The 141,370-nt window shown below is 49.3% G+C and overlaps 8 protein-coding genes, 1 non-coding gene and 6 pseudogenes across 10 annotated transcripts; 7 read left to right on the forward strand and 8 right to left on the reverse strand.

Moving 5' to 3' along the window:
• The first annotated feature begins 12,005 nt into the window (after window positions 1–12,005).
• LOC123351950 lies at window positions 12,006–12,863 on the forward strand (annotated as a pseudogene).
• A 13,647-nt stretch (window positions 12,864–26,510) lies between these two features.
• On the forward strand, window positions 26,511–27,377 carry LOC123351951 (chemokine-like receptor 1). Its single transcript, XM_044991643.1, has one exon. The coding sequence runs from the start codon at window positions 26,511–26,513 to the stop codon at window positions 27,375–27,377; it is 867 nt and encodes a 288-aa protein (XP_044847578.1).
• A 9,978-nt stretch (window positions 27,378–37,355) lies between these two features.
• On the forward strand, window positions 37,356–38,216 carry LOC123351952 (chemokine-like receptor 1). The gene has a single exon (XM_044991645.1). The coding sequence runs from the start codon at window positions 37,356–37,358 to the stop codon at window positions 38,214–38,216; it is 861 nt and encodes a 286-aa protein (XP_044847580.1).
• Window positions 38,217–46,111: 7,895 nt separating this feature from the next.
• On the forward strand, window positions 46,112–53,517 carry LOC123351953 (chemokine-like receptor 1). The gene is made up of 4 exons (XM_044991646.1): window positions 46,112–46,965; window positions 49,563–49,599; window positions 50,723–50,774; window positions 53,435–53,517. Exons 1-4 carry the CDS (start codon window positions 46,112–46,114, stop codon window positions 53,515–53,517), a joined length of 1,026 nt encoding a protein of 341 aa, XP_044847581.1.
• Window positions 53,518–55,502: 1,985 nt separating this feature from the next.
• Window positions 55,503–56,471, reverse strand: LOC123351956 (chemokine-like receptor 1). The gene has a single exon (XM_044991650.1). The coding sequence runs from the start codon at window positions 56,469–56,471 to the stop codon at window positions 55,503–55,505; it is 969 nt and encodes a 322-aa protein (XP_044847585.1).
• A 2,898-nt stretch (window positions 56,472–59,369) lies between these two features.
• On the reverse strand, window positions 59,370–60,274 carry LOC123351957 (annotated as a pseudogene).
• A 6,911-nt stretch (window positions 60,275–67,185) lies between these two features.
• LOC123352256 lies at window positions 67,186–67,376 on the reverse strand. Its single transcript, XR_006574123.1, has one exon. It is a non-coding gene; the product is annotated as a U2 spliceosomal RNA (small nuclear RNA).
• Window positions 67,377–70,517: 3,141 nt separating this feature from the next.
• LOC123351958 (probable G-protein coupled receptor 33) lies at window positions 70,518–71,567 on the reverse strand. The gene has a single exon (XM_044991651.1). It carries the CDS (start codon window positions 71,565–71,567, stop codon window positions 70,518–70,520), a length of 1,050 nt encoding a protein of 349 aa, XP_044847586.1.
• Window positions 71,568–73,863: 2,296 nt separating this feature from the next.
• LOC123351959 lies at window positions 73,864–74,774 on the forward strand (annotated as a pseudogene).
• An 8,275-nt stretch (window positions 74,775–83,049) lies between these two features.
• On the reverse strand, window positions 83,050–93,971 carry LOC123352131 (probable G-protein coupled receptor 33). Of its 2 annotated transcripts, none has more exons than XR_006574108.1 (3): window positions 93,290–93,971; window positions 90,495–90,653; window positions 83,050–83,166 (listed from the first exon to the last, which is right to left on the reverse strand). XR_006574108.1 is itself a non-coding variant. In XM_044991887.1 (3 exons), exon 3 carries the CDS (start codon window positions 89,354–89,356, stop codon window positions 88,316–88,318), a length of 1,041 nt encoding a protein of 346 aa, XP_044847822.1. In that variant the 5' UTR covers window positions 89,357–89,362; window positions 90,495–90,653; window positions 93,290–93,971; the 3' UTR covers window positions 88,003–88,315. The 2 variants fall into 2 exon arrangements, 1 of the variants encoding a protein (XP_044847822.1); XM_044991887.1 differs by lacking the exon at window positions 83,050–83,166 and adding an exon at window positions 88,003–89,362.
• A 6,026-nt stretch (window positions 93,972–99,997) lies between these two features.
• On the reverse strand, window positions 99,998–104,192 carry LOC123352040 (probable G-protein coupled receptor 33). The gene is made up of 2 exons (XM_044991735.1): window positions 103,944–104,192; window positions 99,998–102,924 (listed from the first exon to the last, which is right to left on the reverse strand). The coding sequence occupies exon 2, from the start codon at window positions 102,916–102,918 to the stop codon at window positions 101,869–101,871; it is 1,050 nt and encodes a 349-aa protein (XP_044847670.1). The 5' UTR covers window positions 102,919–102,924; window positions 103,944–104,192; the 3' UTR covers window positions 99,998–101,868.
• Window positions 104,193–113,243: 9,051 nt separating this feature from the next.
• On the reverse strand, window positions 113,244–114,269 carry LOC123351960 (probable G-protein coupled receptor 33). The gene has a single exon (XM_044991652.1). It carries the CDS (start codon window positions 114,267–114,269, stop codon window positions 113,244–113,246), a length of 1,026 nt encoding a protein of 341 aa, XP_044847587.1.
• Window positions 114,270–115,719: 1,450 nt separating this feature from the next.
• LOC123351961 lies at window positions 115,720–119,489 on the forward strand (annotated as a pseudogene).
• A 12,577-nt stretch (window positions 119,490–132,066) lies between these two features.
• Window positions 132,067–133,729, reverse strand: LOC123351963 (annotated as a pseudogene).
• Window positions 133,730–139,876: 6,147 nt separating this feature from the next.
• Window positions 139,877–140,887, forward strand: LOC123351964 (annotated as a pseudogene).
• Window positions 140,888–141,370: the final 483 nt, after the last annotated feature.

Here is a 141,370-nt window from a genome sequence, read left to right on the forward strand (position 1 = left end):
TCCAAGTTCAGAAGTCCCAATCTTATTAATCTTTCCTCATATGCAATCTGGTCCACACCCCAAATCATTTTTCTAGCCCTTTTCTGTACCTTTTCCAATTCCAATATATCTTTTTTGAGATGGATTTATATAGAGACAATATGATATGTTCAGTCTTATTATCTATCCATTTCTTAATGATTCCCAACATACTGTTGATTTTTTCACTGCCCCTGCACATTGAATGGATGTTTTCAGAGAACAATCCACAGTGACTCCAAGATCTCTCTCTTGAGTGGTAACAGTTAATTTAGACCTCATCCTTTTCTATGTATAGTTGAGATTATGGTTTCCAATGTGCATTACTTTGCATTTTATAACACTGAATTTCATCTGCCATTTTGTTGTCCAGTCACCCAGTTTTGTGAGACCCCTTTGTAGCTCCTCGCAGTCTGCTTTGGACTTAACCATTTTAAGTAGTTTTGCATCATCTGAAAATTTTGTCACCGCTCTCTTAATCCCTTTTTCCAGATCGTTTATGAATATGTTGAACAGTACTGGTCCCAGTACAGTCTCCTATGTATCTGTCTCTTTTCTGAAAACTGACCATTTATTCCTACCCTTTCTTAGTTAGTAGTCCTGCAATTTCAAATTCGAGTTCCTTCAGAACACTTGGTTGAATGCCATCTGGTCCCGGTGACTTGTTACTGTTTAGTTTATCAATTTGTTCCAAAACCTCCTCTAATGACACCTCAATCTGGGACAGTTCCTCAGATCTGTCACCTAAAAAGAATGGCTCAGGTTTGGGAATCTAGCTCACATGCTCATCCATGAAGACCAATGAAAAGAATTCATTTTTTTCCTCTGCAAACCTTATAATCCTTCAGTGCTCCTTTAATATCTCGACCATGCAGTGGCCCCTCTAGTTGTTTAGCAGCTTCCTGCTTCTGATGTACCTAAAAATATTTTTGCTATTACTTTTGGAATCCTTGGCCTTCCTAATTACATTTTTACACTTCATTTGCCAGAGTTTATGCTCCTTTCTATTTTCCTCAATAGGATTTAACTTCCACTCTTTAAAGGATGCCTTTCTGCCTCTCAAAGCTTCTTTTCTTAGCTGTTTAGCCACGGTGGCACTTTTTTGGTTCTCTATTTGTTTTTTTAAATTTTGTGTATACATTTAAGTTGAGCCTCTATTATGGCGTCTTTAAAAAGTTTTCATGCACCTTGCAGGGATTTCACTTTTGGCGTGGTACCTTTTCATTTCTTTTTTACCAACTTCCTCATTTTTGTGTAGTTTCTTCTCTGAAATTAAATGTTACAGTTTTGGGCTGCTGTGCTGTTTCCCCCACCAGAGGGATGTTAAATTTAATTATATTATGGACACTATTACCAAGCGGTTCAGTTATATTCACCCCTTGGACCAGATACTGTGCTCTACTTAGGACTAAATTGAGAATTGCCTCTTCCCTTGTGGGTTCCAGGACTAGCTGCTCTAAGAAGCTATTGGAATATAGATATCTAGGCCTGCCTGTACAGGCCTATACGATAAGAACTTAGGTGTATTTTTATCACTTAGTAGTTACAGAGGTATAATACAAAGAATCAAAATCACAGTCTGCCTGTGTCTGGGCCTTCTCTCACTAGGATAGTCTGAGGCCTGGTTCTTAGGCTAAGCAGCAGGGGCAGCCATAAACTGGGAAGTGAACGGTCACATCCTCACATCCCAAACCAGCCACACTGAAATAAGGTGCTATTGGGCTGTTGCGAATACAATCCTGTCCTGATAGTGCCCATCGCAACCAGATAAAGACAGTTAAAGAAAGCTTACTTTGACAGCATCCGGTCTGGCAAGAAATCACGTAAAAATATTTGTGGTTGTGAAACCCTCATTTCTGGTTCGTTTTATCTTTATGGTCCCCCACTTCTCTATTCTTAATCTGTGTGGTTCTCTAATTGTTTCTGTCCTGCTGTATAATTAATTTTGCTGGGTGTAAGTTAATTAGGTTAGTGGGATATAATTGGTTAGAGAATTATGTTACAGTATGTTAGGATTGGTTAGTTAAACTTCAGTAAAATGATCGTTTAAGGTGTAGCTGAGAATATGACTCTATAAACTGGGGCCAAACAGGAAGTGGGGGGAAGGGAAATTGGAATCATGTTTGCTAAGGGGGGAAACGGGAATAGGGAATGGAGAACAGGGACACAGGCCAGGCTCTGCGGCGTCAGAGCTGGGAAGGAGTACACTGGGGAATAGACTCTAACAGTGTGTAGAGATAAGCCCGACTGGTGTGAAGGGCTTTGGAATATGCTTGCTTGGAAATTAACCCCAATAAACATCCCATTGTCTGCGCTTCGGACTTCTGGTCTTTTGCTGCTTGCTGTCTGCGTGCCAAGAACCGGGGGAGGGGGTGAAGAGAAAGCCTCTAATAGATACAGTCATTTAAATGTGTCAAGGAACTTTATTGTTGAATCCCGTCCTGAGGTAATATGTACCCAGTCAATATGGGGACCGTTGAAATCCCCCATTATTATTGAGTTTTTTCTTTTAACAGCCTCTCTAATCTCCCTGAGCATTTCACAGTCGCTATCACCATGCTGGTCAGGTGGTTGGTAATAGATCCCTACCGCTATAGTCTTATTATTCAGGCATGGAATCACTATCCATTGAGATTCTATGGGACAGTTTGGTTCATTTAAGATTTTTACTTCATTTGACTCTACACTTTCTTTCACATATAGCGCCACTCCCCGACAAGCACGACCTGCTCTGTGGTATATTTTGTAACCTGGTATTATTCTGTCCTGTTCATTCATAGAATATCAGGTTCAGAAGGGACCTCAGGAGGTATCTAGTCCAACCCCCTGCTCAAAGCAGGACCAATCAACCACTAAATCATCCCAGCCAGGGCTTTGTCATGCCTGACCTTAAAAACCTCTAAGGAAGGAGATTCCACCCCCTCCCTAGGGAACCCATTCCAGTGCTTCACCACCCTCCTAGTGAAAAGGTTTTTCCTAATATCCAGCCTAACCCTCCCCAACTGCAACTTGAGACCATTGCTCCTTGTTTTGTCATCTGGTACCACTGAGAACAGTCTAGATCCATCATCTTTGGAACTCCCCTTTCAGGTAGTTGAAAGCAGCTATCAAATCCCCCCTCGCTTTTCTCTTCTGCAGACTAAACAATCCCAGTTCCCTCAGCCTCTCCTCATAAGTCATGTGCTCCAGCCCCTTAATCTTTTTTGTTGCCTTGTGCTGGACTCTTTCCAATTTTTCCACATCCTTCTTGTAGTGTGGGGCCCAAAACTGGACACAATACTCCAGATCAGGCCTCCAGATCAGTGTGCCCTTGTTGCCAAGAAGGCTAATGTCATTTTGGGTTGTATAAGTAGGGGCATTTCCAGCAGATCGAGGGACGTGATCATTCCCCTCTATTCAGCACTGGTGAGGCCTCATTTGGAGTACTGTGTCCAGTTTTGAGCAGGGGGTTGGACTAGATGACCTCCTGTGGTCCCTTCCAACCCTGAGAGTCTATGATTCTCACCAATGCCGAATAGAGGGGAATGAGCACGTCCCTCGGTCTGCTGGCAAAATACAGCCCAAAATGCTGTTTTGTTTTATCCTTATGGCCCCCACTTTTCTATTGTTAATCCGTCTGATTCTTTAATTGTTTCTGTCGGCTGTATAATTAATTTTGCTAGGTGTCAGTTAATTAGGTTAGTGGGATATAATTGGTTAGAGAATTATGTTATAATATGTTAAGATTGGTTAAATCCTAAGTTAAATGCTGATTATCTTCATTCCACCAAGTTTCTGTGATACCTGTTATATCGATATCCCTATTTAATAGGAGGCTCTCAAGTTCACCCACCTTATTATTTAGACTTCTATATAAAAACTTAAATGTCACTTTTTAGCTGTCTGCTATTACTTGATGTAATTGAATTGACTTAGGCTTCTACTGGTGTGATTTTCAAAAGCACCTTTGTGAGTTAGGTGCTTAAATCATAACATCAATGGGAATTTGGCACCTAACTCCATTAGCGACTATTAAAAATCTAGTCCTGTGTCCTCTTTGCCAAAACCCAAGTCTTCAAAACTTGTGAGCCACCCCGTAAAACATCATGCGATTGCTTTGAAAAGAAAGACATTTGGGTTCCTCTTTTTTGCCTTATGCTTTTTTTGGGGGGGGGAGAGAGGGCACCATTTCAAGCTTTTCTCTGCAACAATGAAGGCTGGAAACTTACTGAAAGAAAGAAAGAAAGAAAGAAAGAAAGAAAGAAAGAAAGAAAGAAAGAAAGAAAGAAATATGAAATTCCCACCTAATCATCTGATTCTAGCATCTGTGGCTTGGAGGAAAAGGAGAAGCATGGCGAATGCCGCAACCAAATTGTAAGAGTCGGCGATACTACAAAACTCCACCGAAATATCCAGGTCTATTTTGGAAGCCGATGGAGTAAGGAGGTGATTAAAATATTGGGGACTTTAAATAAAATGTGTGGCTGTGGTACTCTGTACCTCAAAACAGCACCCTGGAACCCCCATATTCACCACTGTTATATAATTATGATATGTTCTGTACAAAGTCTGCTTGTGAGGTATTAGTTGAAAAGTTATTATCTGTTGATCATTAATATCTTATTGTACTTGCTGTCATTGTATGTGAGGTGGTGAAGTTTTGCTATGTGTGTGTTACTGAAATAAGTTGTGATGTTGGGAACACCCACAACCAGCCTTTCAGGTACGACAATGGAGGAGCCAGACAGCATTCAAGGCTCATCAGCACCCATCCAAGAACCACTATCTCAAGCACTGTACACAGTGGAGATTTCTCAGAGGGAGCATGTAGACAATGGAGATTGTTTGACTAACGTCATAGCAAACGGTCTTTACAGCAAGCTGGAAGAAACTATAAAAGAGGGGAAGTGATGTCACCGCTTGGCCTCACTCCCACCACAACTCAACACCTGGAAACATGTCGGGAGGACAAAAACGTTGACTTTGGGGAAGTTTGGTATCGGGCTGGAAGACAAGCCCAGCCTGTGTATTGAGGGACCATCACCTGCTTGTACCATCTACTAGGGTGAGCCATGGCTTGATTCAAATCCTGTCTATTTTATTTAACTGCGAATTTACTTTTATTTCTTGTGTAACCAGCTGTGATCTCTACGCTCGCTGCTTCTAATCACTTTAAAACTGCCTGTAGTTAATAAACCTGTTTTATATTCTACCTAGAACTGTGTGTTTTGATTGAAGTGCTGGGAAATCTCAGCTCAGTTTCCAAAGGCTGGTGTTTGTGCTCTCCGTGTCAGGGGAGGCACCGACTGGGTAATGAATTTACACTGGCCAGGCTTCTGACCAATGCAGGACGGTACATTTCTGGGCTGCCAGGCCAGGGAGCTGGGGGAATTGACTAGACCCTTCCTATTGATGGTTCATGAGTGCTGGGAGGTCATTCATGGAACTCAGCTGGGTGTGTTCCTGCCTGGGGATGGCTGTGGAAGTGCAGGGCCTTTCAGAGGTTTGTAGCTTGACACAGCATCACAGTGTGAGAGGGACACCCCAGGATGGTGGGTCAGAGGGCTCAGCGACCCCACAGCCCAGCCTGCACTCAAGGAACCCCAACACTGTGGCTTTTTAAACCAATGTCTTCTGATATTCCCAAACAAAATTCACGCAGCTTTCGCCCTTTGCTATGTTGCTGGCCATTCTCCAGCATAAACCAATCCACCAGTCAGTCGTGGAGCAGACACTATGTTGTGTGGGTCACAGCCAATGACGTGAGAGATCCACCCGCCACATGGCAAGGTCTCTCCAGGACTTTTGAGGGGTGACCGCGGGTGAAGGGTGTCTGGATCCACCCATGAATCACTCCCAACCCAGTGTTGTTTCAGGGGCTGAAGCTGGGTCTGGTGCATCTCCAGATGTGAACAGGCTGAATTTTTACAATGATGCAGCCGCAGATCAGCTCCTGCTCTTGGGCTGTGGCTGTCCCAGATGTAGGTGACTGTCTCTGCAGACGGGATCCCAGACCCTTCATCACGAGAGGCCCTAGAGCTGGCCGCCTCAGAGGCTTTTCAGACTCAGCTTTGTGAGCATCTCCCACCCCACTGAGCCACCCCCCCAAGACAGAGTCCATGGAGGGGTGGGGAACTGCAGGTGGTGTGTATGTGTTGAGGGAATCAATTCTGAGATGCCATGTCTGATTCGCCCAGATCATATGTAAGAAAGTGAGATTAAACATCCAACTTCAATGTTAGGGTGAAATCCACAATGCCCCTCGCTAGACCTCTCCCTGCCCCCTCTCCCATAGGTGCTGCAACTCCTGGATTGAAGTGGTTCCCATTATATACATGTAATTTGTTGCTACAAATTCTCTTAATCTGCAGTTCTCAGGGGAGGGAGGAAGGGGCCATGACCCCGGGCTTGCTTATGTGGCTGGGAAAGGAAGGGAGGGGGAGATACTTCTTTAGACCCCCACATTTCGTATGCAGCTGCAACACTTATCAATTCTTAATAAGGCGAAGGGAGGGAAAAGGGGTAACACTTTATCTATTAAGCGATGGAATAGTGAGTGTCCGCGCCTGCTCCCAGAGACCATACCAGCACACCTCGACTCAGATACTCCCCCAACCCCATGTGGCCCTGCACCCCTCCCCTCCATCCCCATGTGGCCCTGCACCCCCACTCAGACACCCACTCCCCCGCATCCCCATGCAGACCCTGGCTGACCCCTAGTCTCTCCCATTCAGTCAGGCCCATCTGCCCCCATTGCTATGTGTTCCTGCACCCCCATGTGTCCTTGCACCCCCTGTCCATATGTATCCCTCCACCCCCACTCAGACACCTACTCCCCCCATTCCCACGTGGCCCTTCAGCCCTCCCCCGTCTCCATCTGGCTCTATACCCCCTCCCCAGTCCCCGTGTGTCTCTGTGCCCCCACCCAGCAACTCTCTGTCCTTATGTAGCTCTGCACCCCCCCACCATATGGCCCTGCACCTCATTCCCCCGTGTGGCCCTGTACCTCCATTCCCATCAGCCCCTGCCCCCGTCTGTGCTCCCCCATTAGTCTTTATGAGCCCCTGCCTGATCCCCCAGCAGCCTCATGCTGTCTGACTCCCCATAGTCCCTGTCTCTTGAACCGGCCCACTCCGAGAAAGGCACAGCAGGCTCTTCCCTTGCTGGCTGGGAGCTGCTGCTGTGTTCTATCACCACAGCACCCTCTGCTGGGTAAAAGGCAGAACTGCAGCAACAGTTCTGCAGAAGCTTTTTTCGGAGCAAAACAATAAAAACTATGTCTGGCTCATTAATTACGCACACACACATTAGCACTGAATTCCCCCATGTGTGATTAAACAAGTCATTATCTGTATGAAATTTTAGTGTGCACTGACTTTGCTAGTGGCTTTTATGTAGCCTTGTACCGGGGTGGTTACCCCGCTCCTGCCCTGAAGGGCTTAAACCAGTCCTGGGAGAGGCCTTTGGCAGGGAAAGCAGCTACTAGGCTGATTGGAGAAGCAGCCGCAGCTGGGCCACACCCCAATCAGGCCTCAGCTGGCCCTATATAAGAGGCTGGGAGCCAGGAGCACAGCAGTCTCTCTTTGTGTTCAGGGAGAGAAGGGCCTGGCTGCAGGGAGGTTAGCCAGGTATCTGGAGTGGAGCAGTGCTGGAGAAAGGCCAAGGGGGAGCCGGGGAGCTCCGGCCTAGGAAAGCCCCAGGCTGCAGGCCTGGTGAGGCCTGTTAGGTACTGGGTTGCAGGGGGCAGCCCATGGGTAGCCAGAGGCAGCAGGTCTGCACCCCTTTGCCTGTGATGAGTGGCTGATACACTGCAGTCTGCCCCAGTGAATGGGGGCTAGATGGAGACTGGGCAGTAGCCAAGACTGAGGTGAAGTGGGGATAGAGGGTTGGGGGTTCCCCTGGGAGGGGAGACCCAGAGTGTGGGGGCACTGCCAGGGGGCAGCACCCAGTTAAAGGGGTACCGGGGTCCAGGGAGGGACACGGCGGCCCAGCGGGAGCGGATCACCGGCTGACAGAGGGCGCTCCAGAGGGCTGGTGAGCTAATTCCCATGGACAACCAGCAGGAGGCGCCGCAGGGGTGAGTCTGCACGCTCACAAGCTTGTTGTAAAGGTAGGCAAATATCTAGATGAGGTGATGAACCCTCTGGAAAATCTCTGGGTACCCCCAGGAGAACGTGTACCCCAGGTAGAGAACCACTGCTATAGACTTATCCAAAGGCTCAGGACTGACAATGGCAGTAAAACCTTCTGGCCAGTAGATGGCAGCACACATACAATTCAGGTGCTTGTCCTAAACTGGGAATCAAGACACTCCTTACACTTACCCTTCGCCTGTTATACGCTAGCAACTGATGTTGGTATAACTACGTCGCTGGGGGGTGTGGAACCCCCCCCCCCCCCGGGTGACGCTGTTATGCCAAACTAACACCCAGTGTGGACAATGCTTCTCCTGTCATATTGGAAAAAATAACCCCAACTATACATACAATATGATGGGGGCTAATTTAGCTACAACGAGTCAGGAAAAAGATCTTGGAGCCATCGTGGATAGTTCTCTGAAGATGTCCACGCAGTGTGCAGAGGCGGTCAAAAAAGCAAACAGGATGTTAGGAATCATTAAAAAGGGGATAGAGAACAAGACGGAGAATATAGTATTGCCCTTGTGTAAATCCATGGTACGCCCACATATAGAATACTGTGTACAGATGTGGTCTCCTCACCTCAAAAAAGATATTATAGTACTAGAAAAGGTTCAGAAAAGGGCAACTAAAATGATTAGGGGTTTGGAGAGGGTCCCATACAAGGAAAGATTAAAGAGGCTAGGACTCTTCAGCTTGGAAAAGAGGAGACTAAGGGGGGATATGATAGAGGTATATAAAATCATGAGTGATGTTGAGAAAGTGGATAAGGAGAAGTTATTTACTTATTCCCATAATACAAGAACTAGGGGTCACCAAATGAAATTAATAGGCAGCAGGTTTAAAACAAATAAAAGGAAGTTCTTCTTCACGCAGCACACAGTCAACTAGTGGAACTCCTTACCTGAGGAGGTTGTGAAGGCTAGGACTATAACAATGTTTAAAAGGGGACTGGATAAATTCATGGTGGCTAAGTCCATAAATGGCTATTAGCCAGGATGGGTAAGAATGGTGTCCCTAGCCTCTGTTCGTCAGAGGATGGAGATGGATGGCAGGAGGAAGATCACTTGATCATTGCCTGTTAGGTTCACTCCCTCTGGGGCACCTGGCATTGGTCACTGTCGGTAGACAGATACTGGGCTAGATGGACCTTTGGTCTGACCCGGTACGGCCGTTCTTATGTTCTTATGTTCTGTCAACAAAGCTCGTGGGGGGTAGATTAACTATGCCGATGGGAGAAGCTCTTGCGTTAGCATAGACAGCGTTTTCACTGAGCCGCTACAGCAACACAGCTGCATCGGTGCAGCCTTCCCGGTGTAGACGTGTCCTTTGATAAACTGAACTGACTCAGCTCCTGGAGTTGCTGTCCGCCAAGCCTGGGGTCCAGTCCATTAATCCTTCTTGTGGCTCTTCTCTGACCCCCTCTAGTTGCTCAACATCCTTCTTGAAGGGTGGGCGCCAGAACCAGACACAGGATCCCAGTTGTGGTCGCACCAGGGCCAGATCCAGAAGGAAAATCACCTTCTTGCTCCTAATTGAGACTCTCCTGTTGATGCAACCCAGGACGGCTGGAGCCCTGTTGGCCCTGGGAGCTCATGTTAAGCTGAAAAGCGTCCCCACACCTGAGGCTTCCAGGCAAAAGATGAGCGACGAAGGCAGGCTGCAGGCCGGGCTGTGGTCTGTGTGGTCTCTAGCACAGAGCGAGGGTTTCCTTAGCGTTGGTTGATCTGTAACATGGCCCGGGCTGAGAGTGGGTTCCCCGCGGCACAGGCAGGGCAAAGAATCTTATGCATCCCACTGCCAGTGGGTCTCTGTTCACTTTCCTGGGCTGGAGGGCAGTGTCCCAGCTGGCGTCTCTGCTCCTGGGACCTTGCTCGGGGGAGTCAGCTGGAAGTGGGTGTCTCAGCCCCTGCTTTCTGCTGGGGCCCCTCCACCTGCCCCAGGATGTGGACAGCCGAATGCAGACACCTGGCTAGGGCCCAGCAGGGGGGAGCTTGTGGTTCTCGTGACGTCTGCATGTAGCAGGGGGCGTCAGAGCCTTCCAGTCTTTACAGACGTGATTGGACCCCGCCATGGACTGTGAGCTCCTCCCATTGTTCCCTCCCCCATCAGATATACCCCCTCATGAACAGCTCCCTGCTCCGGGCTGAGCCAGTCGGGGTGAGCTGCAGGCGACGCGTCAGGACGGGGTTTGACTCTGAGACACTGCGTGCCCCCAAGACAAGGGTAAGGAAATGAGGGAAACTCTTCAGCTGCCCCCACTGGATCTCATTCTTCTCCCCACTCCAACATCTCCTGGAGCTCCCCTCTTCCTGCTGCCCCATCCCCTCCCCTCATCTGCTCCGCATAGAGCCAGTTGAAATTATTTGGGGGTCTTGTAGTCATAGGCCAGGGTCCCCAAGCATACTAGGTGCTGACCAGACCCCGACCAAGGTTGGGGGCTCCATCATTGCAGGCAGGGCACAGACTCTGACTGAGATGGGGGGTCCCATCATGCCAGGCACTGCACAGACCCTCACTGGGATCAGGGGCCCCATCGTGGCAGGTGTTGCACAGACCCAAAGGGTGAAACAGGCCTGGGCACAATGAACTCAGTCTCAACAGAGAAATGTTTGGAGGGGAAACTGAGTCACAGGGCCATGACATGACTTCTCCAACCTCCCCAAGCAGTTGAACGCCAGACTCTGGGATGGGACCCAGGCAGTGCCGGCTTTATGACCCGCAGGGCCTGACTGGAATACTCGGTGGCGGTCCGGGGCTTCAGCAGCACTTCGATGACTGAGGGTCCGCTCCTGGTTTTCCGTGGCACCGAAGGACCCCCCCGCCCCCGAAATGCCGCCGAAGACCCCCAGAGCGGGGCTCCCTTAGCTGTGCGCACAGGGCCCTCTTCGGCGCAGGGCCCGATTCCGGGGAATCAGGTGAATTGGCTTAAAGACGGCCCTGAACCCAGGCATCCTGACTCCCCATCTAACCACTAAAACAGACTCTTGCAATGTCCTTCCTTTTGGCTTGTTCCTGGTCTCTTCTGCCTCTTGTGTTTTGCAGGGTGTTTTTTTTTTTGTCGTTGTTGTTTCAATCTTTCTTTTCTCCTTCTTGGAAGCTGTTCTCATCACTTAAGGCTTTTACGGGGGGGGGGTCTTTAATTGGGGGTTTTGCCCACCCGGCCTCATTATCTCACCCTTCCAAAATGCCTGAAACCACACAGAACCTCCACTTCAAAATGAAGGGGACAGGGAGGAGGAGAATCACTTACAAAAATTCCATTATTTCAAAAGAAAGGGGGTAAACGATCATTCCTTAACTTTTTTTTAACCAAGAAGGGAATAACCAGCTCCTTTGGGCAACTAACAGCAAGAAGATTATTTGGGAATATTGGTGAGGATTCAGGGGGGGAGGGGTCTCTCCTTTCTCCGTCTCTGCATCCTGGACCACCCCCACCAATTGTCCACCGTCCCTTTCCGAGAAATCCAACTCTTCAGCAAGAAGCTGAATTATTTTTTTAAGTTTTATTTACTTGAAAAAATGATATTATGTTAAAACAAATACCTTCAGGCAGAGAATAGGCACAAGTCCTGCATCTTGGCACGGGGGTAGACTAGATGACCCTTGGGGTTCCCTTCCAGGCCCCTGGATCTATGCTTCTACGGTCTTTAAACCATTGATGCCATTGGCCTAAAAATATTTGATCCTATTTGAGTTCAGCTCAGGATCGAGGGAGTTTATAAACTCTGCGGGTGTCTCGCTCTGTCCTTGACCTCACCTGGAGCCCGTTTCATTGCTCTTCCTTCCTTTGCTCAGTACAACATCTGCGCTGCCCCCGCCGAGCCCTGAGGAGAAGGCGGGGATATTGTGACTTCAGCTCCTCTGAAAATGGTGTTCCCAATCCTCTCTCTGGTGCTGAGTGGCCTGGCTTTGCTCGCCGGGCTGCCATTGAATGGGTACGTCGTCTTCGTCACCAGCTGCCGTATGGGGAGGACGGCCAGCGCCGTGTGGTTCCTGAACCGGGCTGTGGCCGATTTCCTCTTTGTCGTTTTCCTGCCCTTCAGATTCATCTTCATTCTGAACTTAGACCGGGCCAAGATACTGAACAACACCGTTACCTCCCTCCACATGTTCTCCAGCGCCTTCCTCCTCAGCGCCCTCAGTGTCGATCGCTGCATCCTCGTGGCGCGCCCTGAGTGGGCCCGGAACCACCGCACGCCCTGCCTGGCTTTCATGATTGTTTTGGTCATATAGGCCCCGTCTGTTGGGTTCAGCTTGCGGTATGGTGATCTCTGGGAATCCCTCCTCTCACCTGCCAGCACCAGCATAAATGTCCCACTGCATGAAGGGAAGGTGAAGGGCGCCGTTGTGATCCAGTTCCTGGTCGGGTTTCTGATCCCATTAGCCTTGATCTTGATCCCAACTGTCTACACCATTCTAGCTGCCAAGGTGAGGAGGAACAGGCTGATCCAGTCCACCAAGCCACTCAAGATCCTTCTTGGCTTGATCCCGACCTTTTTCCTCTGCTGGCTGCCGTATCACGTCTTCTCCTTCCTGCTGATCTCACCTAAGTACCCCACTTCTTTTCTTGTCACAGAAAGCAATTTTGCTTGTGTCCTGTCATATATCAATAGCTGCCTCAACCCCATCTTCTACCTGACCATGGAGGAACAGTTTCTGAGGTACTGGCAACGTGTACGCAACCCCCAAACCACCGACAACTTGGAGCTGGAGACAGTTGAATAGAGGAACGGATGGAATTGTTGATATTTGTTTGCTGGGACATGTAACTTCCTCTTGCCCCCAAAACTGTCTTTTTAGCAAGTGAATTTTTTGGCCTTATTCATAGAAGAGCCACAGGAATGATTACTGGATTAGAAAACTGCCTTACAGTGAGAGAATCATGGAGCTCCGTCTATTTAGCTTGATCATAGTCTGTAAGTACCTATGTGGGGAACAAATATTTAATAACTGGCTCTTCAGTCTAGCATAGGAAGGTCTAACACGATCCAGCGAACAGAAGTTGAACCTAGACAAATTCAGTCTGGAAATGAGGTGTACATTTTTAATGGTCAGAATAACTGACCATTGGAGCAATTTCCCAAGGGTCATGGTGAATCCTCCATCACCAGCAATTTTAAATTAATTGGTTTTTTTTTTCTAAAATCTCTGCTCTAGGAATTGTTTTGGGCAGTTCTCTGGCCCATGTGATCAGGAAGGTGAGATTAGATCAGGGGTCAGCAACCTTTCAGATGTGGTGTGCTGAATCTTCATTTATTCACTCTAATTTAAGGTTTCGCATGCCAGTAATAGATTTTAACGTTTTTACAAGATCTCTTTCTATAAGTCTATAATATATAACTAAACAATTGTATGTAAAGTAAATAAGGTTTTTAAAATGTTTAAGAAACTTCATTTATAATTAAATTAAAACGCAGAGCCCTCCTGACCGGTGGCCAGGACCTGGTCAGTCTGAGTGCTACTGAAAATCAGCTCGCATGCCGCCTTCGGCATGCATACCATAGGTTGCCTACCCCTGGATTAGATGATCACAATGGTCCCTTCCAGCCCTGGAATCTATGAATCTGTCATTTTAATGAAATATATTAGAGCTTTGCGTTCTTTAATTTTTAGAGCATTTTAGGCCATCTGGTTTTTTATGGTCTGATCTTTCCTATGTCTTCGTGTCCTTATTCTTCTAATCATTTCATCTTTGCTCACACTGGGGCTCCAGCTCTTCTTCTTCCCTGTGTTTATTGAAGATCAAGGGGTCTATGAAAGGGTAACATTTTCAAAAGGGTCTAAGTACTATTTTTAAAAGTGTTTAGGCCCGTAGGAACCTTGCTGAAAGTGAATGAGCCATAACATAAGAATGGCCATACTGAGTCAGAACAAAGGTCCGTCTAGCCCAGTACCCTGTCTTCCGACAGTGGCCAGTGCCAGGTGCCCCATAGGGAATAAACAGAACAGGGAATCACCAAGTGATCCATCCCCTGTCACCCATTTTCCCAGCCTCTGGCAAAGAGAGGTTATGGACACCATCCCTGCCCATCTTGACTAATATCCACTGATGGACCCATCCTCCATGAAATGATTTTGTTCTCTTTTTAACCCTGTTATAGTCTTGGCCTTCGCAACATCCTCTGGGGAAAAGTTCCACAGGTTGACTGTGCGTTGTGTGAAGAAATACTTCCTCTTGTTTGTTTTAAACTTGGTGACTATTAATTTGATTTGGTGACCGCTAGTTCTTGTGTTTTTGGAAGGAGTAAATAACACTTTCTTATTTACTTTCTCCACACCAGTCAAGATTTTATAGAGCTCTATCATATCCCCCCTTAGTCATATCCTTTCCAATTTAAAAAGTCCCAATTTTACTAATCTTTCATATGGAATCTCTTCCACACCCCTAATTTTTGTTGCCCTTTTCTTTATATATAAAATAAATAATCTTTAGATGGATTTATATAGAGGCAATATGATATTTTCATTCTTCTTCTCTATCCCTTTAATGATTCCCAACATTCTGTTTGCTTTTTTGACGGCCGCTGCACATTGAGTGGATGTTTATAGAGAACTATCCACAATTACACCTAGATCTCTCTCTTTTTTTTTTTTGAGTGGTAACAGCTAATTTAGACCCCCATCATTTTCTATGTATATTTGGAATATGCTTTCCAATGTGCATTACTTTGCATTTATTAACATTGAATTTCGTCTGCCATTTTGTTGCCCAGTCACCCAGTTTTGTGAGGTCCCTTTGTAACTCTTCGCAGTCAGCTTTGGACTTAACTATCTTGAGTAGTTTTGTATCATCTGAAAATTTTGCCCCTACCCACTGTTTACCCCTTTTTCCAGATTGTTTATGAACATGTTGATCAGCACTGGTCCAAGTACAGACCCCTGGGAGACACCACTATTTACCTGTCTACATTCTGTAAACTGACCGTTTATTCCTACCCTTTGTTTCCTACCTTTTAACCAATTTCTGATCCATGGGAGGACCTTCCCGCTTATCTCGGGACAGTTTGCTTTGCTTAAGAGCCTTTGGTGAGGGACCTTGTCAAAGAGTTGCTGAAAATCTAAGTACAGTGTATCCTCTAGATCACCCTTCTTCATGTGCTTGTTGACCCCCTCAAAGAATTCTAGTAGCTTAGTGAGGCATGATTTCCCTCTACAAAAAACATGTTGACTCTTCCCAAACCAATGACGTTCGTCTATGAGTCTGACAATTTTGTTCTTTACTATAGTTTCAACCAGTTTGCTTGGTACTGAAGTCAGGCTTACCACCCTGTAACTTCCAGGACCACCAGTGGATCCTTTTTTAAAAATGGGTGTCACATTAGCTATCCTCCAGTCATTTGGTACAGAAGCTTGTTGAAATGATAGGTTATATACGACAGTTAGTAGTTCTACAATTTCACATTTGAGTTACTTCAGAACTCTTGGGTGAATCCCATCTGGTCCTGCTCACTTATTACTGCTGAGTTTATTAATTTGTCCAAAACCTCCTCTAATGACACCCCCATCTGGGACAGTTCCTCGGACAGTTCCTTTCACCTAAAAAGATTGGCTCAGCTCTGGGAATCTCCCTCAGATGCTGAGCCATGAAGACTGATGCAAAAATTCTTTTGGTTTCTCCGCAATGGCCTTATAGTTCTTGAGTAATCCTTGAACATTTCGAATGTCCAGTGGCCCCTCTGGTTTTTTAGCAGGCTTCCTGCTTCTGATGTACTTAATTTTTTGCTATTCCTTTTTCAGTCTTTGGTAGCTGTTCTTCAAATTCTTTTTTAGCCTTCCTAATTATATTTTAACTTACCAGAGTTTATGCTCCTTTCTATCTTCCTCAATAATATTTAACTTCCAGGTTTTAAAAGATGCCTTTTTGCCTCTCAAAGCTACTTTTACTTTGTTTAGCCATGGTGGCACTTGTTTGGTTTTCTTATTGTGTTTTTTGAATTTGGGGGTATACATTTGACCTTCTATTATGGTATCCTTAAAAAGTTTCAGTGCAGCTTGCAGGGAATTCACATATGGCACCTTAGCTTTTAACTTTCTGAAATTAAATGCTACCGTGGTGGGCTGCTGAGGTGTTTTCCCTGCCAGAGAGATGTTAAATTTAATTATATTATGGTCACTATTACCAAGCGGTTCAGTTATGTTCACCTCCTGAACCAGATCCTGTGCTCTACTTAGCACCAACTCAGGAATTGCCTCTCCTCGTGTCAGTTCCAGGGCTGTCTCCTCCAGGAAGCTTTCGTTTCAGGTGTCAAACTTTATCTCTGCATCCTGTCCTGAAGTGACATATACCCAGTCAATATGGGGATAGTTGAAATCCCCCACTATTATTGAGTTTTTTTATTTTTAGGTGCTTAACTCCTATTGACTTTCAATAGGAATTTGGCATCTTAGCCAAATTTAAAAACCAAAACCTAGTCCTGTATATTTATTGCCAAATCCATGCCTTCATACCTCATGAGCCGCCCCTTAAAACATCATGAGATTATTCTGAACAGAAAGACATTTGGGTTCATCTGTTTTGCCTCCTGATTTTTTTTTTGGGGGCAATTTCAAGCTTTTCTATGCAACAATGGAGGCCAAAAACCTGCTTAAAAATATAAAATAAAACAGAAAGAAAAGCTGAAATTCCCACCTAATCATATGAGTACAGGGTCTGGGACTTGGAGGAAAATGAGAAGCATAGCAAATGCCGCAACCAAATTGAAAGGGTTGGTGACAGTACAAAACTTTGCCGAAAGTTTCAGAAAACCAGAACTATCCAGCTCTGTTTGAGTGAGGAGCTGTTTAAAATATTGGGGACTTTAAAATAAAGTGTGTGTCTCTGTCCCTGTGTACCTCAAAACAGCACCCTGGAACCACCATATTCATGACTGATATAAATATGAACAAAATCTGCCTTGTGAGGTATCATTAAAAAAATCTTGATCTGTTGATTATTAATATCCTATTGAATTGTATGTGCTGTCATTGTATGGGGAGTTAGGAAGTTTTGCTATGTGTGTGTTACTGAAATAAGTTGTGATGTTGAGAACACCCACAACCAGCCTTTCAGGTACAATAATGGAGGAGCCAGACAGTGTTAATGGCTCATCAGCAACTATCCACTCAGGCACTGTATAAAATGGAGACTGTTTGACCCACGTCATTACAAAATATATTCCCAGGAAGTTGGAAGAAACTACAAAAGAGAGGAAGTGACATCACCATTTGGCCTCTCCCCACCCCAACTCAACACCTAGAAACATGTCTGGAGGACAAAGATTTTGAACTGTGGAAGTTTGGTACCTGGCTGGAAGACAAGTCCAGCCTGTGTATTGAGGATCTGTCACCTGCTTGTACCATCTGCCAGGGTGAGACCCAGCTTGATTCAAATCCTATCTAGTTTATAGAACTCAGACTGTGAATATACTTTTATTCTTAGGTAACCAAGTTTGATCTCTGTGCTCACTGCTTATAATCACTTAAAATCCATCTATCTGTAGTTAATAAACCTGTTTTTATATTCTACGGAAAACTGTGTTTGGTTGAAGTGCTTGGGACATCTCCACTCAGTTTACATAAGCTGGAGCATGTCCTCTCCACATTGAGGGAGGGGTGGACTGGGTAACGAACTTACAATGGCCAGGCTTCTGACCAATGCAGGAATGTACATTTCTGGGCTGCCAGGCCAGGGAGCTGATAGTTCATGAGTGGCTGGGAGAAGCATTCATGGAACTCAGCTGGGTGTGTCCCTGCCTGGGGATGGCTGTGTAAGTGCAGGACCTGCCAAAAGTCTGTAGCTTGACACAGCATCACAGTGTGAGAGGAGCATCCCAGGTTGGTGGGACAGAGGGCTCAGTGGTTCCACAGCCCGGGTTGCATTCCGGGAATCCCGTCACAGTGGCTTTTTAAAACCAATGTCTCAATGAATCCTGATATTCCCTGCCAGAATTCACTCAACTTTCGCCCTTCACTACATCGCTAGCCGTTCTCCAGCGTCCAACCAATCCACCAGCCAGTCGTGGAGCAGACACTGTCGTGTGGCTTACAGCCAAGGAAGTGAGAGATTCATGATCCACTTGACACCTGGCAATGTCTCTCCAGGACTTTTGAGGGTTGACCAGGGGTAAAGGGTGGCAGGACCTACCCACTAATCACTCCGACCCAGCATCACTTCAGGGGCCCAAGCTTGGTCTGGTGGTTCTCCAGATGTAAATGGGCTGAATTTTTGCAATGATGCAGCTGCCGCTCAGCTCCTGCTCTCGGGCTGTGGCTGCCCCGGATGTGGGCGACCGTCTCTGCAGATGGGATCTCAGAATCTTCATCACAATTGGCCCCAGAGCGGATCCGAGTTGTTTGAGGCTTGCGCGGAGCTGGCTGCCTTGGAGGCTTTGCAGACTCAGCTTTGTGAGCATCTCCCAACCCAACTGAGCCGTCCACCACCCGTGGTCCCCTCCCCCACCCCCGAGAAGAGAGCTTCCTGCCCTCAGACAGTCTATGCGGGTGTGGGGTGGGAGCTGTGAGTATTGCAGGAATCAATTCTGAGACGCCATGTGCGATTCCCTCAGGACATAGGTAACAAAGTGAATGCTAGGGTGAAATCCACAATGCCCCCCTGCAGAGCAGTCTCTGCCCCCCCATCCCCTGCCCCAGTTTCCTCCCTACCCCCCCACAGCAGCCCCCCAGATCCCATCCCACTTCCCATAGCAGACTCCCCACATCTCTCCCTTCCCCTCCGCACCATCTTGCTTAAAGTTGTTACCATCATATGCAGGGTTTACAGTTTGATTCAGTAGCTCTCAGCACCCCCACTATACAAATTGTGACCCCACCCCACTCCCCACAGCAGCCCCCCTAAATTCCTCCATCACTTGGATAAGCAGCCCCCATGTCCCACCCCAGTGGTGGCCACATCTCAGTGGGAAAAGACTCTGTAGACCAGTGGCTTTCAATCTTTCCAGATGACTGTACCCCTTTCAGGAGTCTCATTTGTCTTGTGTACCCCCAAGTTTCTCCTCACTTAAAAACTTCTTCTGTACAAAATCAGACACAAATATACCAGCGTCACAGCACACTAGTACTGAAGGATCGTTTACTTTCTCATTTTATCATATAATTATAAAATAAATCAACTGGGATAAAAATATCGTACTTACATATATAGAGCAGTAGAAAGAAGTCATTGCTTTTTAAGTACCCTGTTGTAAAACTAGGCAAATATTTAGATGAGCTGATGATGTACCCCTTGGAAGATCTCTGCGTACCCTCGGTGGTACATGTACCCCTAGTTGAGAACCACTGCTATAGACTGTTATCCAAAGGCTTAGGGATGACTATGGAAGTGAAACCACCTGGCCAGTAGATGGCAGCACACACTGGACATTAGGACACAGCCACACACACACACCCCCACACACACTCCTATCTGTCTCTGACTATACGTGCAAATCAGTTGCTTGTCAGAAACTGGCAATCAAGTCACCCCGTCACCTTCCCTTTCACTAGCAACTGATGATGTTATAACTACATCGCTCGGTGATGTGGAAAATCCACCGCCCTGGGTGACGCTGTTATACTGACATAACGCCTGCTGTACACATTGCTTCTCCGGTCAACAACACAGCTACCGCCTCTCAGGGGAGGTGAGGGGTGGATTAACTACGCCAATGGGAGAAGCTCTCGCTTCAGCCTAGACAGCGTCTTCACTGAGCCACTACAGCGACACAGCTGCTCCTGTGCACCCTTCCCGGTGTAGACGTGTCCTTTGATAAACTCAACTGATTGAGCTCCTGGAGTCTCTCTCTGCCAAGCCTGGGGTCCAGTCCGTTAATCCTTCCCGTGGCTCGACTCTGATCCCTCTCCAGCTTCTCAACATCCTTCTGGAAGGGTGGGCGCTAGAACCGGACACAGGATCCCAACTGTGGTCGCACCAGGGCCAGATCCATAGGGAAAATTACCTCCCTGCTCATAATCGAGATTCCCTGTTGATGCATCCCAGGACGGCCGGTGCCCTGTTGGCTCTGGGAGCTCATGTTGAGCTGAAAAATGCCCCCACGCCTGAGGCCTCCAGGCAAATGACAAGAGACAAAGGCAGGTTGCAGGCAGGGCTGTGGTTTGTGTGGTCTCCAGCACAGAGCGAGAGTTTCCTTAGCATTGCCTGGCCTGTAACGTGACTGGGCTGAGGGGTGAGTTCTCTGCAGCAAAGGCAGTGCTGAGAATCTCATGCATCCATCTCTCAGCGGGACTCTGTTTGCTTTCCATAGCCAGAAGGGGCTGGAGGGGAAAGTCTCAGCCGGTGTCTCAGATCCTGGGACCTCACCCGGTGGAGTCAGCTTGATGTGCCTGTCTCAGCCCCTGCTCTCCACTGGGGGCCCTGCCCACCTGCCGCTGGATGTGGACAGCCAAATGCAGACACCTTGCTAGGGCCCAGCGAGATGGGGGGAGCTTGTGGTTTGTGTGATGTCTGCATATAGCTGTGGTTGACAAAGACCTTGGAGGCTTTGCAGAAATGATCGGACCCAGCTGCGTCCTGTGATCTCCCCACATTGTCGTCCTCCCCCCGCCAGATATACCCCGACATGAACGGCTTCCTGCTCTGGACTGAGCCACTCTGGGCGAGCTGCAGGCATCGCACTGCGGAACCTGGGATGGTGGTCGACTCTGAAACGGTGCATTCCCCCAAGACACAGGTAAGGAAATGAGGTAAACCCTCCAGCTGCCCCACTGAATCTGATTCTCCTCCCCCACTCACTGCCCCCTGGATCTCCTCCCTTCCAGCTGCCCCCATCCCCTCCCCTCATCCACTCCAGATAGAGCTGGTTGAATTTTTTTGTGGGTCCTCTTGTCAGAGGTCAGGTGTCCCCATCACGCTGGGTGTTGCACAGACTGTGACCGAGCTCGAGGGCCCCATCGTGCCAGGAGCTGCACAGACCCATGGGGAGAAACAGGCCTGGCCACAGCGAACTCACATTTAAACAGAGAACCATTTGGAGTGGAAACTGAGTCATGGGGCGATGACATGAGTTATCCAATCTCCCCATATAATTCAGTGGCAGAGTCTGGGATGCAGCCCAGGAGTCCTGACTCCATGTCTGTCCACTAAAATAGACTCTTGCAATATCCTCCCTTAAAAAAAAAAGATCTTTTGGCTTGTTACTGATCTCTTCTTCCTCTGGTGTTTTGTTGGCTTTTTTGTTGTCGTCGTCATTTCAGTCTTACTTTTCTCCTCCTGGGGAGTTGCTTTCCATTACCAGACGTTTCCATAGGATGGAATCTTTGGGTGGGGATTTTGCCTACTCCACTAACTCTCCTCCCAAAATGGCCCAAACCAAACAAAAACTCCACTTCAAAATGAAGGCCGGTGGGAGAAGAATCACTTTCAAAATTTCCATTATTTTAAAAATGTGTGTGTGTGGGGGGGGGGGCACGGGGCGACAAGCGTTCATTGTTTCAAAAGAAAGGGGGTAAACGATCATTCCTTCACTTTTTTTTTTAAACAAAGATGGGAATAACCAGCTCCTTTTGGGAAACTAAAAGCAAGAAGATTATTTGGGAACTTTAGTTAGATTACGGGGTGTCTCCCTCTCTGTGTCTGCATCCAGGACACCCCACTATCCACTGTCCACTTCCCCTTGCCTAGAAATCTAACCTTTCAGCAAGAAGCAAATGTGGGTTTTTTAAATATTTGATTTAGTAAAAACAACTGATATTATGTAAAAACAAAAAAAAATGTTTGGGCAGAGAATAGACACAACAAATCCTGTATCTTGAACATCAGAACGGCCATACTGGGTCAGACCAAAGGTCCATCCAGACCAGTCTTCTGTCTGCCAACAGTGGCCAATGCCAGGTGCCCTAGAGGGAATGAACCTAACAGGCAATGATCAAGTGATCTCTCTCCTGCCATCCATCGCCACCCTCTGACAAACAGAGGCTAGGGACACTATTCCTTACCCAGCCTGGCTAATAACCATTAATGGACTTAACCTCCATGAATTTATCCAGTTCTCTTTTAAACCCTGTTATAGTCCTAGCCTTCACAACCTCCTCAGGCAAGGAGTTCCACAGGTTGACTGTGCGCTGCATGAAAAAGAACTTCCTTTTATTCGTTTTAAACCTGCTGCCCATTAATTTCATTTGGTGGCCCCTAGTTCTTCTATTATGGTAACAAGTAAATAACTTTTCCTTATTCACTTTCTCCACACCAATCATGATTTTATACACCTCTATCATATCCCCCCTTAGGGCAGGTCTACACTAAGGGCGGGGGTCGAACTAGGGTACGCAAGTTCAGCTACGTGAATAGCGTAGCTGAACTCTAAGTACCCTAGTTCGAACTACTTACCCGTCCAGACGCCGCGGGATCGAAGTCCGCGGCTCCAAGGTCGACTCCGCCACCGCCTTTTGCAGTGGTGGAGTACCGGAGTCGACCGGAGCGCGCGGGGAGTTCGAACTATCGAATCTAGATTAGACGCGATAGTTCGAACTCCGAAAAGTCGAACTCACTGCGTCGACCCGGCAGGTAAGTGTAGACTAGCCCTTAGTCTCCTCTTTTCCAAGCTGAAGAGTCCTAGCCTCTTTAATCTCTCCTCATATGTGACCCAGTCCAAACCCCTAATTATTTTAGTTGCCCTTTTCTGAACCTTTTCTAATGCCAGTATATCTTTTTTGAGATGAGGAGACCACAGCTGTATGCAGTATTTGAGATGTGGGCGCACCATGGATTTATATAAGGGCAATAAGATATTCTCCATCTTATTCTCTATCCCTTTATTAATGATTCCTAATATCCTCTTTGCTTTTTTGACTGCTGCTGCGCACTGCGTGGACGTCTTCAGAGAACTATCCACGATGACTCCAAGATCTTTTTCCTGACTCGTTGTAGCTAAATTAGCCCCCACCATATTGTTTGTATAGTTGGGGTTATTTTTTCCAATGTGCATTACTTTACATTTATCTACATTAAATTTCATTTGCCATTTTGTTGCCCAATCACTTAGTTTTGTGAGATCTTTTTGAAGTTTGTCACAGTCTGCTTTGGTCTTAACTATCTTGAGCAGTTTACTATCATCGGCAAACTTTGCCACCTCACTTTTTACTCCTTTCTCCAGATCATTTATGAACAAGTTGAATAGGTTGGTCCGAGGACTGACCCTTGGGAAACAACACTAGTTACCCCTCTCCATTCTGAGAATTTATTCTTTATTCCTACCCTTTGTTCCCTGTCTTTTAACCATTTCTCAATCCATGAAAGGACCTTCCCTCTTATCCCATGACAACTTAATTTATGTAAGAGCCTTTGGTGAGGGACCTTGTCAAAGGCTTTCTGGAAATCTAAGTACACTATGTCCACTGGATCCCCCTTGTCCACATGTTTGTTGACCCCTTCAAAGAACTTTAATAGATTAGTAAGACACTATTTCCCTTTACAGAAACGATGTTGACTTTTGCCCAACAATTTATGTTCTTCTATGTGTCTGGCAATTTTATTCTTTACTATTGTTTCAACTAATTTGCCCAGTACTGACATTAGACTTACCGGTCTGTAATTGCCGGGATCACCTCTAGAGCGCTTTTTAAATATCGGTGTTACATTAGCTATCTTCCAGTCATTGGGTACCGAAGCCGATTTAAAGGACAGTTTACAAACCATAGTTAATAGTTCTGCAACTTCACATTTGAGTTCTTTCAGATCTCTTGGGTGAATGCCATCCTGTCCCGATGACTTGTTAATGTGAAGTTTATCAATTAATTCCAAAACCTTCTAAGTGACACTTCAGTCTGTGACAGTTCCTTAGATTTGTCACCTACAAAGGACGACAGGTTTGGGAATCTCCCTCACATCCTCAGCCATGAAGACTGAAGCAAAGAATCCATTTAGTTTCTCCACGAAGACTTTATCATCTTTAAATGCTCCTTTTGTATTTCGATCGTCAAGGGGCCCCACTGGTTGTTTAGCAGGCTTCCTGCTTCTGATGTACTTAAAAAACATTTTGTTATTACCTTTGGAGTTTTTGGCTAGCCGTTCTTCAAACTCCTCTTTGACTTTTCTTATTACACTCTTGGACTTCATTTGGCAGTGTTTATGCTCCTTTCTATTTACCTCACTAGGATTTGACTTCCACTTTTTAAAGGAAGTCTTTTTATCTCTCACTGCTTCTTTTACATGGTTGTTAAGCCACAGCGGCTCTTTTTTAGTCCTTTTACTGTGTTTTTTAATTTGAGGTATACATTTAAATTGGGCGTCTCTTATGATGTCTTTGAAAAGTGTCCGTGCAGCTTGCGGAGATTTCACTCTAGTCACTGTATCTTTTAATTTCTGTTTAACTAACCTCTTCATTTTTGCTTAGTTCCCCTTTCTGAAATTAAATGCCACAGTGTTGGGCTGTTAAAGAGTTCTTCCCACCACAGGAATGTTAAATGTTATTATATTATGGTCACTATTTCCAAGCGGTCCTGTTATAGTTACCTCTTGGACCAGCTCCTGCGCTCCACTTAGGACTAAATCAAGAATTGCCTCTCCCCTTGTGGGTTCCCGTACCAGCTGCTCCATGAAGCAGTCATTTAAAGTATTGAGAAATTTTGTCTATGCATTTTGTCCTGAGGTGATATGTTCCCAGTCAATATCGGATAATTGAAATCCCCCAGCTCATTATTTTGATAGCCTTTCTAATCTCCCTTAGCATTTCATCGTCACTATCACTGTCCTGGTTAGGTGGTCGATAATAGATCCCTACTGTTATATTCTTCTTAGACTATGGAATTACTATACATAGAGATTCTATGGAACGTGGATTTATTTAAGATTTTTACTTCATTTGATTTTACATTTTCTTTCACATATAGTACCACTCCCCTCTCCCCCTGCATCACCTGTTCTATCCCATCGATATATTTTGTACCATTGATTGTGTCCCATTGATTGTCCTCACTCCACCAGGTTTTTGTGATGCCTATAAGGTGGGTGCATAACTGGCTGGATAACCGTACTCAGAGAGTAGTTGTTAATGGTTCCCAATCCTGCTGGAAAGGTGTAACAAGTGGGGTTCTGCAGGGGTCTGTTCTGGGGCCAGCTCTGTTCAATATCTTCATCAACGACTTAGACGTTGGCATAGAAAGTACGCTTATTAAGTTTGCAGATGATACCAAACTGGGAGGGATTGCAACTGCTTTGGAGGACAGGGTCATAATTCAAAATGATCTGGACAAATTGGAGAAATGGTCTGAGGTAAACAGGATGAAGTTTAACAAAGACAAATGCAAAGTGCTCCACTTAGGAAGGAACAATCAGTTTCACACATACAGAATGGGAAAAGACTGTCTAGGAAGAAGTGCGGCAGAAAGGGATCTAGGGGTTATAGTGGACCACAAGCTAAATATGAGTCAACAGTGTGATGCTGTTGCAAAAAAAGCAAACGTGATTCTGGGCTGCATTAACAGGTGTGTTGTGAGCAAGACACGAGAAGTTATTCTTCCGTTCTACTCTGCACTGGTTAGGCCTCAACTGGAGTATTGTGTCCAGTTCTGGGCACCGCATTTCAAGAAAGATGTGGAGAAATTGGAGATGGTCCAGAGAAGAGCAACAAGAATGATTAAAGGTCTTGAGAACATGACCTACGAAGGAAGGCTAAAAGAACTGGGTTTGTTTAGTTTAGAAAAGAGAAGACTGAGAGGGGACACGATAGCAGTTTTCAGGTATCTAAAAGGGTGTCATCAGGAGGAGGGAGAAAACTTGTTCACCTTAGCCTCTAAGGATAGAACAAGAAGCAATGGGCTTAAACTGCAACAAGAGAAATTTAGGTTGGACATTAGGAAAAAGTTCCTAACTGTCAGGGTGGTTAAACACTGGAATAAATTGCCTAGGGAGGTTGTGGAATCTCCATCTCTGGAGATATTTAAGAGCAGGTTAGATAAATGTCTATCCGGGATGGTCTAGACAGTATTTGGTCCTGCCATGAAGGCAGGGGACTGGACTCGATGATCTCTCGAGGTCCCTTCCAGTCCTAGAGTCTATGAATGTATTAAATCAATATCCTCCTTTAACATGAAGGACTCTAGTTCACCCATCTTATTATTTAGACTTCTAGCATTTGGCAGGGGGTTAGATGAGATGACCCTTGTGCCCCCACCTAACTCTCTGGTTCTCTGCTTCTAAGGTCTTTGAACCATTGTGCCAAGGGCCTACAAGGATTTGATCCTGTTTGAAATCAGCTTAGGATCTGGGGAGTTTGTAAACTCTGAGGAAATTACAAACTTTGTGGCTGTCTCACTCTGTCCATGTCCCCTCCTGGAGCCCTTTTCATTGCTCTTCCTTATTTTGCTCAGCACAACGTCTGCGCTGCCCCAGCCGAGACCTGAGGAGGAGGAGGGGATATTGTGACTGCACCTCTTCCAAGAATGGAGTTCCTCCCAGTTCTCTTCCTGGTGCTGTGTGCCATGGTTTTCCTCGCCGGGGTGCCGTTGAATGGCTACGTCGTCTTCGTTGCTGGCTGCCGTTTGGAGAGAACAGTCAGTGCCGTGTGGTTCTGGAGCCGGGCCGTGACCGATTTCATCTTCATCGTCTTCCTGCCAATCAGAATCATTTCCATCTTCGTCTTCAAAATTTATAGCATCTGGAGGCTTAGCAGCACCGTCATCTCCTTCCACATGTTCTCCAGCACCTTTCTCCTCACAGTCCTCAGTATCGATCGCTGCATCCTTGTGGCGCGCCCTGAGTGGGCCCGGAACCATCGCACGCCCTGCCTGGCTTTCATGATTGCTTTGGTCATATTGGCCCTGTCAGTTGGGTTCAGCCTGAGGTACGGTGATCTCTCAGACTACCTGCTCTCACCTCCCAGCATCAGCATGAATTTCCATCCAGATGCAGGGAGGATGAGTGCTGCAGCTGTGATCCAGATCCTGGTCGGGTTTCTGATCCCATTAGCCTTGATCTTAATCCCAATCTTGTACATCGTTCTCGCTGCCAAGCTGAGAAGGAACAGTCTGATCCAGTCCACCAACCCACTCAAGATCCTTCTTGGTTTGATCCCAACCTTTTTCCTCTGCTGGCTGCCGTATCACATCTTCGCCTTCCTGCAGATCTCAGATATGTACCGTATGCCTCTTCTGTACATAGGAAGCGCTGTTGGTTGTGTCCTGACATATTTCAGCAGCTGCCTCAACCCCATCTTCTACCTCACCATGGAGGAAGAGTTTCTGAAGTACCAGCAACGTACACGCAACCCCGAAACCACCAACAAATTGGGGCCAGAGCTGGATGAATAGGGGAACAGATGGAATTGTCGATATTTGCATGGAGAAGGAATTCTGTTCACTGGATCTGTAACTTCCCCCTAATCTCAAAATTGTCTTTTTTAGGGAGCCATGAGAATGATTAAAAGTTAAAAAACCTGCTTTGGAGTGAGAGACACAAGGATCACAATCTATTTAGCTTATCAAAGAGAAGGTGAAGAGGTGACTTGATTACAGTCTGTAAGTACCTACGTGGGGAACATATATTTAATAACGGGCTCTTCAGTCTAGCAGAGGAAGGTCTAACATGATCCAGTGAACACTAGTTGAATCTAGTTCAGACTGGAAATGAGGTGTAGATTTTCAACGGTCAGAGTAACTGACTATTGGAGCAATTTCCCAAGGGTCATGGTGGATCCTCCATCAGTGGCAATTTTAAATCAAGCTGGGATGTTTGTCTAAAAGCTCTGCTCTATGAACTGTTTTGGGGGTAGTTCTCTGGCCCGTGTGATCCGGGAGGTCAGAGTAGATGATCACACTGGTCCCTTCCAGCCCTGAAATCTATGAATCTGTCATTATAAAGAAATATATGGATTCATTTTTAGATTATTTTGGGGCGTTTCGTGCTTTATGGTCTGTCCTTTTCTGTGTCTTCATGTCATTGTTTTTGTCATCATGTCTACCTTACATCTGGTGGAGCTCCAGCACTTCTTCTGTCCGGTGGTTCCTGAAAATCAACGGGTCTATGAAACATAGGGTAACATTTTCAAAAGTGTCTAAGTCATGTTTTTAAAAGTGTTTTGGCCGGTAGGAACCTTGCTGAGAGTCAATGGGAACATAACACAAGAACGGCCAGACTGAGTCAGAGCAAAGGTCAGTCTAGCCCAGTATCTTGTCTTCTGACAGTGGCCAGTGCCAGGTGCCTCAGAGGGAATGAACAGAACAGGGAACCATCAAGTGACCCATCCACTGTTGCCCATTCCCAGCTTCTGGCAAACAGAGTCTACGGACACCATTCCTGTGTAATACCCATTGATGGACTTATCCTCCATGAATTTGTTTAGTTCTTTTTTAAACCATTATAGTCTTGCCCTTCACAACATCCTCTGGTTCACTGTGGGTTGCGTGAAGCAATACTTCCTTTTGTTTCTTTTAATCCAGCTCTCTATTAATTTCATTGGGTGACTCCTAGTTCTTGTGTTATGAGAAGGAATAAATAACACTTCCCTATTTACTTGTTCCACACCAGTCAGGATTTTATAGACTTCTATGATATCCCCCCTTAGTCATCTCGTTTCCAAGCTGAAAAGTCCCAGTTTTATTAATCTCTTCTCATATGGAAGCTGTTCCATACCCCTAATAATTGTCATAGCCCTTTTCTGTACCTTTTCCAATTCCAATACAGTTGAACCCTGTTATCTCGACGGCCTAGGGGTTTGCCAAAAGCCGTCGAGATAACCAATGATCGAGATAAACCCCTATCTACCCCCCCACCCCCTCCCTGCCCCCTTACCGCGCTGCCTGCACGTGGCTGGATCCGGCAAAGCGGAGCCGGGCGGACGGGCGGCGGCGAAGCGGAGCCGGCGGGCGGGTACGCGGGGAACCGCGGCGCTGGGGAGCGGGCGGCTGGGGACACGGTGGGTCGGAGACGCGGGGAGCCGGGCGGCTGGGGACGCGGGAAGCGGGCGGCTGGGGAACCGCGCCGCTGGAGAGCCGGGGAGCAGGCGGCTGGGGACACGGTGGGTCGGGGACGGGCTCGAGATATTAGGGTTCGGCGAATCGACATAACGGATGAGAAACCCATAAGACAAAGAGGGAGTTTGGCAGTTCCACTTGTAAACCGTCGACTTAATAGGATTGGCAAGTTAACCGAGGTCGACATAAATGGGTTCGACTGTATATCTTTTTTGAGATAGGGCAACCACATCTGCATGCAATATTCAATATGTGGGTGTACCATGGATTTATACAGAGAAAATATGATATTTTCAGTCTTATTATCTGTCCCTTTCTTAAAGATTCCCAACATTCTGTTTGCTTTTTTGACGGCCGCTGAACATTGAGTGGATGTTTTCCACAATGACTCCAAGATCTCTTTCTTGAGTGGTAACAGCTAATTTAGACTCCACCATTTTTTATGTCTAGTTGGGATTATGGTTTCCAATGTGCATTACTTTGCATTTATCAACATTGAATTTCATCTGCCATTTTGTTGCCCAGTCACCCAGTTTTGTGAGATCCCTTTGTAGCTCTTCGCAGTCAGCTTTGAACTTAACTATCTTGACTAGTTTTGTATCATCTGCAAATTTTGCCACCTCCGTTTACCCCTTTTTCCAGATCATTTATGAATATGTTGACCAGCTCTCGTCCCAGTACAGACACCTGGTGGACATCGCTATTTACCTGTATCCATTCTGAAAACTGAGCATTTATTCCTACCCTTTCTTTCCTATCTTTTAACCAGTTACTGATCCATGTGAGGACCTTCCCTCTTATCTCACGACAGTTTACTTTGCCTTTGGTGAGGATTTCTGAAATATCAAAGGGTTTCTGAAATGTCAAGTACACTATATCCACTGGATCACCCTTGTCCATATCCTTTTTGACCCCCACAAAGAATTCTAGTAGATTGTGGAGGCATCATTTCTCTTTACAAAAACCATGAGGACTTTCCCAAACAAATTATGTGTGTGATAATTCTGTTCTTCGCTATAGTTTCAATCAGTTTTCTGATTACTGGGGTCAGATTTACTGACCTGTAATTGCCGGGATCACCTCTGGAGCCTTTTTTAAAAATTGGTGTCACATTATCTATCCTCCAGTCATTTGGTACAGAAGCTAATTTAAATGATAGGTTGCATACCACAGCTAGTAGTTCTGCAATTTCACATTTGAGTTCCTTAAGAACTCTTAGCTGAATACCATCTGGTCCTGGTGACTTGTTACTGTTTATTTTATCAACTTGTTCTAAAACCTCCTCTATTGACACCTCAATCTGGGACAGTTCCTCAGATTTGTCACCTAAAAAGAACGGTTCAGGTTTGGGAATCTCCCTCACATGCTCAGCCATGAAGATCGATGCAAAGAATTCATTTTGTTTCTCCGCAATGGCCTTATCAGCACTGAGTGCTCCTTTATCATCTCGATCATCCAGTGGCCCCTCTCGTTGCAGGCTTCCTACTACTTTTTCACTCTTTGGCTACCTGTTCTTCAAATTCTCTTTTGGCCGTCTAATGATATGTTCACTTGCCAGAGTTTATGCTCCTTTCTATTTTCCTCAATAGGATTTAACTTCGACTTTTTAAAGGATGCCTTTTTGCTTCTCAGAGTCTCTTTGACTTTGTTGTTTAGCCAGGTTTTCTTACTATATATTTTTTTAAAATTGGGATCTATATTTGACCCTCTATTATAATGTCTTTAAAAAGTTTCCATGCAGCTTTCAGGGATATCATATTTGGCGTTGTGCCCTTTAATATCTGTTTAACTAACTTCCTTATTTTTGTGTTGTTCCCCTTTCCGAAAATAAATGCTACCATGGTGGGCTGCTGTAGTGTTTTCCCCGACACAGGGATGTTAAATTTATTTATATTATGGTCACTATTACCAAGCGGTTCCATTATATTCCCCTCTTAGACCAGATCCTGCGCGCCACTTAAGACTAAATCAAGAATTGCCTCTCCTCTTGTGGGTTCCAGGACTAGCTGCTCCAAGAAAGTCATTTATAGTGTCCAGAAACTTTATGTTTGTGTCCTGTCCTGACGTGACGTGTACCCAGTGAATTTGGGGACAGTTGAAGTCCCCCATAATTATTGAGTTTTTTACTTTTATTGCCTCTCTAATCTCCCTGAGCATTTCACAGTCGCTATTACCGTGCGGGTCAGGTGGTTGATAGTATATCCCTACTGCTATATTCTTATTGTTTGGGCATAGAATTACTATCCAGAAAGATTCTATGGTACAGTTTGGTTCATTTAAGATTTTTACTTCATTTGACTCTATGCTTTCTTTCACATATAGTGCCAAGCCCCCACCAGCAGGACCTGTTCTGTCCTACCGATATATTTGATATATTATGTAACCTGGTATTACTGTGTCCCATTGATTATCCTCATGCCACCAACTTTCTGTGATGTCTGTTGTATCAATATCTTCATTTAATACGAGGCACTCTAGTTCACCCATCTTATTATTTAGACTTCTAGCATTTGTATATAAGAACTTAAATGTTACTTTTTCGCTGTCTGCCATTACGTGATGTAATTGAATTGACTTAAACTTTTATGGGTGAGATTTTAAAAAGCACATATAAGAGTTAAGTGCTTAACTCATAATTTCAATGGCAATTTGGCACCTAACTCCCTTAGCCACTTTTAAAAATCTAGTCCTGTCTCTTCATTGCCAAGCCTGAACCTTCAAACCTCATGAGCCATCCCCTAAAACATCATGAGATTGGTTTGAAAAGAAAGACATTTGGGTTCTTGTTTTTTGCCTTATGATTTTTTTTTCCGGCCATTTCAAGCTTTTATCTGCAACAACAAAGGCTAGAAACTTACCTAAAAAAAAAAAGAAAAGAAAGCTAAATTTCCCAGCTAACAATATGATTCCAGGATCTGGGACTAGGAGGAAAACGACAAGCATGGTGAATGCTGCAACCAAATTGTAAGATTCGGCGATGCTACAAAACTCTGCCAAAAATTTCAGAAAACCAGAAATATCCAGCTCTGTTTTGGAAGCCAATGGAGTGAGAAGGTGTTTAAAATATTGGGGACTTAAAATAAAATGTGTGGCTGTGGCACTCTATACCTCAAAACAGCACCCTGGAACCCCCATATTCACCACTGTCATAATATTATGATATGTTCTATACAAAATCAGCCTTGTGAGGTGGGAGTCTTGATCTGTTGAACATTAATATCCCATTGGATTGTATGTGCTGTCGTTGTATGTGAGGTTGTGAAGTTTTGCTATATGTGTGTTACTGAAGTGTGTTACTGAGGATGTGTCACTTGCTTGTACCATCTATCAGGGTGAAACACGGCTTGATTCAAAGCCAGTTTAGTTTGTAGAACTCAGATTGGGAAATACATTTATTTCTTGGGTAACCAATTGTGATCTCTCTGCTCGATGCTTATAACCACTTTAAATCTCTCTGTCTGCAGTTAATAAACCTGTTTTATATTCTACCAAAAACTGTGTGTTTGGTTAAAGTCCTGGGAAATCTCAGCTCAGTTTACAAAGGCTGGTGCGTGTCCTCTCCACATCAGAGGAGGCACTGATTGGGTAAGGAACTTCAGGGTTGCCCAGAGGATTCAAGGGGCCTGGGGTTTTCCCACCGCCAAATTGCCGCCGAAGCCCCAGAGCGGAAGAAGCTCCGGGGGCCCGTGCCCCACGAGAGTTTTCCAGGCCCCCCCAGAGCGAGTGAAGGACCCCGCTCCAGGGGCCCTGAAAAAGTCTCGTGGGGGCCCCTATGGGACCTGGGGCCTGGGGCAAATTGCCCCACTTGCCCCCCCCTTGGCGGCCCTGAGGAACTAACACTGGCCGGGCTTCTGTCCAAGGCAGAACAGTACCTTTCTGGGCTGCAAAGCTAGGGAGCCGGGGGGAATGGACTGGAGCCTCCCTATTCATGGTTCGTGAGTGGCTGGAAGGTCATTCATGGAACTCAGCGGGGTGTGTCCCTGCCTGGGGATGGCTGTGTAAGTGCAGGGCCTGCCAGAGGTTTGCACCTTGACACAGCATCACAGTGTGAGGGATTTCCCAATCCCAGAGCGTTGGGACAGAGGGCTCAGCGGTCCCATAGTCCAGGTTGCAGGCCGGGAACCCCGTCACAGTGGCTTTTTAAACTAATGTCTGAATGAATCTTGATATTCCTGGCCCAAATTCACACAGCTTTACGTTGCTGGCAGTTCTCCAGCGTCCAACGAATCCACCAGCCAGTCGTGGAGCAGACAGAATGTCTTGTGGCTCACAGCCAACAAGGCGAGAGATTCACGATCCATTCGTCACCTAGCAAGGTCTCTCCATGATGTTCGAGGGGTGACTGGGGGTGAAGGGCGGCAGCGCTCACGCATGAATCACTCCCGAACCAGCAGCACTTCAAGGGCCCAAGCTGGATCTGGTGCATTTCCAGGTGTGAATGGGCTGAATTTTTGCAATGATGCGGCTGCAGCTCAGCTCCTGTTCTCGGATTGTGGCTGCCGCGGATGTGGGCGACCGTCTCTGCAGATGGGACCTCAGACCTCAGACCCTTCAACATGAGAGGCCCCAGAGGTGAGCTGAACTGTTTGAGGCTTGCACGGAGCTGGCCTCCTTGGAGGTTTTGCAGACTCAGCTTTGTGAGCATCTCCCAATTCGACTGAGCAAACCTCCCCCCTTGTGTGCCCCCCCAAGAGGACAGCTTCCTGATCCCAGACAGTGTCAGTGCGGGGGTGAGCGAGGAGCTGCAGGTGGGGTGTGTGTTTGGGGGGAATCAGTTCTAAGATGCCGTGTCTGAATCCTCCAGGACATAGGTCAGACAGTGAGATTAAATCTTCCAGCTTCAATGCTAGGGTGAAATCCACAATGTCCCCCCTTCAGATATGTCTCTGCCCCCTTGACCGCCTACCCCAGGTTCCTCCCTGCCCTCACCCCACCCCCCAAAGCAGCCTCCCACTTCCCTACCGGCTCCCCATAGCAGCCTCCCCAGATCCCTCTGCCCCCGACTCCATTCCCTAAAGCAGCTTCCCCAGATCTCTTCCTGCCTCACCCATTGGTGCGACACCCCCAGAATTGAAGAGGTTCCCATCATATACAGGGTTTAAAGTCTGATTCAGTGGCTCTGAGCACCCCCACTGTACAAATTATTCCAGGAATTCTGACTCCACCCCACTCCCCGCAGCAGACCCCCGACACACACATTCCTCTCTGTCTCTTGTATAAACAGCCCCCATCCCCTACCCCAGGGGTGGCCACATCTCAGTGGGAAAAGGCCCTATAAACCAGGGGCTCTCAAGCTTTCTAGACTTCTGTACCCCTTCTAGGATTCTCATTTGTCTTGTGTACCCCCAACTTTCACCTCACTTAAAACCGACTTGTTTACAATATCAGACATAAAAATAAAAATGTCACAGTGCACTAGTACTGATCAATAGTTTACTTTCTCATTTTAGCATATAATTATACAATAACTCAACTGGAATATAAATATTCTACTTACATTTCAGTGGGCAGTATATAGAGCAGTAGAAAGAAGTCATTGTATGAAATTATAGTTTGTACTGACTAGGCTCGTGCTTTTTATGTAGCCTGTTGTAAAATTAGACAAATATTTAGGTGAGCTGATGTACCCCCGGAAGATCTCTGCATACCCCCAGTGGTACACATTCCTCTGGTTGGAAACCACTGCTATAGACTGTTATGCAAAGGCTCAGGGCTGACGATGGCAGTAAAACCACCTGGCCAGTAGATGGCAGCACATGTGAAATTCAACTGTTTGTCAGAATCTGGCAATCAAGTCACGCCGTCACCTTCCCTTTCCCTTGGTCGACACTAGCAAGTGATGTTGGTAGAACTACGTCGCTCGTGGGTGTGGAAAACCCACCCCCCTGTGTGACGCTGTTATACCGACCTAAACGCCTGGTGTAGACAATGCTTCTCCCGTCAACAACACAGCTACCGCCTCTCGGGGGATGGGGGGGGTAGATTGACTACACCGATGGGAGAAGCTCTCACGTCAGCATAGACATCGTCTTCACTGAGACGCTACAGCGACACAACTGCATCAGTGAAGCCTTCCTAGTGTAGACGTGCCCTTTGATAAACTGAACTGACTGAGCTCCTGGAGTCTCTGTCTGCCAAGCCTGGGGTCCAGTCCATTAATCCTCCTCATGGCTCTTCTCTGACCCCCTCCAGTTCATAGAATCACAGAATATCAGGGTTGGAAGGGGCCTCAGGAGGTATCTAGTCCAACCCCCTGCTCAAAGCAAGACCAATCCCCAACTAAATCACCCCAGCCAGGGCTTTGTCAAGCCTGACCTTAAAAACCTCTAAAGAAGGAGATTCCACCATCTCCCTAGGGAACCCATTCCAGTGCTTCACCACCCTCCTAGTGAAATAGTGTTTCCTAATATCCAACCTAAACCTCCCCCACTGCAACTTGAGACCAATACCAGTTCCTCAACATCCTTCTTGAAGGGTGGACGCCAGAACTGGACACAGGATCCCAGCAGTGGTTGTACCAGGGCCGGATCCAAAGGGAAAATATCCTTCCTGCTCCTAATCGAGACTCCCCCATTTATGCACCCCAGGACGGCCTGAGCTCTGTTGGCCCCGGGAGCTCACGTTGAGCTCAAAAGTGTCCACACGCCTGAGGCCTCCAGGCAAATGACAAGAGACGAAGGCAGGTTGCAGGCCGGGCTGTGGTTTGTGTGGTCTCCAGCACAGAGCGAGGGTTTCCTTAACGTTGGTGGTCCTGTAACGTGCCCCAGGCCGATTGGTGGGTTCCCTGCAGCAAAGGCAGGGCTGAGAATCTAACGTGTCCAACTCCCAGTGGGGCTCTTTTTCCTTTCCCCAGCCAGGATGAGCTGGAGGGAAAAGTCCCAGCTGGCGTCTCTGCTTCTGGGACTTCGCCTGGTGGACATGGCTATTTCAGCCCCTCCTCTACGATGGGGGCCCCGCCGGCCTGCCCCAGGATGTAGGCAGCTGAATGCAGACACCTTGTTTGGGTCCAGCTGGGGGGGCGGGCAGGAGCTTGTGGTTCACGTGATGTCTGCATGTAGCAGTGGGTGCCGAAGACCTATCAGGCTTTGCAGACATGATTGGACCCAGCCACCTCTTGTGTCCTCCCTCCCCCCCGATATACCCCCACATCATCAGTTTCCTGCTCTGAGCTGAGCCAGTCTGGGCGAGCTGCAGGTGTTGCATTGGGGACCTGGGACAGGAGTCGACTCTGAGACGCTGCGTCCCCCCAAGACACGGGTAAGGAAATGAGGTAAATCCCCCAGCTGCCCCACTGGGATTCATTCTGCCACTCCCATCACTTCCCCCTGGATCTCCCCGCTTCCAGCTGTCCCCATCCCCTACCCTCATCCACTCCGGATTGAACTGGTTGAAATTATTTGTGGGTCCTGTTGTCAGAAGTCAGGGGGCCCCCGTCATGATGGGTGTTGCACAGACCCTGACCAAGCTCGGGGGCCCCGTCGTGTCAGGCGCTGCACAGACCCACAGAGAGAAACAGGCCTGGCTACAGGGAGCTCACATTTAAACAGAGAAATGTTTGTAGGGGAAACTGAGGCACGGGGCCATGACGTGACTTTTCCAGGCTACCCAAACATTTCAGTGACAGAGTCGGAGATGGAACCTAGGAGTCCAGACTCCCTGTCTACCCACTTGTTAGTGGCCTCTTCTTCCCCTGTTTTTTTTGCAGGGTGGCTTTTTTGTCATCGTCTTTTCAATTTTACTTTTCTCCTCTTGGGAAGTTGCACTCCGTTTCTGGCAGTTTACATGGTGGGGGGGTTTCAGTGGGGATTTTGCCCACCCGGCTCCACTAACTCCACTCCAGATAGGCCCCTCCACCCCAAATGGCCCAAACCGCACAAAAACTCATCTTCAAAATGAAGGAGGTGGGAGAAGAATCACTTAAAAAATTCCATTAATTAAAAAAAAAAAGGAGTGGGGGAATGATCATTCTTTTTTTTTTTTAATCAACATATGGGAATAACCAGCTCCTTTGGGAAACTAACAGCAAGACGATTATTTGGGAATTTTAGTGAGGGCAGGGCGTCTCTCATATCTCTGTCTCTGCATTCTGGAGACACCTATTGTCCACCTCCACTTCCCTAGAAATCCAACTGTTCAGCAAGAAGCAAAGGGGTGTGTTTTTTAAACATTTAGTTTAGTAGAAACCAAACTCTGTCCTGGTCCTGTCCTGGAGCATGTTTCATTACTCTTCCTTCCTTTGCTCAGCACAGAGTCTGCGCTGCCCCAGCCGAGGCCTGAGGTGAAGCAGGGGATATTGTGACTGCAACTCTTCCAAGAATGGTGTTCCTAATCCTCTTCCTGGTGCTGTGTGGCGTGGCCTTCCTTGCCGGGGTGCCGTTGAACTGCTACGTCCTCTTTGTTGCCAGCTGCCGTGTGGAGAGGACGGCCAGCGCCGTGTGGTTTTGGAGCCGGGCTGTGGCCGATTTCATCTTCATCGTCTTTCTGCCCCTCAGATTCACCTCAGTCTTCATCAAGGAATTAGACACGGCCAAGGTGCTGAGCAGCACCGTCACCTCCTTCCACATGTTCTTCAGCGCCTTCCTCTTCACGGTCCTCAGTGTCGATCGCTGCATCCTCGTGGCGCGCCCTGAGTGGGCCCGGAACCACCTCACGCCCCTTCTGGCTTTCAAGATTGTTATGGGCATGTGGGCCCTGTCTGTTGGTTTCAGCTTGCGGTACAGCGATCTCTGGGAATCCCTGCACTCACCTGCCAGCACCAGCATGAATGTCGGACTGGATGAAGGGAGGGTGAAGGCTGCTGTTTTGATTGAGTTCCTGGTCGGGTTTCTGATCCCATTAGCCTTGATCTTGATCCCAACCTCCTACATCGTTCTAGCTGCCAAGCTGAGAAGGAACAGGCTGATCCAGTCCACCAAGCCACTCAAGATCCTTCTTGGCTTGACCCCGTCCTTTTTCCTCTGCTGGCTGCCGTATCACGTCTTCTTCCTGCAGATCTCAGCTATGCACACTGGGTCTGTTTGGAACAGAGGAAGCACTTTTGCTTGTGTCCTGACATATTTCAGTAGCTGCCTCAACCCCATCTTCTACCTCACCATGGAGGAAGAGTTTCAGCGGTACCGGCAATGTGCACGCAACCCCCAAACCACCGACAACTTGGGGCCAGAGCCAGATGAATAGGGGAACAGATGGAATTGTCGATATTTGCATGGAGAAAGAATTATGTTTGCTGGACCCATAACTTCCTCTTGATTTCAAAATTGTCTTTTTTAGCAAGTGAATTTTTGTCCTTAATCAAAGAAGAAACACGAGAATGATTACAGGGTTAGAAAACCTGCCTGCCTTAGAGTGAGAGTCACAAGGAGCGCAATCTATTTAGCTTAACAAATGAAGGGGAAGACTTGCCTTGATCACAGTCTGTAAGTACCTGTGTGGGGATCAAATATTTAATAACGGGCTCTTCATTCTAGCAGAGGAAGGTCTAACACGATCCAGGGAACAGAAGTTGAACCTAGACAAATTCAGACGGGGAATGAGGTGTAAATTTTTAAGGGTCAGAGTAACTGACCATTGGAGCCATTTCCCAAGAGTTGTGGTGGATCCTCCATCAAAGGCAACTTTAAATCCAGGTGGGATGTTTTTCTGAAAGCTCTTCTCTAGCAATTATTTGGGGTCAGTTCTCTGGCCTGTGTGCTCTGGCAGGTGAGGTGAGATGATTACACCCGTCCCTTCCAGCCTTGGAATCTGTGCATCATTTTAATGAAATATATTAGAGTTTTGGTTTTGTTCATTTTTAGATCATTTTGGAGTGGTTGGTTCTTTATGGTCTGTCCTTTCCTTCATCTTCGTTTCATTATTCTTCTCATCATCCCAGCGGAGCTTTCTTTCCTGTGTTTGTTGAAGATCAACTAGTCTATGAAATAAGGGTAACATAAGTCCTATTTTAAAAAATGTTTATGCCCATAGGTGTGAAACCCTTTTGTAGCGCCTCACAGATAGTAGTTCTGCAATTTCACATTTGAGATCCTTCAGAACTCTTGAGTGAATCCCATCTGGTCCTGCTGACTTATTACTCTTTAGTTTATCAAAACTTCCTCTAATGACACCACGATCTGGGACAGTTCCTCAGATTTGTCACCTAAAAAGAATGGCTCGGGTTTGGGAATCTCCCTCACGTGCTCAGTTGTGAAGACCGATGCAAAGAATTCATTTTGTTTCTCCTCAATGGCCTTATCATCCTTGAGTGCTCCTTTAGCATCTCGATTGTCCAGTGGCCCCACTGGTTGTTTAGCAGGTTTCGTGCTTTTGATCTACTTAAATTTTTTTTTGCTATTACTTTTGGAGTCTTTGGCCAGCTGTTCTTTAAATTCTTTTTTGGTCTTTCTCATTATATTTTTTACACTTCATTTGCCAGAGTTTATTCTCCTTCCTATTTTCCTCACTAGGATTTAATTTTCACTTTTTAAAGGATGCCTTTTTGCCTCTCAAACCTTCTTTACTTAGTGGTTTACCCACGGTGGCACTTTTTTGGTTCTCTTACTATGTTTTTTAATTTGGGGTGTACATTTAAATTGAGCCTCTATTATGGTGTCTTTAAAACATTTCCAGGAATTTGCAGGGATTTCACTTTTGTCGCTGTACCTTTTAATTTCTGTTTAACTAACTCCCTAATTTTTGTGTTGTTCCCCTTTCTGAAATTAAATGCTACCGTGGTGGGCTGCTGTGGAGTTTTCCCTGTCACAGGGATGTTAAATTAATTATATTATGGCCACTATTACCAAGCAGTTCAGTTATATTCACCCCTTGGACCAGATCCTGTGCTGTACTTAGGACTAAATCAAGAATTGCCTCTTCTCTGGTGGGTTCCAGGAGTAGTTGTTCCAAGAGGCAGCTATTTAAGGTGTCAAGAAATTTTATCTCTGCATCTTGTCCTGAAGTGACATCTATCCAGTCAATATGGGGATAGTTGGTAATCCCACATCATTATAGAGTTGTTTTTAATATTAACAGCCTCTCTAATCTTCCAGAACATTTCACTGTCGCTATCACCATCCTGCTCAGGTGGTCAGTAATATATCCCTACTGCTATATTCTTATTATCAGAGCATAGAATTACTATCCATCGAGATTTTATGGTACAGTTTCATTCATTTTAGATTTTTACTTCATTTAACAGAATGCTTTCTTTCACATCTAGTGCCAATCCCCCACCAGCATGACCTGCTCTGTCTTTCCGATATATTACAGGTATTACCGTGTTTCATTGATTATCCTCATTCCACCAAGTTACCGTGATGCCTGTTAAATCAATATCCTCATTTAACATGATGCACTTTAGTTCACCCATCTTATTATTTAGATTTCTAGCATTTGTATATAAGAACTTTTGAGCTGTCTGCCATTACGTGATGTAATTGAATTGACTTAGGCTTCTACGGGTGAGATTTTCAAAAGCACCTATGTGAATTAGGTGCTTAATGGCTAACGTCAATGGGATTTTTTCACCTAAATCCCTCAGCCACTTTTATAAGTCTAGTCCTGTATCTTCAGTGCCAAGCCAAAGCCTTCAAACCCCATGAGCCACCCCCAAAACATCATGGATTGGTTTGAAAAGAAAGACATTTGGGTCCTTCTTTTTTGCCTTATGATTTTTTTTCCAGCCATTTCAAGCTTTTCTCTGTGACTTACCTAAAAAAAAAGAAAGGCAAGCTGAAATTCACACGTAAACATCTGATACCGGTATCTGGGGCTTGGAGGAAAACGAGAAGCATGGTGAATGCCGCAACGAAATTGTAAGAGTTTGTAACCCTAATTTTGTGACCAAACATTTGGAAAACCAGAAATATCCAGCTCTGTTTTGAAAGCCAATGGAGTTCAGGATGTGTTTAAAATATTGGAGACTTTAAATAAAATGTGGGTGGCTGTGGCACTTTGTACTTCAAAAAAGTACCATGGAACCCCCATATTCACCACTGTCGTATCAATATGCAAAAAGGCTTGATCTGTTGATTATTAATATCCTCTTGAATTGTATGTGCTGTCATTGTATGAGGAGTTAGGAAGTTTTGCTATGTGTGTGTTACTGCAATAAGTTGTGATGTTGGAAACACCCACAACCAGCCTTTCAGGTATGACAGTGGAGGAGCCAGACAGAATTCAAGGCTCATCAGCACCCATCCAAGTATCCACTATCTCAGGAACTGTATAAAATGGAGATTTCTCAGAGAAAACATGTAGACAATGGAGACTGTTTGACCCACATCATAGCAAAATATATTTCCATCAAGCTGGAAGAAACTACAAAAGAGGGGAAGTGACATCACCACTTGGCCTCACTCCCCCCACCACTCAACACCTGGAAAAACGTCTGGAGGACAAAGACTTTGACCTGGAGAAGTTTGGTATCAGGCTGGAAGACAAGCCCAGTCTGTGTATTGAGGAACTGTCACCTGCTTGTACCATCTGCCAAGGTGAGACCTGGCTTGATCCAAATTCTGTTTAGTTTGGAGAACTTACACTGCAAATTTACTTTTATTTCTGAGGTACCCAACTTTGATCTCTGTGCTCACTGCTTATAATCACTTAAAATCCAGCTGTCTGTAGTTAATAAACCTGGTTTATATTCTACCTGAAACAGTGTGTTTGGTTGAAGTACTTGGAAACTCTGAGCTCAGTTTACAAAAGCTGGTGCATGTCCTCTCCACATTGAGGGAGGCGTCAATAGGGTAATGAACTTACACTGGCCAGGCTTCTGACCAAGGCAGGACGGTACATTTCTGCAAGGCCAGGGAGCCGGGGGAAAGTGACAGGAGCCTCCCTATTCATGGTTCATGAATGGCTCAGACAAACATTCATGGAGCTCAGCTGGGTGTGTCGCTGCCTGGGGATGGCTGTGTAAGTGCAGGGCCTGCTAGAGATTTGCAGCTTGACACAGTATCACAGTGTGAGAGGGATACCTCAGGTTGGTAGGACAGAGGACTCAGCAGGTCCCACAGTCCGGGTTGCAGGCCGGGAACCCCATCACAGTGGCTTTTGAAACTAATGTCTCAATGGATCCTGATATTCTCAGCCAAAATTCATGCAGCTTTCACTACATCACTGGCTGTTCTCCAGCATTCAAGCAATCAACCAGCCAGTCATGGAGCAGACATAATGTTGTCTGGCTCACCGCCAACAAACCAAGTGATTCACAAACCACCCGCCACCTGGAAAGGTCTCTCCAGGATATTCGAGGAGTGACTGTGGGTGAAGGGCAGAAGGGCCCACCCAATCCAGCCCACCCGATCCAGCAGCATTTCAGGGGCCCAAGCTGGGTCTGGTGTTTCTTCAGATGTGAATGGGCTGAATTTTTGCAACGATGCGGCTACAGCTCAGCTCCTGCTCTCGGGCTGTGGCTGCCCCGGATGTGGGCGACCATCGCTGCAGACGGGATCTCAGAATCTTCGTCACGAGAGGCCCCAGAGCTGAGCTGAGCTGTTTGAGGCTTGCACGGAGTTGGCCAACTCAGAGGTTTTGCAGATTCAGCTTTGTGAAAATCTTCCACCCCCCCGCTGAGCCACCCCCTTTCTCCCACTCCCTGAGAGGACAGCTTCCTGCCCCCAGACGGAGTCCATGGGGGGGTGGGAGCTGCAGGTGGTGTGTGTGTGTTGGGGGAATCAGTTCTGAGATGCCGTGTCTGATTCCCCCAGGACATAGGTAAGAAATGCTAGGGTGAAATCCACAATCCCCCACCTCCCGCAGATCTGTCTCTAGCTCCCACCCCCACTACCCCAGGTTCCTCCCTGTCCCTATTCTCCCCCCACAGCAGCCCCCCATTTCCCTACCTGCTCTTGATAGCAGCCTCCACAGATCCCTCTGGCCCCCTGACCCCGATCCCCAAATCAGCCTCCCCAGATCTCTCCATCGGTTCCGCTCCCCCAGAAGTGAAGTGTTTCCCATCACCCAGAGTTTACATTTTGATTCAGTGACTCTCAACACCCCCCACCATACAAATTTTTCCTGACTCCACCCCACTCCCCGCAGCAGCCCCTGCCCAAATTCTTCCCTGTCACCTGTATAAACAGCCCCCATGCCCCACGCCAGAGGTGGCCACATCTCAGTGGGAAAAGATCCTTTAGACCAGTGGCTCTCAAGCTTTCCAGACTGCTGTACCCCTTCCAGGAGTCTCATTTGTCTTGGGTACCCCCGAGTTTCTCCTCACTTAAAAACTACAAGTGTCACAGCACACTAATACTGATAAATAGTTTACTTTCTCCTTTTACCATATAATTATACAATAAATCAATCAGAATATAAATATTCTACTTACATTTCAGTGGACAGTATATAAAGCAGTAGAAAGAAGTCATTGTATGAAATTGGAGTTTGTACTGACTAGGCTCATGCTTTTTATGTAGCCTGTTGTAAAATTAGGCAAATATCTAGGTGAGTTGATGTACCACCTGGAAGATCTCTGCGTACCCCCAGTGGTACACGTACCCCAGTTGGAAACCACTGCTATAGACTGTTATGCAAAGGTTCAGGGCTGACGATGGCAGTAAAACCACCTGGCCAGTAGATGGCAGCATAGGTGAAATTCAGTTTTTTGTCAGAAAGTTGCAACCAAATCATCCCGTCACCTTCCCTTTCGCTTGGTCGACACTAGCAACTAATGTTGGTATAACTATGTGACTCACGGGTGTGGACCCCCCCCTCCCGGGTGACACTGTTATACCGACCTAACACCCGGTGTAGACAATGCTTCTCCAGTCAGCACAGGTACCGCCTGTCAGGGGGGGGGGGTGGATTAACGTCATCGATGGGAGAAGCTCTACTGTCAGCATAGACCACGTCTTCACTGAGCCGCTTCAGCGGCGTGGCTGCACCCGTGCAGCCTTCCCGGTGTAGGTGTGTCCTGTCCGTTAATCCTTCTCAGACCTCTTCTCTGACCCCCTCCAGTTGCTCAACATCCTTCTTGAAGGGTGGGTGCCAGAATCAGAGACAGGATCCTGGACACAGGATCCCAGCTGTGGTCGCACCAAGGCCGGATCCAGAGGGAAAATCACCTCCCTGCTCCTAGTCGAGATTCCCCTGTTGATGCATCCCAGGACGGCCGGTGCCCTGTTGGACCTGGGAGCTCATGTTGAGCTGAAAAGTGCCTCCACGCCTGAGGCCTCCAGGCAAATGACAAGAGATAAGGCAGGTTGCAGGCCGGGCTGTGGTTTATGTGGTTTCCTGCACACAGCAAGGGTTTCCTTAGCGTTGGCAGGGTTGTAACATGCCCCGGACGAGAGTAGGTTCCCTGCAGCAAAGGCAGAGCTGAGAATCTCATGTGGCCGATTACCCACAGGGCTCTGTTCACTTTCCCCAGCCAGGAGGGGCTGGAGGGCAGAGTCCCAGCTGGAGTCTCTGGTCCAGGGATCTCACCCGGGGGAGTCAGCTGGAAGTGGCTGTCTCAGCCCCGGCTCCCCACTGAGGCCCCCGCCCACCTGCCCACGCATGTGGACAGACGAATGCAGATGCCTGACGAGGGCCCAGCGAGGGGGAGCTTGTGGTTCGCATAACGTCTGCATGTAGCTATGGGTGCTGGAGCCCTTCCTGACCTTGCAGACCTATTCGGACCCAGCCACATCCTGTGATCTCCACCCATTATTTCCCCCCCCTCCACCCCTCCCGCTCCCGATATACCACCACATGAACGGCTTCCTGCTCCGTGCTGAGCCAGTCTGGGCAAGCTGCAGACATCGTGTCGGAGTTCTGGGACGGGGGTCGACTTCTGCTGCATCCCCCCAAGTCACAGGTAAGGAAATGAGGTAAATCCTCCAGCTGCCTCCACTGGATCTCATTTTGTCCCGCTCCCCACACTGCTTCACTCTCTATCTTCCAGCTCCCACGTCCTCTCCCATCATCCACTCTGGTTAGAACCAGCTGAAATTATTTGTGTGTCCTCTTGTCGGTGGTCAGGGGCCCCCATCACGCTGGAGGCTGCAAAGGCTTTGACCAAGATCAGGGCCCACATCGTGCCAAGCGCTGCACAGACCCACAGGGAGAAACAGGCCTGGCCACAGCGAACTCACTCTCTGAACAGAGAAATGTTTGGAGGGGAAACTGAGGCATGGGGCCATGACGTGACTTGTCTAGGCTCGCCAAGCAGTTAATTGGCAGAGTCTGGGATGGAACCCAGGAGTCTGGACTCCCTTTCTATCCACTAAAATAGACTCTTGCAATATCTTTCCTTTAAAAAAAAAAGTTTTTTACCTTGTAACTGGTCTCTTCTTCCTCTGGTGTTTTGTCGGCTTTTTCATTGTCGTCGTTGTTTTAATCCTACTTTTCTCCTCCTGGGGAGTTGCTCTCCATCACCGGAGGTTTTCACAGGAGGGTTCTTTCGGTGGGGATTGTGCCTGCTTCACTAACTGACCCCCCTCTCCCCCAATTGGCGCAAACCACACAAAAACTCCACTTCTATATGAAGGGGGGTTGGAGAAGACTCGCTTTCAAAAATTCCATTATTTCAAAAAAAGCGGGGGGTGGGGGAAAACAATCATCCATCAACTTTTTTTTTTAACCAAGAGGGGAATAACCAGCTCCTTTGGGAAACTAAAAGCAAGAAAGTTATTTGGGAATTTTGGTGAGGCTGCCGAGGGAGGGCGAAGGTGTTTCTCCTATATTTGTCTCTGCATCTTGGGACCACCCTCCTCATTGCGAAACTTCCATTGTCTATAAATCCAACTGTTCAGTAATAAGTATATGTAGGGTTATTTTTAATATTTGATTTAGTAAAAAAAATGATATTATGTAAAAACAAAAAACTTTGGGCAGAGAATCAACATAGCACTCTGACATAGAATAGACAAAGCACTTTGAATCATTGGGGTATTGGCCTACAAGGATTTGATCCTATCTGAGTTCAGCCCAGAATCTGGGGAGTTTGTAAACTCTGAGGATATTATAAATTCAGCGGCTGTCTGTCTCTGTCTGTGTCCTCTCCTGGAGCCCTTTTCATTGCTCTTCCTTCCTTTGCTAGGTACAACGTCTGTGCTGCCTCCGCTGAGCCCTGAGGAGGAGGAGGGGATATTGTGACTGCAACTCCTCTGAGAATGGTGATCCTCCCAATTCTCTTCCCGGTGCTGTGTGGCATGGCCTTCCTTGCTGGGGTGCCATTGAACTGCTACGTCCTCTTCGTCGCCGGCTGCCATGTGGAGAGGACGGCCAGCGCCATGTGGTTCTGGAACCGGGCCATGGCCGATTTAATCTTTATCGTCGTCCTACCTCTCAGAATCACCTCCATATTCTTCCTGGACTTAGACTGGGCCAAGATGCTGAGCAGCACCGTCACCTCCCTATACATGTTCTCCAGCGCCTTCCTCCTCACGGCCCTCAGTGTCGATCGCTGCATCCTCGTGGCGCGCCCTGTGTGGGCCCAGAACCACTGCACGCCCCGCTTGGCTTTCATGATTGGTTTGGTCATATGGGCCCTGTCTGTTGGGTTCAGCTTGCGGTATAGTGATCTGTGGGAATCCCTCCTCTCACCTGTCAGCATGGGCGTGAATTTCACACTGGACGAAGGGAGGGTGAAGGCCGCCGTTGCGATCCAGTTCCTGGTCGGGTTTCTGATCCCATTAGCCTTGATCTTGATCCCAACCTTCTACATCATTCTAGCTGCCAAGCTGAGGAGGAACAGGCTGATCCAGTCCACCAAGCCACTCAAGATCCTTCTTGGCTTGATCCCGACCTTTTTCCTCTGCTGGCTGCCGTATCACGTCATCTTCTTCCTGCAGATCTCAGCTAAATACCCTCTGCCTTTCCTGGTCATAGAAAGCACTTTTGCTTGTGTCCTGGAGTATTTCAACAGCTGCCTTAACCCGATCTTCTACCTCACCATGGAGGAAGAGTTTCTGAGGTACCATCAACGTGCACGCAACTCCCAAACCACCGACAACTCAGGGCCGGAGCCGGCCTAATAGGGAAATGGATGGAATTGTTGATATGTGCATGAAGAAAGAATTCATTTTACTGGACCATAGGGTCCTCTTGACCCCAAAATTGTATTTTTTAGCAAGTGAATTATTTGACCTTTTTCAGAGAAGAGCCACAAGAATGATTACAGGATTCGAAAACCTGCCTTAGAGTGAGAGAATCATGAAGTCCCATCTATTTAGCTTAACAAAGAGAAGGTGAAGGGGTGACTTGATCACCGTCTGTAAGTACCTACGTGGGGAATAAATATTTAATAATGGGCTCTTCAGTCCAACGGAGGAAGGTCTAACATGATCCAGTAAACAGAAGTTGAACCTAGACAAATTCAGACTGGAAATGAGGTGTAAATTTGTAACAATCAGAGTAACTGACAATTGGAGTCAAGTAACAGAGGGGTAGCCGTGTTAGTCTGGTTCTGTAGAAGCAGCAAAGAATCCTGTGGCACCTTATAGACTAACAGACGTTTTGCAGCATGAGCTTTCGTGGGTGAATACCCACTTCTTCTTCTTCATTTGGAGCAATGTCCCAAGGGTCATGGTGGATCCTCCATCACTGGAATTTTAAGTCAAGCTGGGATGCATTTTTTTAAAAAAAAAAACCTTCTACTCTAGAAATGGTTTGGGGGCAGTTCTCTGGCTGGTGTGACCTGGGATGTCAGATGCGATGATCACACTGGTCCCTTCCAGCCTTGGAATGTATGAATCTGTCATTTTAACAAAATATATAGATTTTTGCTTTTGTTCATTTTTAGATTATTTGGGGGCATTTGTTCTTTATGGTCTGTACTTTTCTACGTCTTTGTTTCATTGTTTTTGTCATCCTGTCATCTTTGCACCCGGTGGAGCTCCAGCTCTTTTTCTGTCCGGTGGTTCCTAAGATCAATGGGTCTATGAAACAAAGGACGACATTTTCAAAAGGGTCTAAGTCTTATTTTTAAAAGTTTTTTGGCCAGTAGGATCCTTGCTGAGAATCAATGAGAACATAAGGTAAGAACATAAGAACATCCATACTGAGTCAGAGCAAAGGTCCATCTAGCCCAGTGTCCTGTCTTCCGACAGTGGCCAATGCCAGGTTCTCCAGAGGGAATTAACAGAACAGGGAATTATCACCCCCTGTCATCCATTCCCAGCTTTTGGCGAACAGAGGCTAGGGACACCATCCCTGCTCCTAGTTCTTATGTTATGAGAAGGAGTAAATAACACTTCCCTATTTACTTGCTCAACACCAGTCAGGATTTTATAGACTTCTATCATATCCCCCCTTAGTCATCTCTTTTCCAAGCTGAACCGTCCCAGTTCTCCTGATACGGAACCTGTCCCATACCCCTAATCATTTTTGTAGCCCTTTTCCAATTCCAATATATCTTTTTTGAGATAGGGTAACCACATCTGCACGCAGTATTCAAGGTGTGGGCGTACCATGGATTTATATAGAAGCAATATGATATTTTCAGTCTTAATATCTATCTCTTTCTTAAAGATTCCCAACATTCTGTTCGCTTTTTTTGACGGCCGCTGCACATTGAGTGGATGTTTTCAGAGAACTATCCACAGTGACTCCAAGATCTCTTTCTTGAGTGGAAACTGCTAATTTATATATGTGTAGTTGGGATTATGTTTTCCAATGTGCATTACTTTGCATTTAGTAACACTGAATTTCATCTGCCATTTTGTTGCCCAGTCACCCAGTTTTGTGAAATACCTTTATAACTCCTCACAATCTGCTTTGAACTTAACTATAGTGAGTAGTTTGGGATCATCTGAAATTTTTGCCACCTCACTGTTTATCCCTTTTTCCAGATGATTTATGAATATGTTAAACAGCACTGGTCCCATTACAGACCCCTGTGGGACACCTCTATGTACGTGTCTCCATTCTAAAAACTGAGCATTTAGTCCTACCCTTTGTTTCCTATCTTTTAACCAGTTACTGAAGCATGTGAGGACCTTCCCTCATCTCATGACAGCTTATTTTGCTTAAGAGTCTTTGGTGAGGGATCTTGCCACAGGCTTTCTGAAACTCCAAGTACACTATATCCACTGGGTCACCCTTGTCCATATACTTTTTGACCCCAAAAAATAATTCTATTAGATTGCTGAGGCATGATTTCCCTTTACAAGCATGTTGACTCTTCCCTAACAAATTATGTTCATATACCGGTATGTGTGTGATAATTCAATTCTTTACTATAGTTTCAACCAGGTTAGCCTCTTTGTTGCTTTTCCCAAAATTATTGCGTGTTTTATTTTTATAGCCTCTCTAATCTTCCAGAACATTTCACAGTCACTATCACCATCCTGGCCAGGTGGTTGGTAGTATATCCCTACTGCTGTATTCTTATTATTCAAGCATGGAATTACTATCCAGAGAGTTTCTATGGTACAGTTTGGTTCATTTAAGATTTTTACTTCATTTGATTCTATGCTTTCTTTCGCACATTGTGCCACTCCCTCACCAGCACGTCCTGTTCTGTCCTTCCGATATATTTTGTAACCGGGTATTACTGTGATTATCCTCATTCCATCAAGTTTCTGTGATGCCTGTTACATCAATATCCTCATTTCATACGAGGCACTCGAGTTCACCCATCTTATTATTTAGACTTCTAGTATTTGTGTATAAGAACTTAAATGCAACAAAGAATCCTGTGGCACCTTACAGACTAACAGACGTTTTGCAGCATGAGCTTTCGTGGGTGAATACCCACTTCTTCAGATGCAAGATGTCTTGCATCTGAAGAAGTGGGTATTCACCCACGAAAGCTCATGCTGCAAAACGTCTGTTAGTCTATAAGGTGCCACAGGATTCTTTGTTGCTTTTACAGATCCAGACTAACACGGCTACCCCTCTGATACTTAAGAACTTAAATGTCACTTTTTAGCTGTCTGCCATTACGTGATGTAATTGAATTGACTTAGGCTTCTACTGGTGAGATTTTTCAAAAGCACCTGTGTGAATTAGGTGTCTTGTGTACTCCCAAGTTTCTCCTCACTTAAAAATGACTTGTTTACAAAAGCAGACATAAAAAGACAAGTGTCACAGCACACTAGCACTGACAGACGGTTACTGCCTCATTTTGCCATGTAATTATAAAATAAATCGATTGGAATGTAAATGTTGTACTTTCATTTCAGTGTATAGGACATAGCAGTGCTTTTCAACCTTTTTTTCTGGGGACCTAATTGAAGAACATTGTTGATGCCTGCAACTCAATGGAGCTGGGAATGGGGGGGTTGGGGTGTGGGAGGGGCTCAGGGCTGGGGGAGAGGGTTGGGATGCAGGGGTGAGGGCTGCAGGGTGGGGCTGGGGGTTGGGGTGCGAGAGGGGGGGTCAGGGTTCTGCGCTGCGGTGCAGGTTCTGGGGTGGGCCCAGGGATGAGGGGTTTGGGGTGCAGGATGGTGCTCCGGGTTTGGGGGGGGCTTAGGGATGGAACAGGGAATTGGGGTGTGGGGTTGGGGGCGTGAGCTTCCCACGGGCAGCTCCCGGTCAGCAATGCAGCAGGGGTGCTAAGGCAGGCTTCCTGCCTCTCCTGGCACCGTGGACCACGCTGCACCCTGGAAGCAGCCAGAAGCAGGCCTGGCTCCTAGGCGGAGGTGTGCAAGTGGCTCTGCACGGCTCTTGCCTGCAAGCACCGCCCCACAGATCCCATTGGTCCTTTTCCAGCCAATGGGTGCGCGGAGCCGGTACTTGGGGCAAGGACAGAATGCAGAACCCATGGTTCCCTCGCCTAGAAGCCGGACCTGCTGGTGGCTGCTTCGGACGTGCGGCGCGGTGTCAGAACAGGTAGGGACCAGCCTGCCTTAGCCGGGCCTTTGAACAGCCTGGTCCGTGCTGCTGACCAGAGCCGCCACGACCCAGTCCCTTCCATTCCGCAACCCAGAAATGGGTCACAACCCACAGTTTGAAACCCACTGGCATATAGAGCAGATTAAACAAGTCACGGCCTGTCTGAAATTAGAGTTTCCACTGACTTTGCTCGTGCTTTTTATGTAGCCTGTTGTAAATCTAGGCAAATATCTAGATGGATTGAGGTACCCCCCGGAAGACCTCTGAGTACCCCCAGTGGTACACGGACCCCTGGTTGAGAACCACTGCTATAGACTGTTGTCCAAAGGCCCAGTGCTGACGATGGCAGTGAAACCATCTGGCCAGTAGATGGCAGCATCCATGCAATTCAGGTGCTTGTCCTACACCTGGTGTAACAGCTGGGCAGGCTGGTCCCAGACTGTACATCATTCCACTGACATTTACAGTGTAAGGGGCTATGGACGCAGGGCTGGGCTAGCAGGGGGCTGTGGGTCAGGAGTGAAAGGCACTGACAGAGCTGGGGGCTGGGGGGAGCCCAGGGCTGGATTAGCACCTGGAGGGTGGAAATCAGGTTGAACAAAGGGGGCAGCTGGAGGTCATGCGGCGAGGAAGTGTCTGGAGCATTTTCTGGTTGTGTGGCTTTAAAGCCAGCCACGGAGATGCTAAGACAACGACCTTTACCTGTTCAGCGCCTGTAACCCAACACCCGGCCGGCACCGACGGCGCTGAATGACTGAAACCCAGCTGGTCTCTGGCACCTGCAGATAGCAACAAACTGTTAATTTCTCACCGTCTGTCCTCAGTGCCCCAGGCTGGCTCAGGGGGGCAGGGAATGTGGCATGGGGCCTTTCCCATCTAGGGAGCATTAGCTCCCACCAGGCCCCAGGGTGGGGACTGGCTCGCTCGGGGGGGGGCAGGGAATGGGGCATGGGGCCGTTCCCCTCTAGGGAGCATTAGCTCTCATCCAGCCCCAGGGCGGGGACTGGCTGGCTTGGGGGGCGGACAGGGAATGGGGCATGGGGCTGTTCCCCTCTAGGGGGCGCTGGCTCCCACCAGGCTCCAGGCCAGGGGCTGGCTGGCTCACAATGGGAGTAATGGGACATGGGGTCTGTCCCCTCTAGCGGGCACTGGCTCTGATCCAGTCCCAAGGGTGGGGACTGGATGGCTCAAGGGGGTGGTGAATGGGGCACAGGGCCTTGCCCCTCTAGGGGGCACAAGCTCTGATCTAACCCCGGGGCAAGGGACTGGCTGATATCAACATTGGTCCATTAGACTTAATGGGACCAGATCCCCACCTGGGGTCAATCGGCTGTATCTCCATTGGTGTCAATGGGCCAGATTCAGGTCAATGGAACTGGCCTGATTTGGTCTACCTGGGTCACGTAGCTTTGCGTGCTCTGTGCCACCAGCCATAACCCCTTCAGATGTTTACCACCTGACCTTTAGCCCAACAAAACATTGGCAAAAAGTTGAGTCTGAGATTTCACTTGCAGACAAAACCACGTCTGTCACAAGTGGCTACTTATAATTCTTTACCTGAGAGACTGTGCAAACTCAGTGACTGTTAACTCTTTACAAGATCCAGCTACGTGAAGAAACCAGATCTCATATTTCATCTGAAATCCCCAGCTGCTGGAGGCATGTGACTGGGGAAAATCTCAGCCCTCACTACCACAAACAAACAGTTTCTAGCCCTCATAGTTTGAGGCGAGGAGCTGGAAAACGTGAATCCAAAAGAACCAGAAATTCAATAAAAGGAGCTCAAATTGATCATCATTATTCAAATCTCATGATTTTAAAGGCAATTTTGTGATTTTTCCAGGGGGGGCTGAGCTCATGATTTTTCATCCTTTTGGGTTGGCAACAGGAGCTGGTTGGAATTTGTGTCCCATGGGAAATTCTGATGTCCGAGACAAACGCAGGTTCGAGTAAATATTTAATTGAGAGAGGAAAATCAAAATGCGACATTGAAATTTCAAACCACGTGGCCGTTTATTAACAAGGGATAAGTTACAACTTGGGCTGGGGGGAGGTAATTTATCAACTAGAAATACTATCAAGATAAACCACACACAACTTGAAAACAGTCTATTTGCATCTAACAACAAGAACTAAATGACCTATGATTAACCGCTTACTAAAATCCAAAATAGACACGCAAACTGAGTAAACCGTGCACGCATTAACCGAATGTTGTGAAATACACCAACTAACACAACAGTAATCAGTACAACAATTTGATTTTCCTATACGGTATACACAACTTTGCACCAAATAAGGGAGAAAGAAGAGAAGAAAGAAAAAAAAAGGAAGAGGCTAAGCAAACAAAGTGTTTACAGAAATTAAAATGCACATACACACAGCTGACCAGCAGTATAGACACAGAGTGCATGACGAATTGAGGGGAAGTAATCCTAACACGACACGAGCAGCACCCCACGTAAAAGGGCACCGGGTCCAGGGAGGGACATGGGGGACAGAGGACAGGCGGATCACCGGCCTGGAGAGGGCGCTCCAGAGCTGAAATCGAGCTAATTCCCAGAAGTCACCAGCAGGAGGCGCTGCAGGGGTGAGTCTGCTTCTCTACAGTGCCCAAGAAACTCTGTCTCTCTGCTCCGTTTCTGGGTCTCACACAGATCTCCTGTTCCAGACTTCCTGCCTCCCATGCACATGGTCTGCAGCCACTCTCTTCACCACCATGTTCACAACCAGGGAATAACCCACACAGCCCAGCTCTGACCGGACACATGCCTTGGATGGTAGCTTCTGTTATTCCAATATAATAAAAACCAGCAGGATCGTATTAAGAGGGATAAGGCAAAGATGCCACATTTATTGTAAATACCATAATAAAACAAAAGATAACAGTAAACAACATTGTTTTACTATTTTTTCTATCACTACTTATTCCTTATACACACACCCATATATATATTTATTCATTCACACAATCATTCATTCAGGTTCTGTATAGATGTTATAGTTACCAGCCTAGATGTTGCTCATGCCAAGTTACTGGCCAGGTATCTTGGTCATGAGGATCGAGCCGAGTCTGTGTCAGATGCATCTGATGCTCCTGGAGGCTGGCAGCAGAACCATAGACTCAAAGTCCTCAGTCTTCAGAGTCCAGTTTTATAGGAATTTATTCCTATGTCAGTCCATGAGAGTTGCTTCATTCTGCTGTTGCTAAATCAATCAGCAGGTGACTGGCTCCATATTATCAGATGTTTGTTTTTTCTTCCTTTGAGGTGTGGTGGGGTGGTTTCCAGTTTGCCCTTCAGGGGGTCATCTGGTTGATCCCACTTGACACCTTCTTCAGCCACACTGAATTCTTCAGGCTGGTAACTCCCTAACCATTCATTTATTATTTAAACTAGGCACTCATTCACATACATTCTCTATCTTAATCACATCTGTTCCACTGTCTCTTTACCTTTCGGGGTGTTACCAATTTAGAGAACAGGCACTTAGAGTCAATTGATGTCAATTAACCAATTAACAGCTTACAGCTGCCGTTACAAAGTAAAGTAGTGACTACAAAGTTTCACTTAGAGAACAGGCACTTAAAGTCAATTGACTTTTAACAACTTTTATACAAGGTATCTCTTAGAGCAGGCTTCACACAGACACAACTGGTGGCTTGCAGGTTAGAGGCTAAATGTTGGGAATCACAAGTTTACTTCTAACATAAACCTTCAGTTATAAAGTATCAATTAACAATAAATCATTTCTAACAATAAATCATTTTTATATAAACCATGTTTAATATAAACTTTCTTTAATATCCCTACACTTCCGCTGCCTGTATCTCTCTCTACTCCATAAACTGTCTTCATTTCTCCTTCCACTGAGCCTGAAGTAGAGTGCTTAGGACACCCATTGGCTTTAATGCAACTTGTGACTGTCTCACACACAGTCCCAACTCCACAGTAAACCGTTCTGAAATAATCTGTAGATCTGAGCAGGTATTTCCTGGCCTGCAACATTTTTGGGGGAGATTTTGAAAAATTTGCCAGTGTGAAATGGGGAGGAAACATTAAAAAAAATCTCAAAAATTTTCACAAACATGAAAATCGTTGGGGGTGGGGGATTTCAATTTGGGTTGATGAAAATATTTTGGTTTGATCATTTCAATGTTTTATTTTAAATTGTGACCATCTGAAAACTTTTTAAAAACACAAGTGAGCCTAAATTTAAAAAGGGGGGGGGAAAAAGCATTTGGGGCCGGAAAAGTGGAATTTTCATTATGGACATTTCAAAACGTGAGCTGTTGACAGCTTTGAAAGTTTTCTTCCAAAACTTTTTTGAGTCAAGAAACTCCACAAAACTGAGCCATTCACACAAAGACCAACAGTTTTGATGAATCTGTCTCCTAATCCCTAACACAGACAAACCCCGAATGAGATCAAAGCCCTCCGTTGTGCACAGACCCACAGTGAGTGACTGTCCATACCCCACTGTGTTTACAGTCTAAATAGACAACAGAAGGATTACTACCCCTATTTTATAGGTGAAGAAATTGAAGCAGAAGGCGAGAGACAGATTCAGAGATTGGTTTTAGCTCACACACATAACGAAATAACGGGAGACCTGAAAAATAGAATCCAGGAGTCCTGACTCCTCGTTCACCCTGCCCTAACCCACTAGACTCTGTTCCCTTCCCAGAGCTGGGGATAGACCCCAGGAGTCCCAAGTCCTCCACTCTCAGCTAGTCCGTCTGGTGCTCTGTGACGTCTCCATCCCACCCGATCCCTCCTCTTCCTCAGCCAGGGCCCTGCGGAAGATGCCCAGGAAGGAGCCCCTCCGGCGCCCCTTGCTCCGGACGAACCCCACCAGCCCATACAGCACAGGGTTGAGACAGCTATGGAGGTAGGCCAAGGCGTTGGCCAGCTTGAGCGCCACACCCCAGATCTCTTTGTCCACCTGGTTCGTACTGAGCAGAACCAGGACGTGATGGGGCAACCAGCAAACAAAGAAGAGAGCCACCACGGCCAGCACCAAGGCGGAGGTCCGCTGGAAACCCGCCCAGCTTCTTCTCCTCAGCTTCCAGATCAAGACCACGTAGGACGTGGCGATGATGGCAAAAGGGACCAGAAACCCCCCCAGGAACCGGCTCAACCTCAGGGGCATCTCAACGAAATGCCGCAGGTCTGTCCGGTAGACGCAGAAGAACTCCCCCCGTTTGGTCTCCACATCCCTGACCACCAGATAGGGGATGCTGAAGCAGATGGCCAGGATCCAGGCCCCAGCGATCAGCCAATACCCAAGCCGGGGCCTGTGGTGGTTCCGGACCCAGACGGGCTGAGCCACCAGCAGGCAACGGTGGAGGCTGATGAGGGTGAGCACGAAGACGCCGGCGAAGACGACCAAGTAGCGAGCGAAGGAGTGAAGCTTGCAGAGGGCTCGGCCGAAGGGCCAGCGGGACCTCAAGGCCTCTTGGACGATGGCGGGGATGCGCCCTACGGAGAAGAGCAGGTCGGCCACAGCCAGATGGAGGTAGCAGGCTGAGGGGAAGGTGAGCGGCCCGGCCCGGCCGGCCGTGGTGATCCAGATCACCAGTCCATTGCCGACCAGGCCCAGGCCCAAAACCAGGGCATTGGTGCTGATGGCGATGAGCCGCATGGCGTCCTCCACAGCCCCCGTGGCGTTGTGGGGGGCCCGGGAGCCGTTCATGGCTAGGAGGTGAGAGAGGCTGCTGGGAGTGTGTGAAGGAGTCTCAATGAGACATTGGCCACAGGACCCACCTCGTTCCCTCAAACTGCCACCTCTCCTGTGGCCCTAGCCTCCTCACACCTCCACCCATCCCCCACCTCCCCCAAATCCCCCCTTTCCCTGGACTCCCAGTCCCTCCTCCCAACCCCCCCCCACTGCTCCATGCCCCCGACCCCTCATTCCCCAGCTCCCCAAACTCCTGGCCCCCTCATTGCCCCATCATGCTGCTCCTCCCCCGCAAACTCTATCCCCATCCCCCAGCCTCCCCATCCCGGAAAAAGTGTTGGGAAACCACACGGCTCTGTGATCTGAAAGTCACCACCACAACTTCCCTTCTTTTGGGCCTAGATTACCAGATTCCAACCCCAAGGGCACTGAGCCCACCCCTGCCCCCACCCCTCACAAGCAGGGGGAGGGACCACCACCCAGCTGTGCAAAGTGCACCAGCGCTCTTACGAAACCTGGGAACTGCCAGTTATGCAGGTGCTCTAACCACTAGGATGGCCTCCCTCCCCTTCCCTCCCAGAGCTTGGGAGAGAACCCAGGGGTCCTGGCTCCAGCCAGCCCCTGCTCTAACCATTAGATCCCATTCCCCTCCCAGAGCCAGGGATCGAACCCAGGCGTTCAGACTCCCAGCTGCCTCCCCATGCTCTAACCACTAGATACCACTTCCCTCCCTTCCCAGAGCCAGGGGTCCTGACTCGTAGCCCTCTTTGCTCAAAGGGAATCCAAGCTTACCTCGCTATGTATTGGGTGGGCGTCAGGGGAAAGGCGCGACCTTTTCCCCTACCACTGCCGGAGCAGTCGAGGGCCCGGGGCAGCTCAGCTCCCTCGTGGGGTTGGGTCCCACATCTGAAGGGTTCCTCTGAGCAACAGGCACTTCCCTTCCAGAGCTTGGCGGAAGGACCCAGGTCACATCTTGGTCCCACCACAGCAGTTTCCCAACCTGCGCTGCACAGGGCAGACGGCCTCTGCAGATCCCTGACCTGGCCTTGCCCTGCGCAGATCCCAGCTCCCCCGCGGCAGATCCCTCACCTAGTTTTGCCCTTCACAGCTCCCAGCTTGTCCCTGAGCTGGATCCCAGCTCCTCTTCCCCCCCGCCCCATGCAGATCCCAGCGCCCCACACCTCGGCAGACCCCAGTGGCTGATGTGGAACCAGCCCATTTCTGGAGCCCGGCGAGCAGGTGGCCAGCAGCTCCCCTTGCACATGGCTCTGCCTGCAGCGGGGAGGGGGTGGGGGAAAGTGTTCGGACACCTGCTTGCAAAAGAGACTTCCGGGCTCATCGCACCGCTGCAGGGTGTTGCACAAAGACAGTGTTACAGGGAAGGGGGGTGGGGGTGTTGTAGCAGAGGCTGGCCCTCAGTGTGTTGCTGGGAGCAATGAGCTGGAGAGGTCAAAGCATGGAATACATCACTCCCCTCTCAGAGCCAAGGATAGAACCCAGGAGTTCTGGCTCCCAGCCCCGCCCCTTGCTCTAACCACTAGACCCTACAACCCTGTCAAAGCTGGGCAGGAACCCAGGAGTCCTGGCTCCCAGCCCCCCCTGCTCTAACCCACTAGACCCTATGACCCTCTCAAAGCTGGGGATGAAACCCAGGAGTCCTGCACCCCATCTCTGCCCTCAACCACTAAACCCCTCTCCCCTCAAAGAGCTGGGAAAAGAATCCATGAGTTCTGAACTGAGGATAATTGAGCTATACTGATTTATATCAACACAGGATCTGAAGGAGTTGCATGTCAGGAACCTCCAGAATTTACGGGCAACCAAAATGATGGACCACTTTAGAAAGTGGAGGTCTGTAGCCCTTGGTGTTTTTGTAAGAATCTCCTGTAATGAAGCCACAGAACTTGGACTTCTGAAAATACACAGCTCTAGAAGGAGAGATCATTGGTCCATGCACTTTATCAGCAGAATGGAGAGTCTTCTCTATTTTAGATACAGCAGCAGGAAGGGTTTTCTTTTAATTAGATCACTGTTCTGGATATTTAAAACCATTGATAGACCTAGAACCATGAGGTTATACAACCAGACAGGAGCCTAGAACCCCACCATTACACCAGTTTTGCTATATTGACTGGCTTTAGAAATGATGACATTCTAGAACAAATGGTATCTGATCAGGTTTTAATATTTTGAGAGCACAGAAGTTTCTAGAAACAGACAGGATTCTGGAACCCACAAGACACCACGGAGTTTTAAATCATTCCAAAATCATGATTTTAGTACTAGTCAGAAACCTAGAGCCCACAGACCCTACATGGCTTTGGCATATTGAGAGATCTGGAACTCATGGGATATTATGCTGTGCAAAACTATTTGGACATATAAAAAACTACAAAGGTTGTAGCGCCATCCTGGACTCTAAAACCCATGGGAGCCTATCGAATTTTAAACCATTTGTAGACATGGCACCTCCTGGGTTCTAGAACCAAAGAGGGACCTGGAACCTTCTGGACCGTACTGGGTTTTTTAAACAAACACACATGATGATGAGGCTAGGTAGGAATCTAGAACCCAAGGGACTCTATTCAGTTTTAAAACATCGAGACACCTGGAACTCATGTCCAGAATATCCAAGTCTCTAGAACCCACAAAATTCCAAGTTTTTCTCCATTGCCATGGTGTCAGTTTCTAGCCCATATCTTCTACTATGAGGGATAGCTCAGTGGTTTGAGCATTGGCCTGCTAAACCCAGGGTTATGAGTTCAATCCTTGAGGAGGCCACTTAGGGATCTGGGGCAAAAATTGGTCCTGCTAGTGAAGGCAGGGGGTTGGACTAGATGACCTTTCAAGGTCCCTTCCAACCCTATGATTCTACTAGATTCTGGTCCAGACCCATCACTACTGAGATCCTCATCAAAAGGATGCTTTGACCAGAGCAAACAGAGACATCCTTGCTATCTGCTGGAACATCCCCCCTACAAAAAGTTAGAGGACTGGGGTGAAACACGTTGAAGCAGAACATGATGATGAAAATGACCTGTCACTGACTGCGGCACATTTCTGTAGAACATCAAGCCATAGTAGAGGTGGTAGGGCAGCCAGCAGAGGAAGAAGGACACCCCCGCAGTCACCATCACTTTGAAGGGCTTCCCACTCTGAGCCAGGCCCTTCACCTTCATCTCCAGCCCCACGCAGACGTAGCAGCCCACGATGGTGCAGGAAGCCCAGCAGGAACCGGACTGTGAAGACTGCCAGGTGGACCCATCTGCCCAGGTCCTGCGTTTTGGCTCCATTCCAGTCTCTGGAGACCGTGTAATTACTGATGCAGGTGATCCTGCCCACATCCACATGGGTGTCCCGGAAAGCCAGGTAGGGAGTGCTGAGAGCAAAGGAGGCCAGCCACACACCTGTGGCTAGTTTCCGTGCCTGGGCCAGAATGTGGTGATGCCGAGACCAGATGGGGTGGCAGATGAGCAATCCAGACTGATGAGTGTGAGAAGGAAGACAGAGGAGAACATGTCCAGAGAGATGCAGGGATTCCGGAGCTTGCACACGGCCATGCCGAAGACCCAGTGGAAACCCAGGAAGAGGTAGATGGCGAAGAAGGGGATCAGCAAGGTGAAGAGAAGGTAGCAGGAAACCAGGTGGAGGAAGAAGAGGATGGTCACCGTCCTCCTCATCTTCAGCCTGAGCACCCACAGGTACAGCCCGTTCCCCACCATACCCACTGGCAAAGTGGTGAAGAGCAGCATGGCCGCAGGGGTCTGTCTGGAATTTGCCCCAGTGGTTGGTTGGAGAGTCGTGTTGCCCTGGTCCATGGTGCCCTGGGGAGAGACAGACGAGGGGCTGGAAGGGATGGCAGAGGAGGGGGGAAGGGGAAGGGGGAGGGGAGGAGGAGGAAGGGAGAAATAAGAGGAGGTTAGGAAGGCACCATTGGAGTGGGCCTCTCTGGGTACCCTCTGGTCCTCCAGAATATCCAGACTCGGTAATCTCAGCAACTGGGCCATGGCCGGTGGAACTCACTGCTACAAGACAGAGCTATGGGAGGTGGCTGGGGGAACAGAGTGATAGTGAAAATGGGAGGAGAGGAAGGAGTGGGGGAAGGGAAATAGTCTATGGGCTGAAACCCACAGCTACACAGAGAATGCTTCGTGTCTTTGATCTGGGGGGACTGGCTGGCTCAGGAGCATGGGGCACTTGTTCTCACTTACCATGTAGTCCGGAGGTTGTTTTCCCCAGAAAGTTGGGTTCCTCTCAGGGGGTTCGGGGTTCCAGGGCTGAGTAATGAAACTCTGAGGAGGGCTGAGCATTGCACCTAGAACAGGAAGTGGAAGCATTTCACCTAGGGATGCACCCACAACCTGTTGATAACACACAGGCGCCCTCAATTCTCTTTTCCTGGCTCCCAGCCCCCCACTGCTCTCATCCTGTAGACCCCACTTCCCTCACAGAGCTAGGAGTCCTGGCTCCCAGCCTCCCCCCCACTCCGCTCTAACCACTAGACCCCACTCCCCTCCTTGGGCAGGAGTTTTGTCCTGGTGATTCAGCCTTTGGTGAGAGTTTCTCTCAGTGCTCTTCTGTTCCCTTGGGAAAGGATTTTCTGGAATCATGGGCCCTTTCTCTTCATACAGGCATGTCTCAGAAGATGAGCTCCTGGCCAAGAATCTAGTGGTTAGAGCAGAGAAGGCTGGGAGGCAGGACTCCTGGGTTCTATCCTCAGCTCTGGGAAGGCATTGGGAGTTAGTGGTTAAAGCAGGAGAGGCCGGGGGTCTGGAATCCTGGATTCTATTCCCAGCTGCGCAATCTCCCTCATAGTCCCTGTGGCACTCTCCCATCATCCAAGAGGTTGCCAGCCTCCATGTGGTTTTTGGAGCAGTCAGAAAAAATTCAGAGAAGCAAATGGTCCCAGATGGTCCTAGTGCACTGTCCCCCCAGTGCCGATGAGGCAATGCACGTTTCAAGACAATCCGACTGCACCCGTGGATTCGCGAGCCCTTTGAAACATCAGATCTTCGAGCAACCCTTTGTCCTTAGGGGGGAGGAGTTTGCAGAGCAAAACCTGCCCAGGGCAGGACTCAAAAAACTCACAGGTCTGGGGCATTTCCGGGGTTTGAGGATGGTCGCAATTGCTCAGGGGATACAGCTGGGGCCCTGCATAATTATGCACTCCTCCCCTCCAGTTCAAAGACCCAGGCTCTGCTAAGCTGCAACCTCAGCCTGGTTTTTAAGCAGCTAAACTTTCTGCTGTGGGTTTTGCTGCTAAGACAGAGTCAGAGCTGTGGCTTCCATTTGTGGTTGGCGTTGTCCGGATCCAATATAGCAACTGGGGGCAGGTGTGTGTGTGTGTGTGCAAACAAGATCCAACCATAACAAAGTGTGTCCTGACCACACAGATGTGGGCTGGAGGGGACCACGGCTTTTCTTATAATAGCTGGTTGGCAGCAGTTGTTGCTGTGGTGGCAGAACGAAACGAAAAGTAAGAAAAGAGGAGAAAAAACAAGAACCGGCCAATGAACGTCTCCTGCAATGTCAGCGTTCGAAAAAACAGTGTTACTGACTCTAATGGGTCTGGCGTGGGTCACATGATCCGTATTGTTTTCCTTAAAGCCCCAGCTCCTGGCATCAATGGATCTGTGACGATTTCAGCCTTCCCTCTTTAAAAAAAAAAAAAAAGGAAGTTTCTAACCCTCATGGCGGTGGAGAAAGCTTCCAAATGTGCCCCCAGTGCCCCCTAAAGGCTAAAAAAGCAGAAGACAAATAAGTAAACCCCCAATCAAGTATGGTTACGTGATCTCGTGATTTTGGGAGCGCCTGACTCAGGATTTGTGGACATTTGGGGATGGCACTACGGAGAGAACCGGAGAAAGTGGAAGCCGTGATCTGAGCGGGGCAGTGTGCAGGCAGAGATGAATGGCTGCAAACAGCTTGGTTTCCCCAGGTGGGAGGCGGGAAAGGAAATTGAACAGGTTTCAATTTGATAATGCAACAGAGAAAAATATACAAGGAATGAGTGGAGGCGCTGTGCAGGGGGGAGAAGCGTTCCCGGCCAAAAGGCAGGAATTTTGCCCTAGAAGCCAGCCAGGCAGGGAAAGTATTAATCAGTCCGACATCTGTCTACAACTGGTAGCGTGATCTTGTGACTGTGGAGACATGTGGGACTCCCGCATTAAGAACCGGGTGTGGCGTGGTGTGAGACTCGGCGTGAGCTAGGGCGGTGACAGAGACTAACTGAACCCCTTGAACGTGCCGGGGGCTGCTGAAACCACGGCAAGGCACTCGAAAAGGCCCAGTGAGCCAGAAAACCACATGCGTAGGTTGCAATGTAAATCTGCCTTCCGTAAGCACCCACTCCTGCGGTCACAGGCTGGAGGGTGTCCTGATGCTCATAAAAGCCTGCCATCAAGAGCCATGAAAACAAGAGAAGCCAGAGGCAAGGAAGGGTTGTTATAGATGCCGTCGAAGCCAAATGGAACCATCCTGCGTGTGGGCATGAAAGCCCAGGGTGTGGCAAACACAATCATTTTGCCAGTGTGCAACTCCAGAAAGGAAAAGTCCCAGGGCAAATAGATGTTTTTCTTCATGAAAGCAGATGCCCAATCACAAAATCTGTTCCTCAGTGTGGCTAACCCACAGGATCCCCCCGCCACTGGACACGATCAGGGTTAACCCACGGGACCCCCCACCACTGGACACAAGTGGCATTAACCCACGGGATCCCCCTGCCACTGGACACGATCAGGGTTAACCCACGGGACCCCCCACCACTGGACACCAGTGGCATTTACCTGTGGGTCTCTGGTGCCTGCTACACGAGTGCCCCCTTGTGGCCAGAGGTCACTCTGCAGCACCCTGCCTCACTGCTGGAACTCACTGCTACAAGACGGGAAGGCAGGTGGAGAGGGGAAAGGAGGACAGTGTGAGTGAGAGGAGCGGAGAAGGGGGAAATACTCTACAGGGTCAAACAGAGACCCAAGCAGAGAACACGACGTGGCTCTGATCTGGCTGCTTGGCTGACTCATGGAGGTGGGGAAAGGGACATGGGGTCTTTCCCCTCTAGGGGGTGCTGGATCCAGCGGAACCGCAGCAAACACCGATATACAATAGGAGGAGAACAGGGAGCTGAGAACCAGGTAGAGGAACCACTGGCTGGTCACTGCTCCTCATCTTCAGCCCCAGCACCTGCAGGTCCAGCCCCCGCATGGCAGGATGATGGCAAAGAAGAAAACTCGCAGCTGTGAACTGATTTCCCCTCCCACTCACATGGGGGTGGCCAGAGATGGCTCCTGCACTGGCGTGAGGGTCGATAGCAGCGTCAGGGCAGGGGAGATCCTTGGCATAGGAGGGAGGGACCGAAAGAGGTTGGAGAAAGGGGGGGCAGACAGCGATACAGGGACTCTCGTGCCACAGCAGTGCAAGAACTGTATCTCCTTCACCACCCAGCCAAAGACAGTCCATCTTATCAACAGAATAGAACCCAGGAGATTGGGCTACCGGCCCCTCCCCCATATTCTAACCACTAGACCCCATTCCTCTCCCAGAGCCAGGGAAAAACTGGGAGTCCTGCCCCCCGAACCCTCTGCTAGGATCTAGACCATGAGACCTGCTAGACCCCTGCTAGCATCCTGTGTCCCGTTCTGGTACCCACAGACCCAGGGGGATGGTGACCAATCAGGGAGGGGTCAGAGAAGAGCCAAGAGAAGGAAAACCTTGGAAAACCTCCCTGACACACTTACAGGAGCACCTAGAGAGCGGACAGAAGAGGGGTTGGAGGGACAACGGAGGTGGGGAAGAGGGAGACTGGAAGAGGAGGAAGGGCAAATTAACAGAGGGGGTTAGGAAGGCACTATGGGATCGGACCTCTCTGGGCACCCTCTGGTCTTCCACAATGTCCAGGCCGGGTATTCTCAGCAATGGGCCATGGCCAGAGGAACTCACTGCTACAGGACAGAGCTATGGGCAGCAGGGCAGGGAAAGCGGGATAGCAGATGTGCGGCAAGTGGGGAAGAGGACAGGAGGGATGTTTGGCTCAATGGGGCAGGGAATGTGACATGGGGCCTTTCCCCACTAGGAGGCACTGAATCTGAACTGGCTTTAGGGCCTAGGACTGGCTGGCTAAGGGAGGTGGGATCGGTGCTGTTGGCTCCTAGCATGCTGCAGCTGATGCCTGTGGAACTCACTGCTACAAGGTAGAAAAAGCCACCCCACCACACCCACCTTGTCTTGACAGGCCTTCCTGCCTGTCACAGGAATTGCTGCTACACCCTGACTCGAGAGAGTTTGCAGGGTCCTTATCACCTCATTGTAACACAGGAAGCCTCAATCTACAGAGCTGCTTCTCTACCCCACAGCCTTGCTGCAGCTCTGCACGAGGGACCTCTGGGCTATTACATCTGTCACAGAACGCACCCCTCCCAGACTTGTAAACTGGTGACCTCTATACGCTGCAGAATGTCCTAATGGTTAGAGAAGGGGGTGGGGGAGCCAGAACTCCTGGGTTTTATCGCCAGTTCTGGGATTGGGGAGGGGTTGAGCAGGGATGGGAGGTCAGAACTCCTGGGCTGTGGGAGGGACGTGGGGTCCTGTGGCTTAGAGATTCGTAAATGGGGAACACCTCATCTGATGAACATGAAACAAGGGAGAAAAATTCACCCAGGGCACAGATCCAACCAATTAACTCTGTCTATTGAGTCCTCATGTTAACCCCACTAATACCCAGTGGCATGGAGTCCCACAGGCTAATCCCACTAATACCCAGTGGCAGGGAGTCCCACTGGTTTGCCTTGCTAATAGCAAATGTCTGTGGCTTCTAGGTAGGTTTAGCAAACAAATTCCCCGTCAGACCCAAGGAGGGGCCTCTGCCCATTGTCTCGACTCACCTGGGCAGCGCAGGACCCAGCACAGAGAGAAACTCGGCTGGTGTGTGTTTGCCTAGCAGAGTGTCTGTGAGTCTGTGCTGCCCTGTGCATTGAGGACTCTCCCCTTAACTCTGTGTCTTCTACACGCTCCGCCTCCACCTGCTCTGTGAGCTGGAGAAGCTGCAAACCATAAATGGAAACGATCATTCGGACACTGTCTTAGCAAAGAAACCACCTAAGAAACAGCCACTGCTTTAAAACTAGCCCCCACTCCCCTGCCAGAGCCAGGGACAGAACTCAGGAGCTCTGGTTCCCAGCCCCCCACTTTCTCTAACCCACTTGATCCCACTCTCCTCCCACATCTGGGGCTAGAAACCAGATGTCCTGAGTCACCCCTCCCCTGCTCTAACCACTAACCCTGAGGCCTCGTTAGGAAGCAAGAGCCCTTCACTCCCAAGGCTGCAGCAGGGGTCTGGGCACTGGGGCTTTCCCCACCCTGCCAGGCACTTCTGCCAGGGAGTGGTGTTGGGGCACAGGGGTTTCCCCCACCTTGCCCACCCAGTGCTTCTGCCAGTGATTTCCGCTGGGGTGGCGCGTCTATTTTTCTGGGGGCCCCCAATTGTCCAGAGCCCCTGGGCACAGACCCTGTCAGTCCAACGGATTATCCACTACTGCCCAGCCGGGCTCCTGAGACCAGTCAGGCATGGAGGGTCAGGGATGCATGGAAATGTGGGGTCCAGCGTTACCCCCTGTCCAAATATCAACTCCACCCATCGCCCCTCGGAGGCAGTCGCATGTGTAAAGGGGCTGGAGCTTTGATGGGGCTCTCAAAGAGGCACGTGCCCCAGAGACAGGGTCACAGTGGCTGGCATGAGTGTGGCCGGGCTGATGTCCCGGGGTTGGACGTGAGTGTGCAGAGAGGAAAGGGCCGTTGGATTCAGGGGGCCGCTTGCAACCAGGTGCTGCAGACGCTGAGCTCAGAACTGCCCAAGAACTGGGAGCCCAAGTCTGCCATGGCAGGTCTGCTAAGGGCGCCCCTGCAGCCGGGCATACGGAGAAACCTCTTCCTGTTGGAACCGACGAGTCAAAGTGCTGTGAAATCCACACGCCTGCTCGGCTTGGCTTGAAACTGGCCATCTCTGAGCAAGGCCGGGGGCAGAGTGAGTGGGGCAGGTACAGAGGCCTGTGATCCGGGGCACTCAGTTAAAGCCGCATGAAAAGGAACCGCTCTTAATTTTTTCACACCGCTCTGAAAAACACTTGCAGACTCTCATGGACTTGGAAAGTGGCACTAAGCTGCAGGGGCTCTGCTGGAGTCTGTGAAAGCAAATTGCGGTCTTTTGATGGGGGATGTGAGGAGATGCAGGCCCCTGAAGATGAACTGCTGTTAATATCCACACATTGCACCGACGCCCCCATGCGGGGGGCAACTGCCTTGAAAACCAGCACTGAGGAATGGAGGCGGGGGTGGGGTTTGTGATGCAAATTTGGGGTCATTTGGTCCAGGGGTTCCCGCGATACTGGCCCCTCCCCACACGTGCTGTTTGAATGTTGCCGGATGGTTATCATTTTTTTTTGTTTGGAGACACTGCAATCAGGGGCGGCTCTAGGAATTCCGCCACCCCAAGCAGGGCGGCGCGCCGCGGGGGGCGCTCTGGCGGTCGCCGGTCCCACGGATCCGGGGGACCTCTTGCAGACGTGCCTGCGGAGGGTCCGCTGGTCCCGCGGCTCTGGTGGACCTCCCGCAGGCATGCCTGCGGATGCTCCACCGGAGCCGCGGGACCAGCAGACCCTCCGCAAGCATTTCTGCGGGAGGTCCGCCAGAGCCGCCTGCCGCCCTCCTGGCAAAATGCTGCCCCAAGCACGCGCTTGGCACGCTGGGGTCTGGAGCTGGCCCTGACTGCAATACCAGTTCGATGCATGGGGTGGACAGAGCAAGCTCCTATTCCATCTCCCTGTTTCAAAAATCAATTTAATATACAGTCCTCAAATTAAGAACATATCAGATATTAAACTGATAACTTAATGTTTTTACTTCAAGTTCCGAGAGACACAGACAAGGTTTTCATCTTGAGGCAAAAGACCAAAAACATCAAGACATTTGATCACGGCCTTTGACAGGCCACGAGACTACTTACACTTCACCTGAGCTCTGAGCAGAGCAAAGGGGAAAAGGAAAGAGGTCGAACTTTGGGAAACATCGAGCCTGGTTGGCCCCTGAGTTCAGCTACGCCACGGGACAGAGGACCATTGTAGCCGTATTGCAAAAGTGAGTCTGCTCCTCAAGCTGTTCGCACCTGTGCTAAATTGCAGTTCACACCGCTGCGAGGTACGGCTTCCACCAGAAATTGAGGGTTAGTAACACCCACGCTGAGCTGACACCTGGGGGCTTAGGGACACAGCCACTGCTCTTTTGATCTAAACATGGAGATGTTTGAGTTCTCGGCCCTATTATCATCTTTGACGTGGTGTCTTCAGCCACAAGGGGACTGAATTGGGACCACAGATGGCATGTAAGTCTTGTGCCAATAACCAATCCTTTGCGTCTCTGGTTGCTCTGAACAATCGAGGGTAGTGGGGGTTGGACTCCTGGACTGACTTGGAACCCAGGAGTTTCTAGAACTAGCCACAAATCTAGAATTCACAGGACACTATTGTTTTTTCACACATATAGATGCTTGGATCCCTTGAAGTACTAGACCATGTCAGATCTGATTGGGTTTCAAGACATCGTCACACCTAGAACTCAAGAGGTTCGAGAACTAGCCAAATATCTAGAACCAACGTGTAAGGCTACGATGTTGTCATAGATATTTTTAATAAAAGTCATGGAGAGGCCACGGGCAATAAACAAAATATCATGGAAGCTGTGACCTGTCCCTGACTTTTACTAAAAACATCCCTGACAAAGTGGGGAGGGAGGAGGGTCCAGTACCGTGCCCCACCTCCCGCAGTGGCTGGAACCTGCAGGAGCCCCATTGCCCAGTAGCTGGGAGGGATCCCCCTGCGGGGCTGGAGCCATAGGGATCCCTCCTGCCCACAGCCACTGAGCAGCTCCAGGGTCCCTCTGCCACCAGTGTTGGCAGCTGGGAGCAGCAGGGGGCTCTGGTTGCTCACGGCAGTTGAGCCACTGCTGGGGGGAACTTTGCAAGCAGTGGTGGCTCAGCAGCTCAGGGGTCACCACCATCAGTTACTGGACGGTCCCCTGCCGCCAGTGGAAGCTGGGCTACTGCTAAGTCCCCCACTTCTGGCAGTGGCAGGTCAGCTGCAAGGCTGCCAATGTCATGAAGGTCACTGAGTTACGGTTTCTGTGATTTCTGCCACCTCTGTGACATAATCTTAGCATTACACATGCAGTACTATTGTGTGTGTGTGTGCGTGTATTTTATGCACACACATACACACACACACACACACACAAACATTTAAAAACCCATTAGAACACCATGAGGTCTAGACATTTGAGTGGTTCTTGAACCTCTTGGGTTCTAGGTCTGTCAAAGTTTTTGTAAACCCGAACTAGTCCTATGTCGTCTACGATATCATATATGATGTTGGAAACTAGAATGTCCTAGACCACATAGGATCGGGTTGGATTTTTATACTTTGGCAGACCTAGAACCCAAGCTGTTCAAGAATCAGCCGTATGTCTAGAATACATAGGATTCTATTGGCTTTTGAAACATACAGTGGCTTGGAAAACATGATGCTCTAAATCTAGCCCACATCAGATCAGTTCAAATTCAAAACACTGACAGACCTGAGACCCCAGGTGTTAAGAACTGGCCCAGGATTCCTAGAATCCATGAGATCCTATTGAATTTTGAATCAGCGAGAGGTGCTGTCATGCTTGGCAGTCTTGTTTCATCTGAGCAGCTGGAATGGAAAAAAGATTGTTGAAATAGAGGAGTTAAGCACATGTCTAACTTACCTACAGCTCCAGCCGGGGTTGGTGGCCCACATAGGTCTGGCTTCCTCAGATATCCCAGTGGGTCCAGGTGACAACTGGTTCAGCTCCCCGACAACATCTGCCTGACCTCTGGATAAAATCAGAGATTCCAAGGACTGAAGGAGCATGGTGGTCCCCTAGTCTGACCTGCTGCAGAACATCACTGAATTAGTCCCTGGTTGAATTAGAGCAGACCTCTTGGAAATATCTCTTCACCACCCTGAATGTTCATGGCAGGTGGTTTCTCTGGAGCCGCTCTTTGCCCTGCCGGCTTGTTTTACTTACCAGTTGCTCTTAAAATAAGCCAGAGCCTCCCCACATGACATATCCCAGTGAGTGGGTCATGTGGTGTTTGTAAATTATGTCAGAGCCACCCCACAAAACATACAGAATCTATGTAGTTCAAGGAATGCCCAGGAAGGTTTATTTATTATAATTTTTTATTTCAGTAGCACGGGGAGCCCGAATCCTGACCGAAAAGACAGTCCCTGTCCCAGAGAGCTCACAATCTAAGGGGACCCATGGACAGAGACCTGGGCTGGGACACAGCTGACATGGGTTTGTTCCCGGTTCTGCCACTGGATGGACCAAAGGTTCTACTGGGTGACCTTGGCCTAGCCACTTCCCTAGTCTGTGTCTCAGTTTCCCCATTTGTAAAAACTGGAAGACTGCTACTAACCTCCTTGTAAAGTTCTTTAAGATCTACTGATGACAAGCCTAGAGAACAGCTATATATCGCTATTATAATGCAGACTCTTCTACATCTAATGGATTTAAAAACATTTGGAAATCTAGAACCACGATGAAACTTTCAGCAAACAATCTGGTACCTGTTGGATTCTATGTGGTTTGAAAAACCTCTAGAACTCAGTGATGTCCTAGATCCAGATGGGAATCTAGAACCCATAGACTTTGAGTTTGAACACATTGAGAGACTTACAATAAATGAGATTCCAGAGCCAGCTAGTGATGCAGAATCTAAGAGAGTCAATTGGGTTAGAACACATTGAGAGATCTAAAACAAACAAGATTCTGGAGCTTGCTACTAATCTGGTGCCACTGATGACCCAATGAGTTTGAAAAAATTGAGTGACCTAGAATGCACTGAATTCTGGAGAGAGCATGGAATCTAGAATCCAGGGACACTACAGGGTTTATGAACAGTAAGATACTTGAAAACCATTTGGATTTAGAACCATCAGGAATCTAGAACAACTGGGATGGCAAGTTTTCAACTCTCCCTAAGTCTGGGCACCTTCAGGCCATCAACTGTATTGTGTTCTCGACTTCTGACCCATGTCTTCCACTAGACTCAGAGGCACTGCTGCCGAGATCGTCGACAAAAGCCGCTTTGACCAGAGTGACAAGAGACGTCCTGAAGACCTGCCAGAACTTCTCCCCCACGAAAAGGTAGAGGATGGGGGTGAAGCAGGCGTTGCAGCAGGACGTGAAGGTGTAAATGACCAAGAGAGCACCCATCACTGACTCTGGCACCTCCTTCTTGGAGAGCTTCAAGCCGTGGTAGAGGTGGTAGGGCAGCCAGCCCAGGAAGAAGGAAACCATCGCGGCCACCATGACTTTGAAAGGCTTTCCAGACCACACCAGCTTCTTCTCCTTCATCTTCAGCCCCACGCGAACATAGCATACCACAATGGTGCAGAAAGGAAGCAGGAAGCCCAGCAGGAACCGGACAATGAAGACAGCCAGGTGGACCCGTCTGCCCAGGTCCTGCGGCTCGGCTCCATTCCAGTCTCTGGAGAGGGCGTAATTGTTGATGCAGCTGATTCTGCCCCCATCTACCACCCGGGTCTCCCGGAAAGCCAGATACGGAGCACTGAGACCAAAGGAGGCCAGCCACATGCCCACGCCCAGCTTCCCAGCCCGGGGGAGGGTGCGGTTACGCCGGGACCAGATGGGACGGTGAATGAGGATGTAGCGGTCCAGGCTGATGAGGGTGAGAAGGAAGACAGAGGTGAACATGCCCACAGAGATGCAGGTGTTGAGAAGCTTGCACATGGCCGTGCCGAAGACCCAGTGGAAATCCATGAGGAGGGAGACGATGAAGAAGGGGATCAGCAGGGTGAAGAGGAGGGAACAGGAGACCAAGTGGAGGAACCAGAGGGTGGTCACTGTCCTCCTCATCTTCAGCCCCAGCACCCACAGGTACAGCCCGTTCCCCACCACACCCACCAGGAAGGTGATGAAGAGCAACACTGCAGAGGCCAGGTATGCGGCACTCACAGCTGCTGGGGTCTGGCTGGAATTCATCCCAGTGGTTGGTGGGAGGGCCATGTTGCCTCGGTCCATGGTGCCCTGGGGAGAGACAGAAGAGGGGTTGGAAGGAACAACAGAGGAGGGGAACGGGGAGAGTGGAAGAGGAGGAATGAAGAAATAACAGAGGGGGTTAGGAACGTACTATTGGACAGGACCTAACTAGGTCCTCCACAATATCCGGGCTGGGTATGCTCAGGAAGTGGGCTATAGCCGGTGGAACTCCCTGCTACAAGGTAGAGCTATGGGCAGAAGAGGAGGATATGAGGGACAGGAGACATGGGAGCAGTGGGGAAGGGGACAGTCTGGTAGGTCAAATACAGAGCTCTGCTGAGAATACCACGTCGCAGTGATCTGGACAATGGGCTGGCTCAGAAGGGGTGGGGGAATGGGACACAGGGTGTTTCCCCCTAGCAGACACCAGGTCCAATCTGTCTGCAGGGCAGGGACAGGCCAGCTCAGGGATGTGGGGAATCAACCTCTTGACTTCCAGTATTCAGGTGCTGGTGATGGTGGAGCTCAGTGCTAGAAGCTGGAAAAAGCCGCCCCAACCCCTGAGCTCATCTGCCTGCCACAGGAATTGCTGCTACACCCTGACTCTTGAGAAAGGGCAGGGTCCTTCTCACTCTCATTATAACACAGGAAGTCTCAATCCACTGACCTACTGTTTCTTAGAGATTTGTAAAATGTGAAAAAGAGAGCAAAAATCACCCATGTCACAGATCTCACTTCCTACTTCGGTGTATTGAGTGCTCCACCTTAATCCAGTGCTACCCAGTTTCACGCGCTTACTCCACTCATACCCAGTGGCAGGGAGTCTCACAGCCTAACCCTACTAATACCCAGTGGCTGGGAATCCCACTGGTTTGCCTTGAATATGGCAAATTTCTGTGGCTTCTAGGGGGCCTTAGAAAGGAAATTCCCCTTTAGACCCAATATGGGGCCGTCTGTCCATTGTCTCGACTCACCTGGGCAGGTCAGAACCCAGCGCAGAGAGAGATTTGGATGGCGTGTGTTTTCCCAGCAAAATGTCCGTGAGTCTGTACCCAGCACGCAAGAGCCCTCCCCTGTGCATTGAGTTCACTCCCCTTAACTCTGTGTCTTCTACATGCTCCACCCCCACCGGCTCTCTGAGATCCACAAGCTGCAAACCATGAACGGAAATGATCATTGGACACTGCCTTAGTAGAGAAACCACCTAAGCAACAACAAGTGCTTTAAAACTAGCCCCACTTCCTCTGTGAGCCTGGCATAGAATCCAGGAGTCCTGGCTCCCAGCTCCCCACTCTAATGCACTTGATGCTTGGCCAGCAGCTCATCTATTGAGTCGTGCCCCCGTGAAGAGGAAGGGCCTGTATTTTGCATAAGTTCTTTCCTGACAGGGGCTGCACCCAGAGATAACCCAGCCCCGTTAGCTCACAACAAAGGCTAAGTCACAAATAATGCAACTCCCAGCCAAGGAGTGAGGGTCTTATGGGTTACAGCAGGGGGAGGGGGCACTGGGAGCCAGGGCTCCTGGGTTCTGTCCTCAGCTCTGGGAGGGGGGTGGTGTCTAGTGGTTGGAGCAGGTCAATAGCCGTTAGGGGGCCTGTGTTATCTACATGTTGTGGGTGCATCCCTGCATGAGACAACTCATGTGACATCCTGCCCCTTCCTGTTCTAGATAAAATTTCAGTCACACCCAGCCCTCCCCAGAGTGTTCGTTACACAGGCCCCATCCTCAAAGCCGGGACCCTGAGACCCCTGACGGGAACCCAGTGCTACTGGGAAAACAGCCCCCAGTGGCATGGTACACTAGACCAAGGTTGAAATCTGAGAGGAATGGGGGGGGTCTAGTGGTTAGAGCGGTGTACTGGGAGCCTGGGTTCTGCCCCCATTTCTGTTTGGAGAGTGGGGTCTAGTGAGTTGGAGCGGGGAGAGTGGGGTGGGAGTCAGGACTCCGGGGTTCTATCCATGGCTCAAGGAGGGGATGGGGGCCGGTGAGATAGATCTGGGGCATGGGTGTTGGGAGCCAGGACTCCCGGTTTTCCCTGTATCAGGCTGGGGGACTTGCCGGGTTGTGCAGGGAGAAGAATGAAATGCAGGGATTGGCAGTGCTGGGGCTCCACACTTCTGTCTCTCTCTCCCTCTTCACCAATCCCCTTAGTGTTCTTCCCACACCTCCTGAGGGTCTCACGGCCCCTTCACCTTCCCAGCCACTCCTGCCCCTCCACCTTGCCCACCAGCCCAGCAGCCAATGGGAGCAACCCCCAGCTGGACGGGAAGGGAAGTCAAGTGGCAGCCGCGCGTGGCACCCCCTGCTGGCGGTGGCTGGCGGTGGCTCTGCCTGTGGCTTCTGGGGCTGAGGATGAGGATGGGATGGTGACCTGCCTCTTGTCCTTCCATCTGGTGCTCCCCTTCCTACTCATATCCTGCTTTATAACTCTGTTCGCCTATATCTACATCTGCCTGGGTTTCTGCTGGTTCTTCGGCATGGCCATGTGTGAGCTCCTCAATGCCTTCTTCTCCCTGGGCATGTTCTCTGTCATCTTCTTCCTCACCCTCACCAGCCTGGACCAGTGCACTCTCCCCTGCTGCCCCGTCTGATTCTGGCATCACCGCACCGTGGCTCCGGTCAGGAAGCTGGTCGCGGTCGTATAGCTGGTCTCCTTCACCTTCAGCGTTCCCTAACTGGGCTTCCGGGTTCTTCTGGAGATGAAGGAGGCAGGGTCACCTGCACCAATAGTTACACCTCTGAAGAGTGGGACAGAGCCGAGACACAGGCCTGGAAGACACGTCTCCATCCGGTCCTGTTCAGGGTGAAGTTCCTGCTGGGCTTCGTGCTGCCTGTCTGCACCAGCGTGGGATGCCAAGGCTGGATGGGGCTGGAGATCAAGAAGAGGGGACTGGTGCGGTGTAGGAAGCCTTTCAAAGTCATGGTGATTGCAGTGGTGTCATTCTTCATCTGCTGGGTGCCCTATTGCCTCTATCATGGCCTGCTGCTCTACAAGAATGCAGTGCTGGTGTCGGTCACAAGCGCCTTCCTGCTTCTTTACACCCTCTTGACTTATTTATACACTTGCTGCACCCTTGTACTCTACATCTTTGTGAGGGGAGAGGTTCCAGCAGGTGCTCAGGATGTCCCTCATCACTCTGGTCAAGGCAGCTTTCGCTGATGATCTTGGCAGCGAAGCCCCTGAGACCAGTGGGAAACAAGGGGCAGAAATGAGGGATCAGAACTGGATATGGCCTGAGAGTGCCTAGAGTAAGAGAGCATTGGAAACTTGTCATTCCACCTGTCCCTTCATCCCTGATTGAACTAAAATGTGATGGGTTCCTGGTATCTCAATGTTTATAAACCGAGCAGTGTCCTTAGGATTCCAGATTCCTTGTCACCTGCAGAATCCCATGTGTTCTAGGTCTCTCAATCTTTTCAAAGTCAATGTGTCTTTGAAGATTCTAGATCATTATCCAGCTCTAGAACCTAATTTGTTCTTGGTTTTTCAATGTTATGAAACTCAATGGGTGATCAAGGTTCAGGATCAATAGCTGACTCCAGAATCTAATTTGTTTTAGATGTGTTCTAACTTCACTGATTCTCATGGGTTCTGCATCACTAGCTGGCTCTGGAATCTTCATTTTAAGTCTCTCAATATGTTCAAACTCAATAGGGTCCATGAGTTCCAGATTCATGACTATTGCTAGTACCCCCATTGGATCCTAGAGTGTTTTCAAACCATATAGAATCCAACAGGTTCCAGATTCCGTGCTTGATGCAAAAATCTCATGGGGGATCTAGATTTCCTAATGGTTTAAAATCCATTTGTCGTTGTGTATTATAGAAGAATCTGTGTATTATAATAGCATTATCTAGCTCTTCTCTGGTGCTTGTCCTCAGTAGATCTCAAAGTATTTTATCAAGGAGGTCAGTAGCAGTTATTACAAATGGGGAAACTGAGGCACGGAGTGTGGAAGTGACTTGGCCAAGGTCACCCAGAGAGCCAGTGGCAGAGCCAGGAATAGCGCCAAGGCCTCCTGGGACTCAGTCCTGGTCTCTATCTATCCTGCCTCCCTAGACAGTGAGCTCTCTTGTGCAGGGACTCATTGTTTTGCTCTGTATTTGTACAGCACCTAGCACAGCAGGGCACTGAGCCAGGACTGGGGCTCCCGGAACTACCTGAAATAAAATATAAGTAATAATCATTCCTGGGGTGTTACTTGAACTACATAGATTCAAGGTTTTTGTGGTGGCTCTGAAATACTTTACAACCACCCTGTGACCCAATCACTGGGATATTTAGTTTGTAGAGCCTCTGGCTTAGTTTAAGAGCCACCAGTAAGGAAAAGAAGCCAGCAGAACAATGAGCAGCTCCAGAGAAACCACCTGCCCATGAACACTTTAGAGTGGTGAAGAGGTAATTATGAAGTAATTATGAAGATCCCACCTGCCAGCTCCAGCCAAGTTACAAAACTTTGGCCAAGGCTGCGGGCCAACAGGTCCAATGGACAATAAAGACTTGAAAGGACCCTCCCTGGTGGATTCTCCATCACGGGCAATTTTTAAGGAAGGACTGGGTGTTTTTCTAAGAGATGTGCTCTAGTTCAACCAAGGACTATTTCACGGATGTTCTGCATGAGGTCAAAGTAGGGGAGCACCATGCTCCTTCTGGCTTTGCAATCTCTGAATCTATCCAGCGGAGAGGCAGTCGTTGTTGAGGTGCTCCAACAGTTGTCTCCTAGGGCCCACTGGGATGTCTGAAGAAGCCAGGCTTGCACAGGCCACCAGCCAGGGTGGAGGGTTGTAGGAAAGTTGGACATGAGCGTAGCCCCTCTGTTCTTTTAAAACCTTGCTTCTCTAAACGCTTCATTGCTCATGTTCAGATGGAAACAAGACTTTGGTTGAAGTTGGCTCCCCATTGTTCAGACTCCGGAAGTCAGACCTGTAGTGTAAGCTGCTTGATCTGTGCTGTGAGCCAGGGCTCAGACTAAGTATGGGAGAACTGCCAGAGTCCATTTGGGAACGGTTAAAAGCACAAGGCCTGACACCTGGTGGGCTGCACTCTCAGGACAGAAGTACAGCTAATCTTGCAAACTACCTCTCAATGTTTCAATGTTCAATAGGATCTCATGGGTTCTGGGAATCCTGGGTGGTTTGTGAATCCCATGAGTTCTAGCTATACTGATGGTTTTAGAACCTAGTGGGTACTAGGCCCATCAATGTTTTGAAACAGCATCAGATATGATGTGTGCTAGAACCTCATTTTTTCACCCCCTGTATGTTTTAAAACCCAGGAGGTTCCCATGAGTTCTCACTATACCTTTGGTTCTGCAACCTATGGGTTCTAGGTCTGTCAATGTCTGAAAACTCATTCAGATCCTGTGTGGTTTAGAATCTCATTGTTTCTAACCCCCTGTACATTTGAAAACCCAATAGGATCCCATGAGTTTTAGTATATGCCTGGTTCTGGAAACTCTTGGGTTCCAGGTTTGTCCGTGTTTTTAAATGTGATCAGTACCATCGTGGTCTACAAGCTCCTGGTTTCCAAGCTCCTCTCCATTTGAGAACCCAGTAGGATCCCATGGGTTCTAGATATGTGGCTAGTTCAAGAATCTACAGAGTTCTTGGTTACTCCATATTTTTTAAAATACAGCCCAGAGCGCAAACCTCTTCTTGCAGGCATTGCAGAAACTGAGACGATTCTCCACCCTAACAGTGAAGGGAATGGAAACAGAACCTTCTAGAATGGTGTGTGACATTGCATGCCGTATTCCTTATGGAAATATTCTTATGATATGGGTATGAAATAACTGAGATGTACTTTATGCAAGATGGGTCTTGTAAGATATCATTGGAAAGGTTATAATTTACTGAATGTGATTATCCAGTTTGTATGCATGTATTATTTCTGTATCTAAAGTAAGGAATATGGACTATGTAACCATTACAACTAGGTGTGTATTGAGAAGACACCGACCAGATGACAGACCATCAAATTTGATGAGCCAGAGGAAGGAACCACAAAACTATGAAGATACTAATCTCTCTCCCTTCTGGGAGGTGTCCAGGGAAGTAACTGTGACACCACTAGCCAGGTGGTCTTGTCATCTGATACTAAACATTACCTGGGACTTCTTGTAACTTTCCACCGGAAGGGAAGGGGGGTCAAGTTTGGGAAACAAAGGATTCCTGCCTTGTGTAAATCTTATTTAAGGGTGGGGAGGAAGGGAAACGGGACCCTCCTCTCCACAGCCTGTCTGCCCAAGAAGAAAGACTGCTATAGTCACCTGAAGAGAAGGCGGGGAGGAGTCCAGACTGAGACAGGGATCCAGTCTGAAAAGAAATACCTGGAACTGTGAACCACAGAAACTTTGCAACCGGCCTAAAATAACATTTAGGATAAGCAATTATATGTTGTAACATGTTTCTTACGTATATTGAGCTTAGCTTGCGTACTTTGTTTTATTTGCTCAGTAATCTGCTTTCTTCTGTCTGTTATCTCTTATACTCACTTAAAATTCACCTTTTGTAGTTAATAAACTTATTTCTTGTTTATAATGTAACCTGTGTGTAAGTTTCATAATAAAAGGGTGGGGGGGGAGAGGCTGTGCATACCTTGCTCCGCATTGAGGGAGAAGGCAGATTTCGTAATATATGTTTGGGTCTTCGCTCCAAGGGAGGTGGACACCTGAGTGCTGGGGTAAGTTCCTTGAGTTGAGCCTTCCCCGAACTGATCTCAGTGTCTGTTTTGTTCTGCACTTTGGTGTGGCCCCTCCTGTGTGTATCCTGGAGGAAGCTTAATAGTTTGGCTCAGCAAGACAGGTAAAAAAGGGTGCCCAGGCTGGCATAACAGACAGGCTCAGTGGTATCTCAGCACTTCTGGTGGCATCCTAATGGGGACAGCCCTTCATACTGTGCATCTAGGGAAGGTCCCAGCTCTGGAAGGAGTGTTCCTTGGAGGTTTATGGCACAAGACTCTTGTGCAAAGGGCCAAGGACTGGGGATCTGAGTTTCCCAAAGTGGCTGGTCATGCTTGGAGCTTCAATGTTTTGGGTGTCTCCAACGTGAGTGGTCTGATGTTCAGAAAGTGTCGAGCACCCTCCCTATGGAAAAATCAGGCCTCTTTAAGGGTGTTCATCTGGGAAACATCCCAAAGCCTAGAAGCACAAAAAATTGCCAAATTTTTGGAAGACTAAGCCTGAAAATCAATTGACAATGGAGTGAACTGGCAAGATTCTCAGCTGGTGTAAATCGGTGTATGTCTGTTGACTTCATTTCAGAACTCTTGAGTACCTCTGGCTGGGGTCTGGTGTGATAGAGCAGTGTGGGTTGGGAGCCTTTACTCCTGGGTTCTATCCCTAGCCCTGGGAGGGGAGTGGGATCTAGTGGCTAGAGCAGGGGATGCTGGGAATCAGGACTCCTGGGGTCTATCCCTGGCTCTGGCAGGGAAGTAGGATCCAGTGGTTAGGGTAGGTGAAGAACAAAAACAAGGATTCCTGCATTCTCTACATTTTGCCGGTGCATCAAATTGTGAACAGATTTCCATGAAAGGCTGCATCCTCCTGCTCTAGCTAAAAGGCCCCGGTAATGTCCAGCCAGCTGGGACATCTCACAAACGGCAGGTGGGATATGCTAAGATGGGGGAGGAAAACATCAGACTCTTCGTCTTTAGGTGCAAAGACTAGAAACAGTCCCCATGTTCCACCTCCCGCCAGCACACAGCTCAGCGCCTGTGTTTCTCACTGCAGATTTCCTGCGCAAGCTACAGCCTGCAGAGGTGTGAACTGCCCGTGAGCCAAAGTACAAACACTTTAGTGGTGGAACAACTTTTGAAATATTTCTGTACCAGTCCCTGCCCTCATTCAGTAGCCGAGTTCGGGGGCTGTCCCTGCTCCGCATTTCATGGAGGTCCGAGCCTTCAGTTTTTCCCTGGCTCTGCACCAACATCCTCACACTCTGAAAATGAGATATCAGCTCATATTTTGGGGAGAGGGGCTGAATCCTGGGAGCTCGTTGACCCAACGATCCCAAATTTCCCACACAAACCCCACCCAGCCTGCATTGCAGAGTGCTGGTTTTCAAGGCAGTTGCCTTACACACAGGGGTTTCGGTTCAATTTGGATATTATCAGCACCTCACATTCAGGGGGCTGCATCTCATGAACTTCCCAATCTAACGGTCACCCATTTCCCCAGCAGACTCCAGCACAGCCCTGGTGGCAGCGTGCCAGTTTGCAAGCCAGTCTGAGTCTGCAACTGGTTTTGAGAGCAGTTTGAAAATAGGATGTGAGGGAGATTCCCACACGGGCCATTCTTTTTAGGTGATAAATGTGAGGAACTGTACCAGACTGAAGGTGTCATTAGGAATGTGCCATTGAGATGACCTCTCTGTGCCCCCTCTGGTCCTCCATAATGTCCAAGCTGGGTATTCTCAGCAGGTGGGCAATGGCCAGTGGAACTCACCGCTACAAGATAGAGCTATGGGCACTTGGGAAGGACAAGAGGAACAGGAGATTGGGAGAAGTCAGGAAGTGGAAAAATCTAGTAAATCAAATACAAATCTATGCAGAGACCACCACATGGCTGTGACCTGGAGGGCCTGTTCACTCAGGGGGTCAGGGAATGGCACATGAGACTTCCCCACTAGGAGGTTCTGGCCCTGATCTGGCTTCAGGGCCGGGGACTAGCTGGTTCAGGGAGGTGGGGATCAGGGGTGTTGACTCCTAGCATGCAGGAGCTGGGGGCCAGGGGAACTCTGCTACAAGTTGGAAATAACCATCCCTCATAGAATCATAGAATCTCAGGGTTGGAAGGGACCTCAGGAGGTCATCTAGTCCAACCCCCTGCTCAAAGCAGGACCAAACCCAACTAAATCATCCCAGCCAGGGCTTTGTCAAGCCTGACCTTAAAAACCTCTAAGGAAGGAGATTCCACCACCTCCCTAGGTAACCCATTCCAGTTCTTCACCACCCTACTAGTGAAAAAGTTTTTCCTAATGTCCAACCTAAACCTCCCCCTCTGCAACCTGAGACCATTACTCCTTGTTCTGTCATCTTCTACCACTGAGAACAGTCTAGATCCATCCTCCTTGGAACCCCCTTTCAGGTAGTTGAAAGCAGCTATCAAATCCCCCCTCATTCTTCTCTTCTGCAGGCTAAACAATCCCAGTTCCCTCAGCCTCTCCTCATAAGTCATGTGCTCCAGCCCCCTAATCATTTTTGTTGCCCTCCGCTGGACTCTTTCCAATTTATCCACATCCTTCTTGTAGTGTGGGGCCCAAAACTGGACACAGTACTCCAAATGAGGCCTCACCAGTGCTGAATAGAGGGGAATGATCACATCCCTCGATCTGCTGGAAATGCCCCTACTTATACAACCCAAAATGCCATTAGCCTTCTTGGCAACAAGGGCACACTGTTGACTCATATTCAGCTTTTCGTCCATTGTAACCCCTAGGTCCTTTTCTGCAGAACTGCTGCCCAGCCATTCGGTCCCTAGTCTGTAGCAGTCCATGGGATTCTTCCGTCCTAAGTGCAGGACTCTGCACTTGTCCTCGTTGAACCTCAACATATTTCTTTTGGCCCAATCCTCTAATTTGTCTAGGTCCCTCTGTATCCTATCCCTACCCTCCAGCGTATCAACCACTCCTCCCAGTTTAGTGTCATCTGCAAACTTGCTAAGGATGCAGTCCACACCATCCTCCAGATCGTTAATGAAGATATTGAACAAAACCAGCCACAGCACTGACCCTTGGGGCACTCCGCTTGATACCGGCTGCCAACTAGACATGGAACCATTGATCACTACCCATTGAGCCCGACCATCTAGCCAGTTTTCTATCCACTTTACCGTCCATTCATCCAGCCCAGACTTCTTTAACTTGCTGGCAAGAATACTGTGGGAGACTGTATCAAAAGCTTTGCTGAAGTCAAGATATACCACGTCCACCTCTTTCCCCATATTCACAGAGCCAATTATCTCCTCATAGAAGGCAATCAGGTTAGTCAGGCATGACTTGCCCTTGGTGAATCCATGCTGACTGTTCCTGATCACTTTCCTCTCCTTTAAGTGGTTCAGAATTGATTGCTTGAGGACCTGTTCCATGATTTTTCCAGGGACTGAGGTGAGACTGACTGGCCTGTAGTTCCCTGGATCTTCCTTCTTCCCTTTTTTAAAGATGGGCACTACATTAGCTTTTTTCCAGTCATCCGGGACCTCCCCTGATCGCCATGATTTTTCAAAGATAATGGCCAATGGCTCTGCAATCTCATCAGCCAACTCCTTTAGCACCCTCGGATGCAGCGCATCCGGCCCCATGGACTTGTGCTCGTCCAGCTTTTCTAAATAGTCCTGAACTACTTCTTTCTCCACAGAGAGCTGGTCACCTCCTCCCCATACCGTGCTGCAGAGTGCAGCTGTCTGGGAGGTGACCTTGTCTGTGAAGACAGAGGCAAAAAAAGCATTGAGTACACTAGCTTTCTCCACATCCTCTGTCACTAGGTTCCCTCCCTCATTCAGCAAGGGGCCCACACTTTCTTTGACTTTCTTCCTGTTGCTAACATACCTGAAGAAACCCTTCTTGTTACTCCTAACATCTCCGGCTAGCTGCAACTCCAAGCGTGATTTGGCCTTCCTAATTTCACTCCTGCATGCCTGAGCAATACTTTTATACTCCTCCCTGGTTATTTGTCCAGTCTTCCACTTCTTTTAAGCTGTTTTTTTGTGTTTAAGACGAGCAAGGATTTCACTGTTAAGCCAAGCTGGTCGCCTGCCATATTTACTTTTCTTCCTACACATAGGGATGGTTTGTTCCTGCAACCTCAATAAGGATTCTTTAAAATACAGCCTCCCCCACCTCGTTTCTTGTACTCATCTGCCTGTCACAGGAACTGCTGCTACACCCTGACTCAAGAGCATGCAGGGTCCTTCTCACCTCACTGTAACACAGGAAGCCTCCATCCACCAGCCTGCTTCTCTGACCCTCAGCCATGCTGCAGCTCTGCACCAGGGACCTATCGGCTGTTGTCTCTGTCAGGGACTGCACCCCCCACCCCTGGCCTTGCTAGCATGGTGTCCTCTGTGCTCTGCAGACTGGCCTAATGGTTACAGCGGGGAGACAGGACTCCTGGGTTCCATTCCCGGCTGTGGCAGGTTTAGTGGGTCAGAGCTGCAGGGGGTGGGAGGCAGGACTCCTGCACTGTGGGAGGGACGGGGGGTCCTGCGGCTTAGAGCTTTGTAAATGGGGAACACCTCATCTGATTAACATGAAAAAAGGGAGGAAAAAAAATTCACTTAGGTCACAGATCTAGCCTACTAACTGTCTATTGAGTCCTCATATTAATACCCAGTGGCAGGGAATCCCACAGGCTAATCCCACTAATTCCCAGTGGCAGGGAGTCCCTCTGTTTGGCTTGGTAATAGCAAGTGTCTGTGGCTTCTAGGTAGGATTAGCAAAGAAATTCCCCTTCAGACCCAACGAGGGGTCCCTGCCCATCGTCTCCACTCACCTGCGGGACCCAGCACAGAGAGAGACTCAGCTGGTGTGTGTTTGCCCAGGAAAACGTCCGTGAGTCAGTGCTGCCCTGTGTGTTGAGGTGTCGCCCCTTAACTCTGTGTCTTCTACATGCGCCGCCTCCCCCTGATCTCTGAGCTGGAGAAGCTGCAAACCATAAATGGAAATGATCATTTGGACACTATCTTAGCAGGGAAACCACCTAAGAAACTAGGGTGACCAGATGTCCCAATAAAATCAGGACTGTCCCGATATCAAGCAGTTTGTCCCGCGTCCCGACCGAAGTACAGTCATGATGCCATTTGTCCCAATATTTTGTTTCGGGAGCCTTCCCCCCCACACACACCTTGTTGCTTAGGCGGCGGTGACCAGCAGGGGGAGCGCCTTTTCAATTGTTACACTCACGCGACGTCCAGGTCTTCGGCGGCACTTCGGCAGCGGGTACTTCCTTCTTTCATGGCAAGGTTTATTACCCGCCGCTGAAATGCCACCGAAGACCATCAGCTGCTGAAGGACCCTCCGCTGAAGTGCTGCCGAACACTCAGACAGGTCAGTGTAAGAACTGAATAAAGCACTCACCCTGCGGCGGTCCCGATATTTTAGAATTCTCATCTGGTCACCCTATAAGAAACAGCCATTGCTTTAAAATTAGCCCCCACTCCCCTGCAAGAGCCAGGCATAGAACCCAGATATCCTGAGTCACCCCCCCTGCTCTAATCACTAACCCTGAGGCCTGGGCAGGGAGCAAGAACCCTCCAGTCCCAGGGCTGCAGTTGAGGGTCCGGGCGCTGGGGCTTCCCAGAGCTGGGGCCCCATATCCAGCTTCTCATCCACTGTAATCCCCAGGTTCTTTTCTGCAGAACTGCTGCTTAGCCAGTCGGTTCCCAGCCTGTAGCAGTGCATGGGATTCTTCTGTCCTAAGTGCAGGACTCTGCACTTGTGCTTGTTGAAACTCATCAGAGAACCGGAGAAGAAGAAGCCGTGATTTGAGCGGGGCAGCGTGCAGACAAAGAGACGAGTGGCTGCAAACAGCTTGGTTTCCCCAGGTGGCAGGCGGGAGAGGAAATTGAACAGGTTTCAATTTGATAATGCGACAGAGAAAAATATACAAGTCTTAAGGAATGAGTGGTGGCGCTGTGCATGGTGGAGAAGCGTTCACAGCCAAAAGGCAGGAATTTTGCACTGGAAGTCAGCCAGATGGGGAAGTATAAATCAGTCCGACATTGGCAGCGTGATCTTGTGACTGTAGAGACGTGTGGGACTCCTGCATTAAGGACCGTGTGTGGCATGGTGTGAGACTCAGCAGTGTCAGAGACTAACTGAACCTCTCAAATATCCTGGGGGCCATTTGGCAGGCAGCTGAAACCACGGCAAGACAATCGAAAAGGCCGGGTGAGCCAGAAAACCACGTGCGTACGTTGCAGAGTAAATCCACCTTTCGTAAGCGCCCAGACCTGTGGTCACGGGCTGGAGGGGGTCCTGCTGCTCATAAAAGTCTGCCATCAAGAGCCGTGAAAACAAGAGAAGCCAGAGGCAAGGAAGGGTTGTTATAAATGCCATAGTAGCCAAATGGAACCATCCTGCGTGTGGGCACGAATGCCCAGGGTGTGGCAAACAATCATTTTGCCAGTGTGCAACTCCAGAAAGAAAAAGTCCAAGGGCAGATGATGTTTTTCCTCATTGAAACAGATGAGAAATCGCAAGATCTGTTCCTCAGTGTGGCTAACCAACAGGACCCCCCTGCCACTGGACACGATCAGGGTTAAGCCACAGGACCCCCCCCCCACCACCACTGGAAACAAGTGGCATTTACCCGTGGGGCTCTGTAACATGGTGCCTGCTACACGAGTGCCCCCTTGTGGCCAGAGGTCACTCTGCAGCACCCTTCCTCACTGCTGGAACTCACTGCCACAAGACAGGATGGCAGGTGGAGAGGGGAAAGGAGGATAGTGCAAGTGGGAGGAGTGGAGAAGGGGGAAATAGTGTACAGGGTCAAACACAGAACCAAGCAGAGAACACGACATGGCTCTGATCTGGATGTTTGGCTGACTCAGAGAGGTGGGGGAAAGGGACAAGGGGTCTTTCCCCTCTAGGGGGCGCTGGATACAATAGGAGGAGAACAGGGAGCTGAGAACCAGGTAGAGGAACCACTGGGTGGTCACTGTGCTCCTCATCTTCAGGCCCAGGCCCTGCAGGTCCAGCCCCCTCATTGCAGGATAATGGCAAAGAAGAAAACTCAGAGCTGTGAAGTGAGTCCTCAGCAACTGAGCCCTCCGGACGAGTCACACACAGTGCGTATGTGAAATACAAACCAAACTGTGTCCAGGGTACAAGTCCAACGGGGGCCTGTCCCGGTGCCCTCTGGAATGATTGTATCTGCAGCTCTGTCCCTGGACTCCCTCCTCAATCCATCACAGCCCCTGGTTCAAACTGGGTCCCAGCCCATTCTGGGCTCTCTCAAATTGTCTCTGCTCTGGTATGGAGCAGTGCCCCAGGGCTCCCTCCCAGGAGGTGATGTCTTCACCCTCTCTGGGCCTTTCTGGCCCTGGCTCTCCTGCTGGGCCACTGAAAGTTCAGTTCCCCCTTCTCGAGTGACCAAAAGTCCAGGCCAGTTTCCCAGTAGCTAGTGGGATCCAGGCCCACTCACTACTCCAGATCCCAGCCTAGGGACCTCATAGATATCAGCCATCTGCCTTGTCCCTTTAAACAAACTGTGTCACTGCTACAATTCCCTGGGCCACTTCCCCAGAGCCCCAGCACATTCTTCACCCACACCTCAGGGTCATGTCCTGGTTGAGTCCCAGCAACCACCCCAGAGCTCCTTCTTGTTCCCCCGGGTCTCTGACAGCACTGCTCTGTCCAAGAGCCTGTAGCTCAGCCAGGCCATCCACACTCCTCCAGCTCCAGCAAAGAGCTGCACTCAGTACCTTTTATATGGGCCTGCTGGAGCTGGATTGGCTGCTCCCTGCAGCCTCTCTGATTGGCTGTGTCCCAAACAGCCACTCTAGGCAGCTTGGAGGACCCTCTCCACTGCCCTTTTCTGGGTCAGGATGTGGCAGGGCCATGAGGCCTCCAGCAGGGGGCCTCAGGGCCTCATCCACCTCGCCACAGGCCTAATAAATTGGCTCCCAGAAGGGGAGTGTTTTAATTCCCTTTGGACTGAGAGGTGGAGTTCTATACCCTGCCCCCAGTGTGGACAGTCTTAGACTGAGACACTCCAGGAGTCCATCTCTGTAGCTTAATAAAGAGAAAGTTAAGCAGGGACCTGATACCCATCTGTCAGTACTTCCATGCGGCGCAAATATTTGACCATGGGCTCATCAATCTAGCTGAGGAAGGTCTAACATGACCCAGTAACTTGAGGCTGATGTTAGACAAATTCAGACAGGAAATAAGGTGCTTATCTTTAACAGTGAGGGGAATTTACCATTGGGGCCATTGACCGAGGTTTGCGGTGGATTCGCCATCACTGGCTATTTATAATCAAGGTTGGGCATTTTTCTGAAAGATCTGCTGTAGGAATTAGTTTGGGGAGGTTCTCTGGCCTGTGTTATACAGCAGTCAGTCTTCTTATATGGTCACAATGGTCAATTCTGACCTTAGAATCTCTGAATATAAGAAGCCACCGAAATCTGATATCCTTAGGGTTAACCTGTGGAGCTCCCTGCCACTGGATATGAGTGGGGTTAACCTGTGGAGCTCCCTGCCACTGAATATGAGTGGGGTTAACCTGTGGAGCTCCCTGCCACCAAACACAAGCGGCATCAACTTAGGGGATGCCATGGCACTGAACACGAGTCTATCAGATGAGCCATTCCTAATTTATGGTGCTTTAACCCACCAGACCCTACTCACCTCCCAGAGCTGGGGATAGAACTCAGGAGTCCTGAAATAAGCTCAACTGAACTATGCTGGTTTACATGAGATCACAATCTGACCCATTTTCTCCATGCCCCAAAGTAACTAGTGATTTTTGGTTATTCCATTTGGGAAGGGGTGATTACTCCACCATTAAATCGGTTTTAACACCAGGTGCTTCCAGTGAACAAGGTTCTAGAAGAGACTGGTTTGTAAAGTTTGAGAGTGGTCAAACCCAGGAGGTTCTAGAATGCTAGGATTCTAGAACCTGTGAAATACCACTGGCTATAAAAACCATACTCCAAGTGCAAGATTCTGGAACTACCCAGGAATCTAGAGCCCAAGGGACCCTACCAGGCTTTAAGAAACTTGGAATCCATGAGGATCTACCAACAGCAATCGATTTAGAATGCATGGACTTTTATTCAGTTGAAAAGCATTTTGACATCTAAAACCACACGCAGTTCCAGAGTCAGCCTAGTATAAAACTCATGGGATCATATGGAGTTTTACATTATTTATACCCATGACAGCTATAGAGTTCTAGAACCAAACAGGAATCTAGAACCCTCTGGACCCTAGGGGGTTATAATTAAGGCTACGTTTTAGTCATGGGTATTTTTAGTAAAAGTCATGGACAGGTCACAGACAGTAAACAAATATTCATGTCCTATGACCTGTCCATGACTTTTACTATATACCCCTAACTAAAGCTTTGGCAGGGGGCCACAGGTGCTCTTGCGGGGGTGTTCTGGTGGTGCTGCAGGTGCTGGGTGAGGTGGCCTGCATCCTGCTGGTGCCGGCGGTGGGGTGGGCTGCAGCACGTGGCCTGAGACCCCTGATGGTGCTGGGGGTGCTGTTGATGGTGCTGCAGCACCTAGGTGGAGGAGGGTTAGGGGCTCTGCACGCTGCTCCCACCACAATCATGGCTCCGCAGCTCCTATTGGCCAGGATCCACAGCCAGTGGGAGTTCCAGGGGTGGAGTCTGCAGGTGCAGGCAGTGCGCAGAGCCCCCTGGCCTCTCCTCTGACTAGGAGCAGCAGGGCCATGTCAGTGGGAGCCAGGAAGGCCCCATCCCAAAGGAAGTACCTCCCCCTCCCACACACCCTACTTCTTCCCCTAGTCCTGAGCCCCATCCCACACACCCAAACTGCTACTGCCGGCCCTGGGGATGCCCGGCTCAGGGAGCCCCAGAGCCAGCACCAGCGGCTGCAGAAGTCATGGAGGTCACAGAGAGTCACATAATCCATGACCTCTGTGACAGACTTGGAGCCTTAACTATAACATGCCAAGAGACATAGAACACATGAGAATCTAGAGCCAGCTGTGAATCTAGACCCAAAGAAACTCTATTCAGTAAGGACACATTGAGATACCTAGAACCAACCCGTTTTAAAGTAACAGGTATCTAGATTTTGCAGGAGTTCAAGTTTTAACTCTACTTCCATGCAGTTAGTTTCTCGCCTGTTCTCCCTCTAGAATCTGGTCCAGACACATCACTACCGAGATCCTCATGAAAAGCCGCTTTGACCTGAACGAAGAGGGACGTCCTGAGCACCTGATGGAACGTCTGCCCCACAAAGAGGTAGAGGACTGGAGTGAAGCAGACGTTGAAGCAGAACGTGATGATGCTCATGAGCAGGAAGGCATCAGTCAATGACTGTGGCACATCTCTGATGAGTGTCAAGCTCTGGTAGAGGTGATAGGGCAGCCAGCCAAAGAAGAATGACACCACCGCAGCCACCATGACTTTGAAGGGCTTGCTGCTCCGTGCCAGCCCTTTCTCCTTCATCTCCAGCCCCATCCGGCTGTAGCATACCGCGATGATGCAGAAAGGCAGCAAGAAGCCCAGCAGGAACCGGACCACGAACAGCACAACGTACGCGTGTATCCTCCAGGCCTGCACCTCAGCTCTGTCCTGGTCTCTGGAGAGGATGTAATAAATGGCGCAAATGACCCTGTCTCCCTCCACCTCCCAGGTCTCCTGGAAAAACAGGTAGGGAGCACTAAGGGTGAAGGAGGCCAGCCACACACCCATGACCAGCTTCCTGACCCAGGACATGGTGCGGTGACACCGGGACCAGACGGGGCAGCAGGTCAGAGTGTAGCGGTCCAGGCTGATGAGAGCAAGGAGGAAGACAGAGGAGAACATGCCCAGGTGGGTGCAGGAACTGAGGATCTTGCACATGGCTGTTCCAAAGACCCAGTGGAAACCAAGGAGAACGTGGAAAGTGAAGAAAGGGAGCATCAGGGTAAAGAGGAGAGAACAGGAGACCAAATGGAGGAACCAGAGGGTGGTCACCGTCCTCCTCATCTTCAGCCCCAGCACCCACAGGAACAGCCCATTCCCCACCACACCCACTAGGAAGATGGCAAAGAGCAACAGAGCAACGGCCAGGTTAGTGCTGTTCATGGATGCTGGAGGTTGGCTGGAGTTTGTCCAGGTTATGGGCAAGAGAGTCATGTTGCCTTGGTCCATGGTGCCCTGGGGAAGAGACAGAAGAGGGGTTGAAGGTACAACGGAGAAGAGGAAAAGGGAGAGTGGAAGAGGAGGAAGGAAAAATAACAGAGGGGACCTCTCTGGTCTTCCACAATGTCCAGGCTGGGTATTCTCAGCAAAGGGCCATGACCAGAGGAACTCACTGCTACAAGATAGAGCTATTGGCAGCAGGGGAGGGAAAGCGGGAGAGCAGACATGTGGCAAGTGGGGAAGGGGACAGTTGTCTAATAGAGCAAATTATAGCTATGCAGAGAACGTCACATTGGCTGTGACCTGGAGGGACGGCTGGGTCAACGGGGCAGGGAATGGGACACGGGGCCTTTCCCCACTAGGAGGCACCGACTCTGATCTGGCTTCAGTGCCTAGGACTGGCTGGCTAAGGGAGGTGGGGAATCCGTGCTGTTGGCTCCTAGCATGCTGGAGCTGATGCCTGTGGAACTCACTGCTACAAGGTAGAAAAAGCCACCCCACCCCCACCCACCTTGTGCTCTTCTACAGGAATTGCTGCTCATGCGAGTGTGCAGGGTTCTTCTCACCTCATTGTAACACAGGAAGCCACAATCCACTGAGCTGCTTCTCTACCCCACAGCCTTGCTGCAGCTCTGCACGAGGTACCTCTGGGCTATTGCCTCTGTCACAGAATGCGCCCCTCCCAGACTTGTAAACTGGTGACCTCTATATGCTGCAGAATGGCCTAATGGTTAGAGAAGGGGGTGGGGGAGCCAGGACCCCTGGGTTTTATCCCCAGTTCTGGGACTGGGGAGGGGTTGAGCAGGGGTGGGAGGTCAGAACTCCTGGGCTGTGGGAGGGACGTGGGGTCCTGTGGCTTAGAGATTCATAAATGGGGAACACCTCATCTGATGAACATGAAACAAGGGAGAAAAATTCACCCAGGTCACAGATCCAACCAATTAACTCTGTCTATTGAGTCCTTGTGTTAACCCCACTAATACCCAGTGGCAGGGAGTCCCACAGGCTAATCCCACTAATACCCAGTGGCAGGGAGTCCCACTGGTTTGCCTTGCTAATAGCAAGTGTCTGTGGCTTCTCGGTAGGATTAGCAAAGAAATTCCCCTTCAGACCCAACGAGGGGTCCCTGCCCATCGTCTCCACTCACCTGCGTAGTGCGGGACCCAGGGCAGAGAGAGACTCGGCTGGTGTGTGTTTGCCCAGGAAAACGTCCGTGAGTCTGTACTACCCTGTGTGTTGAGGTCACTTCCCTTAACTCTGTGTCTTCTACATGCTCCGCCTCCACTTGGTCTGTGAGCTAGAGAAGCTGCAAACCATAAATGGAAATGATCATTCGGACGCTGTCTTAGCAAAGAAACCATGTAAGACACAGCCATTGCTTTAAAACTAGCCCCCTCGCCCCCGCCAGAGCCAGGGATAGAGCCCAGGAGCCCTGGTTCCCAGCCCCTCTAACCCACTAGACCCCACTCCCCTCCCACATCTGGGGCTAGAACCCAGCTGTCCCGAGTCACCCCTCCCCTGCTCTGACCACTAACCCTGAGGCCTTGGCAGGGGGCAAGAGCCCTCCAGTCCCAAGCTTGCAGCGAGGGTCTGGACGTTGGGGCTTTCACCCCCCCATCCAGTGCTTCTGCCGGATCTCTGGGATTTCTGCTGGGGTGGGACATCCACTTGTTGAGGGGCCCCCAATTGGCCTGAGCCCCTGGGCACAGGCCCCCTTGGTCCATTGGATAATGCACGACTTCCCAGATGGGCTCCTTAGACTGGCTGAGTATGCGGGGACGGGGATGAACTGAAATGTGGAGTCCAGCAGTACCCACTGGGCTAATATCAACGCCACCTGCTGCCCATTGCAGGGGGTCGTGTGTCCAAAGGGACTAGAGCTTCAACGGGGCTCCCAAAGATGCACATGCCCCAGCGGTGCGGCCACGGTGTCTGGCATGAGTGTGGCTGGGTTGTTGCTCCGGAGTTGGACGTGAGTGTGCAGAGAGGAAAGGGCTGTTGAATTCAGGGGGCCGCTTGCAACCAGGTGCTGCAGACTCTGAGCTCAGAACAGTTAGAAATACCATGCAGCCCTGCGTTAAAAATTGCCGGTGATGGAGAAACCGGGTTGGTCTTTTTAAGTCGTTATCTGCTGGCTCCCAACCTTGGCCAAGGTTTTGTAACTTAGCTGGAGCTTGCAAGTGAGATCTTCAGTTACTGGACCTGGGACCAGAGGTTAACCCACGGGACCCCCCCACCATCACTGGACACAAGTGGCATTTACCCATGGGTCTCTAACACGGTGCCTGCTACACGAGTGCTCCCTTGTGGCCAGAGGTCACTCTGCAGCACCCTTCCTCACTGCTGGAACTCACTGCCACAAGACAGGATGGCAGGTGGAGAGGGGAAAGGAGGGCAGTGCGAGTGGGAGGAGCGGAGAAGGGGAAAAATAGTCTACAGGGTCAAACACAAAACCAAGCAGAGAACACGATGTGGCTCTGATCTGGATGTTTGGCTGACTCAGGGGAGTGGGGAAAGGGACGTGGGGCTGTCGGAGAAAAACCAGGGTTCTCACTCTCAGGATGGGTGCAGCAAGTCAGATACACTTTATTTTCTCTAGCAATAGCATCGGGGGAAGAGAGCAAAACAGGTCTCCCCCCAGGTAAACGATTACAGCAAGCATTTACACCTTTGTTACATACAATAATGAGCAACAGTTGCGTTTTGTTTATACATAGGTCATCCTGAAATCTTCTTTTGCTCACTTCTATTTAGACTCTAGTCTACATTCCATATCTAACACAAGGTCGCAACAACTTTTCACACAGTTCTTTCCCGCTCACCTTACACAATCCTCACTTCTACAAATCTCACATTATTAGAGTTACAGCTAGCCTAACTCTTGCTCACATAAGGAGACTGGGTGGATTTGAAATCCCCTTCAAATTCTTGTCAGTTTTCTCTACTTCCACAGGGAACCTTCCTCTCTAGGGGGCACTGGATCCAGCAGAACCGCAGCAAACACCGGTATACAATAGGAGGAGAACAGGGAACTGAGAACCAGGTAGAGGAACCACTGGCAGGTCACTGTGCTCCTCACCTTCAGCCCCAGCACCTGCAGGTCCAGCCCCCCATGGCAGGATGATGGCAAAGAAGAAAACTTGCAGCTGTGAACTGATTTCCCCTCCCACCCACATGGGGGTGGCCAGAGATGGCTCCTGCACTGACACGGCAGTTGATAGCAGTGTCAGGGCAGGGGAGATCCTTGCCAGAGGAGGAAGGAACCAAAAGAGGTTGGAGAAAGGGGGGCAGACAGAGATATAGGGACTCTCGTGCCTCAGCAGTGGAAGAACTGTATCTCCTTCACCATTCAGCCAAAGAGAGTCCACCTTATAAACAGACTAGAACCCAGGAGATCAGGCTACTACCCCCTCCCCCCTGCTCTAACCACTAGACACCACTTCCCTCCCAGAGCCAGGTAAAGAACCCAGGACTCCTGACTTCAGAACCCCTGGGGTTGCCAACTAGATCCCACCCCTCACAGTTCACCCTTGTTGTCTCAAACCATCTGTTTTCCCAGGAGTGTTGGGTTCCCGTCAGGGGTCTCTGGGTCCCAGCTCCATGGCCAGGGTCTATGTAACAGACACACTGAGGAGAGCTTCGAGTTACTGAGGGTTTTAAGCTAGAAAAGGAAGTGGCAGCATTTCCATGAATTCCTTCACCAAGGGACTTACCAAGAACGTCAGTGAAACAGGAACCCTCACTTCTCTTTTCTTGGCACCCAGCCACCCCGCCGCTCAAACCTCCCAGAGCTGGGGATATAACCCAGGAGTTCTGACCCACAGACTCCACTCTAAGACCACTTAGGGTAGGGACATTCCTGGATAGCTGGACTAGCATCCATGTGGACTGTGAGGCCCAGCATAGGTTAATAAAGACATCCCGGATTTTTCAGGTACATACCCAATGCAGCTCTCTGCACTTGCATGAGGTGTTCTCCAAGCCTCACTTTAGCAGCACAGTGTCCCGCTGCCGGAGTCATTCATTGCTTCCTGGAGGACTGATGCGTCAGACCTTCTTATGAGGTGGCACTGGCCTATCATCAGCACCTCCTCATGACAGAGCCTTGTGGTGAGTCCTCAGCAACTGAGTCCTCCAGACAAGTCACACACAGACTGTATGTGAAATACAAACCAAATTGTGTCCAGGGTACAAGTCCAACAGGGGCCTGTCTCAGTGCCCTCTGGCATGTCAATCTGCAGCTCGGTCCTTGGACTCCCGCCTCAATCCATCACAGCACCCTGGTTCAAATTGGCTCCCAGCCCCTTCTGGGCTCTCTCAAATTGTCCCTGCTCTGGTATGGAGCAGTGCCCCAGGGCTCCCTCACAGGAGGTGATGTCTTCGCCCTCTCTGGGCCTTTCTGGCCCTGGCTCTCCTGCTGCACCACTAAAAGAGTACAGTTCCCCCTTCTGGGGTGCATCAAAAGTCCAGGCCAATTTCCCAGGGGCTAGTGGGATCCAGACCCACTCACTACTCTGGATCATAGCCTAGGGACCCTATAGATCTCAGCCATCTGTCTTGTCCCTTTAAATAAACTGTGTCACTGCTACAATTCTTGCTCCCCCAGGTCTCCGACAGCACTGCTCTGTCCAAGAGCCTGTAGCTCAGCCAGGCCATCCACACTCCTCCAGCTCCAGCAAAGAGCTGCATGCAGTACCTTTTATATCGGCCTGCTGGAGCTGGATTGGCTGCTCCCTGCAGCCTCTCTGATTGGCTGTGTCCCAAACAGTCACTCTAGGCAGCTTGGAGGACTCTCTCCACTGCTCTTTTCTGGGTCAAGATGTGGCAGGGCCACGAGGCCTCCAGCAGGGGGCCTCAGAGACTCGTCCACCCCACCACAGGCCTAATAAATTGGGTCCGAGAAGGGGAGCGTTTTAATTCCCTTTGGACTGAGATGTGGAGTTCTATACCCTGCCCCCAGTGTGGACAGTCTTAGACTGAGACACTCCAGGAGTCCATCTCTGTAGCTTAACAAAGAGAAAGTTAAGCAGGGACCTGATACCCATCTGTCAGTACTTCCATGCGGCGCAAATATTTGACCGTGGGCTCATCAATCTAGCTGAGGAAGGTCTAACATGACCCAGTAACTTGAGGCTGATGTTAGACAAATTCAGGCAGGAAATAAGGTGCTTATCTTTAACAGTGAGGGGAATTTACCATTGGCGCCATTGACTGAGGTTTGCGGTGGATTCACCATCACTGGCTATTTATAATCAAAGTTGGGCGTTTTTCTGAAAGATCTGCTGTAGGAATTAGTTTGGGGAAGTTCTCTGGCCTGTGTTATATGGAAGTCAGTTTTCCTATATGGTCACAATGGTCCCTTTTTACCTTCGAATCTCTAAATATAAGAAGCCACAGAAATTTGATATAATTATGGTTAACCTGTAGGACTCCCTGCCACTGGATATGAGTGGGGTTAACCTATGGGACTCCCTGCCAGCAAACACAAGTGTAATCAACCCAAGGTTCTCCCTGCTACTGAACAAGAATGGTGTCTATCCAGAGGATGCTCTAAGAGGGTGCCTGCCTCCTGAGCGCCTCCTTGAGGTCAGATGTTGTGCTGCAGTACCTGGCCTTAGTTCCCCTTGTATTAATATCAAAAGGGGGAAAAACACATTCCTCTGCTGGGGTCTAATTTATTTCTTCCAGACATACATTGGCCTTCTGGGCCCTGAGCCTCGTTCAATGTTTCAATCTCCATAGGTGGGGAGTCCCCAGCGCTCCCTCCTGGAGATGGCTCACAATTCAAGGTCTCTTCTCCCCTCAGGTGGACTAAAGCCCATTTCCCCATAACAGCCACCCTGTTATAGACCGCACTTGGTGCTATTGGGATTAACTTGTGGGACTCCTTGCTGCTGGGTATTATTAGGCTTAACCCATGGGACTCCATGCCACTGGGGATTAGTGGGATTAGCCCATGGAACTCTCTGACACTGGGGATTAGTGGAGTAACCCAAGTGTGACCGTTTTTGGGGTACCAAGGACTGTGAGTCATCTTACCCTCCGTCCCCTGCAAGAGTGCCCACACCTGTTGGTATGGTTCAACTCAACATCACAGCACTGAGATGTGTTTATAGTGAAAACATACATACGTTTGTAATCCAAGGGGTGTAATTGAAGAGCCGGTAATGGGAACAAAAGGGTCATAGAGAAAGCAAAATCACAACTCTCTTCCTAGAGATTTCACCTACAAGTCTGCGATCCCGCCTAAGATAGTTTCTCTCACCCATAACGTTCGCAGCCTTTCAGCCAACCCTGGTTGAGATCCCTGGTTGATGTCCTGATGCAGAATAAAATGGTGTCTCCTTGCCTTCTGCCTCTATCCCCTGTGTCTTTGCATATGTCCGGTATTTTTTTTTATGGGTGCTCCTTTCCATGTAGATGGCCCTCCTGTTGTGTTGGCTCGTGATGCCTAGTCTACATGGCCAGCTGAAAGCCCAGCGAATAAATCTCTTTTGTGTGGCAGGAAGCCCATCTCTCTACCTCTGCTGCACTACAGAAGAACCATACGTAACTCCTGCCACTAATACCCAGTGCCAGGGAGTCCCACTGGTTTGCCTTGGTAATAGCAAATGTCTGTGGCATCTTGGTAGGATTAGCAAAGAAATTCTCCTTCAGATACAATGAGGGGCTCCTGCCCATCGTCTCGACTCCCCTGGGCAGTGCAGGACCCAGCGCAGAGAGAGACTCGTATGGTGGGTGTTTGCCCAGCAAAGCGTCCGTGAGTCTGTGCTGTCCTGTGTGTTGAGTTGACTCCCCTTAACTCTGCATCTTCTACACGCGCCGCCTCCACCTGCTCTGTGAGCTGGAGAAGCTGCAAACCATAAATGGAAATGTTCATTCGGACGCTGTCTTAGCAAAGAGACCACCTAAGATACAGCCATTGCTTTAAATCTATCCCCACTCCCCTGCCAGAGCTGGGGATAGAATCCAGACCCCTGGCTCCCAAACCTCCAGCTTTTCTAATCCACTAGACCCCACTCCCCTCCCACATCTGGGGCTAGAACCCAGCTGTCCTGAGTCACCCCTCCCCTGCTCTAACCACTAACCCTGAAGCCTCAGCAGGGGGCAAGAGCCCTCCAGTCCCAAGGCTGCAGTGAGTGTCCGGGCGTTGGGGCTCCCCCACCCACCTGGTGCTTCTGCCTGGGAGTGGTGTCGGGGCGTGGGGGTTTCCCCAGCCTAGCCCACCCAGTGCTTCTGCCAAGGCTCCAGGATTTATGCTGAGGTGGGGGTGTCCATTTTATGGGGCCCCCAAATTGGTCAGAGTCCCTGGGCACAGACTCCATCAGTCCACTGGATAATCCACTACTGCCCAGCCGGACTCCTTACGCCGGTCGGGCGTGTAGGGCAAGGGAGCACAGAACTGTGGAGTCCAGTCATACTCCCTGGACAAATATCAACACCACCCGCTGCCCATTGGAGGGAGTCCATGTGTCCAAAGGGACTAGAGCTTCGACGGGGCTCTCAGAGAGGCACGTGCCACGGTGGCTGGCATGAGTGTGGCTGGGCTTATGCCCCGAGGTTGGACGTGAGTGTGCAGAGAGGAAAGGGCTGTTGGATTTAAGGGGCCACTTGCAACCAGGTGCTGCAGACACTGAGCTCAGAACTGCCCAAGAACTGGGAGCCCGAGTCCTCCCAGAGCAGATCTGCTAAGGGCGCCCAGGCAGCCGGGTCTGCAGAGAAACTTTTTCCTGTCAGAACCAATGAGTCAAAGTGCTCTGAAATCCACGTGCCCGCTCGGCTTGGCTTGAAATTGGCCGTCTCTGAGCAAGGCCAGGGGCAGAGCGAGTGGGGCAGGTTCAGAGGCTTGTGATCCAGGGCCCCCAGTTAAAGCCGCATGAAAAGGAGCCGCAGTTAATTTTTTCACACCGCTCTGAAAACCTGTTGCAGACTCACATCGACTTGGAAAGTGGCACCAAGCCGCAGGGGCTCTGCTGGAGTCTGCGAGAGCAAAGGGCGGTCGTTTGATTGGGGATGTTGGGAGATGCAGCCCCCTGAAGATGAGCAGCTGTTAATATTCACACCTTGCACTGACGCCCCCGTGCAGGGGGCAACTGCCTTGAGAACTGGCACTGAGGAATGGAGGCGGGGGTGGGGTTTGTGATGCAAATTTGGGGTCACTTGGTCCAGGGGTTCCCACGGTACTGGCCCCTCCCCATACGTGCTGTTGAACATTTTCAGATGGTTATAATGTTCGTGGTGCAGAGCGAGGGGAAAAAGGAAAGAGGTCGTACTGTGGGAAACGTTGAGCCTGGTTGGACCCTCAGTTCAGCTACGCCACGGGACAGAGGACAGGTGTGGCCGTACTGCAAAAGTGAGTCCGCGGCTCAAGCTGTTTGCACCTGTGCTAAATAGCAGTTCACATCTCTGCGAGGTACGGCTTCCACCAGAAATTGAGGTTGAGTAACACCCAGACTGAGCTGACATGTGGGGGTTTAGAGACACAGCCACTGCTCTCCTGATGTAAACATGGAGATGTTTGAGTTCTTGTCCCTATTATTAACGTTGACCTGGTGTCTTCAGTCGCAACACGGCTGAAATGGGACCACAGAAGGCATGTGAGTCCTGTGCCAATAACCGAAGTGTCAGGTCTCTAGTTGCTCTGAACAACTGGGTGTAGTGGGGGGTTGAGTCCTGGAGTGACTTGGAACCCAGGAGTTTCTAGAACTAGCCACAAATCTAGAATTCACAGGACACGATTGTTTTTTCAAACACATAGATGCTTGGATCCTTTGAAGTGCCAGACCGTGTCAGATCTGATTGGGTTTCAAGACATTGTCACACCAAGAACTTAAGAGGTTCTAGAACTAGCCAGCTATCTAGAACAAGGCGTAAGGCTACAATGTTGTCATAGATATTTTTAGAAAAAATCATGGACAGGCCACAGGCAATAAACAAAATATGATGGAAGCCGTGACCTGTCCCTGACTTTTGATAAAAACATCCCTGACATAATGTCGAGGCAAGAGGGTCCAGCACCATGCCCCCACCCCTCACAGTGGCTAAGAGCTGCAGGAACCCCATTTCCCAGGGGTTGGGAGGGATCCCCCTGCCACCCTGCAGGGCTGGAGCTGTGGGGTTCCCCCACGCCCACAGCCAATGAGCAGCTCTGGGGTTCCTCTGATGCAAGTGGTGGCAGCTGGGAGCTGCGGGGGGTCCTGGTTGCCCGCGGGAGACAAGCCATTGCAAGGTGGAGCTTTGCCAGGGGTGGCGGCTGGGCAGCTCAGGGGTCACTGCTGATTGCAGCAGCTGGATGTGCTGCTGCTGGCAACGGCAGGTCAACTGCGAGGCCCACAATGTCATGGAGGTCGCTGAGTTATGGTTTCCGTGACTTCTGCTACCTCTGTGACATAACCTTAGCGTTACTCGTGAGGTACTATGGTGTGTGTGTATGTGTCGATTTTATACACAGACAGAGACATACACACATACACACATTTAAAATCCTAGTAGTACATAATGAGGTCTAGAGATCTGAGTGGTTCTCAAATCTCATGGGTTTTTTAAAACTCAAACTGGTCCTATGAGGTCTAGGACATCATATATGAGGTTGGAAAACGGGATGTTCTAGGCCACATAGGAGTTGTTTGGATTTTAAAGCTTTGGTAGACCTAGAACCCAAGCGGTTCAAGAACCAGCCACATATCTATCATGAATAGGACCCTATTCGCTTTTGAAACATACAGTGGTGTGGAAAACATGATGCTCTAAATCTGGCACACATCAGTTCACATTCAAAACACTGACAGACCTGAGATCCAAGATGTTAAGAACTGGCCAGGATTCCTAGAATCCATGAGATCCTATTGAATTTTGAATCAGCGAGAGGTGTTTTCTGTCACAGTTGGCAGTCTTGTTTCATCTGAGCAGTATGAATGGAAAAAGATTTTTGAAATAGATGATTTAAGCACATGTCTAATTTACCTACAACCTCCACCCATAGCTAGTGGCCCACACAGGCCTGGCTTCCTCAGCTACCCCAGTGGGTCCAGGTGACAACTGGTTCAGCTCCCCGACAATGGCTGCCTGACATCTGGATAGAATCAGAGATTCCAGGGACTGAAGGAACATGGAGGTCCCCATGTCTGACCTGCAGCAGAATGTCCCTGAATTAGTCCCTGGTTGAACTGGAGCAGACCTGTTAAAAATACCATCCAGCCCTATGTTAAAAATTGTTGGTGATGGAGAAACCATCAGGATGAGTCCTTTTTACTCTTTATAATCGTTTGGATCTGCTGGCCCCCAGCCTTGGCCAAGGTTTTGTAACTTGGCTGGAGCTGGCAAGTGAGATCTTCACAGTTACTGGGACCTGGGACCAGAGGTGCAGAGGGCAGCCCACACTGAAAATGCCAAGGCCAGGGCAGGCTGCATTAAGGAGAGCAGTTTATCCCAAAACTGGTGGCTAATACAGTAGTTAGATTCACCAACCAGTCACAAGCTGTGCTCCTGATCCCCCACGCAGGTTGTCAAGAAGCCAAGAAAAAAAGAAAGAAATCACACAGCCCACTTTATTGCATTCCAATCTAGGCTCCCAATCAGCAGATTGGTCCAGTAAAGTGAGAAGTTACTTAAAACTCTATTCACTGTACAAAATGTTCTTCTAGATCCCCAAAGGGCCAGACATGTTTCCAGATCAATATTGGTTTGGATTTTACCCAAAAAATTCCACATTGCCAGCCAATCCTTTAGCATCTAAACCCAAAGGTTTTCTGTAAAGAAAAAGAAAAGAAGAAGCAGATTGTTGTTAAATGGTCGAAGCAATCAGATACACACAGAGACTTCAGAGCCCATTTATCAGCAGTGAGTTTCCTTGCTTGTGAAGTCCCTCTGGAACACACCCAAAGCTTGGATGGGTCATTCAGTCCTTTGTTCAGAGGTGCAGTTTGTAGAGAAGTTACTCCAGAGTCGAAAGCAGGATTGAAGACAAAATGGAGAAGATGTAGCTGCCGTCTTATATCCTGTGTACATTCTCTGTCCCAAACACAAGTTCCCAGCATGCGGATATGGAAAAGCTCTTGGAGTCTCCTGTCCACAGGAATGTCCCTACAAGTCCTGCTGACTCAGTGGCGCTTCCCCCGGCTTCTCTCAATGGGTTTATTGTACAGCTGATTGCCCTTGATGGGTGATCCAACAGTCTAGGCAGTGCTAATGCCAATCTGTCTGGGGGTTTCACCCAGATACACAGCACACTATCAATATACCACACACATTTATAACTCACAATACATATATGACGCATACATATAAACAAACTTACCATATTTAGCAAATCATACATTACCACTAATACCTTACATGGCATAGCTGGTACGATTCATGCAATATCATAATATTGGTATCCATAATATTATGAATAGCCATCCACATTTCATAGAGCATCACAGTTACTAGCTTGGTCGTTACCTCTTCACCACCCTGAATGTGCACAGGCAGGTGGTTTCTCTGGAGCTGCTCTTCATTCTTCTGGCTTCTTTTCCTTACTGGTCACTCTTAAACTAAGGCAGAGACTCTCCACACTAAATATCCCAATGAGTGGGTCACACAGTGTTTGTAAATTATGTCAGAGCCACACCAGAACACTTACAGAATCAAGGTCATTCAAGGAATGCCCGGGAATTATTTATTATCTTTTATTTCGATAGCACTGGGAACCCCAGTCCTGGCTCAGGACCTCACAAAACACAGAGGAAAAATACAGTCCCTGTCCCAGACAGCTCACAATCTAAGGGGATCCATGGACAGAGACCTGGGCAGAGATGCAGGAGACCTGGGTTTGTTCCCAGTTCTGCCACTGGATGGACTGAAGGTTCTACTGGGTGACCTTGGCAAAGTCACTTCCCCACTCTGTGCCTCAGTTTCCCCATTTGTAAAAACTGGAAAACTGTTACTGACCTTGGTAAAGTTATTTGAGATCTACTCATGACAAGCACTAGAGAAGATCTAGATATCACTATAGTAATACACAGACCCTTCTATAATATACCACACCTAATGGATTTTAAATCATTTGGAAATCTAGAACCCCATTGAGACTTTCAGCAAACAATCTGGAACCTGTTGGATTCTATGTGGTTTGAAAGCACTCTAGAATCCAGTGATGTCCTAGATCCAGTCGAAAATCTAGAACCCACAGACTTGAGTTTGAACACATTAAGAGGCTTACAATAAAAGAGATTCCAGAGCCAGCTAGTGATGCAGAATCCAAGAGAGTCAATTAGCTGAGAACACATTGAGAGATCTAAAACAAACAAGATTCCGAGGCTGGCTATTGATCTGGTGCCATTGATGACACATTGAGTTTGAAAAAAATTGAGTGACCTAGAATGCATGGAATTCTAGGGAGAGAAGGGAATCTAGAATCCAGGGACATTGCAGGGTTTATGAACAGTTAAATAATTGGAACCCATTTGGATTTAGAACCATCAGGAATCTAGGGACAAAGAGGATGTCAAGTTTTCAGCTATCCCAAAGTCTGACAACCTTTAAGCCATCTCTTGTTTTGTGTTCTCAGCTTCTGACCCCGGTCTTCCACTAGACTCGGGGCCATCGCTGCCAAGATCGTCAGCAAAAGCCGCCTTGACCAGAGTGACAAGAGACGTCCTGAAGACCTGCCAGAACTTCTCCCCCATAAAGAGGTAGAGGATGGGGCTGATGCAGCTGTTGAAGCTGCATGAGAAGGTGTAAATGACCAAAAGGGGGCCTCTGAGTACCTCTGTCTCCTCCTTTTTGTAGAGCTTCAAGCCATAGTAGAGGTGGTAGGGGAGCCAGCCAAGGAAGAAGGAAACTACCGTCGTCACCATGACTTTGAAGGGCTTCCCTGCCCACGCCAGCTTCTTCTCTTTCATCTTCAGCACAATGCTGACATAGCATCCCACGATGGTGCAGAAAGGCAGCAGGAAGCCCAGCAGGAACTCAACCATGAAGAAAGCCTGGTGGACCCGTCTGCCCAGTTCCTCCATCTCGGCTCCATTCCAGTCTCTGGAGAGGGTGTAATTACTGATGCAGATGATCCTGCCCCCATCCACAATCTGGGTCTCCCGGAAAGCCAGGTAGGGAGTGCTGAGACCGAAGGAGGCCAGCAATACGCCCACAACCAGCTTCCCAGCCCGTGGCACGGTGCGGTGATTCCGGGACCAGATGGGATGGTGAGTGAGGGTGTAGCGGTCCAGGCTGATGAGGGTGATAAGGAAGGCAGAGATGAACATGACAATGGAGATGAAGGTGTAGAGGAGCTTGCACATGGCTGGCCCGAAGACCCAGTGTAAACCCATGAGGAGGTAGACGATGAAGAAGGGGGTCATCAGGGTGAAGAGGAGGTAGCAGGAGACCAGGGAGAGGAACCAGACTGTGGTCACCGTCCTCCTCATCTTCAGACCCAGCACCCACACGTACAGCCCATTCCCCGCCACACCCACCAGGAAGGTGGGGAAGAGCAACACGGCTGCGGTGAGGTGCGCAGCGCTCACAGATGCTGGAGTCTGACTGGAATTCACCCAAGTGGTTGATGGGAGAGTCATGTTCCCTTGGTCCATGGTGCCCTGGGGAGAGACAGAAGAGCGGTTGGAAGGGATGACCGTGGAGGGGAAAGGGGAGAGTGGAAGAGGAGGAATGAAGCAATAACAGAGGGGGTTAGGAACACACTATTGGACAGGACCTAGCTGGGCACCCCTGGTCCTCCAGAATTTCCAGGCTGGGTATTCTCAGTAACTGGACTATAGCCGGTGAAACTCCCTGCTACAAGGTAGGACTATGGGCAGCAGAAGAGGAAAAGAGGGGTAACAGACGTGGGAGGAGTGGGGAAGGGGACAGTGTAGTAGGTCAAATACACAGCTGTAATCTGGGTGATGGGCCGGCTCGGGGGCGGGGGGGGGGGGGAATGGGACACGGGGCCTTTTCCTCTAGCAGATGCCAGCTCCAATCGGTCTCCGGGGCAGGGACTGGCTGGCTCAGAGAGGTGGGGATTGGTGTTGTTGACTCCAATCATACAGCAGTTGGTGATGGTGGAAGTCATTGCTACAAACTGGACAAAGCCAACCTCCCCACCCCCCCAACCTGTCTTCTGAGCTCATCTGCCTGCCACAGGAATTGCTGCTACACCCTGACTTGTGAAAGCGTGCAGGGTCCTTCTCACCCTTATTGTAACACAGGAAGCCTCAATCCACTGACCTACTTCCCTGCCCCACAGCCGTGCTGCCAGCCCTGCACAATGTGTTCTGTCCTAATTGATTCTCTTGGATTCTGCATCACTAGCTGGCTGTGGAATCTCATTTCTCGTAAGCCTCTCAGTGTGTTCAAACTCAAAGTCTACATGTTCTATATTCCCGACTGGATCTAGGACCTCTGGGTTCTTACCTCTGCCTGGGACTGTGCCCCCCACGACCTTTTTAGATTGGAGTTCTTTCTGCTCTGTAGAATGGCCTAATGGTTAGAAAAGGGGGAGTGGCAGCCAGGACCCCTGGGTTCTATCCTCAGCTCTTGGAATGGGGTGCAGGGAGCGTCTAGTAGTAATTTTCTTCTATAGTATAGAAGAATCCCTCTACCCATCGTCTCGACTCACCTGGGCAGCGCAGGACTCAGCACAGAGAGAGACTTGGATGGTGTGTGTTTGCTCAAGAAAGCATCCGTGAGTCTGTCCTCAGAACCCCTGAGTCCTCCCCTGTGTGTTGAGTTCACTCCCCTTTACTCTGTCTTCTACATGCTGCGTCCCCACTGGCTCTCTGAGATCCACAAGCTGCAAACTATGAGCAGAAATGATCATTGGACACCGTCTTAGCAGAGAAATCACCTAACAACCATTTTTTTAAAACTCGCCCTTATTCCCCTCCCAGAGCCTGGCATAGAACCCAGGAGTCCTGGCTCCCACCCCCCACTGCACTAGATGTTTGGCCAGGCTAGCAGCTCATCTAGTGAGCCGTGCCCCTGTGAAGAGGAAGGGCCTGTATTTTGCACAAGTCCTTTACTGACAGGGGCTGCACCCAGAGATAACCCAGCCCCGTTAGCTCACAACAAAGGCTGAGTCACAAATGATGCAAGTCCCAGCTGAAGGGGGGGGGGGGCTAGAGTTTTGAAGCTTGGGAAAAGGGGTCACTGGGAGCCAGGACTCCTGGGTTCTGTCCCCAGCTCTGAGAGGGGGTGGGGTCTAGTGGTTGGAGCAGGTCAATAGCCGTTAGGGGTCCTGTGTTATCTACATGTTGTGGGTGCATCCCTGCATGAGACAACTCTTGTGAAATGCTGCCCCCTTCCTGTTCTAGATAAAATCTCAGTCACACCCAGCCCTCCCCAGAGTGTTCGTTACACAGGCCCCATCCTCGTAGCTCCCCGACAGGAACCCAGCGCTACTGGGAAAACAACCCCCAACAGCATAGTGCACGAGACCAAGGTTGAATTCTGAGGAGAGTGGGGCCTAGTGGTTAGAGTGGGAGGGGGAAGAGGCTGGGAGCCAGAACTCCTGGCTACTATCCCTGGCTAGGGGAGGGGAGTAAGTCTAATGGTTAGAGCAGCGTACTGGGAGCTCGGACTCCTAGGCTCTGTCAATATCTCGGGGAGAGGAGCAGGCTCCCATGGTCAAGGCAGGGCTGCAAGCCAGGACTCCTGGGTTCTATCCCAAATTCTGTGTGGAGAGTGGGGTCCAGTGAGATAGATCAGAGGCATGAGTGTTGGGAGCCAGGACTCCTGGTTTTCCCTGTATCGGGCTGGGGAACTTGCCGGGTTGTGCAGGGAGAAGAATGAAATGCAGGGATGGGCAGTGCTGGTGCTCCACACTTCTGTCGCTCTCTCCCTCTTCTCCAATCCCCTTTGTGTTCTTCCCACACCTCCTTAGGGGCTCACAGCCCCTCCGCTTTCCCCACCATCCCTGCCCCTCACGGCCCCTCCGCATTCCCGACCAGCCTGATCCCTCATAGTCCCTCTGCCTTCCCCACTGGCCCGGCCCCTCTGCCTTTCCAGCCAGCCCAGCCCCTCACGGCACCTGTGCCTTTCCAGCCGGCCTGGCCCCTCACCCCTAGCTCTTCTCTGGTGCTTTTCCTCAGTAGATCTAAACATATTTTACCAAGGAGGTCAGTAGAAGTCTCCTGGCTATTACAAATGGGGGAAACTGAGGAACAGAGTGTGACAGTGACTTGGCCAAGGTCACCCAGACGGCCAGTGGCAGAGTCAGGAATAGCGCCAAGGCCTTGTGAAACCCAGTCCTGGTCTCTCTCTATCCTGCCTCCCTAGACAGGGAGCTCTCTTGTGCCGGAACTCACTTTCAGCTCTGTGCTTGTACAGCGCCTGGCACAGCAGGGCCCTGGGCCAGGACTGGGGCTCCCAGAACTACCTGAAATAAAATATAACAAGTAAGAATCAATCCCGGGTGTTACTTGATTCATAGATCCAAGGTTTGTGTGGCGGCTCTGAAATACTTTACAACCACGCGTGACCCGCTCACTGGGATATTTAGTGTGGGGAGGCTCTGGCTTAGTTTGAGAGCAGCGGATAAGGAAAACAAGCTGGCAGAATAAAGAGAGAATCCAGAGAAACCACCTGCAGCCAATTCAATCAAGGCAGAAGTTGACAAGAAGGGGTGAATATCAACACGGGGAACATTACTTTTTGCAGTGACTATCCACTCCCAGTCTTTATTCAGGCCTAATTTGATGGTGTCCAGTTTGCAAACTGATTCCAGTTCTGCAGTTTCTCGTTCAAGTCTGTTTTTGTTGTTGAAGAATTGCCACTTTTAAGGCTGTTATTGATTGTACTGGAAGTTTCTCATTCAAGTCTGTTTTTGTTGTTGAAGAATTGCCACTTTTAAGGCTGTTATTGAGTGTACTGGAAGATTGAACGGTTCTCCAACTGGTTTTTGAGTGTTACAATTCTTGACGTCTGATTTGTGTCCATTTATTCTTTTGCGCAGAGACTGTCCGGTTTGGCCAATGTACATGGCAGAGGGGCATTGGCATGTGACGGCACTACAAAAAGTAATTTTCCTTCTGTTGATACTCACGCCTTCTTGTCAACTGTTGGGAATGGGCGACATCCACCTTGATTCAATTGGCCTTGCTAGCAGTACAAAAAGTAATTTTCCCTCTGTTGATATTCACCCCTTCTTGTCAACTGTTGAGAATAAGCCACTTCCACCTTGATTGAATTGGCGTCATTAGCACTGCTTACCCCCACACTTGGTAAGGCAACTCCCATCTTTTCCCGTGCAGTAATATATACACTGTTTATTGTATTTTTCACTCCATGCATCTGATGAAGTGGGTTTTAGCCCAAAAAGAGCTTATGCCTACATAAATTGGATAGTCACTACGGTGCCACAAGGACTCCTTGTTGTTTTTCCTGATACAGACTAACACGGCTACCCGGTCTCACTAGTAGGTCAGGTGGTCCTAGCATCTGATACTAAACATTACCTGGGACTTCTTGTAACTTTCCCACTGGAAGGGAAGAGAGGTCAAGTTTGGGAAACAAAGGATTCCTGCCTTCTGTAAATCTTATTTAAGGGTGGGGAGGAAGGGAAACGGGATCCTCCTCTCCACGGCCTGTCTGCCCAAGAAGAAAGACTGCTAAAGTCAACTGAAGAGAAGGCAGTGGGGGGAGTCCACACTGAGACAGGGATCCAGTCTGAAGAGAAATATAACTGGAACTCTGAACCACAGAAACTTTGCAACCGGCCTAAAATAACATTTAGGATAAGAAATTACATGTTGTAACATGTTTCTTAAGTATATTGAGCGTAGCTTGCGTACTTTGTTTTATTTGCTCAGTAATCTGCTTTCTTCTGTCTGTTGTCTCTTATACTCACTTAAAATTCACCTTTTCTAGTAATAAACTTATTTCTTCTTTATAATATAACCCTGTGTGTACAATTCATAATTGAAATGTGTATGTTGGGGTGTGGGGGGGAGGGGAGAGGCTGTGCATACCTTCCTCCATATTGAGGGAGGAGGCTGATATAATATACCTTTGGGTCTGCACTCCAAGGGAGGTGGACACCTGAGTGCTGGGTAAGTCCCTTATGTTCTTATAAGCTGAACCATCCCAGAACTGATCTCAGTGTCTGTTTCGTTCTGCAGTTTGCTGTGGCCCTGCCTGTGTGTGCTGGAGGAAGCTTAATAGCTTGGCTCAGCAAGACAGGTAAAAAGGGTCCCCAGGTTGGCATAACAGGCAGGCTCAGTGGTATCTGAGCACATTTGGTGGCATCCTAAGGAGGGCAGCCCATCATACTGTGGATCTCTGGAAGGTCCCAGCTCTGGAAGGACGGTTACTTGGAGATTTATGAAACAAGTATCTTATGCAAAGGGCCATGGGCTGGAGATCTAAGTTTTCCAAAGTGGCTGGTCATGCTTGGAGCTTCAAAATTTTGGGTGTCTCCGATGTGAGTGGTGTGATGTTCAGAAACTATTGAGCACCCTCTCTGAGGAAAATCCGGTCTCTTTAAGGGTGTTCCTCTGGGAAATAGCCAAAAAACTAAAAGCACAAAAAATTGCCAACATTTTTGGGAAACTAAGCTTGAAAGTCAATAGGGCAATGGAGTGAACAGGCCAGATCCTCAGCTGGTGTAAATCAGTGGATGTCTGTTGTCTTCACTTCAGAACTCTTGAGTAATTCTACTGCCTCTGAGTGGGGGGTGGGGAGTGAGGTCTGGTGGGTTAGAGCAGTGGGGGCTGGGAGCCAGGACTTCTGGGGTCTATCCCCAGCCCTGGGTAGGGAGTGGGATCTAGTGGTTAGAACAGGGGATGCTGGGAATCTGGACTCCTGGGGTCTATCCCTGGCTCTGGCAGGGAAGTGGGGTCCAGCGGTGAGGGTAGGTGGAGACCAACACAAGGATTCCTGCATTCTCTAAATTTTGCCGGTGCATCAAATTGTGAACTGAATCCTGAGAAGGGCTGCCTCCTCCTGTTCTAGCTAAATGCCTGGGTAATCAGGGGCGGCTCTAGGGATTTTGCCGCCCCAAGCACGGCAGGCAGGCTGCCTCTGGCGGTTTGCCTGCAGAGGGTCCGCTGGTCCTGCGGCTTTGGCGGACCTCCCACAGGCACGCCGCGGAAGGCAGCCTGCCTGCCGCCCTCACAGCGCCGGCAGAGCGCCCCCTGCGGCTTGCCGCCCCAAGCACGCGCTTGGCGTGCTGGAGCCGCCCCTGCTGGTAATGCCCAGCCCCGCTGGGACACCTCACAGACAGCAGGTTGGATGTGCAAAGATGGATCAGGACAACATCAGACTCCTTATCTCCAGGTGCAAAGGCAAAGAATGGTGCCTGTGGTCCACTCCCCACCAGCACACAGTTCAGGGCATATATTTCTTACTGCAGATTTCCTGCGCAAGCTACAGCCTGCAGAGGTGTAAACTGCCCATGAGCCAAAGTACAAACACTTTAGTAGTGGAACAACTTTTGAAATATTTCTATACCAGTCCCTGCCCTCATTTAATAGCCAAGTTCAGGGGCTGTCACTGCTCTGCATTTCATGACGGTCTGAGCCTTCGGTTTTTCCCTGGCTCTGCAACAAGAACATCCTGACAATCTGAAAATGAGATATCGGCTCAATTTTTTTGGAGAGCGGCTGAATCCTGGGAGCTCCTTGACTCAACACTCCCAAATTTGCCACAGAAACCCCACCGCAGCCTCCGTTGCAGAGTGCAGTTTTTCAACGCAGTTGGGGGTTCCGTGCAATGTGGATATTATGAGCGGCTCACATTCGGGGGGCTGCATTTCATGAACTCCCCAACCAAACGGTCACCCTTTTCCCCAGCAGACTCCAGCACAGCAGATGAGACCTTTCCCCAATAGGAGGCTCTGGCTCTGATCTGGCTTCAGGGCCTGGGACTAGGTGGTTCAGGGAGGTGGGGATTGGGGATGTTGACTCCTAGCATGCAAGAGCTTGAGCCAGTGGAACTCTCTGCTACAAGGTGGAAATAAACCATCCCTCCTCCACCCTATCTCTTGTACTCATCTGCCTGTCACAGGAACTGTTGCAACACTCTGACTTGTGAGAGCGAGCAGGGTCCTTCTCATCCTCATTGTAACACAGGAAGGCCCCAATCCACCAAGCTGCTCCTCTGCCCCGCTGCAGCTCTGAACCAGGGATCTCTGGGCTATTGTCTCTGTCCGGGACTGCCTCCCCCACGGCCTTGTTAACATGGTGTCCTCTCTGCCCTGCAGACTGGCCTAATGATTATGGCAGGGGAGACTGGGAGACAGGACTCCGGGGTTCTAATCCTGGCTCTGGCAGGTGAGAGAGGTTTAGTGGGTCAGAGATGCAGAGGCTGGGGGGCAGGACTCCTGCGCTGGTGGAGGGACGGGGGGTCCTGTGTCTTAGAGCTTGGTAATGGGGAACACCTCATCTGATTAACCTGAAACAAAAGAGAAAAATTCACCATGTCACAGACCCCACCTACTACCTCTGTCTATTGAGTCTCCATGTTAACCCCATTAATACCCAGTGGCAGGGAGTCCCACAGGTTTGCCTTCATAATAGCAAATGTCTGTGGCATTTAGGTAGGTCTAAGAAAGAAATTCCCTGTCAGACCCAACGAGGGGCACTGCCCATTCTCTCGACTCACCTGGGCAGCGCAGGACCCAGCGCAGAGAGAGACTCGGGTGGTGGGTGTTTGCCCAGCAAAGCGTCCGTTAGTCGGTGCTGCCCTGTGTGATGAGGACACTCTCCTTATCTCTCTGTCTTCTACACGCTCTGCCTCCACCTGCTCTGTGAGCTGGAGAAGCTGCAAACCACAAATGGAAATGATCATTCAGACGCTGTCTTAGCAAAGAAACCACCTAAGAAACAGCCATTGCTTTAAAACTAGCCCCACTCCCCTGCCAGAGCTGGGCATAGAGCCCTGCAGCTCTGGCTCCCAGCCCCCCACTAGACCCCACTCCCCTCCCACATCTGGGACTAGAACCCAGATGTCCTGCGTCACCCCTCCCCTGCTCTAACCACTAACCCTGAGGCCTCAGCAGGGAGCAAAAGCCCTTCAGTCCCAGGGCTGCAGCAGGGGTCTAGGTGCTGGGGCTTCTCCCACCCAACCTAGCGCTTCTGCCGGGGAGGGGTGTCGGAAGCAGTGTCAGGAGGCGAGGATTTTCTCTCCCTTGCTAACCCAGTGCTTCCACCAGGGCTCCGGGATTTCCTCTGGGGTGGGGTGTCCATTTTTCCAGGGGCCCCCAATTGGCCACAGCCCCTAGGCACAGGCCCTGTGGGTCCATTGGATAATCTGCTACTGCCCAGACAAGCTCCTTAGACCGGTCAGGTGCGCAGGGCCAGGGTTGTACAGAAATGTGGGGTCCATCGGCACCCCTCAGAAAATATCAATGCCGCCTGCCACCCATTGCAGGGGGTCGTGTGTCCAAAGGGACTAGAGCTTCAATGGGGCTCCCAAAGACGCACATGCCCCAGTGGTGCGGCCACGGTGCCTGGCATGAGTGTGGCTGGACTGTTGCTCCGGAGTTGGATGTGAGTGTGCAGAGAGGAAAAGGCTGTTGGATTCGGGTGCGGGGGAGCGCTTGCAACCAGGTGCTGCAGACCCTGAGCTCAGAACTGCCCTAGAACCACCAGAAATGCCATGCAGCCCTGCGTTAAAAATTGTCAGTGATGGAGAAACTGGGTTGGTCTTTTTTAGTCATTATCATCTTTTGGATCTGCTGGCCCCCAGCCTTGGCCAAGGTTTTGTAACTTGGCTGGAGCTGGCAAGTGAGATCTTTACAGTTACTGGGACCTGGGACCAGAGGTGCAGAGGGCAGCCCACACTGAAAATGCCAAGGTCAGGGCAGGCTGCATTAAGGAGAGCAGTTTATCCCAAAACTGGTGGCTAATACAGTAGTTAGATTCACCAACCAGTCACAAGCTGTGCTCCTGATCCCCCACTCGGGTTATCAAGAAGCCAAGAAAAAAGAAAGAAATCACACAGCCCCCTTTACTGCATTTCAATCTAGGCTCCCAATCGACAAATTGGTCCAATAAAGTGAGAAGTTACTTAAAACTCTATTCACTGTACAAAATATTCTTCTGATCCCCCAAAGGGCCAGACACGTTTCCAGATCAATACTGGTTTGGATTTTACGCAAAATACCATGCTGTCAGCCAATCCTTTAGCATCTAAAACCAAAGGTTTTACTGCAAACAAAAAGAAAAGAAGAAGCAGAGAGTTGTTAAATGGTCGAAGCAATCAGATACACACAGAGACTTCAAAGTCCATTTATCAGTGGTGAGTTTGCTGGCTTGTAAAGTCCCTCTGGAACACACCCAAAGCTTGGATGGGTCATTCAGTCCTTTGTTCAGAGCTGCATTTTGTAGAGAAGTTACTGCAGAGGTCGGAAGCAGGATCGAAGACAAAATGGAGAAGATGCAGCTGCCATCTTATATTCTCGGTACATCCTCTGTCCCAAACACAAGTTCCCAGCATGAGTATGGAAAAGCTCTTGGTGTCTCCTTTCCACAGGCATGTTCCTACAAGTCTTGCTGACTCAGAGGCATAGTCCCTGGCTTCTCTCAATGGGTTTACTGTACAACTGATTACCCTGGATGGGCCATAGATCAGACTATGCAGTGCTAATGCCAATCTCCCTGGGGGTGTCAGCCATATACACAGCACAAATTGGAGCTATCAATATACCATATGTATTTATAACTCACAATGCAAAGCTGACACATACATATAAACAAGCTTACCGTATGTAGGAAATCATACCTTTCCCATTGATACCTTACCTAACTGGTATGATTCATGCAATTTCTTAACATTGGTATCCATAATGTTATGAATGCTCACCCACATTCCATACAGTGCCACAATTACTAGCTTGGACGTTACTAGCTTTACCACCCTGAATGTTCTTGGGAACGTGGTTTCTCTGGAGCCACTCTTCTTTCTGCTGACTTGCTTTCCTTACCGCTTGTTCTTAAACTAAGCCAGAGCTTGCTCACAGGAAATATCCCAGTGAGAATGTCACACAGAGTTTTTAAATTATGTCTGAGATGCCCCACAACATTTACAGAATCTATGTAGTTCAAGGAATGCACGGGAATGACTATGTATTATTATTTTTTATTTTGGTAGTGCTGCGAGCCCCAGTCGTGGCCCAGGACCCCACTGTGCTATGTGCTGTACAAAGAGAACTCACAATATAAGGTGATGCATGGATGGAGACCTGGGCTGGAACACAGTAGACAATGGGTTTCTTCCCGGTTGTGCCAGTGGATGGACCAAAGGTTCTACTGGGTGACCTTGGCCAAGACACTTTCCCACTCTGTATCTCAGTAAAAATTGGAAGACTGCTAATGGTCTCCTTGATAAAGTTGCTTGAGATCTACTGACTAGAAGTATGAAGAAGAACTAGATATTGCCATTGTAATATACAGACTCTTCTATAATATACTACACTTCATTGATTTTAAACCATTTGGAAATCTAGAACCCAAATGAGACTTTTAGCAAACAATCTGGAACCTCTTGGGTTCTATGTGTTTTGAAAACACTCTAGAACCCAGTGATGTCCTAGATACAATCAGGAATCTAGAACCAATAAACTCTGAGTTTGAACACATTGAGAGGCTTACAAGAAATGAGATTCCAGAGCCAGTGAATGATGCATAATCCAAGAGGGTCAATTAGGTGTGAATACATTGAGAGATATAAAACAAACAAGATCCTGGAGCTGGCTACTGATCTAGTGCCATTGATGACCCATTGAGTTTGAAAAAATTGAGTGACCTAGAACACATGGCATTCTGGAGAGAGCAGGGAATCTAGAATCCAGGGACACTGCAGGGTGTTTGAACAGTTAGATACCTGGAACCCATTAGGATTTAGAACCCTCAGGATCTAGAAACAAATGGGATGCCAAGTTTTCAACTCTCTCTAAGTCTGGGCATCTTCAGGCCATCACCTATTTTGTGTTCTCTTGTCTTCCACTAGACTCGTGGGCACTGCTGTCAAGATCATCGACAAAAGCCACTTTGACCAGAGTGAGAAGAGACGTCCTGAAGACCTGCCGGAATTTCTCCCCCACAAAGAGGTAGAGGATGGGGGTGAAGCAGGCATTGAAGCAGGATAACAAGATGTAAATGACAAAGAGGGCACTCATGATCGACTCTGGCACCTCCTTCTCGTAGAGCTTCAAGCCATGGTAGAGGTGGTAGGGCAGCCAGCCATGGAAGAAGGAAACCACCATGGTCACCATGACTTTGAAGGGCTTCCCAGCCCACGCCAGTTTCTTCTTCTTCATCTTCAGCCCAATGCAGACACAGCATCCGGCAATGGTGCAGAAAGGCAGCAGGAAGCCCAGCAGGAACCGGACAATGAAGATGGCCAGGTGGACTCGTCTCCCCAGGTCCTTTGTCTCGGCTCCATTCCAGACTCCAGAGAGGGTGTAATTGTTGATGCAGATGATCCTGTCCCCGTCCACCACCTGGGTCTCCCGGAAAGCCAGGTAGGGAGTGCTGAGAATGAAGGAGGCCAGCCACACGCACACAACCAGCTTCCCAGCCCGTGGCACGGTGCGGTGATTCCGGGACCAAATGGGATGGTGAGTGAGGATGTAGCGGTCCAGGCCGATGAGGGTGAGATGGAAGACAGCAGAGAACATGGCCACGGAGATGCAGGTGTTGAGGATCTTGCACATGGCTGTGCCAAATACCCAGTGTAAACCCATGAGGAGGTAGACCATGAAGAACGGGGTCAGCAGGGTGAAGAGGAAGTAGCAGGAGACCAGGGACAGGAACCAGAGGGTGGTCACCGTCCTCCTCATCTTCAGTCCCAGCACCCACAGGTACAACCCGTTCCCCAGAACACCCACAAGGAAAGTGGGGAAGAGCAACACGGCTGCGGTGAGGTGCGCAGCGCTCACAGCTGCTGGGGGCTGACTGGAATTCACCCAAGTGGTTGGTGGGAGAGTCGTGTTCCCTTGGTTCATGGTGCCCTGAGGAGAGACAGAAGATTGTTTGGGAGGGATGACAGTGGAGGGGAACGGGGAGAGTGGAAGAGGAGGAATGAAGCAATAACAGAAGGGGTTAGGAACACACAATTGTACAGGATGTACCTCGGCACGCTCTGGTCCTCCAGAATATCCAGGCTGGATACTCTCAGCAACTGGGCTATAGCTGGTGGAACTCACAGCTACAAGGTAGAACTATCAGCAGCAGAGGAGGAAAAGAGTGATAGCAAACTTGGGAGGAGTGGGGAAAGGGGGCAGTCCAGTAGATGAAACACACAGCTTTGCTGAGAGTACCATGTCACTGTGGTCTTGATGACGGGCTGGCTCAGAGGAGGGGGGAATGGGAGACAGGGCCTTTCCTCCCTAGGAGACGCCAGCTCCAATCAGCCTCCAGGGCAGGGACTGGCTGGCTCAGGGAAGTGGGAATCGGTGCTGTTGACTCCAGTCATGCAGGAGCTGGTGATGGTGGAAGTCACTACTAAAAGCTGGAAAAAACTGCCCCACCCCCAGCCTGTCTTCTGTGTTCATCTGCCTGTCGCAGGAATTCCTGCCACACCCTGACTCGTGAGAATGGGCAGGGTCCTTCTCACCCTCATTGCAACACAGGAAGCCCCAATCCACTGACCTACTTCTCTGCCCCGCAGCCGCGCTGCCAGCCCTGCACAATGTGTTCTAACCTCATTGACTCTCTTGGATTCTGCATCACTAGCTGGCTCTGGAATCTCATTTCTTGTAAGCCTCTCAGTGTGTTCAAACTCAAAGTCTATGGGTTCTAGATTCCCGGCTGGATCTAGGACCTCTGGGTTCTTACCTCTGCCTGGGACTGCGCCTCCCCATGGCCTTGTTAGATTGGAGTTCTTTCTGCTCTTCAGAATGGCCTAATGGTTAGAGAAGCCGGGGGGAGCTGGGACTTCTGGGTTCTACCCTTGGCTCTGGGAGTGAGGTGCAGGGCTGGGGGTCAGAAGTTCTGGGCTGTGGGAGGGACACGGGGTCTTTTGTCTTAGAGCTTTGCAAGTGGGAAACACCTCATCTGATAAAATGTGAAAAAGAGAAAAATTCACCCATGTCGGAGATCTCACCTCCTATTTCTGTCTATTGAGTTGTCATGGAGTGTGGGGGAGTCAGGCCCTGCACCCCTGGGCTCCCTGCCAATTCACCAGGACTCTCAGCCAGCCAGTAAAGCAGAAGGTTTATTTAGATGACAGGAACACAGTCCAACACAGGTCTTGCAGGCACAGATAACAGGATCCCCCTCGGGGATCGGAGCCCTCTCTCCCTGCTTCCCCTCTTTCCCCAGCCAACTCCAGTCTGCCCAACCCCCTCCAGCCCCTCCTCTCCGCTCCGCTTCTTACCCGGGCCAGGAGGTCACCTGACCCCTTTGTCTCCAACACCTGGGAGGCGGGAGAAGTGAAGCAGCCATGGCGTGCTCATGGCGCTCGTGTTCGTGCACGGAGCAGGGGTGAGCTGGGGCAGGGGGGGTGCCTCAGGGCGGAGGGTGGGGGGTGGGGAGCTGCTGCGGGGAGGTGGGGGGGGGCGCAAGGTGGAAGTTTCGCCTAGGGCACGAAACATTCTTGCTCCGGCCCTGTTCTTGGCCAACCCCACTGATACCCAGTGGCAGGGAGTCTCACAGCCTAACTCTACTAATACCCAGTGGCAGGGAGTCCCACTGGTTTGCCTTGACAATGGCAAACTTCTGTGGCGTCTAGGTGGCCTTAAAATGGAAATTCCCTTTCAGAGAGAATGAGGGGTCTCTGCCCATCATCTCGACTCACCTGGGCAGCGCAGGATCCAGCGCAGAGAGAGACTTGGATAGCGTGTGTTTGCTGAGCAAAGCGTCTGTGAGTCTGTCCCCAGAACACGTGAGCCCTCCCGTGTGTGTTGTGTTTACTCCCCTTTACTTTGTCTTCCACATGTTCCACCCCCAGCGGCTCTCTGAGATCCACACGCTGCAAACCATGAACGGAAATGGTCACCGGACACTCTCTTAGCAGTGAAATCACCTAGGGAACAATCATAGCTTTGAAACTAGCCCCACTCCCTCCCAGAGCCTGGCATAGAACCCAGGAGTCCTGGCTCCCAGCCCCCCTGCTATAATACACTAGAAGCTTAGCCAGCAGCTCATCTTTGGAGGTATGCCCCCGTGAAGAGGAAGATCCTGTATTTTGCACAAGTCCTTTACTGACACGGACTGCACTATTACCCAGAGATAAACCAGCCCTGTTAGCTCACAAAAAAGGCTGAGTCACAAATGATGCAACTCCCAGCCAAGGAGTGGGGGGTCTTGTGGGTTAGAGCAGGGGGAGGGGTCACTGGGAGCCAGGGCTCCTGGGCTCTGTCCCTAGCTCTGGGGGGGAGTGGGGTCTAGTGGTTGGAGCAGGTCAATAGCCGTTAGGGGCCTGCGTTATCTACATGTTGTGGGTACATCCCTGCGTGAGACAACTCATGTGACATCCTGCCCCTTCCTGTTCTAGATAAAATCTCAGTCACACCCAGCCCTCCCCAGAGTGTTTGTTACACAGGCCCCATCCTCAGAGCTCCCTGACAGGAACCCAGAGCTACTGGGAAGACATCCCCCAACAGCATGGTGCACGAGATCAAGGTTGAATTCTGGGGAGAGTGGGGCCTAGTGGTTACAGCCGGGGACTGGGAGCCAGGACTCCTGGGTTCTGGCCCCGGTTCTGTGTGGAGAGTGGGGTCCAGTGAGTTGGAGCGGGGAGAGTGGGGTGGGAGTCAGGGCTCCGGGATTCTATCCATGGCTCAAAGAGGGGATGGGGTCCAGTGAGATAAAACAGGCGGCAGGGGTGTTGGGAGCCAGGACTCCTGGTTTTCCCTGTATCGGGCTGGGGGACTTGCCGGGTTGTGCAGGGAGGAGAATGAAATGCAGGGATTGGCAATGCAGGGGCTCCACACTTCTGTCTCCCTCTCCTCCAATCTCCTTTGTATTCTTCCCACACCCCCTTAGGGGCTCATGGCCCCTCTGCCTTCCCAGCCAGCCCTGCCCCTCACAGCTCCTCCACCTTTCCAGCTGGCCCGGCTACTCCACCTTCCTGGCCAGCCCAGCACCTCTGCCTTTCCAGCCGGCCCACCTGTGACGTTGCAGTCTATATGATTTTATAAATATTTAATAAGTGAATATAATGTAACTGGAATATGCTTCATGCAAAAGGTCTCTTGTAAGGTACCATTACAAAGCTTATAGTCTACTGAGTGTGGTCGTCCTGTTTGTATAAAGGTACCACTCTTGTATCTGAAACTAGAAATATGAAATATAACTCTGAGGGCCTATTGTCATTATGCAAAGTGTGGGCCATTAATGATGGTTTGGAATCTTTGTGACTCCCATTAACCAGGACCGTTGTCTGCAGATGGGTGTGTTTTACCTGTAAATCTTCCTGTGTACGTGTGTGCTGGCAAGTGGGCAATGGAGTCTTGCAGTGACATGTGATCATGTCACCTGACCTGGAATCCATCTTTAACCTGGTGCTTTTCCATTGAGAAGGAGGGGGTGGGAACCCAGAGGGACAAAGGATTCCCGCCTTATGCAAAAGAGAGATAAGGGGGTGGAACAGAACAAAGGGGGAGGAGCCATCATGAGGAATCCCCCAGCTACCACCTGAGCTGGAGCAAGAGCTGTACCGGGGGAAAGGATTGTGCCCAGGCCTGGAAGGGGTCCAGTCTGAGGAAAAAATGTACTGAAGCATCTCTGAGGGTGAGATTATCCATATTCAGTTTGATTAGACATAGATTTGCACGTGTTTTATTTTATTTTGCTTGGTGATCTGTCTGTTCTGTTACTTTGTTCTGTCTGTTACTACTTGGAACCACTTAAATCCTACTTTCTGTGTTTAATAAAATCACTTTTCACTTATTAATTAACCCAGAGTACGTATTAATACTCAGGGGCGCAAACAGCCGTGCATCTCTTTCTATCAGTGCTATAGAGGGCGAACAATTTATGAGTTTACCCTGTATACGCTTTATACAGGGTAAAATGGATTTATTTGGGGTTTAGACCCCATTGGGACTTGGGCATCTGAGTGTTAGAGACAGGAACCCTTCTGCGAGCTGTTTTCAGGTAAACCTGCAGCTTTGGGGCAAGTAATTCAGATCCTGGGTCTGTGTTGGAGCAGACGGGAGTGTCTGGCTCAGCAGGACAGGGTGCTGGGGTCCCGAGCAGGCAGGGAAAACAGGAGCAGAGGTAGTCTTGGCACAGCAGTTGGCAGCTCCCAAGGGGGTTTCTGTGATCCAACCCGCCATAGTACCCTTCATGGCCTCTCAACCTTCCCAGCCAGCCTGACCCCTCACAGCCCCTACATCTTCCCAGCCAGCCCAGCAGCGAAAGGGGAGAACCCTCAGCTGGGTTTGAAGGGAAGTCGAGTGGCAGCTTCATGTGGCGTCCCCGGCTGGGGTGGCTGGCTGTGGGCTCTGCCTATGGGTTCTGGGGCTGAATATGAGGGGGATGGTGACCTCCCTCTTGTCCTTCCATGTGGTCCTCGCCTACCTGCTCACTTCCTGCTTTATAACTCTGTTCGTATCTACATCTGCCTCAGTTTCCGCTGGGTCTTCCGGACGGCCATGTATGAGATCCTAAAATGAGTGCCTCTCCCTGGGCATGTTCTCTGCCATCACCCTCCTCACCCTCACCAGCCTGGACCGCTGCACTCTCCCCTGACACCCTGTCTGGTCCCGGCATCACCCTACTGTGGCTCGGGCGAGGAAGCTGTTCACGGTTGTATATCTTTTCTTCACTCTCAGCACTCTCTAACTGGGTTTCTGGGAGCTCCTGGAGATGGAGGGGGCAGGGTTGCCTGAACCAATAGTTACATCTTCTACAAAGAGGGGGATGGAGCCAAGATGCAGGCTTGGAGGACACATCTCCATCCAGTCCTGTTCGGGATGCAGTTCCTGCTGGGCTCCCTGCTGCCCCTCGGCACCAGTGTGGGATGCCAAGGCTGGATGGGGCTGGAATTGTAGAAGAGGTGACTGGTGTGGTGTGGGAAGCCTTTCAAAGTCATGGTGACTGCAGTGGTGTCGTTCTTTGTCTGCTGGATGCCCTATTGCCTCTATCATGGCCTGCTGCTCTACAAGAATGCAGTGCCGGTGTCGGTCACAAGCGCCTTTCTGCTTATTTACACCCTCTTGACTTGTTTAAACACTTGCTGCACCCCTCATCACTCTGGTCAAGGCAGCTTTCGCTGATGATCTTGGCAGCGAAGCACTTGAGCCCAGCGGAAAAAAAAGGGACAGAAGTTGAAGGACCAGAACTGGAGATAGCCTGAAAGTGCCTAGAATAAGAGAGCATTGGAAACTTGTCATTCCACCAGTCCCTTCCTCCCTGATTGAACTAAAACGTGATGGGTTCCTGGTATCTCAATGTTTATAAACCGAGCAGTGTCCTTGGGATTCCCGATTCCTTGTAATCTGCAGAATCTCATTTGTTCTAGATCTCTCAATCTTTTCAAAATCAATAGGTCTTTAATGATTCTAGATCATTATCTGGCTCTAGAACCTAATTTCTTCTTGGTCTTTCAATGTTATGAAACTCAGTGAGTGTTCAAGAGTTCCAGATCACTAGCTGACTCCAGAATATCAATGTGTTCTAACCTAACTGATTCTCATGGGTTCTGTGTCACTGGCTGGCTCTGGAATCTTCATTTTAAGTCTTTCAATGTGTTCACACTCAGTAGGGTCCATGAGTTCCAGATTCCTGACTGGTGCTAGGACCTCAGTGGATTCTAGAGTGTTTTTAAACCGTATAGACTCCAAACAGGTTCCAGATTCTTTGCTGGATCTAAAAATCTTATGGGGGTTCTAAATTTCCAAATGGTTTAAAATCCATTTGGCATAGTGTATTATAGAAGAATCTGTGTATTATAACAGCAATATCTAACTCTTCTCTAGTGCTTGTCCTCAGAAGATCTCAAGGGTTTTTTTTTACCAAGGAGGTAAATAGCAATCTCCCGGTTATTACAAATGGGCAAACTGAGGCACTGAGTGCAGAAGTGACTTGGCCAAGGTCACCCAGATGGATAGTGGGAGACCCAGGAATAGTGCCAAGGCCTCCTGAGACCCAGTCCAGCTCTCTATCTATTCTGCCTCCCTAGACAGTGAGATCTCTTGTGCAGGGACTCTTTTTTTGCTCTGTATTCATACAGTGCCTTGCATAGCAGGGCCCTGGGCCAGGACTCAGGCTCCCAGCACTACCTGAAATAAACTGAGTAAACTGGGTAAACTGAGGCACACAGTGGGGAAATGACTTGGCCAAGGTCACCCAGTAGAACCTTTGGTCCTTCCAGTAGAAGAACCGGGAACAAACCTGCATCCCAGCCCAGGTCTCTATCCATTGCATCCCCTTAGATTGTGAGCTGTCTGGGACCTGGACTGTTTTTTTACTCTGTTTGTACAGCACCTAGCACAGCAGATCTATGAAGATCCCACCTGTCAGCTCCAGACAAGTTACAAAAATTTGGCCAAGGCTGGGGGCCAGCAGATCCAATGGACGATAAAGACTTGAAAAGATCCTCCCTGGTGGAATCTCTATCACCGACAAATTTTAAGGCAGGACTGAGTGGTTTTCTAAGAGATCTACTCTAGTTCAGCCAGGGACAAATTCAGGGACATTCTGCATGAGGTCAGAATAGAGGACCGCCCTGTTCCTTCTGGCCTTGAAATTTCAATCTATCCAGAGGTCAGGCAGACATTGTTGGGGTGCTCCACCAGTTGTCACCTAGGGCCCACTCAGGTGTCTGAGGAAGCTAGGCCTGCATAGGCTACCAAGGAGGGTGGAAGGCTGTAGCAGAATTAGACATGAATGTAGCCCCTCTGTTCTTTTAAAACCTTGTTTCTCTAAATGTTTCATTGCTCATGTTCAGATGGAAACAAGACTTTGGTTGAAGCTGGCTTCCCATTGTTAGGATTCTGGAAGTCAGACCTGTAGTGTAAGCGGCTTGATCCACAGGGTGCTGTGAGCCAGGGCTCAGATTAAGTGTGGGAGAACTGCCAGAGACCATTTGGGAAAGGTTAAAAGCACAAGGCCTGACACCTGGCGGGCTGCACTCTCGGGACAGAGGTGCAGTTAATCTTGCAAGCATGACATACACTACCTCTCAGTGTTTCAATATTCAATAGGATCTCATGGGTTCTAGGAATTCTGGGTGGTTGTGAATCTCTTAAATTCTAGGTCTGTCAATGTTTTGGAATATTATCAAATATTATGTTGTCTAGAACCTCATGGTTTCCAACCCCCTATATGTTAAAAACCAAAGAGGTTCCCATGAGTACTAGTTATACAAACGGTTTTAGAACCTCTTGGGTTCTAGGCCCATCAATGTTTTGAAACAGCATCAGATATGATGAGGGCTAGAACATCATTGTTTCCACCCTCTATATGTTTTAAAACCCAATAGGGTCCCATGAATTATCGCTGTATGATTGGTTCTGGAACCTATTGGGTTCTAGGTCTGCCAATGTCTAAAACCTCATTCAGATCCTGTGTGGTTTAGAATCTCATTGTTTCTAACCCTCTGTACATTTGAAAACCCAATAGGATCCCACAAGTTCTAGTATATGTCTGGTTTTTCAGTGTTTTTAAATGTGATCAGTACCACTGTGGTCTACAAGCTCATGGTTTCCAAGCTCCTGTATGTTTGAAACCCAGTAGCATCCCATGGGTTCTAGGTATCCGACTGGTTCCAGAATCTCCAGAGTTCTTGGTCAATCATGTTTTTTAGAAATACAGCCCAGAGCCCAAACCCCCTCTTGCAGGCATTGCAGAAAGTGAGAAGATTCTCCATCCTGACGGTGACGGGCATGGAAACAAGATCTTCTAGAACTGTGTGTGACATTGCACTCCATATTCTTTATGGAAATAGGCTTATGATATGGATATGACATAACTGAGATCTACTTTATGCAAGATGGGTCTTGTAAGATATCATTGGAAAGGTTATAATTTACTGAATGTGATTATCCAATTTGTATGCATGTATCATTTTTGTCAAGATTGGGAAAGAAAGGATTTCCACCTTATGTAAATCCTATTTAAGGGTTTGGAGGAAGACAAATGTGACTCCTCCTCTAAACTGCCTGCCTGCCCAAGAAGAGATACTGCTAAAGACACCTGAAGGGAAGGCGGGGGAAAGGAGGGAGGGGGGTGGAATGTGTCCAGATAGAGGTCCAGTCTGAAAAGAAATATAACTGAAATTCTGAACCACAGAAACTTTGCAACCGACCTAAAATAACATTTAGGATAAGAAATTACATGTTGTAATGTGTTTCTTAAGTATATTGAGCGTAGCTTGCTTACTTTGTTTCATTTGCTCAGTAATCTGCTTTGTTCTGTCTGTTGTCTCTTATATTCACTTGAAATTCATCTTTTGTAGTTAATAAACTTATTTCTTGTTTATAATATAACCCTGTGTGTACAATTCATAACTGAAATGTGTGTGTTGGGGGCGGGGGAAGGCTGTGCATATCTTCCTCCACATTGAGGGAGGAGACTGATATCACAATATACCTTTGGGTCTGCACTCCAAGGGAGGTGGACACCTGAGTGCTGTGGCAAGTCCCTTAAGATGAACCTTCCCAGAACTGATCTCAGTGTCTGTTTTGCTCTGCAGCTTGGTGTGGCCCTGCCTGTGTGTGTGCTGGAGGAAGCTTAAACTTGGCTCAGTAAGACAGGTAAAAAGGGTGCCCAGGCTGGAATAACAGACAGGCTCAGTGGTATCTCAGCACATCTGGTGGCATCCTAATGGGGGCCTCTCATCACACTGTGCATCTCGGGAAGGTCCCAGCTCTGGAAGGAGTGTTCCTTGGAGATTAATGGCACAAGACTCTTGTGCAAAGGGCCAAGGGCTGAAGATCTAAGTTTTCCAAAGTGTCTGGTCATGCTTGGAGCTTCAAGGTTTTGGGTGTCTCCAATGTGAATGGTCTGATGTTCAGAAAGTGTTGAGCACCCTCTCTGGGGAAAATCAGGTCTCTTTACGGGTGCTTAGCTGGGAAACATCCCAAAAACTAGAAGCAAAGAATTGCCATTTTTTTAAAGAAACTAAGCCTGAATGTCAATAGGGCAATGGAGTGAACAGGCCAGATCCTCAGCTGGTGTAAATCAGTGTATGTCTGTTGACTTCCCTTCAGAAGTCTTGAGTAATTCTACTGCCTCTGGGAGGGGAGGGGAAGGGAGGGGGAGTCTGGTAGTTTAGAGCAGTGGGGGTTGGGACCCAGCTCTGGGTAGGGAGTGGGGTCTAGTGGTTAGAGAGGGGATGCTGGGAATCAGGACTCCTGGGGTCTATCCCTGGCTCTGGCAGGGAAGTGAGGTCCAGTCATTAGGGTAGATGGAGACCAAAACAAGGATTCCTGCATTCGCTACATTTTGCCGGTGCATCAAATTGTGAACTGAATCCCGTGAAAGGCTGCATCCTCCTGGTCTAGCTAAACCCTCTGGTAATGTCCAGCCCCGCTGGGACACCTCACAAATGGCAGGTTGGATGTGCTAAGATGGATGAGAACAGCTGGGTGCAGAGAGTAGGAACAGTGCCTGTGGTCCACCCCCCGTCAGCACACAGCTCAGCGCCTGTGTTTCTCACTGCAGATTTCCTACGCAAGCTACAGCCTGCAGAGCCAAAGTACAAACACTTCAGTAGTGGAACAACTTTTGAAATATTTCTGTACCAGTCCCTGTCCTCATTTAATAGCCGAGTTCAGGGGCTGTACGTGCTCACCCTCATTGTAACAAAGGAAGGCCCCAATCCACCAAGATGCTCCTCTGCCCCTCGGCTGTGCTGCAGCTCTGAACCAGGGACCTCTGGGCTATTGTCTCTGTCCAGGACTGCCTCCCCCATGGCATTGGTAGCATGGTGTCCTCTCTGCCCTGCAGACTGGCCTAATGGTTACATCAGGGGAGACTGTGAGACAGGACTCCGGGGTTCTAATCCTGGCTCTGGCAGGTGAGACAGGTTTAGTGGGTCAGAGATGCAGAGGCTGGGGGCAGGACTCCTGCGCTTGGGGAGGGACGGGGGGTCCTGTGTCTTAGAGCTTGGTAATGGGGAACACCTCATCTGATTAACCTGAAACAAAAGAGGAAAATTCACCATGTCACAGACCCCACCTACTACCTCTGTCTATTGAGTCTCCATGTTAACCCCATTAATACCCAGCGGCAGGGAGTCCCACAGGTTTGCCTTCATAACAGCAAATGTCTGTGGCTTCTAGGTAGGACTAACAAAACAATTCCCTTTCAGACCCAACGAGGGGCACTGCCCATTGTCTCGACTCACCTGGGCAGCGCAGGACCCAGCGCAGAGAGAGACTCGGATGGTGGGTGTTTGCCCAGCAAAGCGTCTATGAGTCTGTGCTGCCCTGTGTGATGAGGTCACTCCCCTTAACTCTGTGTCTTCTACATGCTCCGCCTCCACCTGCTCTGTGAGCTGGAGAAGCTGCAAACCATAAATGGAAACGATCATTCGGACGCTGTCTTAGCAAAGAAACCACCTAAGAAACAGCCATTGCTTTAAAACTAGCCCCCACTCCCCTCCCAGAGCCAGGGACAGAGCCCAGAGCACTGACTCCCAGCCCCTCAGCTTCTCTAACCCACTAGACCCCACTCGCCTCCCACATCTGGGGCTAGAACCCAGATGTCCTGAGTCACCCCTCCCCTGCTCTAACCACTAACCCTGAGGCCTCGGTAGGGAGCAAGAGCCCTTCAGTCCCAGGGCTGCAGCGGGGGTCTGGGCACTGGGGCTTTCCCCACCCTGCCAGGCACTTCTGCCAGGGAGTGGTGTTGGGGCACAGGGGTTTCCCCCACCTTGCCCACCCAGTGCTTCTGCCAGTGATTTCCGCTGGGTGGGGCGTCTATTTTTCTAGGGGCCCCAATTGTCCAGAGCCCCTGGGCACAGACCCCGTCAGTCCAACGGATTATCCACTACTGCCCAGCCGGGCTCCTTAGACCAGTCAGGCATGGAGGGTCAGGGAAGCATGGAAATGTGGGGTCCAGCATTACCCCCGTCCAAATATCAAATCCACCCATCGCTCCTCAAAGGCAGTCGCATGTGTAAAGAGGCTGGAGCTTCGATGGGGCTCTCAAAGAGGCACGTGCCCCAGAGACACGGTCACAGTGGCTGGCATGAGTGTGGCCGGGCTGATGTCCCGGGGTTGGACGTGAGTGTGCAGAGAGGAAAGGGCCGTTGGATTCAGGGGGCCACTTGCAACCAGGTGCTGCAGCCACTGAGCTCAGAACTGCCCAAGAACTGGGAGCCCGAGTCCTGCCACGGGAGGTCTGGTAAGGGCACCCCTGCAGCTGGGCCTGCGGAGAAACCGCTTCCTGTCAGAACCAACGAGTCAAAGTGCTGTGAAACCCACGCGCCTGCTCGGCTTGGCTTGCAATTGGCCATCTCTGAGCAAGGCCGGGGGCAGAGTGAGTGGGGCAGGTTCAGAGGATTGTCAACCGGGGCCCTCAGTTAAAGCCGCATGAAACGGAGCCGCTCTTAATTTTTTTTTACACCACTCTGAAAACCACTTGCAGACTCGCATTGAATTGGAACGTGGCATGAAGCCGCAGGGGCTGTGCTGGAGTCTGCGGCAGCCAAGGGTGGTCGTCTGATCCGGGACTTCATGAGATGCAGCCCCCTGTTGATGAGCTGCTGTTAATATTCACACATTGCACTGACGCCCCCATGTGGGAGGAAACTCTCTTGAAAACCTGCAATAGAGGCAGGGGTGGGGTTTGTGATGCAAATTTGGGGTCATTTGGTCCAGAGGTTTCCGCAATACAGGCCTCCCTCGCACACGCACACACACACACGTGCTGATTGAACATTTTCAGGTGGTTATAATGTTCTTGCTGCAGAGTGAGGGGAAATAGCAAAGAGGCCAAGCTTTGGGAAACGTCGAGCCTGGATGGCCCCTGAGCTCAGCTACACAACGGGACCGAAGGACGATGCAGCCAGACTGCAAAAGTGAGTCCGCTCTTCAAGCTGTTCACACCTTTGTTTAATAGCAGTTCACACCTCTGCGAGGTACGGCTTCCACCAGAAATTGAGGGTGAGTAACACCCACGCTGAGCTGACACGTGGGGGCTTAGAGACATAGCCACTGCTCTTTTGATCTAAACATGGAGATGTTTGAGTTCTTGTCCCTATTATCACTTTGACCTGGTGTCTTCAGCCACAACGGGACTGAATTGGGAGCACAGACGGCATGTCAGTCCTGTGTCAATAACCGATTCTTTTGGTCGCTGGTTGTTCTGAACAACCAAGGTGGCAGGGGGGATTCATTTGGAACGAGTCCAAATTATTATTATTAGCTGTTTGTGTGTGAGGGTGAGAGTGGGGGTGGAGATTGTTTCAGTCCAAACATTTTTTTTCCCTGAGCTTGGTTTTTTACGCATTTTAAATGACTAAAAAAATTAAAGAATTTCAAGAAAAGTTGTTTCAAATAAGAAAATGGAAATATTTTATATTGAAATTTTCAGCTTTTTGGTGGTTGAGCAAAACAATTTAGCAAATTTGAAATTAATTCATTAAAAGTTTTGGTGTCACTAAGTCAACTGTAACTGCTAAACACCATTTCCTCACAGAGGTGCAGTTTGAACCCAGGAGTCCTGGCGCCTAACCCCCTCCCCCACCACTAACCTGTTAGACCTCACTCATCTCCCAGCAGCAAGAGAAGAGCCCAAGAACTCTGAAGTGAAGTCAACAGATCTACACTGATTTACACTGGCTGAGGGTCTGGCCTGTTTGCTCCATGCCCTACTGCCTTACAGGCTTAATATTCCAAAATAATTGGTGATTATTTGTTAAGCTTCTATTTTGGGGGGTTTCCCAGATGAACACCGTTAAAGAGGCCTGATTTTCCAGAAGAAGGAGCTGAACCTTTTGTGAACATCAGGCGTCTTGGAAAGTGTCTCAAGTCAGTACATGATTCCACGTACTTGGAACCCTTCTGGTACTTGACCATGTCAGATCTGATTGGGTTTCAAGACATTGTCATACCTTAAACCTCTTGTGTTCTAGAACTAGCCAAATATATAGAACTAATGTGGTACTATTGTGTGTGTGTGTGTGTGTATATATTTTACACATACATTTAAAAACACAATAGTACCCCACGAGTTCTAGACATTTGAGTGATTCTTGAACTTATTGGGTTCTTGCTCTGACAAAAAATTTAAAAACCCAAACTGGTCATATGTGGTCTAGGACGTCATATATGAGGTTGGAAACTAGGATGCGCCAGACCACATAGGATCTCTCTGGGTTTTAAAATCTTGGCAGACCTAGAACCCAAGAGGTTCAAGAACCAGCCTGTAGCGGGGTGGTTACTCCGCTCCTGGCCTGAAGGGCTTAAAACAGCCCTGGGAGAGGGCTGTGGCAGGGAAAGCAGCTAATAGACTGATTGGGGAAGCAGCCACAGCTAGGCCACGCCCCAATGAGGCCTCAGATGGCCCTATACTGTCTGTTACAGCTGCCCACCCTGCTGCATTCCGTTTTCCCCTCTCCTTTCTGTTGTTCTGTGTGGCCGCCCCTCCCGGCCATGGTGCTAACTAAAGTCACAGCCTGACCCTGCTCATGGAAATGGCTAGTGCAGACTAATTGAAGCCATTGCTCTGCTCGGGGGGGGGGGGCTTTTGGCTCCTTTGTTCAGACCTGGGCTCGGTGTAGGGTGCTCTGCCCAGGTATGCAAGACCTAAAGTGGCCACATAGCTGAGTGTATGAGTAATGCCTGTGGCTTAGAGCTTGCCCAGACATGTTCTATGCCTACCTGCAGTTTTTTCCTGTGTCTCCTCCCCTGTGACAGAGGGAGCCTTTCAAAGTTACTGGCGGGATACTGCCTAAGTTTGCCTTTATAACCAGACATTTTCTGATCAGACCTCGGAGAAGGTCTTTGCTTTGCCACCTGGTCTGATCAGCTAGGGGTCTTTGGGGGGCCCTCTCCCCGCTCTCGTTTGTTTTTGAGCATACCCCCATTTTTAAACTCCCCTCCCACGAACAACGAATTTTGCCTGGAGATCTCCTGATTATTGTGAGCGAATCGAGTCCTCTCTGCGTTCTCTGATGCTGAAACTGCTCTTCCTGCTGCTGCTGCTTTGGGGATTGGTAAGAACTCCCTCTTGCAAACTCCCCCTGTCCTGGCTGCTGGCTCTGTTTCCCCAGCAGACAGACCTAAGCTAACGCCGTGGTCTGTGCTGCTAAAAAATAAGCCTGTGCCGCTGCTAAGCTGTAACTCCCTGAACTCTATCCTGGGCACACACCACTCTGCCCCCTGGAACTACCCCTAGTATAAGGTGCACCCATTAGGTTAGGTTTAGCCTTTAGTCTAGATAAATTGTAATTTCATTTTGCATAGCTGTGGTTAGGTTAGGTTTAGCATTGTACTCTGTAAGTTAGGCTAAGAGAATTGTTGCATTGTGTTTTGTTACTTGCTAATGTGTGTAGTCTTGGTTAAGTTAGATCATAGATAAGATTTTGCTGTGTTCTGTATAATTGTGATTAAGTCTGTCTTCCCCCTGTCAGCCCCCCCTCCCCGGGCTCCGGGCTTCCCCAGTCACTTGCAGCTTGTCTGCCTTCTGTGTCTCACTGAGTTTAAATCTCCCTCCGCAGCGCCTCTGATGCTGAAACTCCTGCTCCTACTGCTGCCAAACCTCAACTGTATTGCTAAAGTTTAGCATAAAACCCCATTGGTTACCCTCTTCCTCTCTGACACACCTCACATTCTACATTTACACCACTGTGACACATTTTTACATAAAATTGTTTGCTATTTAACATATTTTATCCATAACGGTTAGTTGGTTATATGCTGCTGTGACACCCCCTTTACACAGAAATTGTTAGCTACCTGTTGCATTTATACTTCAGTGTTAATTGGTTACCCACTGTATTGTATCCTACTGTATTGTACCCCACTATTGAAACCCCCTTACTGTTCACCAAAAGAAACCCCTCCCCAATTGTCTACCTTAACAAACCCCATACCCCCCACTATTGAATTTTCTCTGTTTTTGAATTTGCTTAATAATGTTTATTTTGCACCCCACCAGTGCAGTAATTGTCCCCCAAGATCCCCTACCTGCAGCAGGGACATATACGAGATGCTGGGAGCCAGGAGCTCAGTAGTTTCTCTCTAGCTGTAGAGGGAGAAGGGCCTGGCTGCAAGGAGCTGGACACAGGGTACCTGAGAGGAGCAGGGCTGCGGAAAGGCAGAGGAGCTGGGGAGCTCCAGCCTGGAAAGCCCCAGGCTGCGGCCTAGCAGAGGGCAGCCCACGGGTAGGCAGAGGCAGCAGGTCCAAACCCAACCTGGCCTATGATGAGTGGCTGATACTGCAGTCGCCCCAGTGATCAGGGGCTAGTTGGTGACTGGCAGTAGCCCACGACTGAGGCAAGGTGGGGATTAGAGGGTTGGGGGCTCCCCAGAGAGGGGACGCCCTGAGAGAAAGGGGTCTTGCCAGGGGGCAGCTCCCCAGATAATGGGGCACCGGGTCTGGGAGGGACACGGAGGCCAAGTGGTAGTGGGACACAGGTCTGCAGAGGGTGCTCCAGAGGCTGGAGAGCTAATTCCCTGAGACGACCATCAGGAGGTGCCACAGGGGTGAGTCTGCATCGCTACACAGCCAAATATCTCGAATGCATAGGATCCGATTAGCTTTTGAAACATAAAGTGGCTTGGAAAACATGATGTCTAAATCTAGCCTGTGTCAGATCAGATCGCATTCAAAACACTGACAGACCTGGGACCCAAGAGGTTAAGAACTGGCCAGGATTCCTAGAATCCATGACATCCTATTGAATTCTGAATCAGCGAGAGGTGGTATCTGTCAGGTTTGGCAGTCTTGTTTTGTCTGAACAGTAGCAGTGGAAAAAGTCCCTCTGTTTTAAAATCTAGGTGCATGTCTAACTTACCTACAACCCTCCACCCGGGGGTGGTGGCCCACACAGGCCTGGCTTCCTCAGATACCCCAGTGGGTCCAGGTGACAACTGGTACAGCACCCCAACAACATCTCCCTGACCGCTGGATGGAATCAGAGATTCCAAGGCCAAAGGCAGCATGGTGGTCCCCTAGTCTGATCTGCTGCAGAACATCTCTGAATTAGTCGCTAGTTGAACTAGAGCAGACCTGGTAGAAAAACCATCCAGCCCTGCTTTAAAAATTGCCAGTAATGGAGAATCGACCAGGGAGGATCTTTCAAACACTTTATCATCTTTTGGATGTGCTGGACCCCAGCCGTGGCCAAGGTTTTGTAACTTAGCTGGAGCTGGCAGGTGAGATCTTCACAGTTACTGTGACCTGTGACCAGAGGTGCAAAGATCAGGGTTGGCTGCAAAAAGGAGAGCAACCAGTCAGAAGCTGTGCTCCAGATCCACCAAACTGGTCATCAAGAAGCCAAAAATGAAAAAGAAACCCCATAGCCCCCTTTATTGAAATCCCAGTCAGCAAATAGGCCCAGTAAAGTGAGAAGTCACTTAAAATTCTATTCACTACACAAAATGTTCTTATCATGAAAGGGCCAGTCACATTCCCAGATCAATACTGGATTGGATCTTACCCAAAATACAACACTGCCAGCCAATTCTTAACAGGCCTTCCAACAGGCTGGATAGTGCTGATGCAATGTATCTGGAGGTGTCACCCAGATACTCAGCACAGGTTTGATATATCAATGTACAACACATTTACAACTCATGATACAAAGAGGATGCATACACATATATTTATCAAATGATAGCTTTTCCACTGATAGCTTACATGGTATATCTGGTATGTTTCATTGCAATTTCGTATCCATAATATTATGAATGATCACCCATATTTCCTATAGCATCACTCTTATTAGCTTGGACGTTCCTTCTTCACCACCCTGAAGAATTCATGGGTAGGTGGTTTCTCTGGAGCAGCTCTTTATTTTACTAGCTTGTTTTCCTTACCGGACACTCTTAAACTAAACCATAGCCTCCCCACATGAAATATCCCAGTGATTGGATCTCACGGTGTTTGTAAATTATGTCAGAACTGTCACACAAACCTTACAGAAACTACATAGTTCAAGGAAAACCTGGAAATTATTATTACCTCAGCTGGGATGTAGGAGACCTGCATTTGTTCCAGTTCTACCACTAGCCTGCTGGGTGACCTTGGCCAAATCACTTCCCCACTCTGTGCCTCAATTTCCCCATTTGTATAAAAATGGAAGACTGCTACTGACCTCCTTGGTAAAGCTCTTTGAGATCTACTGATGACAATCACTAGAGAAGAGGTAGATATCGCTATTATAATACACAGATTCCTCTATAATATACTGTAACTTATTTTAAACCATTTCGAAATCTAGACTCAAGATGAAAGTTTTAGCAAACAATCTGGAACCTGTTGGATTTTATGTGTTTCGAAAACACTCTAGAACCCAGTGATGTCCTAGATCCAGTTAGGAACCTAGATTCAATAGACTTAGAATTTGACCACACAGAGGCTTACAGTAAATGAGATTCCAGAGCCAGCTAGAGAATCCAAAAGAGTCAGTTAGGTTAAAACATATATATAGACCTAAAAGAAACAAGATTTTGGCGCTGGCTATCAGTGTGGTGACACTGATGACCATTCAGATTCAAAAAAATTGAGAGACCTAGAATGTATGGGATTCTGGAGACAGCAGGGAACCTAGAACCCAGGGACACTGTGGGGTTTATAAACACTGAGATACCTGGAACCCATTAGGTTTCAGAACCAAGAGGAATCTAGGAAGAAAGGGGATGCCAAGTGTTCGACTTTCCCAAAGTCTGGGTACTTTCAGACGATCTCTTCTTTTGTGTTCTTGACTTCTGACCCATGTCTTCCATTAGACTGGGGGCACTGATGTCAAGATCATCAGCAAAAGCTGCTTTGACCAGAGTGAGGAGAGACGTCCTGAAGACCTGCCAGAACTTCTCCCCCACAAAAAGGTAGAGGATGGGAGAGAAGGAGGCATTGAAGCAGGAAGTGAAGGTGTAAATGACCAAAAGGGCAACTGTCACTGACTCTGGCATCTCCTTCTTGTAGAGCTTCAAGCCGTGGTAGAGGTGGTAGGGCAGCCAGCCCAAGAAGAAGGAAACCATCGCGGCCACCATGACTTTGAAAGGCTTCCCAGCCCGCACCAGCTTCTTCTCCTTCATCTTCAGCCCCACACGGATATAGCATCCTGTGATGGTGCAGAACGGCAACAGGAAACCCAGCAGGAACCGGACAATGAAGATGGCCAGGTGGACCCGTCTGCCCAGGTCCTGCGTCTTGGCTCCATTCCAGTCTCCAGAGATGTTGTAATTATTGATGCAGGCAATCCTGCCCCCATCCTCCTCACGGGTCTCCCGGAAAGCCAAGTAGGGAGTGCTGAGACCGAAGGAGGCCAGCCACACACCCACGACCAGCTTCCCAGCCTGTGGCAGGGTGCGGTGATTCCGGGACCAGATGGGATGGTGAGTGAGGGTGTAGCGGTCCAGGCTGATGCATGTGAGAAGGAAAACAGAGGAGAACATGCCCATGGAACCGAAGGCATTGAGAAGCTTGCAAGTGGCCATGCCGAAGACCCAGTGGAAATCCAGGAGGACATAGATAGCGAAGAAGGGGATCAGCAGTGTGAAGAGCAGGTAGCAGAAGACCAGGTGGAGGAACCAGAGTGTGGTCACCGTCCTCCTCATCTTCAGTCCCAACACCCACAGATACAGCCCATTCCCTACCACACCCACCAGGAAGGTGATAAAAAGCAACACAGCAGAGGTCAGGTGAGGGATATTCATGGTCTCTGGGGTCTTGCTGGAATTTGCCACTGTGGTTGGTGAGAGTGCCGTGTTATATTTTTCCACTGTGCCCTGGGAAGAGACATTAGAGGGGTTGGAAGGGATGGTAGTGGCGGCGAAAAGGGACAGTGGAAGAGAAAAAGGGAGAAATACCAGAGTGGGTTAGGGAGGTAATGTTGGAGGGGACCTCGCTGGGCACCATCTGGTCCTCCAGAATATCCAGGCTAGATATTCTCAGAAACTGGGCTATAGCCGGTGGAACTCACTGCTACAGGATAGAGCTGTGAGCATTAGGGGAGGACAAGGGGGATAGCAGACATGGGAGGAGTGGGGAAGGGAACACTCTAGTAGATCAAATATACAGCTGTGCAGAGAATACCACGTAGCTGTGATCTGGACGTCTGGCTGGTCAGGGGAGCAGGGAATGGGCCCTGGGACCTTTCCCCTCTAGGGTGGCCAGCTCCAATCTGGCTCAGGGCAGGGGATCAGGCCTACTCAGTTAGGTGAGGATCGGTGCTGTTGCCTCTTAGCATGCAGGAGCTGGTGCTGGTGGAACTCACTGCTACAAGGAAGACAAAACCGCCCCTCCCCCACCCTCTCTCTTTTGCTCATCTGCCAGTCACCGGAATTGGTGCTACACCCTGACATGTGCGAGCGTGCAGGGTCCTTCTCACCCTCATTGTAACACAGGAAGCCACAATCCTCCGAGCTGCTTCTCTGACCCCGCCCCCTTCTGTGCTGCCAGCTCTGCACCAGGGACCTTTGGTATTTTGCCTTTCTCCAGGATTTCCCCCCGCACAGCATTATTAGCTCGGTAGAAAGGCCTAATGGTTAGAGAATGGTGGAGGGGCTGGGAGGCAAGACTCTTGGGCACTGGGAGGGACATGGGATCCTGTTTCTTAGACTCTTCGAATGGGGAACCCCTCAACTAATTAACATGAACCAAGAGCGAAAATTCACCCACATTACAGATCTCACCAGCTACCTTTGTCTACTGCGTCCCCCATGTTAACCCCAGTGCTACCCAGTGGCAGGGAGTTTCACAGGCCAACCCCACTGATGCCCCGTGGCAGGGAGTCCAACTAATTTGCCTTTTCAATAGCAAATTGCTGTGGTTTCTAGGTGGCCTTAACAGGGAAATTCCCCTTCAAACCCAACGAGGTCAGACTCACCTGGGCAGCAAGTGGTGGCAACATACCCAGTGCAGAGACTCGGATGATGTGTGTTTGCCCAGCAAAGTGTCTGTTTGTCTGTCCCCGCCGCTGTGCTGCCCTGTGTGTTGAGTTCACTCCCCTTAACTCTGTGTCTGCTACATTCTCCGCCCCCACTTGCTCTCTAAATAGAAAAGCTGCAAACCATAAATGGAAATGAGCATTCGGACACACTCTTAGCAGAGCCACCACCTAAGAAACAGATGTTCCTTTAAAACTAGCCCCCACTCTGCTGCCAGAGCCAGGGCTTGAACCTAGTGGGAGGTTGGGTCATGGCCACTAGCCCCACCTTTTTAGGCACTGTATAAAGACAGAGGAAAAAGACATTACATGCACGAGAGAGCTTACTGATTAAGGAGTCTGGGTCGATAGAGACCTGGACCAGGTCTCCTGGTCCAATCCAGGAGACTGCTACTGACCTCCTTGGCAAAGTTCTTTGAGATCTACTGAGATAACTGGCTCTGTGGGTATGGAGAAAGTGGTGGACATGATATATCTTGATATAGGAAAGCTTTTGGTACGGTCTCCCGCCGTATTCTTGCCAGAAAGTTAAAGAAATATGGGCTGGATGAATGGACTATAAGGTGGATAGAAAGCTGGCTAGGACAGAAGAATCCCATCCACCACTACAGGCTGGGGACCGACTGGATAAGCAGCAGTTCTGCAGAAAAGGACCTGAGATTACAGCAATGTGAGTCAGCAGTGTGCCCTTGTTGCGAAGAAGACTAATGGCATATTAGGCTGTATTAGTAGGAGCATTGCCAGCAGATCGAGAGAAGTGCTTATTCCCTTCTATTTGCCACTGGTGAGTATTGCGTACAGTTTCCTACAGAAAGGATGTGGACACATTGGAGAGAGTCCAGCGGAGGGCAACAAAAATGATTAGGGTGCTCGGGCACATGACTTACGAGGAGAGGCTGAGGTAACTGGGATTGTTTAGTGTTCAGAAGAGAAGAGTGAGGGGGGATTTGATAGCAGCCGTCAACTATGTGAAGTGGGGGTTCCAAAGAGGATGGAGCTCGGCTGTTCTCAGTGGTGGCAGATGACAGAACCAGGAGCAATGGTCTCAAGTTGCAGTGAGGGAGGTCTAGGTTGGATATTAGGAAACACGATGTCACTAGGAGGGTGGTGAAGCACTGCAGTGGGTTACCTAGGGAGGTGGTGGAATCTCCTTCCTTAGAGGTTTTTAAGGTCAGGCTTGACAAAGCCCTGGCTGGGGTGATTTAGTTGGTGTTTGTCCTGCTTTGAGCAGGGGACTGAACTAGATAAATTCCTGAGGTCTCTTACAAACCTAATATTCCATGATCCTATGACACCAAGAATCCGTATATTTTGTTAAGATGACAGATTCATACATTCCAAGGCTCAGCCATCAGATATGGGCTGGATGGAGGAATCCCTGGTTCTCTGGCCTGGGCTATGCAGGAGGTCAGATGGGATGATCGGAACAAGAATAGAACCCAGGAATCTGGACTCTCAGCTTCACCCCCACCCACCATCAAATCCATGACCCAAGCAGGAAGGGCCCGGGGGCATGATTGAAATGTGGCAAATCTAGAACAAATGTAGAACAAATCATGTGAACCAGAACAAATCATGTCAAACAAATCTGATAGCTTTCTTTGATAGGATGATGAGTCTTGTGGATAAGGGAGAAGCGGTGGATGTGGTATATCTAGACTTTAGTAAGGCATTTGATATGGTCTCGCATTATATTCTTATCAATAAACTAGGCAAATACAACTTAGATGGGGCTACTATAAGGTGGGTGCATAACTGGCTGGATAACCGTACTCAGAGTAGTTATTAATGGTTCCCAATCCCGCTGGAAAGGTATAACGAGTGGGGTTCCGCAGGGGTCTGTTTTGGGACCGGCTCTGTTCAACATCTTCATCAACGACCTAGATATTGGCATAGAGAGTACGCTTATTAAGTTTGCAGGCGATACCAAACTGGGAGGGATTGCAACTGCTTTGGAGGACAGGGTCATAATTCAAAATGATCTGGACAAATTGGAGAAATGGTCTGAGGTAAACAGGATGAAGTTTAACAAAGACAAATGCAAAGTGCTCCACTTAGGAAGGAACAATCAGTTTCACACATACAGAATGGGAAGAGACTGTCTAGGAAGGAGTACGGCAGAAAGGGATCTAGGAGTTATAGTGGACCACAAGCAAAATATGAGTCAACAGTGTGATGCTGTTGCAAAAAAAGCAAACGTGATTCTGGGCTGCATTAACAGGTGTGTTGTGAGCAAGACATGAGAAGTCATTCTTCTGCTCTAGTCTGTGCTGGTCAGGCCTCAGCTGAGCACCGCATTTCAAGAAAGATGTGAAGAAATTGGAGAGGGTCCAGAGAAGAGCAACAAGAATGATTAAAGGTTGTGAATCATAGAATATCCAGGTTGGAAAGGACCTCAGGAGGTCATCTAGTCTAACCCCCTGCTTAAAGCAGGACCAATCCGCAGACAGATTTTTACCCTAGTTCCTTAAATGGCCCCCTCAAGGATTGAATTCACAACCCTGGATTTAGCAGGCCAATGCTCAAACCACTGAACTAGCCCTCCCCCCAGCCAACATGACCTATGAAGGAAGGCTGAAATAATTGAGTTTGTTTACTTTGGAAAAGAGAAGACGGGGGACATGATAGTAGTTTTCAGGTATCTAAAAGGGTGTCATCAGTAGGAAGGAGAAAACTTGTTCACCTTAGCCTCTAAGGATAGAACAAGAAGCAATGGGCTTAAACTGCAGCAAGGGAGGTTTAGGTTGGACATTAGGAAAAAGTTCCTAACTGTCAGGGTGGTTAAACACTGGAATAAATTGCCTAGGGAGGTTGTGGAATCTCCATCTCTGGAGATATTTAAAACTAGGTTAGATAAATGCCTGTCTGGGATGGTATAGACAGTATTTGGTCCTGCCATGAGGGCAGGGGACTGGACTTGATGACCTCTCGAGGTCCCTTCCAGTCCTAGAGTCTATGAATCTATGAAATCTGTCACCAGTCAAATCCAATTTTGAGACTATCAACCTCTGGAACACCTTGCCACTGGATGCTGCCATGGCCAATTGCTCAGCCAAAGGAGAGGATGTTGGGTCAGATGACAGGGAATGCCTGGAATTAAAGCGGTGGCCTGGGGGACTCAGGGCCACAGGAAACTCACTGCCAATCACAGCACAGAAGAAAGCAAGAGGTGGTCCTATGAGTAAGGCTGCGTGGCTGTCACAGAGGTCAGGGAAGTCACAGATTCCATGACTTTCCATGACCTCCAACACTTCTACAGCCGCCGGTGCAGGCTCAGGGGCCAGCAGCAGTAGTTTGGGTGGGGGCTCAGGGCTGGGGCAGGCAGTTGGGGTGCAGGGCGGTGCTTACCTGGGGGTGGGCTCCCCACCTCCCACTGGCATGTCCCTGCAGCTCCTAGGCGGAGGGGTCAGGGGGCTCAGTGTGCTGCCCACAGGCGCTGGCCTCGCAGCTCCCATTGGCTGCGGTTCCCAGCCAATGGAAGCTGCAGAATCGGCGCTTGTGGTGGGAACAGAACACGGAGCCCTCCGGCCACCCCACCCACTAGGGGCTGCAGCGACATGCTGGTCAGAGCCAAGTAGGGACCCTGCAAGCCCTGCCAATCCTCCAGTCCTTGTGGGGGTCGTGGGCTGTGTGCCGCTGCCCCCACCCTCCCAGCACCAGTAGTGGTCCTGGGCCATTTCCTGAGCACCCAGCCCCCACCCGAGCACCCCAGGCTCCCTGGCCCAAGTTTTAGTTAAGGGTTTATAGCAAAAGTCAGGGACAGGTCACAGGACCTGAATTTTTGTTTACTGCCTGTGACCTTTCCAGCCCCTAGGCATAAGGGGCTAGCAGAGAATTTCCTCCACAGCGAGATTATTCCCTTCTCATCCACTAGGGGGTGTCTCGTGCCTTCCTCGGAAGCAGCTGGGCTTTGCTAGAGACAGGACGCCGGGGTAGATGGACCCACTGAGCAGTTTCTCTCTCCTTGGGTGTTCCAGCTTTAGCCACTAGACCTCATCCCCTGAGGCAGAAATAGAACCCAGCTACCCTGATTCCCAGCCCCCACTGCTCTAACCACTAGACCCCACCCCTGAAGACAGGAATAGAAACCAGACATCCTGCGTCTCAGCCCTTAAAAATGCCCGAGGCTGCCAGGTGGAAAGCCCCATCCAGGCACAGAAGCTTGGCACTTTCTCCTGCTGGCTTAGGCATGTGCATTTGTGAAACCACTTCAGCTTTTGAGGTTTTCTGCATCAGCTAGAAGGCAGTTCCCCTTCCCGTTGCCTGCCCCCAGCCTGCTGAGCCTCACGTGTGCCGGTGATGCTCAGGTCTGTGCCGGGGATCTGGCTGGCCAGATGTCAAACGCATTTATCCCCAGCGAGAAGGGAACCCAGTGGAGAGAGCTCTGACGTAAGGGCAAAGTTGATCTGAATTCTCAGCCTCCTGCCGCTGCTAATTCATAAATCCATCTGGAACCCGGACAGGCCCCTAGATCATTCCAGTCTCGTCTCTGGAACAGCCCAGGCGAGAGGCTCTCAATTAATCCCCCTGTACTGAGCCCAATCCCTTGTGTTTGCCAAGAGCATCTTCCGGAAAAGCCACCAGCTGTTTGTCCAGCTGTTCTTAAAACCCTCCAGTGGTGGGGATCCCAAAACCACCCCTGGAAGCCAATTCCAGAGCTTCTCCACTTAAGAGTTAGAAAGTTTTTCCCTAACATCTGACCTAAAATGTACAAACTTTTAAATTTGGGGAGTAAAAGTGTTGAGTTTGCAGTTTAAAAAGAATCTGGATTTTTTAAAATGGAAAAATTACTCTTTTTTCTCTGAAAACCAGTTTGGAAAAATCGAAGCTTGTGCTAAAAGCTGTTTTCTGAAAACTCAAGACTTTTACCAAGCCTCTGAATGGTTTTCATCAAAACTGACGGTTTTGAATCAAACCCCACAGACAGTTATTGAAATCTGATTGGGTTTTTTTCCCTTACTGAAAATCAGTTTTCAAAACCCAAGCATTTGGGCATCAAACAGCTTATAAAAACTGAACATTTGACTCAAGCCTTACATTTTTTCTTACCAAACCTGCCATTTTTTAATCCATCCCCCAAAACATTTACTCAAACTGCCAATTTTTTTTTACCCTGGTCAGTTTCCAAAACCTGAAACAAATCCAGTTTCTACTTCTTTCATTAAAAACAAAAAATTGCATTAAATTTTTGAAAAGGAAACAGATCTGGTTTGAAATTCCTGGTGATAAACCGCTGACGTATCCATCTGGTTCCATCCATTTCCCTGTTACTCCAGAATCCTTGCTCTCACTTAAGAAGGAAAGGGTCATACAAGGGTTCTGATGCAAACCCTGCAAAAATCCTGGGCACAGAATGCTCAGATCAAGAGGTGACCCGTAGCTCTGTCTTGTAGCAGTGAGTTCCACTGGCCATATCCCAGTTAATCTGAGAATACCTAGCCTGGATAGTCTGGAGGACGAGAGGGTGCCCAGAGAGGTCCTCTCCAATGGTGCATTCCTGACCCTCTGGTATTTCTCCCTTCCTTGTTTCCATTCTCTGTTTTCCCCTCCTCTGTGGTCATTTTTAACCCCTCTTTTGTCTCTCCCCAGGGCACCATGGACCAAGGCAACACGACCATCCAAACAACCACTGGGGAGAATTCCAGCCAGACCCCAGCTGCTGAGAGTGTGTGTGGGTGTGGTGTGGGAACAGGCTGTACCTCTGGGTGTTGGGGCTGAAGATGAGAAGGACAGTGACCACCCTCTGGTTCCTCCACTTGGTCTCCTGCTACCTCTTCTTCACCCTGCTGATCCCCTTCTTCGCCGTCTACATTCTCCTGGGTTTCCACTGGGTCTTCAGCATGGCCATGTGCAAACTCATATGTGCATGCCTCTCTCTGGGCATGTTCACCTCCATCTTAATTCTCGCCCCCATCAGTCTGGACTGAAACACCCATATTCAAAATCCCATCTGGTTTCAGAATCACTGCTCCCTGCCCTGGGCTGGAGAGCTGGTCGTGAACATGCGGCTGGCCTCCTTTGGTCTCAGCGCTCCCTACCTGGCTTTTTGGGGAGACCCAGCTGGTGGACAGGGGCAGAATTATCTGCATCAACAATTAAAACATCTCCAGAGACTGGAATGGAGCCAAGATGCAGGCCCTGGGCAGACAGGTCCACCTGGCTGTCCTCATGGTCCGGTTCCTGCTGGCTTCCTGCTGCCCTTCTGCACCATCGTGGGATGCTATGTCTGCGTGGGGCTGGAGATGAAGGGGAAGGAAGTGGGCATGGGTTGGGAACCCACTGAAAGTCATGGTGGCCATGGTAGTTTCCTTTTTCCTTGGCTGGCTGCCCTACCACCTCTACCATAACTTGAAGCTCTACAAGAAGGAGGTGCCAGAGTTGGTAACGGGCACCCTCTTTGTCATTTTCACCTTCACATCCTGCTTCAATTCCTCCTTCTCCCCCATCCTCTACCTCTTCATGGGGGAAGAAGTTCTGACAGGTGTTCAGGATGTGGCTTCTCACTCTGGTCAAAGCCTCTTTTGTCAATGATCATGGAGGCAGTGCCCCTGAGACTAATGGAAGGCATTGGCAGAAGTTCAGAACACAAAACAGGAGATGGCCTGAAGGTGCCCAGACTTAGACAGAGTTGAAAACTTGGCATCTTCTTTGTTTCTAGATCCCCTATGGTTCTAAAATCTGGAGGGTTCCAGGTATATCACTGTTTATAAACCCTGCAGTGTCCCTGGATTCTAGATTCCCTGCTCTCTCTCTCTCGAGAATCCCGTGTGTTCTAGGTCTCTCAATTTTTTCAAGCTCAGTGGGTCATCAATGGAACCAGATCAGTAGTCAGCTCCAGAATCTTGCTCGTTTTAGATCACTCACCTAACTGACTCTCTTGGATACTGAATCACTAGCTGGCTCTGGAATATCATTTATTGTTAGCATCTTAATGTGTTCAAATTCAAAGTCCATGGGTTCTATATTCCTGACTGGATCTAGGACATCACTGGATTCTAGAGTGTTTTCAAACCGCATGGAATCCAACAGGTTCCAGATTATTTCCTAAATATTTCATTATGGTCCTAGATTTCCAAATGGTTTTTAATC

Source organism: Mauremys mutica, chromosome 17 (assembly GCF_020497125.1).
Source record: "Mauremys mutica isolate MM-2020 ecotype Southern chromosome 17, ASM2049712v1, whole genome shotgun sequence".
NCBI lineage: Eukaryota > Metazoa > Chordata > Testudines > Geoemydidae > Mauremys > Mauremys mutica.

Excerpts from the sequence above, each read along its gene's own strand:
- LOC123352131 (XM_044991887.1), bottom strand. The coding sequence starts at position 89,356 with ATGGACCAAGGCAACATGACTCTCTTGCCCATAACCTGGACAAACTCC.
- LOC123351952 (XM_044991645.1), top strand. The coding sequence starts at position 37,356 with ATGGTGTTCCTAATCCTCTTCCTGGTGCTGTGTGGCGTGGCCTTCCTT.
- LOC123352040 (XM_044991735.1), bottom strand. The coding sequence starts at position 102,918 with ATGGACCAAGGGAACATGACTCTCCCATCAACCACTTGGGTGAATTCC.
- LOC123351958 (XM_044991651.1), bottom strand. The coding sequence starts at position 71,567 with ATGGACCGAGGCAACATGGCCCTCCCACCAACCACTGGGATGAATTCC.
- LOC123351951 (XM_044991643.1), top strand. The coding sequence starts at position 26,511 with ATGGAGTTCCTCCCAGTTCTCTTCCTGGTGCTGTGTGCCATGGTTTTC.
- LOC123351960 (XM_044991652.1), bottom strand. The coding sequence starts at position 114,269 with ATGAACCAAGGGAACACGACTCTCCCACCAACCACTTGGGTGAATTCC.
- LOC123351953 (XM_044991646.1), top strand. The coding sequence starts at position 46,112 with ATGGTGATCCTCCCAATTCTCTTCCCGGTGCTGTGTGGCATGGCCTTC. Across the intron at positions 46,966-49,562 it reads ACCGACAACTCAGGGCCGGA|GCACTCGAGTTCACCCATCT; the intron begins GCCGGCCTAATA and ends ATTTCATACGAG. Across the intron at positions 49,600-50,722 it reads TCTTATTATTTAGACTTCTA|AAGCCGGACCTGCTGGTGGC; the intron begins GTATTTGTGTAT and ends TCCCTCGCCTAG.
- LOC123351956 (XM_044991650.1), bottom strand. The coding sequence starts at position 56,471 with ATGAACGGCTCCCGGGCCCCCCACAACGCCACGGGGGCTGTGGAGGAC.